General features: G+C 36.8%; 1 protein-coding gene and 2 long non-coding RNA genes across 3 annotated transcripts; 1 reads left to right on the top strand and 2 right to left on the bottom strand.

Moving 5' to 3' along the window:
• Positions 1–25,721: 25,721 nt before the first annotated feature.
• Positions 25,722–41,624, bottom strand: LOC134470886 (uncharacterized). Its single transcript, XR_010040095.1, has 3 exons — positions 41,488–41,624; positions 26,742–26,767; positions 25,722–26,388 (listed from the first exon to the last, which is right to left on the bottom strand). It is a non-coding gene; the product is annotated as an uncharacterized LOC134470886 (long non-coding RNA).
• Positions 41,625–41,749: 125 nt separating this feature from the next.
• LOC134470884 (uncharacterized) lies at positions 41,750–85,944 on the top strand. The gene is made up of 3 exons (XR_010040085.1): positions 41,750–42,046; positions 42,401–42,474; positions 84,973–85,944. It is a non-coding gene; the product is annotated as an uncharacterized LOC134470884 (long non-coding RNA).
• Positions 85,945–94,555: 8,611 nt separating this feature from the next.
• Positions 94,556–118,329, bottom strand: LOC106026466 (endogenous retrovirus group K member 5 Gag polyprotein-like). The gene is made up of 4 exons (XM_063246325.1): positions 118,202–118,329; positions 114,671–116,778; positions 104,479–104,524; positions 94,556–99,337 (listed from the first exon to the last, which is right to left on the bottom strand). The coding sequence occupies exon 4, from the start codon at positions 97,357–97,359 to the stop codon at positions 96,223–96,225; it is 1,137 nt and encodes a 378-aa protein (XP_063102395.1). The 5' UTR covers positions 97,360–99,337; positions 104,479–104,524; positions 114,671–116,778; positions 118,202–118,329; the 3' UTR covers positions 94,556–96,222.
• Positions 118,330–144,179: the final 25,850 nt, after the last annotated feature.

The following is a 144,179-nucleotide window of genomic DNA, read 5'->3' as shown; positions in this document are numbered from 1 at the left end:
CTGGCTATAACTCCATGGGCCAGACCCCACACCAGATTTTATCTTGGGGACCACTTCCTGTCACCCCCCAAAAAAACATACCTATCTATGGCTTGTCACATTGACAACAAGTTTACAAAACTCTCTATCTTTAAGCCTTTGTTTTGAGAATGTGTGTCCTCTCCCACCAGCGTCCCTCTGTCTCCTCAATGTTTCCCTTTTCCTGCCACGTGCCGATCCATTCCCCGCCAAGGTGGGAAAAATGAGCTCAAACAGTGCTGAGAGATACAAGTGGGGCTGCTTTAAGCTTTAAGCTGCTTTAAGCTTTCACGCCGTGCCCCAACTCCACGTGGTATCTCGGCTGTCATGCAGCACTCCAGGTCCATGTGGGGATCGGCTCTGATGCTGCGCACTAATCCACGTGCCCCACGAGCAGTTCCAGCTCCATGTGGCGCTCAGCTCTGCTTCGGTCCATCAGTCTGCCAGTGTGTAAGGTCCCAGCACACGTTTCCAGGGGGCAGTCCCAGCCCACCCCGCACCCTACATCCCGATGCTCACCCCACCTTCACTCTGCATGCCCCACCCCCATGCTGGGCATGCCCTGCTGGTGCTCTGGACCATAAACACAGATAAACAGCAGCTTGGCGGCTCAGCTCAGAGATGCTGTTTTTTACATTCTCAAACCATTTAATCAAGGTTAAATAAGTTGGCAATAGACAAGACTTTAACTGATAAACAGGAAAGTGGTGACCTGGTAATTATACCAGCCTTCAGTAATCTCCTGTTTAACAACTAAAATTAAGAGGTATTTATGAATTCCTTTGGCTATAAACCACCAGTGGTGTTCTGTGTTAAGCTTACTGCCTAAAATATATTGTATTGTCACCCATCTCCTGTTTAGCGACTGAGATTGAGAGGTATTTATGAATTCTTTTTGCTATAAACACCAGCAATGTTCTATGTTAAGCTTACTGCCTATAATATACTGTATTGTCACCGATCTCCTGTTTAACAACTAAAATTAAGAGGTATTTATGAATTAAATACCTGATATTAAATAACACAACAGCTGATTTCTCTCCTAAATAAAAAGGTAAAAATTAATTAAGCAGGCCATCCTTCAAAAATCATATGGCATTAGACATTTTAATAACATAAAGAGATACTCATATGTATGACATAAATAACATGTCAGTTCATAAAATTCTCTGAACCTGTCCTGCTTATGAGAAGCCATTACGAAAAATATAAATACCCAATTGATTATATTTCACTTCCGCATACTTAGTTAATTCTATAGATATCTTCTACTATAGGCCAGATCCCACAACAAAAAGGCAAAACTTGACCTTCAAACATCATAGAGACCAAAATATGCCTTTTCATATTTTCAACAACAGAGATAACACTTGTGATACTTGGAGTCCTGAGACAGGTAAACCAACACGAGATAGAGCTGCCTGGGCCCCCCATGGACCATGCCTCAAATTCAGCAAAAGACATTGGGCAAGAGAGTGCCCCATTCTGACGTTCATTGAGACCTTACCCCAGCGCTACTGGACTGTCCTAGCCACCAGAGAGTGGGTAAGCCATCCTAACTTCCAGCCCTCACAGGAAATGCCAACACTGCCAAATTCATCACCGACAGATCTGCTTAAGCTTGCTGCTAAAGACTGACGGGTCTCAGGGCCAACAACAGCCCACTTTAAGGTGTCTGTCTCAGAGTCCAAGTCCCACTAAAAGTCTCAGGTAAGACATTCTCTGTATTTGTGGACATAGAGGCCATATATACAGAGTTCTTCCTCAGTTTTCAGGCCATCATAATAAGTCCTCAAACTCTAGGGGGTATTAAAGGTCAACCTATACCATTTACAAACAGGGCCTATTTCATGCAGGTTCCAGACTGCTTCTTCCCAATCCACCCAGTGGTACCAAATCTTCCCTCCACCACTCACTCTACAGTCCTAAATCTTAAAAATGCTTCTTATTCTTTGTGTTTATACAGGCTGACCCAGACACTGAGGACTCAACAGCTTACACCTGTTATTGCTAGTCAACCTCTCCTCAATGATATTAGACCACTCCTTTCCTTTCTTATTCACCAATTTTGCAGATAACCCTGGTCAAGACTGACAGATAAATTTTGCCTTCTCACTTTGTTTACACTTTTTCAGGATACATAAAAGCCTTTCCCACAACCAGAAAAACTGTTGATATACTTGCTATAGTCTTATTACAGCAAATCATTCCAAGGACTACAATCAGGTTACAGCAACCCATACCTGACATTCTTGGCAACCTCAACAGTGATCAAAGTTGCTACTCATCTCTGCCTTACAAAGGCCCCAAAGCCACTTTCTGTTGCCTACTCCTCTCTGCCTTATGAAGGCCCCAAAGCCACAACTCTCAGGTTGTCCTGTTTTGTTATCCGATTTGGTTTCTAATTTCTTATTCTTTTTACAGCATGACTCTTAACAGTATTTCCTACAGACTCCAATGTCGTACATACCAGAGACAAGCCCTACCTACCTACCCTCTTAACTTTTACCCTTTCACATGGGGAAGTAATCACCTCTCATAGCTTCATTCCTCCTAACCTCACACTTATTTTTCAGAGTTCTACCTTACTGTGGCAATATTCTACCTCATTGTGGTCCTGATATAATGACATGTCTAAATCAAAGGCACCTTCCCTTCTACCTCACTTGGGTCCTTAAATATGATAGTGTCATGCCTCCTCATAACATCTTGTCTCTTTGTTTTTCCAGTCTAACATATGTGCATTCATCAGTGAAATTTTCCTGGCTAAAACACCTGGCACCAGCTTCTACCTGGGCATCAACTGTCATCCCATTGACTCCCCTAGACCTCAGTACAGCGCCCCCTGCCAGCAGGAAACAGTAAAGAGAGAAATCTTCACCCCATTTCATAATTATAATCATAAGATGGGATATGAAAGAGTTTTGGCCCAGACAGGACACTGTAGCTGGTAAAGCCTCAGGCAGAACCAAGTAGCTCCATCTCCTGCACCCCTAGGAATTCACCTCTGGTACTAAACAATGACCAATGGGCTACTTGTGCATCCCTAATGCCTCCTTAAGTTCCATCCCAAACCTAGGCTCCTTATATGCCTCCACTCCATGTGTTCCACAGAGAGATCACCGATCCTGGGCGGAGATGCCATGTCCCAGGGGGTTGGGGGTGTCTCTCTCTGCATTCTCAAAATAAAGGTCATTTATATTTCATACCTCTTATCTTTTCAGCCACTGCCGGTCCCCCACATTTCTATCACATTATAATCAGCAATCCTACACCATCACATTATTGCTTTCAAAGTTCACAGTTTAGGGTTCACTCTTGATTTTGTGTACTCTATGGATTTGGACAACTATATAACATCATAAAGAAAATTTTTTGCTATGTACACAAGGCAGACATATCACATGGACATTCTAAAGAAGATTTTTGATGATTTCTTTAGAAAGGCTAATAAAAAGTAGGGCAACTGCTGTTAAATCAACATGAAGAAATGGAGATAAAGTCTTTTAAAATTCCAAACTGAGAGTTATATTTTTCTTTACTTGCCTATAGGTATTATAAGTAAAAAAAATCATGACCATTAAAGTATATATCATTTTGATAAAAGTATGAAAGAATGTAAAAGAATTAGTAAAATATAAGATATTCTGTTGTTCAGTATTGGATTTTTTAAGACCTTTAACAGAAAACAAAGATTTTGAAATACTATAAGGATAAAATTTTCTGTAAATCTATTTATGGTTCACATTGTTAATTTCTCAAATACGTGAAAACAATAGAGAGCCTCTGAAACATTATTTACACTTTCAAGGTTCTCTATGAACATTATCAACACCTGGGAGCATTCAAGGATCAAAGAGCAGTTTCAGCTTAGATTGGTATTTTGGATACAGCTCCTCAAGTGATGCTAATGTTCAGCCAGGGCAGAAAAACACTAATTTATCTTCTTTGATAATTTTACTTTTAGAATTATAGAAACCTTTTGCAAAGATCTTCTATTTCAGTTATGCTATCATATACTCATAATTTTCTAGGTAATTCTCACATCCTATGTTGTCCCTTAATCTTCTGATTGACTAGTTTTCCAATTTTCCATGTTGGTCCTTTACTTTGGATTGTGTTCTTTCCCTTCATCCAAAACTATCCCTCTCTGAATTATGTGTCCTACTATATTTATGCTTACTTACAAATTATTCCCAACAAAAGATTACTCCAAAGCTCACATTAAAAAAGCAACAATCTCTGAAAAGTAATTGAGTCCATAAATTTCTAGATGGCATTGATGGCATGGTTGCATTACTAAATAGTGAATTATTGACAAATTAGGTTGACTTATATGGAATTCCAATTTTAGAATGCCTGGCATATTGACTCCAGTCATAAACTTTGATCTCATCTGGCCTGAACTTGAGGTAGAAATATGCTGTTAAAATTCAGACAAAGAGTTCTGATAAAACAGAGACTTCTCCTCTGACAGTTATACACTTCCATTGATATACCTGGGAATTCTTGCAGCTGAAACAAAGATTGTGTTCTTAAATATGAGTTTATGTTTTCATAAGCCTAGAAGAGGCAGTGAGGTGAGTTAATTTTTTTTGTAAATATGAATGCTGATTTGAAGTTTGTCACTCTGTCATTGTCACTAATATAATGATGAGAAGATCCTTCATACATCTGCAAGTGTGTTTAGGGGTGTTAAATAGCTGACCATATTAATGTTTTTGGTTGGATCATTGAACACAACTGTTTGCAGTCTCTTTGTTTGAAGGTCCACTTTGTATGCTTTGATACTGAGACTTGAGCAACTATCTCTAAGATGATAATGTGTAATCTATTAACTGGTGATTTCTTACTGTTTCATTTTGTAGTTCTGTATTACTTGTACCCTTACACCACTTTGTTTTGTTTCGTTTTGTTTTTTCTCTTTTTCCTTTTAAATAAAATTTTTTTAAAAAGCAAAAAAAAAAAAAAAAAAAAAAAAAAGATCATAGAAGATACTTTGACTTCATACTTGATTGCCTAGTGATATAGGAGAACAGAACTCCCAGCCTACTAGATGTCTGGTATGGGTTTGTGTTCTCTAAAATTGAGGAATGAATTTTAGGAACAACAGAGGTTAAGAGCAGAATATATTTATGAGAGAAATAAAGCTTCTGTCAGAGAGACAAAAGGGGCTCTAAGTGGGTTGCCAAAGTCTCTGTCTTTTCTAAGGACTTTCATAGAGTAAAACTATGACATGAGACAGGTCCAACATGAGGAAACCTGGGAACTCACAAGGTGGGCATAAGATGGGAGAGACCTATTGAAAGAGTTTTGTCCTAGAATAAATTACAGGACATTATGGCAGTTGAAGGTCAAACTGGGGATGTTTACCCTGAGATCATGTCCTCCCCCTATTACAGCTTCTTTTTTCCTTTCCCAGTGCACATGAAGAAAATTACAATCAGCTCCTCATGCATCATTAATGCCCACCCTAACCACCACACCTGGTCAAAGGTTACATAAACCCATATCCCATATCCATGTAGAGAAAAACCCAGACTACTCCCAGTTATGGACTCTTCTCCATGTCTTTAGAATAAAGGCTGCTTTTACTTTTATATTCTGCTCCTTCATTGTGCCAAAAACTAATATTCTGGTGCCAAAACCCTGGAAGCTGGCAGAGTGAATTGGCTCGTGGGAGTCACTCCCAGCTTGAGTTTCCTGCCAATTTAGGGATCATTTCTAGGAAGTATTTCACAGAATAATTTCTCCTTTCAATGGAAGCTGTTTATTTGCCACCATCGGTCTGCATACAACACTGTCTTATTTCTGTTATCACAGGTGAGCCATTTTCCATCAGGGTTTTCTGTTTCTGTGGGCTGAGCCCACAGCGGCATCCCTGGACAAAGCAGTTCTCACATTCCTTGGACAGCCTGAGGCAGAACTGTTACTCTTGTTCTCTGGGATCGCAACCCAGGTTGGAACTTTTCTTATCACGCTTCCAAAAATAGATGATGACTTCTTTTGATAAGTGTGATCTGGGACAAATTTCATGTTCCTTGGTGGGGAGCTAAAGCTCTTACATCCTGAGGCAAAGTTGCTCTTTTGGCTCACTTTTAGTTTGGTCATGGGAAATACTATTTCCTGTCCCTGAAAAACACACCTCTGGGGTGCCTGATTCATAACTTTGGTGCTCTTGGTCTAAAGAAATCTATAAAAATTAAAAAGCTAATCTTTTACTGCCAGGTGGCATGGCTGACCTACAAGCTTAATGGCAGCCCATGGCTTAAAGAGGGGATGTTTGACCCCTGTATTCTTCAAAATTTATATAACTTTTGTTACACTGGTGACAAGTTAACAGAAATCCCATATGTACAGGCCTTCTTTACTCTAAGGACATGCTCTTCTCTCATTCAGTCATGCATGACAGCCCAAATATTTCTGGCTAACTCTATTGTACAAGAAATTATCCCCTCTTCCCCACCAGGCCCTTTAGATGATGTGCCTCCTTTCTTTACTTCCCCTCCTCCATATCTCCAAGATCAAACCTTGTAGCTTTCTCATCCAAAGGTTTCTGTGCCCCCTGAGCCATCCTCTCCCCCTTCCTCATCCACAGTGGCCTCTAATCCTTTCCTTTGTTTCTCTCCTCAGTCATATTTCTCAATCCCCTCCTCCTGAGCCATGTATTATTGGACAGCTCTTCTTTAACCCCTACCCCTGCATCGCCATTTTCTCCACCAGCCCACTCTACACAGTCTCGTGTGTTTCAGCCACCTAGCTGGACACATGGTTCTCAGCAGCTATCTTGCTGCAGCTCACATGGAGGACAGCCACCATCCTGTAGTCCTCCACCATGTGACAGTGCGCTGCCATCTTGCAACAGGTAATAAGGTCAATGGTTACCATCTTGTGGTCCTTCATCATGCAACCAGCAGCAGCCATCTTGTTGTGGGTCATGTGATGACCAGTTGGTATCTTGTGCTCCCTCACTGTGTCACCAGCAGCAGCTAGCTTGCTGTGGGTCATGTGGTAATCAGCTGACATCTTGTGTTTCCCTGTCACATAGTGACAAGCAGCCATTTTGTAGTCAATTATCAGGTAATTGCCCATACACACCTGCCGGATGGTTGGCTGCTCAGTGGCCATCTACACCTCCTACTCCATAGCCTTCTCAGCCTCAATCTTTTTCCTACTTCGGGAACATGCTGACCTTGAGGAATTAGTTCATATTCATGTTCCTTTTTCACTCTCTGACCTATCTCAGATTAGCCATAAGTTAGATCACCCACAGAATTATATTAGAGAATTTGAATTTTTAACTAATTGTTATGATTTACATTTCAAGGATTATTTATGTGATTCTGAACACCACCTCAGCTCACAAGAGTGAGCTCAGCTGTGGCAAGCAACTTAAGAAGAAGCTGATCATAGACATAAGGCAAATACTGCTGAGAATAAGCCCGGACCTACTGCACTGCCTGAACAAGATCCTAACTGGAATTAGCAAAATGGAGAAGGTTATTATAAAATACATAAGGTGATTGAATGTATAATTGTGACCCTTAATAAAATAGCTCACAAACATACTAACTATAACAAGCTTTTAGAACAGGTCCAAGAGGCTAATGAGGATACAGCTGTGTTCCTAAATCAGCTTAGGGACACCTTAATTAAGTTTACTAATGTAAACCCAGACTCTCCTTAAGGTACAATTGTTATTAACTCTTATTTTATTTCTCAGTCTGCTCCTAATATTCGTGCAAAATTACAAAAGGTTGAACACAGCCCTCAAAGGCCACAGGGAGACCTTCTTAATATGGCTTTCTGTGTTTTCAACAACAGAGAAAAAAAAACTCAAAAAGAGGAAAAAGAGGCACAAAAAAAAAAAACTTGCTAAGTATCAATATGATCTTTAGCAGTGGCACTTGGGGCTCCCAAGCAAAACAAGGTGGAGCTGACCAAACCCCTCCTGGACATGCTTCAAGTGGAACAAGGAAGGACATTGGGCAAGAGAATTCTACAACCTAGGCTTTCTTTTGGGACCTTGCTCCTATTGCAATCTCAAGGAATATTGGAAGAGCAACTGTCCTAAATTCCAGAGAGTGGGTAAGCCATCCTTTAACTCCTTGCCGTCACAGGAGACTCTATCACTGCCAGATTCATCACTGACTGATCTGTTTGAACTTGCTGCTGAAGACTAATGGGGCTCCAGGGTCACAGCCCCCATTAAGGTATCCTTCTCAGAGCCCCAAGTCTCACTGGAAGTCTCAGGTAAGACACTATCTGTACTTGTAGACATTGGGGCCACTTATATAGTGTACTTCCTGTGTTTTCAGGCCATTAAATTAAGACCTCAGCCTCTTTAGTGTGTGCTCACAGCCAACCTAAACAGCCTCTGCAGACAGGGCTTATTCCCTGCAGGTTCCAGACTCTCTTCTTTACTCATAGCATTCTAGTAATTCCAACATGTCCTACACCAATTTTAGATAGAGATCTTCAAAACCTTAACTTCTCTTTTACCTTCTGCCTCCCCATAGCTCTAGTCCTCCAAACACCCTCACAATGCACCACAAAGCCATCCCCCTTCTCCCTTCTTCTCTGGTCAATCCCATAGGTTGGCATACCTCCAAACCCACATGCACTACCAGTACCACACCTATTTTAATTCATCTCAAGTATTCTTCAATTTTTTTCTTTGTTTCCCAATATCCTATAGTTCCCAAACATTTACAGGGACTAAGCTTATAATCAAGTGCCTAGATATTTGACTTCTGGAGAAGCTATTTAGGCTTTAGCAGGAGAAACCCTGTACTCACAACTGGTGAGAAAATCAAGGATCTTAAGATAATCAATAATGCTGTTACCCCAATTCACCCAGTGGTGCCAAACCCTTTTACTCTCTCATATTCCCCTTCCACCACTCACTTTACAGTTGTAGATCTTAAAGATGCCTTCTTTACCATCCCCCTACACCCTGATTGTCAGGATTACTTTGAGTTTACATGGAGTGACCCAGACCCTCTCAGGTCTCAACAATTTACTTGGACAGTGCCCCCTCAAGGGTTTAGAGACAGTCCTCTTGCTGCTGACCTTGCAGCACTTGACTGCAAACCTAGCACCCTCCTTCAGCACATTGATGACCTTCTCTTATGTTCTCCATCCCATACGTTAGCCATACAGCATTCAGCTGCCTCCTTAATTTTCTTGTCAGTTGTGAGTACAATGTTTCTCCTGCTAAAGCCCAAATAGCTTCTCCAGAAGTCAAATATCTAGGACTCTCTCTCACTCCTGCCACTCATTTCACCACTACAGATCATAAGGTAATTCTTTGGGGTCTCCAGGTGCCCACAACCAAATAACAGATTGTATCTTTCCTAGGTTTATTTAATTTCTTTTGTCTCTGGATTCTTAACTTTGCAGCTCTACCCCTTCCCTCTACAAAGCTTCTAAAGCCTCCATATCAGAACTCCTAGACCCCACTATGCCCATACAAGCCTCCTGTCATAAACTGAAAGAAGGTCTCCTAAGGGCTCTAGGCTTTACTCTTCTATTCCCCACCCAACCCTTCACTCTATACACTACCTCTCAGAGTCACAATGCTGTAGATGTGCTAAGACACAAAAAGGGACCTTCTTTTCAAGTGGTAGCCTACTTGTCAAAACAGTTAGACAACACAGTAAAAGGATGGGCACCTTGTCTCCGAGCCCTTGTGGCTAGAGCCCTACTGACACAGGAAACTAAGAAGTTTACATTAGGGCAGTCTATTACAATACATTCGCTTCATCATCTAAGAGATCTCATCTCACATAAGACACTCCCTGCCCTGATGTCACCTTCTTGCCTTCAACAGGTACATCTAGCACTATCTCAGGACCCTTCTATATCTATTGCAACTAGTGATCCTCTTTATCTGGTAACTTTGCTCCTACCTCAGAAGGCCACCCTCACCATGACTGTTTGAGGTCTTATAGATGACTCACACCCCTTTCCCTCATATCAGTAGCACACATCTCTCTTTAGCATTTGGCACATCATTCATAGATGACAGTTCAACAAACACAGACAAACAAAAGAGAGAAAGATATGCAATAGTCAACCAGCCAAAATCATAAAAAGTAATCTACTGCCACTTGGGGCATCTTCCCAGAGGGCAGAACTTATTGCCCTTAAAAGGACTCTTACACTACCAAAGGACAAAGTCATAAATATATACACTGATTCAAAGTATACATTTAACATTTTACACTTGCATGCTGCTATCTGGCAAGAAGAGGCTTTTATTGACTCTTGGGGAACCCCTATCATTAATACATCTCTTATCCTTAAACTCCTAGAAGCAGCACAACTCCCAAAGCAAGCAACAGTTATTCATTGTAGGGTACACCAGAATAATGCAGATCCCATTGCTCAGGGCAATGCCTTTGCAGATACACAGACCAAGTTAGCTGCACAAAGGCCTTATGCTTCTCATCTTCTCTCATTAGTCCCAAGCACTCTACCTCAACCTAATTATTCACCAAAATGACTACAATTACTTCATAGACCAGGGCACACATAGACAGGTGACACATAGACAGGTCACACAAAACATTCAGGGATATATTTTCCAGAAATCAAAACTTGTTCTTCTGGATCAACAGGCCTTCAACATCATCACTGACTTACATAACTGTTTCCATGTAGGATCACAGGCCCTGTTCAGACTCTTGGCCCCAGTAGTTACACATCCTTCTCTGAGGGCTATCATTCTTCAGATTATTCACACCTGTCATCTCTGTGCTAGAGCCTATCCTCAGGAACACATAGCATGCCCTTCCTTTCTACTCACCAATTTCATGGACAAATCCTTGGTCAGGACTGATAGATAGATTTTTACACACATGCCTCACCACAAAACTCCCAAATATCTTCTCACCTTTGTTTGTACTTTTTCAGGATGGATAGAAGCCTTTCCCACAAACATGGAGACTGCTGATGTAGTTACTAAAGTTCTGTTATAGGAAATTATCCCAAGGATTGGTCTACTTCAGAGAATTCAGTCAGATAATGGTCCAGCCTTTATTTGTCAAATCATTGGACAGGTATCCTCAAGCTTACACATCACCTGGTGCCTATACATCCCATACCATCCACAATCCTCGGGAAAAGTAGAAAAGGTAAATGGCCTCATAAAAATTCACCTCACAAAACTCATTTTAGAACTACACCAACCTTGACCTCAACTTCTGCCCCAGCCTTAGCCAAGCTCAGGGCTCTTCCCTGGGCTTCTACATTTTTAAGCTCTTTTGAACTCATGTTGGCCAACCATTTCTACACCACAGTCTTTCTACTCTCAAAGTCTCCCTCCTCTTGCTGACTAAACCCGATTCTCTCCTTCCTCTGACACTTGTTATTGCAACATGCTGATCTCTGCCTTTCCCCAACCCTCTGATGGGACCAAAGCAGATCCTCTCATATCCTCAGGAGATGTAATTTACCTCAAATCTTCTAAATCCACAGGACTACAACCAAAGTAGTGAGGCCCCTACCTGGTCTTCCTGGCAACACCAACAGCAGTCAAAGTCACTGGACTACCATCCTGATTCCACATCACTCAAGCTAAGTGGTGCCCTCCTAACCCTGACTCTAAACATCCTGAGTGGTCTTCTCATCGTCTATCTCCCACCCATCTCCATCTCACTAAGGCCCCACAGCCACAACTTTCAGGCTGAGTCATGATTTGTTATCCTACTTGGTTCCTGATCCCTTACATTCTACTAATTTTTTTTTTCAGTAGGACTGTTGGAAGTCTTTCCTAAAGACTCCCACTTCATGCATAAGATTGTCTTCATGTTGTTATACATGACAACTATCTTAGTCCTCTCTACCCTTAGCTGTTTAGTTAAACACGAGATCCCCATGGGTTCTTACCTCCCTTATAGTGACACAGACATGGCCCTCCCTACTCCTACTCTATAATTTCCCAAACATGATTCAGCCATCAGGCCTTCGTTTTCTCATGCTTCTTATTCTTTCCAGTGCAACTCCTAGACCAAAAACAAGCCCTACCTACCTATACTTTTAACTTTTACTCTTTCAGATTGGGAAATAATTACTACTCATAAGTTCACTCCTCCTAACCCCACACTTATTTTTCAGATTCTACCTCACCATGGCTCTGATGTAATGACATATTTAGATCAAGGGCACTTTTCCTTCTACCACTCCTGGGTATTAATTATGATAGTGGCCTGCCTCTTCATAGGACCTTGTCTCTTTATTTCTCCTATCTAGGATGTGAGCATTCACCAATGATAAAGTTGTCCTGGCTGAAACACCTGGTACCAGGTTCTACATAAGCATCAATTGTCATCACATCAACCTTTCTGAACCCCAATACGGTGCCCCCTTTCAGTAGGACCCTTGGTCAAAGGTTACATAAATCCCATACCCCATATCCAGGTAGAGAAAAACCCAGACAGTTCTTGGTTATAGGCTTTTCTTCATGTCCTTGGAATAAAGACCACTTTTACTTTTATTAATTCTGCTCCTTTATCACACTGAAAATCTAGCACTTTCCTTTCCTCTTCCCTAATAACCTCTCTCTACATTTTGTTGTTGCTGTTGTTGTTGGTTTTTTTTTTTTTTTTTTGTAGGTTTGTTTTGTTTTTGTTTTTAGTACTTGGGTCTGATTTAAGAATCAGACTCAAGACCTTGAGCTTGCCAGGCAGGCCCTAGGCTGATAAGCTATATCCCTGGCTCCCCTTCTACTTTTTATGTTGTCTTTTTTTCTCTCTTTTTTTCTAGATTCCACATGTGGAAGAAAACATATGATACTTTTTTTCTGAGTCTGGTTTATTTTATTTAGCATAATGTTCTCTAATTCCATCTACTTTATACTAAGTGACGTAATTTTATTTGTCTTAATGGCTGAATAAGCCATTGTGTAGGTAAACTGCATCTTCATTATTTATTGGTTTGTTAATGGGCACCTCAACTGATAACATATTTTGGATACTGTGAATTGTACCACAATAAAAATGAGTATGCAGATATGTCTATGTAGTATACTGACATTCATTTCTTTTGGGTATATATCAAGTAGTGATATAACTGGATCCTATGATAGCTCTATTGTTAGTTTTTAACAACCTTCATACTAACTTCCACAGTGACTCCCGAATTTGCATTGCACCAATTGAGATGAGATGGAATTGCAAAGCAGTTTTGGTTTACATTTTCTTAATGGCTAAAAATGATGAACAATTTTTAAAGATAATTCTTGGTCATTTGTGCTTCTTTTGAAAATGAGCTAGTTTGCCCACTTGTCAATATGATTACTTGTCCTTCTGACATTTTAAAATTATCTATGTGCTCTAGATATTAGCTTTCTTTTGGAAGATAGCTAGCAAAGATTTTCTCCCATGTCTCTTTATTACACTGTTTCTTTTACTGTGTAGAAGTTTTTTAATTTGGCATAATCCCATATATTTATCCTTGTAATTCCTGAGTTATTTGAGTCATATGAAGGAAGTCATTGCTTGTTTCTATGTCTTGAAACTTTTCTCCTCTGCTTTCTTCTAGCAGTTTCACATTTTCAGGTGAAATTCCATTTGGAATTGATTTTTGAGAGACACAGTGATCCAGGGTTAATTTTTACATGTGAATATCCAGTTTTATCAGCAATATTTTAAAGATGCTGCCTTTTCTCCAAGGTGTGTTTTTGACATCTTTGTCAGGAGTCAGAGAACTACAGCTGCAGATATTTATTTCTGGATCATCTATTCTATTCTATCATTCGACATCTGCTCTTCTGCCAAGTACTTGGTCCTTTTTGTTACTATAGCTCTGTAGTATATCTTTAAATTGATATTATGATACTTTCAGCAATTCTGTTTTTGCTCTGGGTTTCTTTGGATTTTCAGGATCCTTTATGCTTCAACATGAATTTTAAGATTGATTTTGCTAGTTATGTGAAAAATATCTTAGCAATTTTGGTGGCTATTTCAATGAATTTGTAGATGCATTCAGTAATACGACAATTTTTAGTAACATTAATTCTGCCCATTTTATGAACAAAAAAGTACTTCTATTGTGTAATGCATTCATCAATTTTTTTCAGTGTTCTGTAAATATATTGCCATGTGCAATATACTTACATCTCTCTCTCTCTCTCTCTCTCTCTCTATATATATATATATATATATATATATATATATATATATATAACTGGTTTTCTACCCTATTTTCATGAATATTTAAAATCAGATGTAAGATTCTTCTCATAGAGTCTTCAGGGTCTTCCAAGTTTAGGATCATGTCATCTTCAAATAAGGATATTTCTTCCTTTCATATTTGTATCACTTTTTTTTATTTGTTGCTCTGACTAAATTTTCAGGCATTATATTGACTAGAAATGGTGAGAGTAAAAATCCCTCACTTGTTCCTGATTTTAGGAGACATTCTCTATAATGTTGGCTATTAGCTTGTCATATATAGCCTTTATTAAGTAAGATCCTTTTATACCTATTTCCCTTTGGGCTTATGTCATGAAGAGATGCTGAATTTTGTCAAAAGCTTTTTCTGTACCAATTGAGATCATGTACATTTTACCCTTGATTCTACTTGTGTATTATATTATACTTATTGATTGATTTGTATATATTAAATCATTCCTGGAATGAAACCATCTTGATCATGGTGCATAATAGTTTTAAATGTTGAACTCAGTTTGCAAGTATTTATTTGAGGATTTTTGCAACAGTGTTCATCAAAGACATTGGTTTATGTATTTCATGTCTTTTACATGATTTTGGTATCAGGCTGATATAAGCCTCATAGATTTGGAAATACTATTTTCCTTTCTGTCTTTATAGTTTGACAAGCACTGCTGTTATTCTTTTTTAAATTCTGAGAAAATTAACCAAAGAATCTTTACAGTTTCTGCTTTCCTTTAGTGAAAGACATATTATTTCTTGGTTTGTTCTATTTTTTATATCCCTGTCACTCAATTTTGGTAGGTCATATGTGTGTGAGTTTTTCTACATTTTTTAATTTATTGGAAAATGAGCTGCCAAATAGTTTCTAATGATCTTCTAGATTTTAGTGCTAATTTTTTGTAATATCTGATTTTTCATTCCTTTTTAATTTGGTTCTTTCCTCTTTTTCTTTTGATTAGTTTACATAAGAATTTGTCAATCTCCTTTGTCTTTTTCTAGAGTACAAAATCCATTTTCCTGACCCTTTGTAGTGTTTTCTTAGCTTCTACTTCATTAATTTTAGCTCTCACCCACTTCTAACCAGGACCATGTTATAACATCAAGTTACCTCTATGGCCTCATAATTCAGTCCCTTCCAAGAGTCCCAACTAGGGAATGTACAGGCACTTGAGAGACATCTAGTTATAAATCATAACATTCTTCACCCTAGAATTCTCATAGGCATCTCTAAATGCAAAATATAATTAGGCCGTCTCTAAAAGTCATCAAAATCCTAACAATTCCAGCATTGCCCTAAAGTCCAAGTCCAAAATCCCTCTGAAACTCCAGGCAAACTCTTGAGTCCCTATCAAAATCAAAATGAAATACTGATGATGTACAGTGTTGACACAGGCTAAAAATACTCATTCCAAAAAGGAAAAGGATGAGAAGAAGAAAGCAATGGGACCAAAGCAAGACTAAAATCCAGCAGAGTAAACATTGAATACTGTAGTTTTGTGTTCAGGATGTGAATGCCAAATGACTTGAGTGACCTTGGACTCACAGCACATCCTGTTACAGTTCCCACAGCTTCTTTCTTGGGCTGACTCTGCTCATTGCCTATGGCCTTCCTCTGTAGAAAGTCCCTACCTCAGCTGCCCCAACTTTCATGGTTCTTCCCTGCATTTTCAGCTGCACTCCCACAGCTTCACACACTGTGCTCTCAGGGGCATACTGCCTAGATTTGTAGATCTTTCTCTGAAATCTGAGTAGGAGCCTCCATGACCCCACAACTCTTGCATTCTGCAAGTTTAAGAAACTAGGAGCGCCAGAATGATGCTGTCCCTGGCTCAAGAAATGAAAAGGTTTCTGTGGCTCATGCCTGGGAACTCCTCAAAATATATGAATGGCAGATGTGTGGGAAACATTTTACCCTTTGATCAGACAGAACATAACACATTGGGGTTCTCTAAAGCAAAGTCTCTCATTTTCATAACTTTGAGCCTGAGAAGGGTAGGTAGGGCCTTGCTTATTCCTATTGTCCTTATGTAAACAGATTCATTCTAATAGGTACCAAATTTCACTGTACTTCCTTTCTTGATAAATGTAAAAATTTTAAAACTATTTTTTTTGTTTGTTTGTTGTAGTTCACTTCCCTTTCACTGTTTAAATCTCTCTAAAAGCACTATGCAATATTTTTGCTGTAGTCTGAACAGTGGGCTGCCTTAAAATTTCTTCCATCAGAGTAATTAGTCTCCTGCCCTTAATCATAGTCTCCTGAAAAGTTGTGGGATATGAACAAAATGTAGACAAATTTTCTACCAGGACATAACCAGATAGCCTACAATTCAGCTGAGAATTAGGTCATTGTGCCTGAAGAAAATGCTGAGCATGGCTTTTAAACCTCTGCCTTTTTATCATTTTGGTTTTCTGGTCCCTGATCAGAATCTCCCATTAATATCAGCTCATAGCAGTCTAAGGGTTTTCTAGACAGCATCTTCAAACTTTTCCAAACTCTTCCCAAGAATCAACTCTAAAGATTTCTAGGCAGCATGATCAGGTATTCACACCAACCCCATTCTCAGCACCAAAATCTGTCTTAGTCATTTTCCTGTACTTGAACATAGTACAACACGTACAAAGTAAAGGAGAGGGGTTTTTTTTCTCACAGTTACAGTCTGTGATTGACTGACTCCTAGAAAGAAACAAACCTGTAGAGACAAAGTGAAGGAAAAGCTGCTCACGTCATAGTGATCAGAAAACAGAGACTAAAGGGCACAGATGCCCTTCCAAGCCCTGCACCAAATAACAGGCCTGCTACCAAGGTCAGCTCTCCTAATAGCAAGTCAGTCATAGGGCTTCCATAAAACAATCATCTTCCAAATCCTCTGCCTCTAAGTACATGACTCTCTGAGGGATGAACTAGATATAACCCAGGTTATAAACACTTGATATAACAGAAGATTATTTCCCATCATTTCATCTTTCATTCTGTGAATATCTCTGTGAGTAAGGTACATTTCTTGCAGACAAAACTAGTATGATTTTGCTTTTCATTTAGTCACACAGTCTGTACCTTATAATTAGAGAATAATACCACTGACACTTTGGATTATTATTTAAAGGTATGTACTAGTTCCTGTAGCTTTGTAGTTTTTCTTCTGTTGTTTTAAATGATCTCCTGTGACTGTACCTGACTGGCGATCACAGAGAAGACTACAGAAAAATATTATATTTGCTCTGCCTATTTGATGAAGCATGTTTTGAGAAGGGGCTTATGTCAGCCATCGACTCTGAGTGGAATGGGCAAGTATTGTGCTGATCTATAATGAACTCACTTGCAGTATGAGCAAGAACCAAATTTTGTTCCTGCAGAGCCACTGTGACTTTGAAATTGCTTGTTTCTATGGTATATCCAGTATTTCTTCTGCTTGCAATTTAAAAAACAACAGAGGCTGTCTTTTAACAATTAGTTTTGAAGACTAACGAGAAAATACTACAAAGTAGCTTAGCACAACAGTGGAATCTTCCCAAACAGTTGTTAAAAAAGAAGGTAGAGTACTAAAAACATTCATGTGAGAAGAAACATGAACAGTTATCAAACACCTAAGGGACTGCAAAAAGAAGATTATCTGGAGCAAAATCTTGATCTAATGAACCCTCAAGGAGAACGATTTCTTCCTACTGAAATTGAAATAGTACTTTCTCCATTACTAGCTTTTTATTAATTTCTTTCACATTGAAATTTAAATTACCTCTAAGACAATTTCCTATATTTTTCAAAAATGAGTCTTTTTCTATTTTGAGAAAATTGCTAGCTATGCCATTTGAAAGGAAATATTACGAATCTAGATAGGATTTTAGGGTCACATTTTATATTACTAGTTTCAACATTATTGGAGCCAATATTTGGCAAAGTTGCACAGTAGGAAAAGTATATCCTTCTTACATAGACGCTTCTGAAGTCTCTTCTTCCAGTACCCATATTTATGGTTGTTGCTTCAGACATGCATTCATACTCACTCCGTAAACTACTTCGATTTTATTCTGCTATTACTTTTAAATTACATTTGCTTCATTTTATGCCAACCTATAAACTGCCTCCATTACCTCTGCAAACAGGAAAGACATATATTGAGCAGCGTATTTCTCCCATAATCTTGATTTAAACAGTAAATCACCATGACTCACTTCCATAAACTTCCGTCACTCTTTCTAATAGCATCTATGCTATTAAGTCCTCATTAAAAGGATCAAAGTTATATTTTCTCTCATAAAAAGTATACCTTGATCAGTTACTTTATTTATAACTCCTATATTTTTCTTTAGATCTATAGTTAAACTTTCATTTATGTCTTGCATCTTCCATTAGATAATCCTCTAAAATTCATGGAAATTGGCGAAACAAAATATTAACTTTTCAGCTGCCATGCTATTATTTTTAAAATAATAATTTTAAAAGTAATGTATGCCCAGTAGAATGTTTGAATTATATTAGCATACAAAGACAATCTAAAAATAAATCATAATACCATCTAGAGATCCTTTCTAACTTTTTAAATAGTCTATCTATATGTACATCCTTCCATGTAGGGGTGTGTGTGACAGAGAGACAGAGAGAGAAAGACTCAGAGACAGACAAAGACAGAGAGACAATGACAGACAGAGACAGAGAGAAACAGAGAGGAGCGAAAGAGACAAAGGTGGGGGGGAGAGGTCTGAATCATATTATGTATAGAACTTTTATATCCTATTTTATCCAAACTCTGTGTTATAGTCTTTTTCACATAGTATAAAATCTTCACCAAAAGCTACCCTTAAATACAATTCACATAATTTTCTGACAAGTTTCATTGATGTTTAAACTAGTTTAAAACCAGTAATAGATCATCATGAATGCCAAAGGCCGAGCCCTTTATAAAAATCGCTGACAATTATATTCATGTGGCTGAGGAAATGTCACTGGGCTACTGCAACCCAGTCTATATCCAATGACTTCAAAATTTAATCGTCTATTAAACTAGCCCCTGTGAAATGATTTCTTGGTTACAATACCTATCAGAGTTCTCCAGATATTTGACCCAGAAATCTCCTCAACTTGAATCTTGAGGCCCTCTGTGACCCACCTTTTTCCACTCTGAGTCACATATCACACTCTACTATTTCTTTAGGTAGGGACATGAGACCATAAGTACAACAAGATATATTTAGTAAAGTTTATCAAAGCCAAGATCTTATTACAGCTTCAATGTGACTGAATAGGGATTTCTTGCTTAGAAACAAATTGAGAGTAAACCATGTACATATGACTTTCCAGTACATTGGGTACCTTTTAAATCAGGATAAACATATCTGTCTCTTCAAATATTTGTTATTTCCTTACAATGAAAATATTTGCAAAAAGTCCATTATACTAGCTTTCCAAAGAAAACACAGTACATTACCATTATCTGTGTTCACTCTACCATGCAGTGGCACACCAGACCCTTTTTCTCTTTACTATACTTACTTTCTGTTCATCATTCTTTCCACTTTTTCTTCTTCCTGAATCTCTCCAATCTCTGGTAGCCTCTTTCTACTCTCAGCTTCTATGAGATTGATTTTTTAGACTCCACGGATGAGTGACATTGTAGGCCATGTATCTTTGTGCTTGACTTATTTAACTTAACATAATGATCATCAGTTCCATCTATGTTGGCACAAACGATAAGACTCCCTGTCATTTAAGCAAGTACAACATTCTGTTGTGTACATGTTCCAAATTTTCTTTTATCAGTTCCTTCACTGACAAACACCTGATTTGTTTCCAATTATTTTCCATTATGAACAATGCTGCAGTGAACGTGGGATTATGAATATATTTTTAGCATACCGATCTTGTATTCTGTGACTATATATTCAACATCAGAACTATTGGATCTACTAAATTCCAGTTTCAAAGCTTTGAGAAACTTTCATACTATCTTCCAGAGTTACTAAAATATTTTATACTCCCCTCAATAATATCTTTCTTCAATAATTTTCCCCACATTTTCCAGCATTTATTATCTTCATATCTTTATGATAACAACTATTCTAACTGGAATGAAATGAAACCTCATCCTGATTTTGACTTGTATGTCCCTATAGCTTAGTTATGTTGGCATTTTTCACATACCTAGGATCCATATGTATGAAATGAAAAATCTCTTCCTTTGAAAAATTTCTATGTAGTCAATTCCCCACTTTCAATCATGTTTGTTTTTTGCTACTGATTTCTTAGAATTTCTTATGTATTCTGGATATTAATCCAGTTATATATGCATTACTTGCAAATACTGAGTTCCATTCCTTACTTTGTCATTTCCTTTGCAGTGGAGAAGCTGATTCATTTGCCTTTTCCTTTTTACTAAAGTTGTAAGTCATATCCCCTTTGTATTCTCACATTTTAATAATTATATTTATTGTAGTTAGCTGTAAAATAACATGTATTTTTTCTATTATGGGTGTAAAATGTGATATCATGCAATACACATATAGTAAATGATATTCTTTTTTATTATTTTGAAGGTAGTAAAATACAACAGAACAAGACAGAACAAAGCCAATTGAGGCAGTGTAGTGAAATTGGTACAGAACTTCACAGCCCGTTACCGGGATAACAGTAATAGGTATCACAGTGTATCTCTCATTATTTTCACAATAGTTGTTCTTTCAATCATGTATAACAAAATAAAATGAAGTGCAAAACATTATAGAACTTATCAAAACAGAATATTGAATAGAGCAGTACCATTAATCATAATAAAGCAAAACAGTAGTAATAACATTTGCTTTCAAAAAGATGGTAGAAGGAAATTCCCTTATTTGCTATATTGCACATGGTCAACCTCCCAAGAGATGTTCAGACCTCTGGTTCCCATTTGCTAAAGGGGGCAGGGGAAGCGGGATGTTTGACTCTCAGCCTGTGCACTGGCTCACTATTGCTTAGCAGGGAGGCAGGCTGGTTGCTTGGTTTCCCAGTGTCCTAAGTTCCACCATGGTGTGGATCTCAAAGACACTAGTAGCTCTCCCCGGGGGGTGGCCATAACAGCCTGCCACACCACAGCCACTTACCAAGGAGGCGAGCTGGTTGCTTGGTTTCCCAGCATCCTAAGTTTCAACATGGCGTGGATCTCAGCAGATGCTGGTTGTTCTCCCCCTTAGGTGGCTGCAGCCTGCCACACCACAGCTGCTTACCAGGTAGGCAAGCTGGTTGCTTGGTTTCTCAGCATCTAAATGATAGATTCTGCCAGCCTGAGGCTTAGTTATGTCTAATACAACATCCACCTAATTGGGCATCACCCAGATAAACAATCTCCAAAAGTAACTTTTGTGTTTTTCTTCTAGTTCTGGGGTAAAAAAAAAATCCTCCACTCCCTTTTTTCACATGTGTCAAGCCCTCTCCAATCTCAAGAATCCCATCACCCAAGCACCCACCCTAACACAACAATGAAAATCGGCTCCCAGCTCCCCTTTTTGAAGGATCTTACATGCTTCTGAAGACCTCCTGTGCCCACAGTAAAGGCCTCTCTCTCTCTCTCTCTCTCTCTCTCTCTCTCTCTCTCTCTCTCTCTGTCTCTCTCTCCCCTCTCTCTCTCTCTCCCTCCCTCTCCCTTGCCCTCTCCCTCTCCCTCTCCCTGTCTCTCATACCTATCAACTGCACCAAAAAACCATAAGTGACATATCCATTATTGCATATAGTTACCCATTTTAGCCTTGTAATAAGAGCAGTTAAAACAAGCTCTTTTAGCAAAAATCTGAACATAGTACAAGATTTTTAATATATGCATATAATATATGCATATGGAATGAGTAGGTCAAGATATTCACATCCATAATCACAACCTGAATGTCCTGAGAATTCTCACTTTTTTGTTATTTTTTTATTAGTATGGGTCTACATTATAAGATACCTATATTTTTTATGGGGAGTTAGTATATGTACATTTCAATTCTTTTATCAAACCTTCTGGACTTCTCACTCCATCTCTTGATCCACTTTCTAATTTGGTCCTCTGGGCTGGGGATTTAGCTCAGCAGCATAAGCACCTGCCTGGCAAGTGCAAGGTCGTGATTTCAATCCCTAGTGAAAAAAAACAAAACAAAAAAAACAAAAAACAAAAAAACCTATTCAATTTGGTCCTCTCACTCCATCTCTGTCTGCTTCTAATTTGGAAAAAAATCTCCCTACTTCTTATTATCTTTTCTTTTGCTCCTCATTTATATTTTGGGTTTCTCAAATAAAAGAAATTATACAGTATTTAAGATGTGTGTCTGATTTCACTTAATATTATATCTCAAGACACAGTCATGTTGTTACAACTGATTCAAGCTTTTTCTTCTGTGTGGCTGAGTAGTACTCCATTATGTATAAATACCACGTTCTCTTTATTCATTTGTCTCTTGATGGGCATGTAGGCCATTTCCAATATTTAACTATTTAATTGTGCTGGATAAACATGGATGTATGAGTAACACTGCAACAAACTGTCTTTACTGCTTTGGGGAGGATATTTTGAAGGAGAACAGCTGGGTCAAATGTAATTTCTAGTTGGAGTTTCTTGAGGAATCTCCATATTGATTTTTATAGTAGTTATTCTAATTTACAATCTTATCAACAATGTGGAAGAGTTTTTCTACCACTGCCTTGACAGTGCATTTTTTATTACTTGATTTCTTGATCACAGCTATTCTTTTTGCGGTGAGACTGAACTTGAGTGTTTTGTGTTTCACTAATGGCCAGAGACATTGTTAGTTTTTCATGTATTTATTGCCATCTATACTTCTCTTCTGAGAAATGTCTATTCATTTCAGTTGCTCATTTTTTGATTGAGTATTTTTTGGGGGAGGACTAATTTTTGATTTATTTGTGTACTGTAGACATTAGTCCTCCATCTGAAGAATAGTGGGCAATTTTTTTTCCCATTCTGTAGGTTGTCTGTTCACTCTGTTATTTTTTTTCCCTTGCTGTGCAAAAGCTTTCTAACTTCATAGGACATCACTTGTTGATTACTGGTGTTACTTATTGTGCTACTGGGATTCTGTCATTCAGCTTTGAAAACTAGTAACCTAGAAAGCATAGTCATCAAATCTCAAGCACCACTCTGTGACTGCTAAAAATATTACACACTCCCTTCACAGAAGTCGGTTGTTCACTCCAGACAACATCAGTTCATCAATCAAAGTGTTCTAGTTTGCAAATGAAGAAATGCCCTTAATGAGCATAAGCACTAAAACAGTTCTATCTCAAAATATTTCTTTTTTATATATCTCATAAAATAGGCACCATAGCACCTGAACTGCAGTTGACTATATGCTAAACTTTGAATTTCAAGTCCAAAGAATAAAAAGCACAGGGAGGGCACATAGCTAACTTGGAAACGTGAGCCTTTTTCCAGTTAGTTTACCTGTCTGTAGAAAAAAAATTATGGAACTGAACTGAAGATACATCTAAGCCTAATTAGGTGCTTTTCATGTAGACCCCACTGCTGTTCAATGTTCAATTTACAATTCTAGCACAGCTAGGAAAATGGAGAAAAACCTTTCCAATGAGAAAATGAACTGAGGTCAACTATGGGTAGAGAGAGATACATGGGACAAGCGAGGAATGCAGAACTATTTAATCTGAGAGTCTGTCCTTTCCTCTGGCTATCTATAGAGCTCACAAACCTTGCAACAGGTTTTTTTTTTAGCTCAACCTGAGTTCTCACCTCAGCAAAAGCTAGGATAAGCAGCAAAATACCTCTCACCAAAGTGAGAGGGGCAGGATTCATTGCTGAAGTTAAAACTTGCATGGAGTAGGAATCATATAGACAGGTAGAACAAACAGGGAAAGTTTTTAGTTTTAAGAACTCATTCATCAATATATTTATTGTTAAGCAAAGATACACTATTTATTCCTTTAAGCAAAGTAAAACCAGGGAGTGTCAGTGATGAAAGCAAGTAGCATCAGAGTCTGGAGGCAACACAGTAAGCTCATCACAAATGGCATTCTGTTCAGGACATAGAAACACTAATAGATCTGCTAATGTCTTTCCTGTAATCAAAAGTTCAAGCTGTGCTTTCATGAATTTCCCCATTAAGTTTCTCCTGAACACCTTCAGTGTGCTAAGTACTGAGCTGGCTTCTGAGGAAACAGATTGCCTGATTTCAACAAACTCACAGCCTATTAGACAAAGTAGACGTGCAAATGCATGGCACCTGGTAATGTAGCAATGACACATGCAAGATAAAGTGGTGGTGTAGGGAAGATAGTAACTGTGCTATCTTGGGTTATTTTGAAGTTTATGCAATAGAGGATAGAGTTCTTAATCTTGCTTCAAAAAGATTAATAAAAGTTTGTCACCTAGATGGAGGAAACACCAAATATACAGCAATGAACAGGTACAAGGGCACAGTATAAACAGGCAAGTCCCTCTTGAGAAAACACAATAGCATACACCAATCAGTGGCAAGTACTGGGTAACATGTACTAATGCTAAATAGGTATACAAAAGTAAAAGCAAACTGCTTGAATGCTAAGAAGGTGTGTAGCATTATCAGTTATGAGCTTAGAGGTTAGATAAGGGTAACACAGGAGGAAGATCAGTAGGGAGAATTCTGTAATTATTTTGAAAAGAATAAAAATTGTGGATTGACAAATACTTACATATTTAAGATATAGATATCTTTAGAAGGCATAAGTAGTAAGTGGTAGTGAATTAGATTTGGAGAGAGATGGATAAGAAACAATACGTGATTTGGGTGATTGTTTGTCCCCGGAAAAGACAGAAAATTAGAAAGAATGAGAGAAAATTGACCCAGTATACTGGTGCATTTGTGTGTTTAAGAAAGAGAACGAGAGAGTAAGAGAAAGACAGAAACAGAGACACAGAGAGAGAAAGAGAGACTGACAGATACAGAGAGACACAGAAAGACTGGGGTTCTGGTAGTAGATGTAATAGTTTCTATTGGTTTGGACATGCTGAGTTTGAGCAGCTACAGGCTCTAAGAGAAATTCTCAGTAGTTGTTGGGCATAGAAATCAGGAACATAGGACAAAAGTCAGTTATCATCTCATCAATTTAAAACATTGCCAAATGCAATAGATGCAGAAGCTCTGAGCGCTGATGGGGAATTTCTTCCCTGTTCTTGCACTGAATTACATGGTCTATTGTCCATTTTATTTCCTCTTTTTACCACTCATCATTTTATTTTATGTTTTTACCAATATTTCCCCACTGTTTCTACTTAATTCTTTTCCAGCATCAACAGTTACTTTTCAATCCATTTTTCTTTGTGACTTCTTTATGTTTATATTTTTACTTGTCCATAATCTTTTTTTTTTTTTTGTAAAAAAAGAAGAACTTTCTCCCTTAGGCCTATTCCAATTATGAAAGAATTCTAAATTGCAGGCCTGTATTTTTTTTAACTTTTAAACATTATCTTGTAAAATTCAGACATAGAGGAAAAGAAAACAAAATTCTAAGAAATTCCCATATGATTTAACAGGTAGTTATAATCTGAAATATAATTGTGTAGCTACTAAAATTTTATATGAATTTTGTGTTCTTTTAGCACTGGAAGATAAATCTTGTTGTCTATAGATGATCTATTTTTCATCTTTAAACTTTGTGGTTATCTTAGCTTTATAACTACCTGCATGCAATTAGGTGGTATTAGTTTATTCACTTAACATGAAAAAATCAAATTAAAATTAAATGAGTCACCCAAAGTCATATACAACCAAAGTCTGTACCAGATAACTCTGATGTATGCCTTCCATCCTGATTCAGTACTTTAAATTCATTAAGAACTCCATGAAATATTACTCATTTGTGATGATGTTTTTCTATCAACAATTCCTTGACTTAGGATTTCCTGAACACTTAATACATGTAGGGTATACTTGACAGGCACAACCATTTAAAAAACAATTAGTTGCAGAACAACTCTTCCTTGACAGGAGCAGTGGAGTCAGTATTTTACATTTTGTCTCATAAGATTTTAGTGTAACTATCAATCAGGGTGGTCATTTGGAACCTCAAATTTCTAGCGCTGTCTTTCCACAGATCAGGATGACATGAGGTCAGAGCCCCAGGGTAAAGATGAAACTGTTGACATCAGATAACAGCTCTTCTTCATGTGTGGCCTGGATCCCTGTTTTCTATTTGCATTTGACGAAACAGTCCCTGTTCATAAGGCCAGCACACCTAGAAATAGAGGCAATGTGTGATCAGAATGTAAGTCATTTATGCTTCAAAGAAATTGCAAGATGCTGCCAACTTATACTGGCATAAATGTGAAGAATATATGTGCAAATGGATTGTAAGTGTGTTGAACCAAAAAAGGGTGGAATTGAGTTCTGAATTAAGTTGAATTTGCTGATAGGATGTCACAGATAGAGACTGTGAACACCATGTGTTTTTTCTAATCATTAGAAGAGTTTATAAAAGTATTCTTGGTGAGACTGAGAAACTAAAACTTCCTTAGAATAATATAAAGATGGAAACCTAAAAGTTATTAAGATAAAACTATCATAGTGATATTATCTTGTGAGACTTACCCATATCTCATGAGCAGCATATCTTCCTGGAAAACAAACAAATAAACAATTACAGTGTGTTTCTTCCATTTGGACACCAAAAAACACATCAGCAAGAGGAGAGAAACAATATCTTGCAAAGCACTAAGGAAGTTGATTGAAGAGGCCAGAGGAAAATGGAATAAGCCACTAGTGATAGACGCTCTCTGACTGTAGGTGATATGATGGCTCCTCAAGTGACAAACATACATGTGGCACAGTTACCCACCAGAAACAGAGCAGACATATTTCCATAGTGGGAAGTGGAATGAAGAAACATTGTGGTAGTTTGAAGGTTTGACCCTCATGGAACTTATAATGGCTCAATAATTACGGTTTCCCTAGAAATGATACAGTTGGAATGTTTTAAAATAGTGCCTAACCCATGTAACAGAAAGCACAAAGCCAGAAACTAGATTAACAGGTACAGACAGCACTTCATGCAGTTTCCACGGTGGATTTATCCTGGACTTCACATGTCCTGGCTGAAGAAAACTTTGAGTATCTTTAAAGGAAAACGATTACATTGTCCAAATATATAGTGAAAATTTTCTCTCTAATCCTTCCTTTAAGTAATTTCAGGCCACTTACTAATGTGACCATATACTGGAAAAGAAAAATACCATCTTTCAAGGATTTATGGACACTGGCTCCAAATTAATGCTTTGTCCAAAGCAACACTGTGAACCACCAAAGTGGGGGCAAACAGTGCTTGGGGATCCCCAGAATTGTGCCTCAGTTCTTCTTGCAATATGCATACAAGGCAAAACAGATAACCCTGCTCATAAATATGTAATTGAAATGTTATGTACCTAGCACTTGGTAAAAGCCCTACACTGGTTTCCAGCTCTCATACACTTATAAATGGAAAAAATGTAGACAAAAGTAGCAATAGATCCTACTTGAGAACATTTCGTCATTACCAAAATGTCAATATTTTGACAAAATGTACATCTTATAGCATTGTCAAACCCATTGATGCTTTAAAATATGAAACCTAGAAATTACTTCCTGAAATCAAAGCCAGTTACATGCAGTATATAGATTTCTCATTTCTGTGCCATGAAGATCTGCCAGCATTTGGTGACTACATTGTCAATGACAACCTCAATATAATGTCTGTTATTCGTCCTTTAGGGAGAGCTAACATTTGATTTTCATTCATCCATCTCTTTGTAAGCCAGTCTTCTAGCTTTTAGCCTTTAAAAATAGGCTCATTATTCAAGACTTGACCATTTATTTTCTATGTCAGAAAGTACTATTTCCGCTGGGGCAAAAGTCAAATTAGTTCTATGGTTTATTTCAAAGAAATATATGAATGAATAACATATAATTGCTTACTATCCTCAGCAATTTAAAAAGGTATCTTGTAAGAATATTCATCTGTTTCATTATTTGAGGATTCAGAAGAATGTCAATGGCATCTCTTTTGTACAGGAAAATATAAAGAAAAATTGGCATAATGGAAACTATTCAGAACAAAATTCCTAAAAGAAATGTATTGCTTTGAAATAGAATAATAATATCTTTGAATCCTTACCATCTTTGTGCCCAGTCATACAAAACAAAATTGAGAAAGAGCTATAGAAATTTAAAGTAACTTTTTAAAGACTTAAATGTTCTGAAACACAGGATTTCACTAGCACTTGGGACGCTGAAACAGAAGGATCACTGTGACTTCAAGGTGAACCACAGCCTGAACCACATATTGAGAGTATGCCTCAAAAAATAAATAAGATAAAATACAAGATTTCAAACATATGCATAAAATTATGACAAATGTTGCTTCCTATATATTATCTAAAAGGGAAAATAGTAAATAAGAATTACATTAATGACTGCTTTTTTAATTTTTTAAAAGGAAAGAAATTACATTTCTATATATGTGTTATTTCAGCTCCTTTTGCATCTAATCACATCTAATCACAGCAAAACTGTGATATATAGCCACGAGTTTAGGGTGAAAATTAATTATTTGATTTTATGTACAGGCAGCTCCCTGTTTATCATATATCATGTACTTCTTGAGAACATGAAAAAATCTCATCATGAAAAAAATGTTTAAAAATGTAAGGATAAACATTTCATTCTTAGAAGTAAAATGAACTATAAGTTCAAATTATATATCATCATTGAAAGGCAACCCTTACCAATATGTAGATTCTGTAATTCATTCATATATATATATATATTCCCCCCCCCCACGGTATGTGAACTCAAACTTAAGTTCAAAGAATGTATAACTGAGTTAAAGGATTTGCTCTTGAGGCTTATATATGAAAATTCAACTTCATTCCTTTAGTTTTGTAAAGCTAAACATTTTAGCACAATATGAACACCGTAACTTTTGTTATTTATCACTCAAAAAGGGACAAATAAATAAGATACTCAGTAATTGTAAATTTTTCTACTAATAAATAATCATAACATCAAATTTTTCTGAGAGATTTTGTGTCAACTATAAAATTAATTTTATATACATAATTTCATGTAATATTGCAATTCTGTAGATACTATTATTATGCCATTACAATTGGTAGATTGAATTTGATTTTAGAGATGGTAAGCAGAGAAACCATTCAGAAAGATGGCACGTTGTCTTAGTTACTTTTTACTTGTTGCTGAGACAAATACCTGATGCCCAAGTTGGGAAAGGAAAGGTTTATTTCTTACAGTTTCTGGAGGTTTCAGTCCACACTCAGTTGGCTCCAAGACTGGCGGGCATGGCTGGGCTGTCTTTCATGGCAGCTACAAACAGCAAAAAGGAACTAGCAAAGAGCAAGACACACCCTCTTCCTGCCATTACATCACATCCTGGCTCCACCCCTATATGGATGTAGCACTGACACCATCAATCCAAGCACTAGACAATGAACCAATCACAAATGCACAGTGCAAACTCATGAGGCCTGGGGGACACAGACATAAACCATGACACACGTCAACATTCATTCATGATAAAATAAAAAAAACCTTCAGAAAATGAACTCAATTCACCTATCAAAAGAAATAGGTTGGCCGAATGAATCAAGAAACAGTATCCCACAATGTGCTGTATACAAGAACACATCTCACTCAAAAGGAACTCATAGATTAAAAGTTAAACACTATTCCATGCAACAGGAACCCAGAAAAAAGCAGGGGTAGCTATTCTATTTGCAGACAATGTGAGCTTCAAACCTAAAATGATTAAAAGAGACAAAGTCACTGCACACTTGTACACTGTACACTTCAAGAAGAAGAACTAACAATTACAAATATATATGCACCAAATACAGGAGCATCCAACTACATAAAACAAATACTAATGCACATGAAAAATCAGATCTACAAGAACACAATTGTAATAGGAGACCTTAATACCTCACTGTAACAAAGAGATAGATCAACTAGACAGGAAGTCAGCAAAGAAATAATACAACTGAATCGTACCTGTGAGCAAATGGACTTAGTAGATGTTTACAGTGTTCCACCCAACCACATCAGAATATACATTCTTTTTAGCTGCACATGGGACATTCTCCAAAATAGACCATATATTAACCCATAAAACATCCTTAAGTAAATGCAAAGGGATTGAAATTATCCTATGTATAATATTTGATCATAGTGCACTGAAATTGGAAATTAATGGCAAAAGAAATTACAAAACTGGCATAAATACATAGAAATTAAACAACAACCTTCTAACCAACCAGTGGGCTACAGGTAAAATTAAAGAATAAATAAAGCAATACCTACAATTCAATGAAAATGTGGATACAACATACTGTAACCTGTGTGATGCAGTGAAAGTGGTCCTAAGAGGGAAATATATAGCAATAAATAGTCACATCAATAAAATAGAATGAGCACAAATAGATAGCCTAAAGCTACATCTCAAGCACCTAAAAAAGGAAGAGCAAGCTCATAGAAAAGCTCATAGAAGAGAGGAAATTGCAAATATCAGAGCAGAAATTAATCCAATTGAAACTAAAAAAATACAATGAATTAATTTATCAAAGAGCTGGGTTTTTTGAGAGAATAAACAAAATTCATAAACCTCTAGCCACTTTAGCAAGAAAAAGAAAAAAATCAAATTCATGCAATAAGGACTGAAAAGAGAGAAATCACTACAGATCCCATGGAAATTCAAAAGATCATGAGTATGTACTTTGAAAATCGCTACTCACAAAGGGTGGAAAACACAGGGAAATGGACATACTTCTAGAAACAAATGACCTACTAAAGTTCAATCAAGAAGATATAACAATTTTGAATAAGCCAAAATCAGCTATTGAAATTGAAAACATGATTAAAATCTTACCAACAAATAAAAGCCCAGGTCCTTATGAATTCACAGCTGAATTCTATAAGGAATTTAGAAAAGAGTTGAAAGCAATACTCCTTAAACTTTCAATGAAATCAAAAGAGAAGTAATCCTCCCTAACTCATTCCTAAAAGCAAGTATCACTCTGATACCAAAACCAGAGAAAGACCCAACTAAAAAGGAGAACTATAGGCCAGTCTCACTAATGAACATTGATGCAAAGATCCTCAATAAAATGCTGGCAAATAGACTGCAGCAAATCATCAGGGAAAGTATACACCACTACCAGGTGGTATTTATTCCAGGAATGCAGGGATGGTTTAACATACACAAATCAATAAATGTAATACACCACATCAACAAAGCCAAAAACAAAAATCACATGATCATCTCAGTAGATGCAGAAAAAGCTTTTAATTAAGCCCAACACCTGTTCATGATAAAAGCTCCACAGAAACTCGGAATAGATGGTATCTACGTCAATCTTATAAAGGTCATCTATGACAAACCAACAGCCAACATTATACTAAATGGACAAAAACTGAAAGCTTTCACTTTAAAGTCAGGAACAAGACAAGGATTTCCACCATCACTGTTCCTATTCAATATAGTTCTAGAAATATTAGCCAGAGCAATCAGACTAGAGAGAGAAATAAAAGGAATAAACATAGGAAAAGAAGAAGTTAAATTATCATTATTTGCCGATGACATGATACTTTATATAGAAGACCCAAAAAACTCCATTAAAAGACTACTAGAGGTAATAAATTTAGCATTGCAGCTGGATACAAAATCAACCCTCAAAAATCAATAACATTCCTGTACACAAACAAAAAGCTCACTGAGAGAGAAATTATGGAAATACTGCCTTTCACAATAGCACCTTAAAATGATATATGTATAAATCAACCTAACCAAGAATTTAAAAGACCTATATACTGAATATTATACTACAAGGAGATTGAAGAGGATATTAGAAAATGGAGGGACATTCCTTGCTCTTGGTTAGGAAGAACCAACATTGTGAAAATAGCCATTTTCCCCAAACTTTTATACAGATTTAACTCAATCCCAATCAAAATACCACTAACACACCTCTATAGATCTAGAGAAAACACTTCTAAAATTCATTTGAAAACAGAAGAAATCTAGAATAGCAAAGGCAATTCTAGGTTACAAAGGCAAAACAAGAGGCATCCCAATTCCTGACTTGAAATTATACTACAAAGCCACAGTGATAAAATCAGCATGATGTTGGCAAAGAAATAGACCTGAGGACCAATGGAACAGATTACAAGATGCAAACACAACTACAAAGACACTCAGCCTCCTGATTTTTGACAAAGAGGCTAAACAGTTTCACTGGGAAAAGGATACCCTCTTTAATAAATGGTTTTGGAAAAATTGACTTTCCACATGCCAAACACTGAAACTAGACCCATGCCTGTTATCATACACTAATCTAAAGGAAGAATGGATCAAATATTTAAATATTAAAACAGAAACACTAAATCTATTGGAAGACAAGATAGGTAGGAAAGTTGGAGACATAGGGATAGGCAGAAAATTCATGAAATAAATGCAAACTGTATGAGAAGTACTTCAAAGAATTAACAACTGTGATCTCATATTATTAAATTTTTGCACTTCAAAAGAAATCATCAACAAAGTGAAAAGAAAATCCACAGAATGAGAAAGAATGATAGCTAACAATCTCTCAGACAAAGGATTTATATCCAGAATATATAAAGAATTGAAAAACTTCAAGGCCCCCAGATTCAAAGATCCTTTCCAAAAGTGGATGAGCACAGATTTCTCAGATGAAGATATACAAATGGCAAATTAATACATGAGGAAATGTTCACCATCACTATCATTCGAGAAATGCAAATTAAAATAGCATTGAGATTTCATCTCACTCCAGAAAGAATGGCTGCCATCAAGAAATCAACCAATACTAAATGTTGGCAAGGTTGTGGGAAAAAAGGAACACTTCTCCACTGCTGGTGGGAGTGTAGACTGGTGCAACCACTGTGGAAATCAGTATGGATATTCCTCAAAATACTAGGATTGGATGTTCCATTTAATCCAGCTATTCCCCTCTTGGATATTTTCTCCCCAAAATTGAAAAAATCATGTAACAGTGATATATGTGCACCTGTGTTTATAGCAGCACAATTTGTAAGGGCTAAATCTTGGAAACAACCAAAATGCCCATCAACTGCAGAGTGGGTGAAAAAGATGTGGTATTTTTATACAATGGAATATTATTCAGGTATAAAAAAGAATTATCTTGAGGGCTTTGTAGGTAAATGGAGGCAACTTGAGACTATCCTCATAAGTGAGTTAAATAAGACCCACATCTGTAAATACCACATTGTCTCTCTAGTGTAAAAAAATAATTAGGGGCTGGGGATTTAGCTCAGCGGCATAAGTGCCTGCCTTGCAAGCAGGCAGTCATGAGTTCGATCCCCAGTACTGGTAAAAACAAAAAAGACAAAAAAAAATTAAAAACTGAAAGGTAATTAAAAACTGAAAAGGTAATAAGTTCTAAAATATATAATAGAAATTGTGAAAGTGAAAGAGAGGGAAAGTACTCTAAAGGATATAACTGTATGAAAGTTTAAGTGTGTAAGATAGAAGACAATATTTCTAACTTTTCATTAGATCATTAAACAGAATGTTTGTAATGTGAATGTTTAAATATCTGTCCACCTTTGATCCTTTGATTTTGTAAGTTTAACAACTATTTCTAAGAGGACAATATGTAATTCATCAACTAGTAATATTTTAGTGTTAAGATTTTTCTTCAAAATTATGCATTATTTCTTCCCTTTTTTCTGTTTTGTCTTTTCTTTCTTTAAATAAAAAAAAACCAAGGTCTGGAATTGTTAGCTAGAGCAATGAGAGAAGAGAAAAAAAAATACAAGGAATAAACATAGGAAAGAAAGAAGTTAAATTATTATTATTTGCAGATGGTATGATACTCTATATAAAAGTCCCCAAAAACACCACCAAAAAATTGTTGATTTAATATCCAAATTCAATAATGTAGCAGGATACAAAGTCAACACTCAAAAGTCTATAACATTCCTATATACAAGCAACAAACAGATAAGAAATTATGGAAAGCACACCCTTCATGATGACATCCAAAAACATGAATACTTAAGGATCAATCTAATAAAGGATATAAAAGATCTGTGCTGTGAAAATTACAGTACCCTTAAAAAGGAGATTGAATAAGACATCAGAAAACGTAAAGCCATCCTTTGCTCTTGATTAGGAAGAATCAACATATTGACAATATCTATACTCCCAATACTTGTATATGGACTTCCAATCAAAATACCATTAACAGAACTCACAGATCTAGAGAAAACATTCCTAAAATTCATTTGAAACCAGGAAAGAACTAGAATAGCAAAAACAACAAAATCAAGTCAGAGAGCATTACAATCTCAGACCTGAAATAATGCTACAAAGCAATGGTGATAAAATCAACATGGTATTGCCAAAAGACTGAGGATGACTGGACTAGAAGAGAAGATGCAGACACAGTCACCTTATCTTTGACAAAGAAGTCAAACAATATTCATTGGAAGACAGAGTCTCTTTAATAAATAGTATAGAAAAAACTGGCTTTCCATGTGCTGTAGATTAAAACTAGACCTATGTCTGTCACTATGCACTAAAATAAAGCCAAAATGGATCAAAGATCTAAATGTTAAAATAGAAACACTAAACCTACTGGAAGACAAAATAGGTAGAAATCTTGAAGACATAGGAGTGATACAAAATTCATGAACAAAAACCAACCTGCATGGGAAGTATTTCAAAGAATCAACAACTGGGATTTCATCTTATTAAAAAGTTTTTGCACATCAAAATAATTCCCCAACAGAGTGAAAACAAAGCCCATAGAGTGGAAAAAAATTTTAGATAACTGTCCATCAGAGAGAGGACAAGTGATCTAGAACATATAAAAGACTGAAAAAGATCAGGCCCCTCAAATTCAAAGACACATCCAAAAATGGGCATCTGAGATGAATACACATTTCTCAGTTGAATAAACACATACAGCAAATAAATATATGGAAAAATGTTCAGCATCATTAGTCATTTTAGTAATGTAAATTAAAACACAAATTTCATCTTACCCCAGAAAGAATGGCTATCAAGAAACCAACCAATAACAAATGTTGGCTAGGCTGTGGAGAAAGAGAAACCCTTCTCCACAGTTGGTCAGAGTAAAGACTGGTACAACCACTGTAGAATCAGTGTAGAGATTCCTCAGAAAATTAGGATTGGAGTTACCATTTGATCCAGCTATTCCCTTTATTATAATTTCCCCAGAAATGTTAAAAACATCATATCACCTAAGTTTATAGTAGCACAGTTTGTAACAGACAAATCTTGGAAACAACTCAGGTACCTCTAACCAAGAAATGGAAAAAAAAATCTGTTTTTTACATATAATAGAGTACTACACAGCCATAAAAAGGATTAACCAGAGACTTTTATAGGTAAATGAATGCAACTTAAGACCATACTCAGACCATTCTCAGATCACACAAGACCATGACCCAGATCCCGGGTAAAAATCATATAGTCTCACTAGTGTTAGAAACTCAACAAGTAAATAGAATCCAAAATATACAATAGATATTTTGAATTAGGAAGAAATTGTTTGAAAGTAAAGTCAAACTGTGATAAGGAAAAAGGAGAAAGGGAAGAAAAATATATACATATGTACAAGACAGTTAAGATAGCTATACAGATAGCTTCTCTCTGTTCTTTGAAAAGGATTTTCTGTGCTAATATTGTTTAGAAAAGATATGCCTATGTCTTGTACTCTGAATAACTACTATGAAGACAATAATACACGATACATCAACCATTGTAACTGTCATAACATATTTTCTAATTCGGTTTCATTGTTTATCTATTTTTCTCCTTAAAATAAAATAAAAAAGAAAAATGACATGATTCTTGTCATCTCTGAATAATAATTTGAAAAACTGATTGTCTACATGTCATTAAAAATTTTAATATAGAGGGGCTAAAGAAGTTTAAAGATGTTTATGGTGATTATATTAATGTTGCTTATGTGAATGTTAAATGATGAGAGTAGAAGATTTTGCATTTCATTAAATAACTATAACATACTACTTTAATAGGAATATATTTATTATCTTATGAGTGTTTGGTAGAATTTCTGGAATTTTAGAGTCTATTGGTATATCCTAGTTGTTTAGCACCAGATTGTTTTAGCCCCTCAGAGTGTATTTTGAGATTACAAGTGAAGTTAAATGCAGAAACATGTGCTACAAGGCATGGAAATTTTATCAAATATTCTCCATCTTGGCCTAAGTTGAAATGTGTTGTATGTTATATATAAATAAAAATGTACATAAGGCATCTCAGTCAGACAGTCATGACTTTTCTTGGATAATTTGACTAAAATGAGAGGGCCTATATTGTCTTTGTAGGTATGTGTAATAATTATATTAGTTAAAATACTCTAAATGCTCAATAATATCTTTTTAACATAACTATCACCATTTCAATATTCTTATTATGTCAAATATCAGTTTTTTAACAGTGATTTTATTTCAACTGCTTTAAAAATAAACCAGAGAAAGTGTCCAAATAAAGTTAACATTTAGTGCTTAATGATAAAAATTTGAGAGCCTTAACTTTAGTCTTCTTATGGATTTGTGTAAAACTTGCTAAATATTACCTCACTTTTAAAAGCTTTCCATACATATGTACCTGTATGGTATAATATAAATGATTAGTAGTATATTTTGCTTGAATATGCTATCTTGACTAAAAGCTCATATCAAATCTCAAGTATATATTCACACAGACCATAACCTATTCCCTAGCTGCAGTTAAAACATCTCTTCCCAGCCTTTTAAAATTCCTGAATCAAGCGGCTAGGGATTTAGCTCAAGAGCATAAGCTCCTACCTAGCAAGCGTGAGGACATGAGTTTGATTCCTGGTACTAAAAAATAAAGTAAAATAAAATGAAGTTCCTGATTCAAATGTACACTTGTATGTTGTTAAAAACATCTTACCATAATCCTCTTAACACTTTTCTTTTGTAGCATGCATTTTATAATGAACAGTCATAGATATTTGGTTTATCTATACCCATGTTTACTTCAGTGTATACAAGTATATATTAAATATTGAATAATAAAACAACAAATATTTTAGATATAAATTTGCAGAAAGAACTATTCTGCAATATTTCAATCCTGGAAGAACTATTGTACCTATACACAGAGTCATAATGAATGGAACAAGAGCAGTAAAATAGACTAATGAGTTGCAGTGTACTAGTTACTACAACATTGCTCTAAGCAGCAAGCATTTCCACTGACTACATGATTTAGCAAACATCATGGAAAACACATCTTCATAAAATTAAAACTAAAACTAAAATTTTTCTCCTGTATATATGGTAATTGTGTTTCTATAATATTCAGTGTATACTACAGCTCTGAAAAATCTATTGATAGAATTAGTTAGGTTCTGGGCACGAATAATTATACAGGGTGTTCTTACTTACAAGAGTGGTCAATAGATTATCCAGGAGTTGTGAAGTAAAGTATATATGGGAATCATATGGCTTATAAGAGCATCCTCATCATTAACATCTTAGTCCTACCCATCAAGTAGCAGTAAAAATCCTCAGTCACAGTGACAACACAAAATGTACCCATGAATTTCTAAAACAATCCCAAGAGGGTCGCAATGACATTGGTGAGAATCACTTGTCTAAAGCATATTGGATAACTGTCTGCGTGACCCAAATTCACTGCAAAGCTGGCTAGCCTATGCTTCTGAGAGAATTGTAAAGTCCTTACAGGGGATGTAATCAAGAATTTTAAATTAACCTTCCATGTGTGTTTTACAGTTCATTACAATCTGCTGTCTCAAGAATGTGGGATAAAGGCAAAACTAAATTTATGAGTTTGAGTATCTTTATTAGCTCTTTTACAAGTGAACCAAAAGTAAAATGAAAATTAACAATAGGTTCTAGTGGGGCAGCTTCTTTCATACCTGAATCTCACTTTGAAACACATTTAGTATTCTGTTTTTCACTTGAAGCTTCTATTATAATTTGCTTGCTTCAAATGTTTAACTGCATGACACGGCATTTGTAAACTTAATTAAATTTTTTACTAGAAAGAAAGTCTGCCCTTTTGAGAGAATCGACTCCCCGTTTGTAATGTAACCCCCCCCCCGAGCTATAGAACAGAGCTATAAGAAATGTTTCACTCCCTAATTCCTCCTTGAGATATCGGAGCAGGACAGGAAGGAATGCATCTGCTAGTCATTAACCACAAGATGTTCTGTCCTCTGTAAAGGTAAAGATAAGTAAAGGAATGTGCTGTTCAAACGAGACCGAGTTGTACCTGGCACTCTGAGATCAGACCAGGACCCTCAGTCTCCATGGTTACTCAGCCCCAGACCCCTCGAATCAGCATCTGCCAAGTCCTGCGCCGTTCAAAATTAACCAATGCGATCTGCTTTTGTAAACCTGCTTGCTTCCCGCTTGTGCCCTTAAAAACCCTGCACAAATTCCCCTCGGGGCCCTCCGCACTCGTTTGCCTGGGGGACCCCATGCGCATGGAAATAAACTTTTTTTTTCCTCACCAAGAGTTGAGTCCTTGGGGTCTCTTTCCCTGCGGCGTCAGCCCTAACACTTTAAGGAAAGGAAGTTCTTTTGCCTAATCTGATTTTCATATGAAAAGGAGCTTGTAATATCCTTAGTCTCATTTTAAAAAGTAAAAGCAAATACTGCTTACCTATAAATGAATAAATCAGTTATTAAATGAACGCTAGTTTCTTATGACTTATAAAGGGAAAAATAGTTTCTGGCAGTGAACACAATTTGATTTGGGAGGAAAATGAGTCAAGTATGAGGCCATCTATTCTAGAACTACATATTTCCTCAAATTCTAGACAGCAAAAAGCTATACTTCATATTGGAATCAAACTACTTGAAATTATTCAGATACATGGTTCTCCTACTAGTTATTATGTTTCCCAGGTCACAAAATTCTATATATAATCTATATATTCTATATATACTTATCCAGACATTATAAAATATATATAATGATAATCCTGAATTTAATGAAGTGATTATTATCTTTAGATTTTATTTGCCTGACAGAAGAATCACTTTTCCCCTATTTTTAATTGCTTCCGTATTTTTGTGACTGCTACCAGTTAGTAGCAGTAAGAGGAAAACCCACAGAGGAGAAGCACGGTCTCTGCCATAGTCATCTCAGCCTGCCTTTTACTATTTTATTTTATGATTTTATTTGTAAGTGCTAAGGATTGTAATCAGAGCCTTAACACTGGATTGTGTTTGTTGTTTGTTGTTTGTTTTGTTGAGACATTTGTCTCACTATATCTCAGTTGCCTGAGCTGGGATCCAATTTGCAATCTTTCTACTTAATCTTCCCTGAGTGCTGGGATTGCAGACATATGTCACCATGCCCAGCTTTAGCCTAGCTTTGTTTCCATAATCCAATTTTCAAACATTCCAGAGCTGATTTACCCAGTTCCAAACAAACAAACAAAGCCATCAAGTGAGCCACCCCATACTGCAGCTCTGTAGTCAGAGAAAAGAAGTCATGCTTGATGCTTCTCCTCCCCTTAACAGACCCATCTAATATGCAGTTCAAAGCATCTTAGAAATCTTACCAGCCAAAAATTTTAAGTGCCATCCACAACCACCATATTCTGCAGCAACATTCTTTTCCAAACAAACATCACTACTTGCTCAACATGGCACAGGGACCCCAGTGGGGTCCACCCCGTGAACTAAATAAACCTATGTCCTATGCCCGACTGAGAAAATCATCAAAACTAATTATGTAATAATATGATCTTTTTAATGAAAATTCTTTAATATCTTATGATTCATTTTTAAAATGCAGACTACATAGTGCTATATCAGAGTGCTTTATACTTCTCCTACTTGCTGCTTTTGCTTAGAAAACACATCTTATCTCAGTTCCCCACTGTAGACACACTTCCTCTTCTGCCTGGAATTCTCTGCCTCATCTGGGCAAACGGAATAAGGACAGAGAAAATAGCAGCACTGAAACAAATTGCGAGTTTGTACGCCAGGTGCCCTCTTTACTAACTTTATCACTTAATTAACCCCTTAGAGTCCTTAGAATCTTGCTTCAAATGTTGGTTCCTAATGAAAGAATTTCCTAATCTCCATAACTATCAGGAAAAATGCCTGGTTTGTTGAAAAGCTTCTCAGAACTTCATATCATTCATCCACAGACTGCCTCACAGAGGGAATTTTAAATTTATTTTTGTTACTAACATTTCACTAGATATAAACTCAAGGATAAGAAATATTTTTTATTTTGATTAAATTACATTCCCAACAGACTATCCACGACGTAGTATCACTCCACAAATATTTGTTAACTAAATGAACTTTCCATCTTCTTTCTCCTTGTCTGTCCTTCCCATCACTTGTTTTCAATTTATCAAAGTACTTTTCATACATATTTAGTGGTCTTCCCCAAATCTCCCAAAAAGGATAATCTTTTCACTCTCTGTTCTCCTATTGTAGTATTTCTTTTAGCATACTCATCACTGTCTTTGTTACATCATTATATTTGCTCTATATTCACGTAGTGCTACCTCTTTCCCTGTGTCTTTTTCAATTGTCATTAGAGTAAGATTTCTAAAACATAGATCGGGTATATACAAGTCCAATGCATTCAAAGCATCATTATGATGATCCTCAGAGGTTGATGTCAACCTCCTTAGCCGGGTAAACATGTAATTCACAACCTGACCCTAGTCAATTCTCCAGCCTCTTACTATGTTTTATAGTTCTAACTCCAAGGTTGAATTTAGAAGTTTTTTTTAAATGTAAACAGCACCTGATACCTTTATGAAAAAACACATGTCCATCACAGTTCAGAGTCAGAAAAAAGAAACATGTAGTAATCCCCCAAAGCACACAAATAAAAAATAACACATTTTTAGAAACAAGGTGTACTTTGTATAGTTCTTGCATCAAAATAAGTGAAACCTTCATTCTTGGCCTTGAGTGACTTCCTAACTAAAGCAACGGTTCTTTCCAACTTTTGTAACACTACTGCCTGAAATATTTGTGTGTGTGTAAATCACAGTGTTCAGTTAATAGTTTTCAATGTGATTCGTCAGCCTAGCAGATTGCACTACTCTTTTTAGTCTTTATCCCTTTACCCTCCCTCCATTCTTGCCTTTTGACATGCGACTTTGCAATACACACAGTGGAGGTGTGTATACTTCCTTCAAACTACTGGCGCTGGGTTTAACCACACAGCTTATTTTGAGCAATGGCATGCAAGTGAATGCGACAGCTTGCAAATTTATACCTGAGACCTCCCGGGACATCACATTCATCTCTTCTGATCATCAGAGAATAATATCATCCCGCTCACTTACTAAACCAAGAAGGTAAAGTTAGAGACACAGGAGCAGACTTGAGCCCGAACTGAAGCTTGAATTCACCAACACAGCCCACTGGACACACTTGCATGTTGGTAAGCCAATAGGTTTTGTGCTGATTTGTTACACCATATTTGGACCAGTTATAACACACTGTGCTCAGCTGCTGGCTGAGAGCTGCTTCCAGTAAGTGAGGCATTAGTATTCTCAGGGTAACTTCTGGAGGCTCTCAGTTAATTGTGTTCTACTCAGTGGGGTCTTTTGGAAGAGTTGTGAGTGACAAGTCTCCATGGATGCCCCAAGTGAATCATGGAAGAGCTACAAGTCAGGCCGGTGGCTGTGGAGGAGGGAGGGATGACTCCTGGGCAGCAATCCCACTGCAGAACAGAACCATTGTGGGTTTCTCCTGAAGCCAATATTCCTTATGCCAACTTCTCTGCATAAATGACAACTCTGAAATGTTTTGAAGAGAGCATTGTGAAGGAGGTACCAATCTCTCTAACATATTCTTCATATGCTTTTGAGGTTTTATTCAGGGGCAAGAGGGGGTAACTGCCTGAGAGGGAGTAATTAGCATCTTCACCTGCGGAGTTTATGTCTGAATCTACACCCAGTGCATTCTACATTGTCACTGTCTGGCTGTCCAACAACATCCACAAAATGTGGCACTGCCATCACACAAATGCAGGGAAAAAGCAAGGCAAGCTTAGTAGGACTCCTTTAGCCTGCAAAGCCCCAATCAGTCTCACATTCTCATTGGTTCTTTCCTCATTGGTAGCAGCTCTCAGAAGTCATTTGATTTTGTTTCCTTAGTTTCTGAAATTTCCATTTCTCTCATAGGTTCTTCATGGTTGATTTTAATGCAAAGAGAGCTACCCATGCTTTTTGCCTCTACTTCTCTCTCTTAACAGCAGGTAAGTGAAAGTTACCAAGAACAGAAACATTTGCTTATTCACTAGTCTTAATTGCAAAATGTATTAGTCACCTGTTCAGCCTATGGCTGGCTCATGAAGACCATTGTTACAGCTTTTATCTAGATGACCTGGAAAACCCTCCTGAGGCCCTAAGCAAAAATGACGTAAGTAGGATGTATAAGTATAGAATAAAGATGTGATAATGGAATTAAGGGTCAGATTCTGGGATTAAAGTATCCCACTTTGAGTATGAGTGGCACCAAGCAGTAGGTTTGTAAATTGCATGGGATATAACAGGACAAAAAAGGACAAAAAGCTTCTGCTTCTGCTGCTATCTTTGCTTCTGCTGCCATTACTTGCTGCTCGCTGCCTTCTGTCTCCCCTTCTGCTCTATGGACTGTTTTCCCACTGCGATGTCTCTGTGCCGTGCCACCCTGCCTTAGAGTCAGCCAGCTATGGACTAAAACCACTGTACCCCGTGAACTAAATAAACCTTTTTCCCCTTACCCTGTGGGTGCATAGTGTTTTGTCTCAAAAATAAAAAATAATAATAATTAAGACAGCCATGTGCAGCGTGGGGAGGATGGAGGGGAACAGTGACTTCCAGCTGGAGCCTAAGCCACACCCAGCCTTGGGATTCACATGTACATGGTGAACTGGTGAAACACACCTCCCAAGTTTATTTTCATAAGGGTTTCAGAATTCTATTAGAGAGAACAGATATTAAGGAAAGATAGGTATATCACCTTAAAATAATGACAAATATTTATGAAGTATTAGGATATTTCTGAGAAACTCTAGAATCTCAGATTTACTCCATGAAATCCCATACTACTTGTTAAGGCTGTTTTCTAAATTTTCCACCAAAACTCCTGTGTTCATATGTGGGGCTTTAGCAAGTGACTGAACATGGCTGTGTGACACTAGACTACTCACTGACTGGTTTAGCTTAGTTCTGGGTGTGGATTATGCACTTACTGAATAAAGAAGACCTACCCTGGATTTGAGTGTGATGAAACAGTAGATTTTTAACCTGGATGGAAAAAAGAAGGAAGCCTCCCAGCTTCCTGCCTACTATACCATTAATTCTCTTCTGTCATGCCGTCTTGCCTTGGTGCTAGCCAAACATGGACTGAAACCTCTGCAAACTATGAGCCAAAACAAACCATTCCTCCTTTAACTTGTGGATCCCAGAAATGATAAAATAACAGAGACATTACTCATATGGGAGAAAAGGTTATAAGAAAAAGTAAAAAAAAAAAAATCTGCTTTCAACAAAGTTGCTTTAAAACACTGAACTTCAAAATGAAAACACATTGGTATCTCTCAAGAAGAATAACACAGAAGGAGGAGGAATAAAGTATTCTGTACCTGCTCTGTAGTCAGGTTTAGGGACATTGTACTCTAGGAAACTGGGAAAACTCTGCACCCCAGAGTTCCAGGGCACCCAGAGCCCCCAACAAGTGTAGCCACTCCCACTGTGTTGAGGAGCAGTGCCTGGAACATCTTGGCAAGAACAACAATAAGAGTAAACAGAAGTTGTGGTACCATTTGAATGAGAGGGTAGCATTACAGATGACTTGCAACACAGCTGAAGTTAAAGATAGTCTCTATGGAATGAGCTTGCACACAGTTTTACACAGTACACTCTACTGTCACCCCAGCACAGACTCCATAATCTCCTGCGGAAGGACATCAAATGGTCAAGCTCTCCAGGAGCACACAGAGTGTGAATCAGCAGAGTGAAGACTGGGGAGTACAATTTCATGATATATATGAGCTTCTCAGCCCCACTGTTGCTTTGGGGTTTTGGGGGGAGGTAGAGGCTACCTGGAAACAAATGCAGGACTTTGTGCTTGCCAGCCAGGTGCTTTTGCCACTGAGCTACATTCCTGCCACCTTCCCTCCCTCAATTGCATCACTTTCAGATGACAGTATTGGAAAATATTGGAGGAAATGAGGTTACAAAGTAAAAGCATTCAGAAAGGAAAATTTTGATTACTAACTATATCACTCTGTAGTAAACACCAATATAAATCATTGTTGTTTTAATTATAAAAATTGGACAGGAATTAAACATGGGAACTAGTATGTACCCATGGCACTTCCTGACATATATGATTTAATAAAAGTTTGTTGATACTAATTTCCTATCAGAAACAAAATACTATGTTAGATACCAAAGAAACCAAAGACCTTTAACCACAAAAATTGTCCTGTACAGAGCAGAAGAGATGTTTTCTTATTATTGTAGCAAAAACTACCATTAAATCTCCAGTTTCAGAATCAGTAAGGCTATCAGGCTCTCTTTTTCTCTAAACATTTTTACTCTATAGGAAATATTCTCATAGAATTATATGTATCACATATAAAGTCATAGATTTCAGCATTTTAAGTTTGTGTGGAAACTTTCTGGGTAAGCTCAACATGGTAATTCCTAAAGTTGCACAAAGCTCACAGGTCAAATGTTGTTGCTGAAACAAAAACATTAAACAAGACCTCTGATCTAAGCACCTCTACAGTTACTAGCTTCTACATCTCTAAAGAGAAATTCTACACAGGCTACTTGAAAATTTTGGTCCTTGATATTTTCACAATGAACTATTCTTTATCCATTGTTCTCCAGGTATAGTCCAAAGTGCCTTAGAAAACATTAAATTTTGTAAACAGTGCACTTTGGCAACATAGAATAAATTGTATAAAAAGCATGTTGGTCTTTTTAGGATGGATCAAGATCACTGAAGTCAAGGAGATAAAAAAAAAATAAAAGGAATGGTGACACCACACAAACTGGGCAATAGACTATTCTTGCTTTAGTAAGCTCAACTGTGACCCTGAGTCAAGCCTACTTATAATTTTTCTGAAGATTAAGAGTTCAAAATATGGGGCTGGGGATTTAGCTAAGCAGCATAAGCACCTGCCTTACAAGCAGGCGGTCATGAGTTAGATCCCCAGTACCGGAAAAAAGAAGAAGAAGAAGAGGAAAAAAAAGAGTTCAAAATATTAAATCTATCCAATTATCCTTAAAACATATTTTGCACAGTATATTAGTTACTTTCTCATCACTGAGACCAAATATCCTATACCCTTGTCTTAATGGAGGAGAAACTCACTTTGGCCCACAGTTTTAGTTCATGTTTGCGTGGCTCCAGGGCAGAAACAGGATGGTAAGGAGGCCTGGCAGAGGAAAATGTGCTTAACCTATAGCAAGAGGAATCATAGAGAGAAGAGAGGAGCTACAGACAAAGAAATACCGTTCCAGATCACAGTCTCAGTGGCCCACCCTCAATCAGGCCTCATCTTCCTACAGAAGTCAGCTATGAACTCATTGGTGGTGCTCCATGATCCGATCACCTTCCCCACACATAAGACTTTCAGTGAAACATTTTAGATTCAAATAGAAATTAACATAACTTTTATTATCTTCTTGTAACTGATGACAATAAGAAAAAATACAAGTAGGGATATAAGTATGAAGGCAGAGATATAACCCTTCCTAGTATTTTCATAGTTCAAGTGTTTCAATACATAATCATCTTAGTTCCTTCTTCCTTTTGAATAGTTTCTTCCCATTTCACAATATCTGCTGTACACTTCTGACTTTATTTGCGCTTTGAATTTCTCACACAAGGGAGAAAATATGATGTTTACACATATGAGTCTGATTTATTTCACTTATGAGTATGGTCTAGTCTCTATTATTTTGTTATAAAATTTTGTTTTACTTTTTTCCATAAAATAAAAAAATTAAAATACATAATTCATTATGCATACAAATTTGGTTGACTTTTTCATTAATACAATCACAAAGAATTTTCCTTATCAAACTACTAATAGGAAATGTATAATTAAACAGCAAGATGTACTAATGTGTAATTAACTCTCAAAACATCATGATTTTATTTTTAAATACTGTTTGATTTGTATTCTATTTTTTACTAAAATCTAAAACATATGTTTATCTTTTTCAGTTATATTTTTTTATTAAAAAGCCTAAAATAAGATAGTTCAAGCCAACAATTTAGCACATTTTATAATTGGGATGTTTGTTCATAGTCTATCAGTTTTCCATGTATTGCCTGAACAAATTATCCTAGCAAGTGTCTGAATAAAGTAACATGACTATCTTTGCAGATGTCAGTTTAGAACCCGATTAAGATAACATTAATGTTTGAATGCATACTGTCTCTTGGTCAGTATTGGAACTTAGTACAATAACCAGATATACAAATGATCTGACTCAAATCTACATTTCTGTTTCAAATGTATTTAAGTACAACTTTTTTGTTATAATTTTACCAACAAAGGAATTTTTCAAAAAGTTACACTTCGGGTAAACTAGTTACCAATTTGCTAAGTGCTTAAATATTTCAAATAATTTCTTCAGTTGGAACGGGCTCTAGAATTACATTGTCATTCCACTGGTTTTGTCCTCGGTACTATTCTAGTTTCTGAAGTTTTATCTGTATTTCAACAGAGCTTTCTGTAGAGGTCTGCAAAATTTCAGCGAATTATCTTAAACTTCAAATGCTGACTTAATTATAAAAAGGATTTCCATAAACCTTTTCTACTATGTCTGTTGTCCCTTGATACCTTAGCTTTCTCTGACTGTGGCTACAGTCACTGCTACAACATCAGAGCCACAGCCTCACAGCCACACACTGACAATTATAACTTTATATGTGCTTGCACAATTTCTTTACAGAATTTAAGGAAATTTTTGTCTGTTACTGTAGTTTCTAAAAAAAAATAAATTCTTTGCTGATGGTCACAGTTGGTACATGGTCAGCAATCCAAATATTAAATATTTTAAATTGTTAATGTTCTAAAGCAAGAGGATTAAAAATTAAAAAACAAACAAGTCTACAGGGGCTAGCAGAGTCAGTTAACAATTACTCATCCATAAACACAGAAGAAACTTCATAATCAATTACTCCTTTTCCATTAGTTTACAGCCCCAGAAACTGAGATATGGTTGAATTCAGGCAGTCATCACGGATTAGAGCATAGTACAAAAGAGCATAATGTGTTATCTGCCATGGCATCCACCTTGATGTGTTCACCTCACAGTAATAAGCATCTCTGCTTCTCTGTGAAGTATAATTGGATCTCAGGTGTAGCATAATCTCTTTGCCTACAAACATAGAATCTCTGAAAACACAAAAGTAAACTCAGGCTCTGTAATAGACTTAAAAATTTCTCCTGTGTGGCAGCAGTGTTCAAATGGCTGTCTAGAGACATAATGGATTCTGAAATCCAAAGGAAGTTTTTAGGTCAAGGTTGAAGAAACTTAGATAACGAAGTCAAAGGGCTGAAACTTCAGTAAGGACCTAAAATACAGAGAAGTATTCATCCCTGTGGATATGGGACAATATTTAAATTTAAGTAGAAAAGTGTTGTCAAAGTTAAAACAAAGAACCCTTCTTTATTTAAAGCTCCTGATTCATTCTAATGGTGAGTAATATATCTTTAGGTGGGAGGGTGATTGGCGTGCAATTGTAGATCTCTTGCAATGGTTTTCCACTTGCACCTGCCTATCAGACTACAAACAATGTAGTGTGGCAAATTTGGAACACAAGGAAAAAATAAATGAGAAGACTATTTAAAATTACTTGAATCCCAAGGTGACTAAAGTACTTATTAATATCTCCAATTTCTGGGAACAGAATAACTAGGTTTCAAAATAAGAGTTGTAATTGACCAGTTATTACCTCCAAGAAGGGCCATCCTTGGAAACTGGCAAAGCAAATGGCTGGAAAAACTGCTTTTGTGTTGCCTCTAACACAATGTCATATGAGATAGGTATTTAATAAACATGTGGAAGATGAGTTTCTGCTAGGAAGAAGGATGCATTGGCTGCTGGATTCCAGATGATGTGTGTTATTCACAGGCATAAAATTTTGTCCACATTTTACTCATGTTCAGACTTTGCCTGAGACTGAGGTTAAGGGCACCAGACTAATGAACGTTGTAGAAGACATTTAAAGGCGGTCAAGTATTGAGGTGGTGGAATGTTGAGGGTCATTTAGTCCTACTTATATTGAGATGAGTTCTACCTATAGTGAGTGTGTTTCAGTAACATCCGTCATAAATAAGAAAGTGAAATTTTCATTATAGACCACAGGATTATTAGAAGAAATAATTTTTATATTCAAGGTCAGAGAAAATGTGCTAGAATACCTTTTTCATATTTCAAAAGAGTAGAAAAATTTAATGGAACAAAATTTGGGCACATAAATTGTACACTAATAAATATTTTAGAAAGAAATGTGATAAACACACAAAAGTGTTTAGTCTAAATTATAACTCAAAATGCAAATTAAAAATAATGACCAAACTAGCACAGGTGAAAAAGAAGGTAGTACCCAAGGCTGATAAGGGAATAAAAAATGGGACAGTTCTTTATTTTTCACTCTTCCTAGAAAGAAAAATAGTAATATTCACCAAGAGACTAAAACTGATTATAGCCTTTTTATATAGAGATATCTTAAAGTTTTAAATATAAAATTTTATGTAAAATTTGCTCATACTAGCATTATTTTTAATACTGAAAAATCAGTTTAAATGTGTTAAATTTCTAGAACAGTTAATTTTCTAGAATAAAGCACCTAAGTGTATAAGGAAAAGCTTAAAAAATATTGGAAGGAAAATTTAAATATTCACAAGGAAAGATTCTCCAAATTCTATTGTACACATTGCTGTGGTTTGTGTTTAGATGCCTCCACTCCCAAATCCTTATGCACTTTTAGATGGAGCTGTTTCAGAGATAGCTGAAACTAGAATCTGTGATTGATTCATGGTTCTATGCTAGGATAGAAAGTGCTGGAATTAAGTATGGATAATTGTTGGATCAATCCACTGATTGGATTGGTACCACCATAATCCCAGTAGACTGAGGGCAATATAGGGAAACGGAAAGAAGTTTGTCTTCTTTTTTCTCCCATATAGCTTTTGCTGTCTTCTGCAGCCATGAACTGTTTTCCACTGTGTCATGCATCACTCTGCCTTACAGCCAGTCAGTTATGAACTGAAACCTCTATAAATTGTGAGCTAAATAAACCTTTCCTCCTTTAACTGCCAGGTATTTTTATTTCAGCAACAAGAAAACTAGCTAAGACATAATTTGGTACCAAAGAAGTGGGGCCACTGCTGTGACTATACCTGATCATGTGGTTTGAAAGCCTTTGAAAATGGCTTATGAGAAGAGTTTGGAATGATTTGGAGATGCCAGCTAAAAATGTAGAACTGGAATGCCTTAGGCTGTACTGTATAGGAGATTCTGTTCAGAGCTCAGAAGACCAGAAGACTGATAGAATCCCTGCTAGTAAAAACCAGGCTCTGGAGATTTTTGCTAAGAATAATTGCATTGGCTGCTGGATTCTAGATGATGTGTTTTTCTCATGCTTAGAGATTTTGTCTGAGACTGAGGTTAAGGGCAATGGACTAATGAATTTACAGAAGAAATTTCAAGGCACTCAAATGTTGAGGTGGTGGCATGACTACTGTTGGAGAGTTTTACCTAAATATACACAGAGAATCAATAGCAAAGAGCACAGCAAAGTAATTTAAAACATTGTGAATTTAGCTAGAAAGGAAATTCTAGTAAAACTGTGGATTCCAAAGATAGAACTGTGGAGATCTTGATTACTGAGAAGAATAGGTAAATAGAAAAAAATGGCCTAAAGGCATCACAAGAACAGAATTCCACTCTTCGCATCCTCAAACAGCAAAAGTGAAAGATTGCTTTGAGAAGAAAGTCCCAGAGAACCAGGTTCCACAAAGGTATAAGGCTAGACAATTTGTTCCTTGGAATTGGATTCAGTGATGAGTGATCCAGGAACTCATCCCCTAAGGTCAAGAGAGAGGAAAGCCTGGCTACAGTTTCTGCTGGCAGCAGACCTTGGCATCATCCATGTGGTGCTGATTTTAGACACAAGTACAATGTAAGAGTTGTGGGGTCCAGAAGGCTTCTACCCAGATTTCAGAAGGCCTGGGAATCCACACAGTGTGCCCTTGAGCAGGCACTATGTGTACTTGTGAGTGTGAAATCAAAGGTACAGTGGAGACCCCAGAAGTTTGGAGAAGTCAGAAATGTGGATCATCTGAGGAAAACTGCAAGGATAGAGAAAAACAGGCCCAAAGGAGAAGCCATTGGAACTATAATCACCCAGAAGTACCACAGGGTGGAGACACCAAAACCCTTTGGAGTTCACATCTCATCATAGATTACTTCAAATGCTGCTCATGGAACTACAGGTCTTAATTTTTGGCCTGCTGGATTTTGAATTTGCTTTGGTCCTATTCCTTTGTATTCCTATTTGTAAGTTTTGGAATGAAAATTTTTATCTTGTGCTGCTGAATCCTGGAAGTGTTTTGCTTTCTTTTCATTTATACAGGGCCTCAGAGCTAAGAACTGATCTTAAGCTCAGAGGAAAGTTTGGACTCAGACTTTTCAGCAAACCTGAAACAGTTAGGCCTTTGGCAACTCTTAGAGATGGGCTAAACACCTTTTGCATAAATGAATGTACATGAGTCTTTGTGGGGACCAGGAGTGGAATGTTATGCTTTGTGTCTAGATGTTCCCCTAAAGCCTCATACACTTTCAGATAGGGCTTTTCAGAGGTAGCTGAATCTAGCGTTTGTGACTGATTCATGATTCAATGCTAGGATGAAGGGTGCTGGGTGGTAGGATGGGTGATTGGTAGATCAGTCCACTGAGGCTTGTCTTCTCTTCTCTCTCTTTTTGCTTTTGCTGTATTCTGCAGCCATAAACTGCTGCCCCTTTGCTCTGTGCCACCCTGTCTTATAGCTGGCCGATTACAGACTGAAATTTCTGTAAACTGTGAACTAAATACATCTTTCCTCCTTCAACTTTGCATGATGGGTATTTTGTCTCAGCTATGGGTAAAGTAATTAAGATATGTATGACACAGTAAAATTATAAAGAAATAGCTGTTTCTTAAAACAAAAAGATATCTACTATAAGTACTTCGGAAGCAGACTTTTATGCTACAATATTATCCCATGACTTTATTTAAAATGGAGTTAAATGTGAAAGTCTCATATCAAAAAGTACTTCAACCTGCCCCTCTATCCTGATAAACCATATGGAAACTTGATATTCAACTCATTATCTGTCCGTGTATATACTCCCTGGCCTCTCTGGTAAATTTGATGAAACTTCCAGGGCTAACACTCAACATAGAAAATGCTCTTCATTGTCTTCATTTAGGATCCTTTTTATTAGTTAAAGCCATGCTTTCTCAGTCATTGATTGTATTAAATATGCTGTTTTCATTCCTACAAATCTCATACCCAACTGAAAATATACATCTTATTATGCTAAATGTTCTTATTCTATTATTCAGTTACTCTGTTTTATTACTACCAGTTAGAATATTAGCCTCCTACCAGAGCTTTTTCATTTCTGGTACATTTTATAAAACATACTGAAACATGAGAAATCAACCTGGTAACATCAAGTAGCACACGTAGGTAACCACATCCCTAAAAACTTCTGATGAAAATAATAAATTTCCTTCATTCTCTATTCACTGGTCTTCATGGACAAGACATCAAATGGCACCGGGTATCAGCACAGCTGGTAAACATATTCGATTTGTGCACAAATCTAAAACAATAAAACCTGTGATTTGTCCCAAATATGACTTTCCGAGGATCCAGCTATGGAATCAAAGTGAAAGCCAATCTTCAGCTTTTATTATTTTATTGTTCCTTTCAGGTGGTTGCCATGAACTATGGGAATAATTCATGCAACAGATAATCTCATGCAATATGAAATTTTACCATATTACAAAATGGAGTAGGCAGTCGAAACTCACATGCTTTAGTCAAGGTGTAAAAATAACCTGATTCAAGTGTAAACTTGTTATAAATATATGGATTTTTACCATAATGCTCAAAACAAATTTTCCCAAGGCATTACTACATTTTAAAATCATAGAAAGCTTTGAGAACTTGACAAAAAATATGGAGGTGTGGGACAAAATAATATTTTTCCCTTAGACAAAATAGTATTTTCTATCACTATTTTTGATAGTTTAGAAGGAGATTCAGTGATATTCTGAGAGGTACACCCCCTCTCTCCTTGTATCCTTGTCACTCGTCACAAAAGGGCATTTTACTTCAGTACTACAGAAGTTTTTACTTGCCTTCCTGACCACAAATTTATTACTCTCATCTATTAATTGCCTAAATATTTTAAAGTATAAGATTTACTTTGTAAACCCTATTTATATTCACACTGATAACTGCTTTTTCTGAGGAAAGAATGTTGCAAAGAAAAAAAGTGTTTTTATTACTGGCTCAGGCTAGAATCTGAGCTGGAAAAAAGCAGAGGAAAAGAAAGCAACAAAAGGGTACCAGAAGCAAGAGGGAAACTAAAAGAAAAAAAAAATGTCCCCAGGATGTTGGAAAAGGTGAAATTGCTGTAAGAGCTCCAGACTTTTGAATAAACACTAAGACCTGGAGGAAAGTTAATTAGAATGAAAATAACTTTCATAAGAAAGTGGAAGAGAAAGGAGTGTAATGGAAAAGGGAATGCATACAAAAAAGAATGAATATTTAGTTTAAAAATGTGGATTGAAGTGAAGTAGACAACTGAAGCAGGTTATGCTCACACTGATCTTTTTGGTACTGTGTTTTTCACTTCAATTAGCAATGTTCCACAGGACAGGACAGCAGAACTTGCAACACAAGAGTAAGAAGAGAGGAAAAGTAAGTGGTGATCCATAGTCCAATTATAAAATAGCCATTCTGCGCCACTTTCACATTGGGACCCACGAACATGCAATTCTAGATGAAGCACTTTAAAAATGTCACACTGCCTTCCAGTCTAGTGGAGGCGTTTCTTCATCTTTCTGATGAAGATTTATGGTCATTTTATGCATTTTCCTGTTCATTTTTCTGTAGCAACTTTCTGAAAGTTGGAGTGCACACAGGAGGGTCTCCCAAGTTCATCCTGTTTAGGATATTCTGAGTTTTTGAGTTCATAGGTCTGTGCCTTCCACTACATTTAGGAAGCTTTCAGCCAGATATTGTTTCAAAAACATTTTTTAAAAATTTTTATTATTTTGAAGGTAGTAAAATACAATACAGTAAGACAGAACAAAGCCAATTGAAATTATACAGTGAAATTGGCACAGAACTTCACAGCAGGTTACTGGGATAACAGTGAGAGTATCATAGTATATCTCATTATCTCCACAAAAATTATCCTTTCAATCAGATATAGCAAAATCACACCAAACATGGAACATTATAGAACTTATCAAAACAGAATATTGAATAAGCAATACAATTAATCACAACAAAGCAAAACAGTGATAACAATATTTGCCTTCAAAGAGATGGTAGAAGGAAATCCCCCATATTTGCTATTTTGCATATGGTCGACCTCCCAAGAGATGCTCAGATGTCTGGCTCCCATTTGCTAATGATGGGGGGGGGATGGGATGTTTGATTCTCAGCCCATGCGCTGGTAGGCTCACGGCTACATACCAGGAAGGTTAGCAGGTTGCTTTGTCTCCCAGTGCCTTAAGTTCCAACATGGTGTGGATCTCAGGAGAAACTGGCTGATTCTCTCTCTGGGGCACCCGCTGCTCAAGCCACAGCTGCTTACCAGGGAGGCTCACAGGTTGCTTTCTTTCCCCTCAAAAACTTTTTTTAGTACCAAAAATCCTTGGGTATGGAGCACTGCCTCCTTCACAGTGTTTTCAGGTCTAGTCATAGTACTGGGATAGAGAGGGAACTAGGAGTCATGACAAAAGATTAAACTCTCAGGCCCATCTCCACACTGTCTCAATATTTCTCTGTGTCTGGGAGCTAGAATAATTCAGATAAGAAAAAACCCTCTCTATCAGTGCTTAGGAGCAAAATAGTGCCCCCCCCCCCCCGCTTCCCAATAGATAATATCAGGCCTTCTTGACAGGTAAGAAAATATTTTAAAATAGTCTGTATTTAAGTCACTGTGTGAATTCCTTTGCTACAAGTGATATTGGGTTTCACACTCTCCCAAGATAAGAGCCTAAAGGAAACTCCTGGTTATTGTCTGCTAAGTATTCTTTGTATCTCACTACTGTTTTCAAGGCTCTTTTATGACATCCCTCCCATATCACTGCTGCCACCACACCACCACTCCTGCTATGCATTCTTCACAGCTTACTGGCTGGCTTATCATCTGGACCTCTGATTCATAACAATTTCTCTTCTATAGATATTATTTCTGGAAAGTTAGTTCTATTCTATTATATTACAGAATCAAATTCCAATACATTTTAACCAGTTCAAAAAAATGCATGCACTAAAAATTATCTTGGCTTAGAAGAGCTGCTGACCTACTTATGGAGTTCTTGGATGGAAGGAGGGAAGTAAAGCTCAAGGGACAAAACCAAGCCCAAGTTCTCTCAGGGATCCATGAGTGACCTAAGAACTCAGACTGCCTCTATTTTCAAGAAATCTGGTCTTCCCTAGCTCTACACACTTTTCAATAAATTTGCCAGGTGAATTTAAATACAGGGAAAAAAATCTTCACTCAAAGATGGACAGACCCAAAGCATGACTCCACAGAAAGAAATTTGTAAAGGATGCTTGACAGTAAATCTTTATAAAAGTCTGAGAATTAATTACATTCTCCACCATCCAGAAGCAAGAACATCATTGCCCCAGAAAAATTATCTGGCTAATCTGACAACTGTTTATATGAAATCATAGAGAATGGAGAAAGAAGGCATGATTTTTAAAGAGTGAAAAGAACACTAAAGAAACAGGATAATGCCAAGAATACTAGGCACCCCAGTAGACATTTTTGGTCAAGAATTGTAATATTTTCTGTAGGAGAAATAATTGTAACAAGACACAATCCTGTGATTTTTTTCTATAAAAATTAAATTAGGAAGTCATCAATTTGTGTTCAAAATTTCACTTACAGTGATTTAGCAAAACTATGTCTCAAAACATGGTAGATACATAACAGCAGCTATGGAGGCTCTTTGAGTTAGCCAGTTTACAATCAAGGAATGGTGTGGTGTTAGGAGTCCTAATCAAGGGGAGATATACCCTGCTGACCCAGGAATGAACTAAGCTGAGAGAAACCAACAGGAAATGCAATATCAGAGCTATAAGCAGAACAGATAAAATCTCAGTGCTGAACCTGAAACCTGCACCTCTGGAAGCCGTGATTTGAATTTGTTGCTGTGTCTGAATCAACACAGCAAGGACAAAGAGGTGAAACCTCTGGGAGCAGGACTGGCAGGGAGTCCTGCATCAACCTGCAGTGAGTGAGAGGAACAGAGAGCCTGCCGTAGATTAGGAGGCTCCAACAGAGGACAATCTGGGAGCAGGCAGACTAGCCGGAACAGGACGCTGTAGTGACTTTAGTCTCATATTCCCCTTTCAAGTGGGATTGGTGGGAAGCACATGGCCTGGGTGATGGTGCAGACTAAGACCCAGTAGGCTAGCCCAAACCAGGTCCCAGTGCCTAATGGTGCACCCTAGCAGTGAAGCCTTCTGTAGGTCGACTGACCTGGAGGGGTGGGCCCAGCAGAGGCTGCCCAGGTCTGTGTCTTCCTAGTACACTGCAGTGGGGGGGGGGAACACCTAGCCAGCACAATTCAAACAAACTGAAACAGACAAAGCAAGAAACTGCCTCCTATATATGTTTGTAAGGAAGGAACAAAAACGATGGGAAGAGGCAGCAACAAGAAAGGGTTCTTGGCCCTTAATCCTGAGAACACTGATCCAGGAAAGATAAATACAAAGGAGAATGAGGACAGAAAACATGCAATATCAGACATGGCACCAATAGACATAAAGCAATATATCCAGAGCCTCATAGATGAGTTCAAAAGTGAAGTATTTAATGACCTAAAGCAAGATATAAGTAGAATAGTTAGAGAAATGCTAAGCACCACCCAAGAAAAAAACAGATGGTGGAATGGAAGAACAGAAAAAGGGGATAATAGATTGATGGAGAAAATAGAGAAAGCATAGAATACAAGAAGCAAGTTCAAAGAGATTACCAGGAAACTAAAACTCTATTGAAAACTGGCATAACAGCTTGAAAGAAACTAAGGATAGATTATCTGGACTGGAGTACAGATTTGTAATGTGGGAGCATGAAATTAAAATTTTCTTAAAAATAACAAGAAAGCAAACGACAATAATACGAAGGCTTGAAGATGATAAGAGGATCTATAATTTAAGAATTAAGAATGTAAAGAAATAAGTAGGGACACAAACAAATGAACTGCAAAGGCTATTCACAGAAATAATCCAGGAGAATTTCCCTAATTTAGCAAAAGGTAAAGATACTCAGATGTATGAGGCATACAGGAACCCAGTCACCTACAACCCAAACAGAACTACACGCAGGCATATAGCAATCAAAATTCCAGAAATCCAGTATAAGAACAGAATATTAAAAGCTGTCAGAGACAAGAAACAGATCACTTACAAGGGAGCACCCATCAGAATTACAGCAGACTTCTTGGCACAAACCATCAAATCATGAAGAGCATGGGGGGAAATAATTCAAGCTTTGAAAGAAAATAACCTCTAGCCAAGATTGATATATCCTGCACAACCATCCCTAGAAATTGATGGAAAAACAAGGTGCTTCCAGGATAAAGAGGAACTAGGGGAATTTGCAACCACCAATTCAACTCTACAGAGAATACTGCAAGACATTCTAAAAAAAGAAAATAGCAAGATTCCAGAAACAGTGGCAGAGAGGCCACAATGAATGGAGCAGAAAGCGAAATGAAGACAAACTGACAACTAATGACAGAAAAAGAGCTCAACAGAAATGAGGCAGAGAAGCTTGGATGTTAGGAACAGCTATTTTGGAGAAAACAAGACATCATAATAAGTAGTACTGATTTAATATCATCTTATTTTGAAGTTCCATCAAGCTTTTATTCTTCTGTCTCCATCGGTCTTAACATGTTGTGTCTTATTGGGTTTTATTATATGTGATAATATAAACAAAAACTTTTATAGACTAGGAGATTATACAGAAACCATTGTTCATTTTCTATTAATTGGTTCTAAATACCCTGTAATACTTTTATTCTCTTGAATGGTTTTACATTGCCTTGATATGTATGATGCTACAGTGTATGAATTTATACTCAAAGATTTCAAGGAAAGTGACACTATGGTAACTACTTTTATGTCGGGATATCTTGTGTGAAACACTATTTTACTTAAATGGTTATGTTTTGACCTGTGCTGTTATGTTGTTATGTCCTCTTTTATCTCAATCTCCTTTATTATTATTTACTTTTTTATTTTTATCTTTTTAATTAAGGGAAATTTTTTAAAAAGCATGATATATTATAGTAACCCATTTTGATTTCCTATTAACATTATTTGAAACTCTTTATTGTTCTCACCATCTTGTTTTGACTGATTTTCCTCTATTCTCTTTTGTTTGATACTACCAAGTTCAAGAATATAGGCAACAACTATGAAGACAATAAGATTCATTATGACACCCATTCTGGTTTGACTATTGTCTTCTTTTGAAGTCTTGTAAAGTCTCCAATGTTTTGGTTTTGTTGATTTTTCCTCTTTACTGTTTTGTTCAATTTTATTATAACTGATGATATAGGCAATTGTTTTTAAGATAGCAAGAGGCATTATGGTTACCAATGTTGATCACCTTGTATTTTGTTTTTACAGTATATATTATGTCCATCATTTTGATTTGACAGATTCTTATGTTTTATCACATTTGGTTTTATTCTCTTCAAAAAAAGTAATAAGAACTGTGGGCATAATAAAACCCAAAATGTGTAATTGTCATTGAATAAAAGAGAGGAAAAGAAAGTGCTCTAAAGGATATAACTGCATGTATATTTAAGCGTATAAGATAGATAACCATATTATTGAGTTTTGTTGGATCATTGAACAGAACTGTTTGCAATCTCACTGTTCGAATGTCCACTTTACTTGCTTTAATTTTGTAACTTATAACTATTTCTAAGATGACAATATGCAATCTATTAACTAGTGATTTCCTACTGTTTATTTTTTCTGAAATTCTGTATAACTTGTACCCTTTTCTGTTTTTTTTTATTTTTCTCCTTAAATTAAAACAAAAAATTTCAAAACTAAGAATGTACCACTAAGACCTAAAATTCATTGAACTCTCTTATTTTTAAAATGGCATTTATTCCACCCAGTGTCTCAATACCAGGCCATTAGGAATATGCTATGCTGCCCGAATTTAAATTTCATCCATCTAGAAGACCAAAGTGTAGCCTGTCTCCACAATAGTTAGAAAACTGAGCATTTATTCTTTACATGTGATACCATCCACAGTTATAATTTCCAGTACAAAACATTATAATGCAAGGAAAACCTTGACTACTCCGAAAATGTGTCTATTTTTTTGCTATAAATCTACAGTTCTCTAATTATATCTATGAACATTTTCCCAAAAATCACATCATTGCCCCAGTGTGACAACTATAGATGAGGCAATTGTGTCCAGACACAGAACAAGAGAATATATGTGTGTCATTGCCCAGGGCCTCAGTTTTGCCTACAAAGACAGTATGCACATTTTAAAATATACATTGGTATTTACTCAATTTTAAAATTTGTAAACATTTAGAGTGGGAATAGCCTAAACCAGGAAACTAAAATGAAAAGTAAATCATTCTGTTTCCAGATAAGCTGCAATTTATAAAAATAAATAAGTAGGGAATTGTAAGTACAAGTAAAGGGGAAAAAATGCCTCAGGAGTTCAAGGAAAGAAGATATTAATTTCTACTAAAGATCTAAGAAAGCATCTAAGATATACTATACATTGTCTGAGCTGGGAGAGGATACATAACTGAGAAGGCATATTGTTTATGAGAGGGAATACATTTTATACAGAGAGAAATGTATGATTAGAAGTTCAGTGCAAAGTTAAGAAACTTCAAGTTGTGTACAGGAAGAATCTCTAACATGATTTCGAGTTCAAGGTATGTGAAAGACTACTTTCATGTTTCATGTTTTAACAAGGTAGCATGGATAGAGGCCAAAAGCAAAGTTCATGGAACCAGACTGTTTACATGCACATCTGGTCTGTGCCACAATCTTACTGCATGCTTTGTGGTAAGTGAATAAACCTCTCTTGTCATCCTTTCCTATCTATAAGAGTTTACACAAGCACATATTTCCTAGGGTTGTCATAAAAATAGATCCCTGAGAGAATAAATGAGACACAATGAATACTTAGTGAATGTTAGCCAATATAACCGTTAACTGAGAGTCTGTAAATTTGAAAGCCAGTAAATAAAAATGTCTAATATTTCGCCTAGCTGCATCACTACAGTTTAATACACAGAAATCTGAGCGATTGAATTAGGAAAAGAGAATTTTAAGACTATCAATTTTTACTTTTCCCCTCTCACCCATCCCAGTTGCTTTTTTTTATTTTGAGCAGTTTCTTTCCCTTTCTAAACATCTATTGTAGATTTTAGATAGGATAACAAAAGATAGCTAAGATAGTAATACTACTGATTTCTTTTAGTTCATTGAAAAAATGTTTGTGCTTATATTGTTTGATCAATTGTGCGTGCTTAAAACTTGTAATCTGAGCAAGTACTTTGAAGATAACAACACTCAATATATTAACCATTGTTAATTTCTTATCATCTTGTTTGAAATTCTGTATTATTGTGTATAGTTTTTTTCTTTTTGAAATAAAAAATAACAAAAGACTATCAAATAACCTGAAAGCCTTATTCTCCTGCTCTCAACATGTTATAAAACAGCTCTGATCACTTTGCTCAACTATAAGAATATAAGCTTACTGTCTTGGTTTTAAAAAAAAAATTAAAGTTGGGCATTTATTTTTTGTTTTTTACTTTCCTCCTTAGCTACAAATATTTGCATCTCTGAGATTCCCAAATGTTTCCTCACTCATATAAATGCACCTGGGTCTTCAGATTACTAAGCTCACCATTTAAATCAGTTTCCACCAAGTATTGCAAACCTCACTTTTCTATGCGTGGATTTGAAGTAATATCTTTAAGAAAGTTTTGATAAATTTATCCTTTTTATCTGTAAGCTATTGGTATTCTTTTCTGTGCAACTGTTTCTATGGCAAAAATAGTTACTGGCTAAAATGAAACAAAAAGCAGAACCTTAATGCACAAATACATAGGTTGAAGCCTAATTTTACTACTAATCCATTCTGAATATGACAGAGCTCAAGTAACTAGAAGCCATGTGCTTGGTTAAAACACCAAAATAACACTGACTTAGATTCTCATGTTCACTCCCGGGACTTTCCTGCCCTTATTTTTCCCCAGAGTGAATGACCTGCCTTGCTATGAACTATTATGTCCACTTACTACAGAAAAAATATGATGTTAAGAATGCTCATCCAAGAAAGTAAATGATGGGCAGATAAATCTTTATTTGAGAATAAATCAGTATCTTCAACTAAGATAATTATGTATCCCATGCATGGTGATACAAACATGTAATCCTAGCCTCTGGGAGGCTGAGGAAGGAGGGTTGCAAGTGAGCCAATGTGGGCAACTTAGCAAAACTCTGTCTCAAGAAAAAAGCATTTTTAACAAAGCTGGAGAGTAACTTGGTGTAAAGGACCTTGATTCAGTCCAGAATGTGGGAAAGGGGATGGTGTGGAGATACCAAAGTAGACTTACAAAACCAAAGAATTTAAGACGAGGTTAGTGTTTTTTTTTTTAATTCATGAAGTTATTTTCAATTGTCCTTTCTCTTTTCAATTGTCCTTTCTCTCTTCTTTCTCTTCCTTTCCATGTTCCTCTCTATTTCATTCTCTTTCCCTTTACCCATATTCTTCTATATTTGGCTTTGTTTTCCAAATCTCTTAAAAAAAAAAAAAACAATTCTTAAACAAAAAAGTCACAATCCTTCCATTTTTCTGACTTCCTAGGAGTACTGGAAGGCACAAGGAAAAGGGAAAAACTTTGTCATCACTCTTTACTATAGGATTCAACATACCCTTACAAGGTAGAATTAGGTTTTCTTCCTGGAAATTGCATTTTAAGACATATGGAATTAAACAAAGATCTAGAAATACATTATCAGGATTTTCCACATTTATAGGTTTATTTCACTCAAGGGAATTATTTTTTTGAATTATCAAAAAATAATTTAACCAATTATACATTTTAAAATATATATTACTCTCTTCTGAATTATGTCTTAATTTAATTTATACTCACTGCTTATACATAACTCACATTTTTATGATTTTTTTACAAATGAAATTTGACAAAACATTTCTAGCTTTCACTAAATAATATGCTAGCTTGTATTTTACAGTACAGAATCACTCTAAATATTTTAAGGAATTTTCAGTCATTAACTTGCAATAATTTTATGAGATACAGACAACATTTGATTCTGATACAAAAATGCCACCTTCAAAAGCCTTCTGATTAGGAAGGTAACATCAAAAGTCTAACAATGTAGGCAACTGACATTTTCAGATTGTGCTATTTCAAATTTTAAATTCAATTTTCTTTATATTATTATAATTTTTCTATTTGTCAAGACTCACATCTGACATCAGTTATCACTGTGATCTTGACTATGTCAGGTAATTTCACTGTGCTATCTTTTGAATGGTTCCCATCAAAATTAAGCTATTGCTAATGTGATAGTATAGGGTACTAGGGATGGGTGGGCCATGAAGGACCTCCCTTATGAATGAAATTAAGTGGCTTCACAGAATATGTCACTTGCTTGACCCTCTTCTGAGACCTCAAACCTGCTAAAATCTTTTTTTTTATTTAAGGAGAAAAAGAAAAAAAAACAGAAAAAGGGTACAAGTAATACAAAATTGAAAAAATAAACAGTAAGAAATCACTAGTTAATAGATTACATATTCTCATCTTAGAAATAGTTGTTCAAGTTACAAAATTGAAGCACATAAAGTGGACTTTCAAACAGTGAGAGTGCAAACAGTTTTGCTCAATGATCAAAAAAAACTCAGTAATTTGGTTATCTATCTTATACACTTAAACATATATGCAGTTATAACCTTTAGAGCACTTTCTTTTCTTTTCTTTTCTTTTCTTTTCTTTTCTTTTCTTTTCTTTTCTTTTGTACAATGACAATTACACATTTTGGGTATTATTACTCCCAGAGTTCTTATTACTTTTTTTCAAGAGAGTAAAACCAAATGCCACATATCAGAACAGAGTCAGTCAAATCAAAAGGATGGACATAATAGATAATGTAAAAAAAAATACAAGGTTATCAACAATGGTTACCATACTGCCTCTTGCTATTTTAAGAAGAATTGCCAGTTATAATAATATTGAACAAAACAGTAAAGAATAAAACCAAAGCATTGGAGACATTACAAGACTTTAAAAAAAAATAATAGTCAACTGGAATGGGTGTCATAATGAATCTTATTGTCTTCACACTTTTGCCTATACTTTCGAACTTGGTATTATCAAGCAAAGCATAATAGGGGAAAATCAGTCAAAACAAGATGGTGAGAACAATACAGAGTTTCAAATAATGTTAATAGGAAATCAAATTAGGTTGCTGTAATTTATCTTGCTAATTTTATTTATTTTTCCCTTAATTAAAAAGATAAAAAGAAAAAAGTAAATAATTTTTAAAAAGGGGGGGATTGAGATAAAAGAAGGTATAACAACAGAACAGTGCAGGTCAAAACATAACCATTTAAGCAAAATAGTGTTTCACCACAAGATATGCTGACATAAAAGTAGTTACCATAGTGTCTCTTTCCTTGAAATCTTTGAGTATAACTTCGTATACTGTAGCACCAAACATATCAAGACACTATAAAACCACTCAAGAGAATGACATTATTTCAGGGTATTTAGAACCAATTAACAGAAAATGAACAATGGTTTCTGTATAATCTCCTTGTCTATAAAAGTTTTTCTTTATATTATCACATATAATAAAATCCAATATGATACAGCCTTTTAAGACTGATGGAGACAGAAGAATATAAGTTTGATGGGACTTCAAAACAAGATGATATTAAATCAGCACTAGCTATTATGATGTCTTGTTTTCTCCAAAATAGCTGTTCCTAACATCCAACCTTCTCTGCCTCATTTCTGTTGAGCTCTTTTTCTGTCATTAGCTGTCAGTTTGTCTTCTTCATTTTGCTTTCTGCTCCATTCATTGTGGCCTCCCTGCCACTATTTCTGGAATCTTGGTATTTTTCTTCTTTAGAATATCCTGCAGTGTTCTCTGTAAAGTTGAATTGGTGGTTGCAAATTCCCCTAGTTCCTCTTTATCCTGGAAGCACCTTGTTTTTCCATCAATTTCTAGGAACAGTTGTGCAGGATATATCAATCTTGGCTAGAGGTTATTATCTTTCAAAGCTTGAATTATTTCCCCCCATGTGCTTTGTGATTTGATGGTTTGTGCTAAGAATTCTGCTGTAATTCTGATGGGTGTTCCCTTGTAAGTGATCTGTTTCTTGTCTCTGACAGCTTTTAATATTCTGTTCTTATACTGGATTTCTGGAATTTTGATTATTATATGCCTGGGTATAGTTCTGTTTGGGTTGTAGGTGGCTGGGATCCTGTATGCTTTGTACATCTGAGTATCTTTACCATTTGCTAAATTAGGGAAATTCTCTTGGATTATTTCTGTGAATAGCTTTTGTAGTGCATTTGTTTGTGTCCCTATTTCTTCTTTTATGCTCTTAATTCTTAAGTTATAGATACTCTTATCATCTTCTAGCCTTTGTATTCTTGCTGTTTGTTTTGTTGTTGTTGTTGTTATTTTTTTTTTGTCTTTTTCCTTTTTATCAGTACCAGGGATTGAACTCATGACTTCCTGCTTGCAAGGCAGGCGCTTATGCCGCTGAGCTAAACCTCCAGCCCCCTGTTGTTGTTATTTTTAAGAAGTTTTTCATTTCATGCTCCCATACTACAAATCTGTCCTCCAGTCCAGATAATCTATCCTTAGTTTCTTTCAAGCTGTTACACCAGTTTTCGATGGAGTTTTTAGTTTCCTGGTAATCACTTTGAACCTGCTTTACATATTCTATGTTTTCTCTATTTTCTCCATCAAATAATTCTCCCCTTTTTTTTCTGTTCTTCCATTCCACCATCTGTTTTTTTCTTGGGTGGTGTTTAGTATTTCTCTAACTATTCTACTTATATCTTGCTTCAGGTCGTTTATAACTTCATTCCTGAACTCCTCTATGAGGCTCTGGATATATCGCTTTATGTCTATTGGTGCCATGTCTGATATTGCATGTTTTCTGTCTTCATTCTCCTTTGTATTAACTTTTCCTGGATCAGTGTTCTCAGGACTGGGGGCCTAGGACCCTTTCATGTTGCTCCCTCCTCCCATATTTTTTGTTCCTTTTATACAAGCGAATATAGGAGGCCCCGTTTCTTTCTTTGTCCCTTACAGTTTGTTTGAATTGCACCGGCTTGGTGTTCCCGCCCACTGCAGTGTACTATGGAGACAGAGACCTGGCAACCTATGCTGGGCCCACCCCTCCAGGTCAACCTACTGAAGGCTTCACTGCTAGGGTGCACCTCCAGGTGCTGGGATCTGGTTTGGGCTAGCCTACTGGGTCTCAGTCAGTGGAGTCACACAGGCCAGGCACTCCCCACCAATCCCACTTGAGAGGGGAATATCTGACTGAAGTCACTGCCACAACCTGTTCTGGCTAGTCTGCCTGGTCCCAGTATGTCCTTTGCTGAAGCCTCCAACGAAGGGTCCCCAATCTGCTCACTCACTGCAGATCGATGCAGGGCTCCTGGCCATTCCTGCTCTCAACTCCATTCACCACTTCCCATTCTCAGAGCTTTCACGTCTCTCTCCTTGCCGCGCTGATTGGGATGCAGCAGCAACTGCAGGAAATTCAAATCACAGCTTCCATTGGTGTGGGGTCTAGCTTCCACGCTGAGACTTTATCTGTTCCTGTTATATCACTGGGATTGTTTCCAGTTGTTATTGCTTAGTTTTGTTCGTTCCTGGGTCAACAAAGTATATCTCCCCTTGCTTAGGATTTCTCGCCCAGCACCATTCCTGGATTTTAAGTGCAGTTTCTCAGAGAGCCTCTGAAGCTGCTGCTGTCTATCCACCATGTTCTCCCAGAAGTCACAAACCTGCTAAAATCTTGATCTCTTACTTCCAAGCCTACAGGACTATAAGAAAATAAATTTCTGTTCTTTATAAATTAACGAGTCTCAGGTATTTTATTATAGTACCACAAACTTATTAAGACATTTGTATCTGTGATTTCACAAATGTGAAGTGAGAATTTTTAGTTAAAAGCAGAAACTCAGCATACCTCACAAATGATAGTGAAGTGTTGTAAAGCCATAAATCCACATAAACAAGAAGTAAAAGAGGAGACAATAGATAAACAATGTCAAAAACATTAGAGTGGATGAGAAGCAGAGAGATGATCATTGCTGCACAGAAGCAAACTGTAGCCAAATTTGGCTGCACAGGAAGGAAATCAGGCAAAATTTCTTGACACAGGGAAACAAAGGGCTTCCACTTCAGAAAACATGTACAAACACCAGTACATCAGGACCTGTCAGAAATCATCTGGCTCATGCTGCTGCAACCAGCAGCATAAGGCTCCAGGTAAGTACTTAAGCTATGGGTTTTTCACTCTACAATGTGGTTGGGCAGACAAGACACAAGATGCTTGAGACAGACAGCCCAGCTTCATACACTCACTCCAAGCTTTCAGTGTGGTCACAGGGAGACATCCTCTCTCTCTCTCTCTCTCTCTCTCTCTCTCTCTCTCTCTGTCTCTCTCTGTCTCTCTCTCTCTGTCTCTGTCTCTCTCTGTCTCTGTCTCTCTCTGTCTCTGTCTCTCTCTGTCTCTGTCTCTCTCTGTCTCTGTCTCTCTCTGTCTCTGTCTCTGTCTCTCTCTGTCTCTGTCTCTCTCTGTCTCTGTCTCTCTCTGTCTCTGTCTCTGTCTGTCTCTGTCTCTCTCTGTCTCTGTCTCTGTCTCTCTCTGTCTCTGTCTGTCTCTGTCTCTCTCTGTCTCTGTCTCTCTCTGTCTCTCTCTGTCTCTGTCTGTCTCTGTCTCTCTCTGTCTCTCTCTCTCTCTCTCTCTCTCTCTCTCTCTCTCTCTCTCTCTCTCTCTCTTTTGTCTTTTTCATTTTTATCAGTACCAGGGATCAAACTCACGACTGCCTGCTTGCAAGAAAGGCACTTATGCTGCTGAGCTAAATCCCCAGCCCTGAGACAACCTCTCTTTAACACATTACTCATATGCATAATACAGAATGGTATTATTTTGGCTTCATAAAGGTGCTGTAAAGATCAGATGGTTAGATACAAATTATTCAGTGCTGAGTATAGTAAAAGAAGATTGTTAGGAAAAAAGGAAATAAAAACAAAGATACAAATTCAACAGGAGAGATTTATTTCAGAACAAACCTGTGAGGACCTGCCCTGTCTCTTAGACCAGATTGGTTACTCGTATACAGACTATGAGGTCTTTTTATAGGGTTATGAGTGGGAGAGTCCAGTGAAAGAGAAATGTGGCTGTCTACCAAGAACAAAGTTTGAGAAAGATGTGAGTAGTTTATGATATCAATAGCAGAGCTAGATAATGATGGTGATATAAAAATGATATCAGACCTCCAAACAATATAAGGAAAATAATATAACTTCCAGTTCACTGGATATCTGATATACCAAGTTCATGTTCTCCAAAATCAATGAATGAATACTAAGGAACAACAGAGTTTAAAAGGTAGGATATGTTTTTGAAGAAAAAACAGCTATTTACTGAGAGGCAAGCAGACCATGAATCCACTACTCAAAAGAAGTTCTATAGAGCAAAATTAGGAGATGAGTCCTAATTTTGATTTTATAGAGAAAAATCATGAGGTGAGTATAAGGTGAGACAAAACTCTAGCCAACAAATAAGATTGCTTAGGTAATATTAATCCAGTAGGGAAGCAAGTCACATAACAAATGTACATGAAAAGAGTAAGGACATGGCCTGGAAGAAATGGGTGCAGAAGTTTTGGTCACTCACTCAGGTGATTCATGCCTTATAGAATATTGATCATTATTTATCCTTCAAGGAGATAAGTAAGTGTAGTCATTCCATCTTTAACTTGTGGCCTGGCCTTCAGTGAAGCTCCTCTAATCACAGTTGGAATATGTTCTTATCTTCTACACTGACTTCTTCAAGGACCTTGCCATGTCTGACTGCCTATAATGTTTCTACCTAACAAGTTAGGTAGAAGTTACTGGAGGCAGCCATGCCCACTAGGCCTTACTAACTCATGTTTAGATGTCCCTAGTAGGTGCAAAAACATACTGGGCTGGTGAACTAGCATAGTCACTCATCAGATTAGGGTCATGGCAAGTCAGATTCCTTGAAAGACAAAGCCATAAACAACACAAAAAGAAGAAGTAATTCAAGTCTAAAAGCAATAGTAATGTAGGGCTGATAAGTAAACTTAATTAATAAATTTTTTAATTAATGTCTTCAAATTAGGTGCAAATAATATACTATGAAACTCAAAAGATCTCTTAAAAGTTGGACATATATTCAGAAATGTAAATTATCACAGACTGGTTGGAAGTTAAAGTTTAAATGCTCTCTAAAAGATATAAAGATGATTACGTAAGAAAAAATTAATAAAAATCAACAATCAATCAGTCCCCCACTATATTTGGCATAAACACCTGCACATTCAGTTTCATATAATTACTAGTGGTAATGCAAAGGATAATATCTTACATCTTAGGAAATTAATGCTTTCAAACTTGTTCTATGATTTCAAGACTGCCCAGGTACCAAAACCAGATAAAGATTCAACAGTAAAAGAAATCTACAGATAAATATCTTTGATGGAAATACATGCAAATTTTCTTGATAAATTTTTTGCAAGAATTCAAGAACACATTAAAAATATGATACACCATAATCAAGGTGGTTTCATTTCACAGATGTACATAAACATAAGGTGCCACATAAATAGAATCAAAAATAAAAACCACATGATGAGGTCAATGAAAGTGGAAAAACACTTTTAAATTCAACATCTCTTCATGATATAAAGCTCTAATGACAGTAGCTTTCAAAATATCTTAGGGAGAATTATCACCAGAATAGCATAAAAAGTAAATGAACAAGGAAATATTGCTTCTGATGTTTGTTGGTTTGTTTGTTGGTTGGAGGAGCTCCAGCCTTCAATTTCACCTTGTACATTATCTCCTGACTTCCAGCCAGACTGTTCAACCTCTAGCACCCACTCTTCACCTTCTGGTGCAGACCCTGAAGCCTCCTGATACACACTCACATGGGACACTACACTGAGTTCCAGGTCTTCAACTCAACACTTTAGATCCCTGTGCATTTTTTGTACTCTACCACACCAAATTCTGTGGGCAGCCATTGTAAACCAATCTTGTAAATTCTTATTTATTTGTATATCTTGTATTAAATCTGTTTCTCTAATCAGCACTGAATGATACAGATTTTGGTTCTGGTAGTGACTCCAGAAAGACTTAACTATAGTGATGAAATTCTTTAATGGTTTTAGGGTTACTATAGTTGGCTCACTAATTTGACTAAACCTAAAGATAATGTTGTCTCTCCTGATACTGTGGGGAATGCTGAGAGGTCTTGGTATGAACTGCCTAAATGTAGATCCATTTGATTATCCTAAGTCACTACTTGCGAGACGTAAGTAATTCAGCAGCTTCATACCTGAAACTTTTGAATATTTTTTGTTGAGTGAGAAGCACAATGATGCTGGTTGGTCAGTCTCAACATTTCTGGACAAAGTAATCAAGAAAAACAATGAGCTTGAAACAACCACAGAAAATCAAGTCTTCTGATTTTCAGGGCAAGTTAATAAAGGAAAATAAGGAACTAAAGGATTCAAATTTCTAGTTCAGAAACACATAAAAAATTAAAAGTTTCTAAGTTTGTCCTGAAAAAGATTTCTCCTTAACACAGTGCTAAGCTTGCAGAAATCCAAACAGGGGCCCTCATAATTCAATTGGATGACCTACAGCATACCTTCAATGCTCAGCCTCAAAGGGTAAGTGAAGTAACGATGAAGGCACTGAGGGAAAAAGAATGAGAGCCCATTAATTGGGACAGAAATGTGCAGGAGAATCTTGTTGAGGCTGAGCATGCTGAGATCCTGGACTCTAATGAGATTATTTTGCCAAAGGAAGAGATTTCTCCATCCATAGTAGTAGAGCCACCCCTATCTCCATCCCCTGTGGTGTTGGCCTCTTCTAGTATAACTTAGTATAACTGAGGAAACTATCCTGTGTTGCCCAAGCACGATAATGCTGACACTCCTCAGAACCCACGCTCATTCCCGCTTTTGCCTCTAGGCCTATAACTAGGTTCAAAATGCAGAAGGCTCCTATGTGTTGGTACATAGTGTAACCCATGAGGAGGTCCACTGTTCTTCCAAAGAACTTCTTGAGTTTTCTAACTCTTACAAGCAGACACCTGATGAGCAGGTGTGTGAATGAATTTTGTGGATGTAAGATAATGATGGCAAAAATATACACCCAGATCAGGCTGATTTTGTTGAAATGGGCCCATTAAGCAGAGATTCTGAATTCATTGTTGAAGCTTGTGGAGTAAAGAAAGGTGTTAATAATTTGGCTGGTTCAGAGAAGAATGGATCAAAAGATGGCCCACAGTGAATGAATAAGAGATGCCTGACATTCTCTAGTTTACTGTAACTAGGGTATTCAGAAGCTTAAGGAAATGGGAATGCTACAGTGACTCAAAATTAGTCTGCCACACCAGGGTGAGTTAGAGATTGTATTTCTCACTAACACTGATAAACAGATTGGTAAGGGGAGCACTGGCGTCCCTGGAGATCCCTGCCATTACTCTTTTCTGTATGGAAAACCTTACAATCGGAATTGCAGTTACTTAGTTGGTGAACTTAAAGGCAATGGGTTTGATTGGATCTCAGAGAGGAAGATGTAGGTGGCAGAGCTCAAGTGGAAGCACTTAATTCCCAGAGGCAGGGTGTGTATACTGGTACTTACCTTAATGCAAAGTAGAAGCAGAACACTAATATAAGTGATATGACACAGGTAGATCTAGGCATTGGCTGATCAGCCATGGTGTTTCCAAAAGTGAAGTAAACAAAAAGCCCACAAAATTTACTAGATTTATATAGCTTAAAAATTCAAGAACAAATGAACAGAAACCTACTTCAAATCATACTAAAAGAGAATCACACCCCTCAGCCACTTCTCAGAGTTGATAACAGTTTACAGACTCAATGCACCTTTGAATGAAGGGGAAACTGGGTTCTCTTGGGGAAGAACCTGGTGCCACCAAAATTTTTACAGTCAGTCCTTCACCCTCGCTCCCTCAATGGAATCTAAGGTCTTTTGCCTGAGTGACTGTAAATTAGGGAAATGGAAATGATCAGACATTTGGGGAAATATTGGACACTGGTTCTGAATTAATGTGATTTCAGGGAATCCCAAACATTTTGTGGCCTCAGCAAGAGTAAAGGCCTATGGAGGTAAGATAATCAATGGAGTTTTAGCATAAATCTAACTTACAGTTATCCAAAAGATCCTCAAATGCATCCTGTAGTCAATTCCTCTATTCCAGAATACATAACTGGGATAGTTATGCTTCGTGTTTGACAAAATCCTCATATTGACTCCTTAACCTATAGTGTGAGGGCTACTATTCTGAGAAAGACCAAATGGAACCCATTAGTGTTGCTTTTGCTTGGCAAAATAGTAAAACAAAAAGAGCATCTCATCCCTGGGGGGATTGCAGAGATTAGTGTCACTTTCAAGGACTTCAAGGATGCAGAGATGGTGGTCACCATTACATTTCTGTTTAATTCTCCCATTTGCTTTATACAGAACATGGTTGGGCTGTGGGAAATGATGATACAATATCATAAACTGAATTAAGTGTTGACTGTGATTGTAGCTGCTCTACCAGATGTGATTTCCTTGCTTCAGCAAATTAACACACCTCCTAGTATCTGATATGTAACTATTGATTTGGCAAATGCTTACTCCATATTTATACATAAGACCCATCAGAAACAATTTATTTTCAGCTGGCAAGACAAGAAATATATGTTCACAACCTTCCTACCTCAGGATTATATTACCTCTCCAGTCCTCTGTCACAATTTAGTTCACAGCGCTCTTGATCTCCTTTCTCTTGCACAAGGCATCATGCTGGTCCATTACACTGACAATGTTATACTGATTGGACCAAAAGAGTAGAAAGTAGCAATCATTTGAAAGCCAGGGAATGGGAAATAAAATCAACTACAATTCAAGGTCCTTCTACTTCAGTGGATAATCCAGGAGTCTAGTGTTGTGGGGCATGTAGATATATCCCTTCTAAGTTAAAATATAAGTTGCTATATCTGGTTCTCCCTACAACCAAAAAAGAGGCACAATGCCTAGTGGGTCTACTTGGATTTTGATGGCAACTCATGTCTCAGATGTTTTACCCTGGATCATTTGCCACATGACTCAGAAAGCTGTTAGTTTGGAGTGGACCCCAGAACAATAAATGGTTCTTCAGCAGGTCCAGGGACTGTGAAGAGTGCTCCAGCATGAAGGCCATATAGTCCAGAAGAGCCAGTGGTATTGGAAGTGGCAGTAGCAGGTAGAAATGCTGTTTGAATTCTCTAGCAGGCTCCCCTCAGTGAATTGCAGTGGGGACATTTAGGATTTTGGAGCCAGACTCTGTCATCATCTACAGACATCTACTATCCCTTTGAAAAACAGCTCTTGGCCTGCCACTGGGCCTTGGCAGAAACTGAACATTTGACTATGGGAATGAGATGAATTGCTTGTAATGAGGAGGGTATTACCTAATTCACTGAGTCATAAAAGTTGAACACACACAGCAACAGTGTATCATTAAATAGAAATGGTATATACACAATGGAACCAGAGCAGATCCAGAAGGTTACAAATAATCTCATGGAAGATAAAATAATTAAAACTCTTGAAGACGTAGGCATAGGTAAGGAATTTCTGAACAAAACTCCAAAAAAACAAGAAATAGTGCCAAGAGTTAATGAAAGAGGTCAAATCAAATTAAAAATTTCTGTAGAACAAAGGAAATAACCAACAGAATGAAAACATAGTCCCCCAGATGAGAAAAAAAAATTGTCAGCTATTCCTCAAATGACACATATCAGGACCATACAAAGAGCTAATAAAAAGAGAGAGAGAAAGACCTCTCAAATAGAGGACCTAATAAAATAATGACTGAGCACAATAAATACACTTCTCAGAAGAAAAACAAATAACCAATAAAAACATCAAAAAGTAGCATCTCTGGCCATTTGAGAAATAAAAATCAGAACAATATTCAGATTCCACCTCACTCCAGAAAAACATGGCTATCACCAAGAACCAAATAATAACAAATGCTAGCAAGACTGCAGGGAAAAGGAAATCCTGCATTGATGGTAGGATCATAAACTAGTTACAACCGCCATGACAATCACTATGGAAAGCCCTTAAAAACCTGAGCTTAGAAATTCCATCTGACCCAGGTATTCTCCTTCTGATATCTTTCCTAAAGAGTTAAAGACATCATATTGTAATGTTATGCACATGCCTATATTTATAGCAACACAAATTACAGAAGGTGAATCCTATAGAGCAGCCATAATGTCCAGCCACAGATGAATGAATAAAAAAGTGGCATTTATACACAATGCAGTATTATTCTTCCAGCGTACAAAATGAATCATTTATAGGAAAATGGATGCAGCTTGAGAACATAATGTCAAATAAAATAAATCAGACACAAGGCTTAAATGTCTTATAATCTCCTTATATGAGAAACTCAGAATGCAAATGAGGAGCTAAATAAAAGATAAGAGGAATTAGAGGATAAGACTTTTGCAAACTGGAAGGGAACCAAGAGATAAAAGGTAGAGGAATGGAGGGAAGAAGAGGCGGATGTACAAGAGGATTAAGGTGTGTTATGAGCATGTGTCAATTCCCCATAAAGAATGTAATAATTTTATACAATAAACATGTACTGGGAAAAAATAAATAAGTGAACAAGAGAAAGATGGAATTGAGAAAGGCACTAGAAGATGGAAAAACTTCCCATGTTCATGGATCAACAGAATTAATATTGTTAAAATGACCATACTACTGAATGTGATCTACAGATTCAATCAATCCCCATCAAAATACCAATGACATTCTTCAAAGAATTAGAGAAGGAAATTCAAAAATTAATATGGAAATTCCAAACACCAAAAATAGCAAAAGAAGTCCTGAGCAAAAATAGTAGCACTAGAAGAAATAACAATGTGTAATTTCAAATCATATTGGGCAGTCAAAGGAATAAAAACTGGCTGCCAGGGATTTAACTCAGTGGCATAAGCACTTGCCTCGCAAGAGTAAAGTCATGAGTTCGATCCAAGTACGAAAGAAAGAAAAATAGCAAGGTATTGGCATTAAAACAGACACACAGATAAATGAAATAGTATAGAAGACATAGAAATAAACTCACACAATGATAGCTATCTAATTTTTGACAAAGGTGAAAAAAATATACATTGGGGGAAAAGGTAGCATCTTTAACAAATGGTCTGAGAAAACTAGGTATCTATATGAAGAAGATTAAAACTACATCCCTATATTTTTACCCTGTACAAATTATAGGATTTGAAGGTCAAAATTAATAGGAGAAATCATAAAAGAAACACCCCAAGATACACGCAGAGGTCACAACTTCCCTAATAATTTCAAATAGCCCAGAATATTATCAAGAATTGACAAAATGGGATTGTATTAAGTTAAAAAACATTCACAGTAAAGAAAATAATACAGTGAAGAGACAGCCTACAGAATGGAAGAACTTCTTTGTCAGCTAGTCTTCTGATAGAGGATTAATACTCAAAATATATAAAGAAGGTTGTATCACAAAACAAATAATAAAATTCATAAGTAGACAAACTAAACAAACACTCCTCAAAAGAAGAGGTACATATAGCAAATATATATATATGAAAAAACAGTCAACATCTCTAGCCATAAGTAAAGTACACCTAAACCTACATTAAGATTCCTTCTAATCCCAGTTAAAATGGGATAAACACACACACACACACACACACACACACACACACACACACACACACAAATAAACAGTGGCAGAAAGATTGAAGAAAAGTAATACTTTAGACTGTTGGTGGGAATGTAAATTAACAAAACCACTATGCAAATCATCATGGAATTTCCTTTAAAAACTACAAATAGAAATTCCATGTTACCCAATCATACCAGAAATCAGTACATACTTAAAGGAATTAAAGTTAAATTCTGTAGGAATACTTTCCTACCTAACTCTGCAATGGTACAAATAACAATAGCCATGTTATAGAATGAGCCTAGGTGCCCATCAGTAGATGAATGGACAAAAAAAATGTGGTGTCTGTACAATCATTGGCGTATTATTCATTTATGAAGAATAGAATTCTGTCATTCTCAGAAAAATGGACAAGAATGGACATGTCATGATGACGACATGAGTCAAACTTCAAAGAAATTATTCCATATTTTCTGTCGTATCAGAACTCTAGGAAATAAAGAAAAAAAATAAAAGTAAAAAAGGAGGCCATAAGAAGAAAAAGATAGGAAGAAGGAAGGGGAGGATAAACAAGGGTAAGAGGGGTCATATAGGGACAAATATGTTATATATATATATATATATATATATATATATATATATATATTTTATAACACAATGGTCAATATAATTAATATGGATTAATAAAATGCATTTTAAAATACATTCACCTTGAACTACTATTGCATATTCTACAAACTCCATATATATCACTGCTATTATTTTACCTGATTTTCATTTCTTTTTCAAGAAATACTTAGGAGCTATTTTTTTAGTCTTACACTTTCAACTAACTTCATTTTGAGCAGTTAGTTTTCTTTTTTTTATTTTTATTTAAAAGGAAAAAGAGAAAAAACAAAACACAACAAAGCGCTGTAAGGGTACAAGTAATACAGAACTACAAAAAAAAAAAAAAAAAACAGTAAGAAATCACCAGTTAATAGATTACACATTATCGTCTTAGAGATCGTTGTTCAAGTCACAGTATCAAAGCATACAAAGTGAACATTCAAACAGAGAGACAAGCAGTTAGTTTTCAACCAATATTTCATTCCTAATTTCTACTATAAATGAAATAGAAAATGAATAAAAGAAAATGATAAAGTAATATAGTTTTAATAAACTGCTTAAGAACAGTTCTATTCAAAATTTTTATTAATTCTACACTTATATGATCCACATATTTCTAAGCCTGCTTTGTCCTATCTTCTCCTGAATATTACCTAAACTCTTATAACTTGCTCTCCCATCTTTTTAGTTAATATATTTTTCATTAGTTACATAAGCTCAGTCACCCACATAAGGTGTGATGGAGGGATGGAGTGGGAATAAAATGAAAAGAAAACAATTGTTGAAATTCAGAGAATCTTGTTTTCCTATATGAATAATATTGTTACCAGTCTCTCCCATCTCTTAATCTCACTTGTGGCTTCAATTATGCAGATCCTAAACCATTTCAATGTTCCTATATACATTTATATTAAATTATCCATTGTTAGCACTAATTACATGAGCACTTAACCTGATGAAAGCTAGTAAAAAGTTAACATCAGGAACAATCTTTTAAAAATTCATTTTTATGCAGAGCCCTGGAGGAGAAACAAGAAATCAATTCACCCTTCCTATGAGCCAGCTGATGAAGGGGCTGGGAGACAAGAAACCTATCCCATCCCACTCCCAGTAAGAAACATGCTGATTCAGAGGAACACATGCTGAGTTGATCACAACCAAGGTCCAAAACAACTTAATACTTTTATTATTTGATTGACTTTGCAGATGTAAAGCTGATAGTCTGTACTTCTATTGAGGATAACAATATGCAATGTAGCATCTATAGGGCATTTCTTTCTGTCTTGTTTGAAATCCAATATTGTTCTCACTGTTTTGGTTTGTTCCATTTTATTGTTTTATTTTACCCCATATTCTATATTGATTGGTTTTATTCTGTTCTGTTTTGTTTGATTTTATTATGTCTGACTAGGCAGCAATTTTGTAGATAACAAGAGGCATTACATTGTTGATTTTCTATTATCCTGTTTGGAAGTTCTGTATTACTTTCACTGTTTTGTTTTGATTACTTTTATTCTGTTTGGTTTCATTCTTTTTAAAATAAACCCATTTAAAATTTATTTTTAATAAACATTGTAAGTGTTCATAAAGATAGTTAAGAATTGGACTCCCACTTTCATTGCATATATTTGAAAGTTATATGCTTCCATTCATATTTAGTACCAGCTATAGCAGCATTTTTTTTTTTACTTTTTTTTTCTTCTGTCTTTTGGAGACAGGGTCTCACTACGCAGTTCAGGCTGACCTTGGGCTCACTTTGTAGCCCAGGCAGGTCTTGAACTTTCAATGATCTGCCTGCCTCAGGCCTCCCAAGTGCTGGGATTACAGGAGTGCACTACCATGCCCAGCCCTATAGCACCATTTTTATTACCTTCATCTTCTGTATTTTTCTGTTGTTGTGCAATTCAGTAATCACCTGATCTCTTTGCAGAAATGTATGAAAGGACATGGAGGAAAATATCAGACTGAAATCAATAACATTTTAGAATCATAGATGGATTACTCAGCTTTTTATCCCACATTTATTATTATCATTATAATCAAAATTTAACTCTCTCAGCATGTTAATAGGATTCCAGCCTAGTAAATCCTATCATTTAAATCAATTACACCTTCTGATCTTCAAATCAAAATCCCCAGATGAAATATGTATCAATTGCAAAACTTACTCTACATCTGAAAATGGATGGAATAAATATAATAAAACAAAAGTATAGCACATTTTATATTATCACCACACATGAGAGTGGAACATGATGTGTGACATCCCAGATCTCTGCACACCAGCATCCTTCCCAACTCCCTCAGTCCTGGATCACAGTGAAGCCGACCTTGGCTATGCAGTGTTTTTCCCAAGAAGAAATGTGATTAACTTGACACGTGAAGTAACTTTTTTCAAAAATCTCTTAATATTTAAAAATACAACAGCAGGATTTCTTTTTTTAAAAAATCATAGTGCGCTGAAGACAAATTTGAGAAAATCTCCCCATAAGAAAAATAAGATGACAAAGAAATGGAATAGAAAAGAAAATTAAGGAACAAACCCCAGAAAAAAAGCAGAAGTGATAATAATGCAAGTGGAATACTTTAAGTACTCCCACAATCTTGTTTTGACTGATTAGACTCTGTTCCATTCTATATGATAGTATCAAGTTTGAAGACATAGGCAACTACTTCGAAGACAATAAGATTCACTAAGATACCCATTCTGGTTTGACTATTGTCTTCTTTGGAAGTCCTGTAATGTTTACAATGCCTAAGTTTTATTGGTCTTGTTCTCTACTGTTTTGTCCAACTTTATAATATCTAATAAGATAGACAATTCTTTTTAAGGAAACAAGGGACAACGTTGATAACCATTGTTGATAAACTTGTACTCTGTTCTACACCATGTGCTATGTCTATCCTTGGTATTGACTGACAGCTTTGTTTTGCCATATTTGACTGTATTCTTCCCCCCCCCCAAAGAAAGTAATAAGCACTAAGGAGTAATAAAATCCAAGATGTGTAAATTTTGTTGTAAAAAAGAGAGGGGGAAAAAAAAAAGAAAAGAAAAAGAGCTCTAACGGATATAACAGCAAGTGTGTTTGGGGGTGTTAAATAGCTGACTTTATCAATGTTTTTGGAACATTGAACACAGCTGTTTGCAGTCTCCCTGTTTGAATGTCCACCTTGTGTTCTTTGATACTGTGATTTGAGGAATTATTTTCAAGAAAATAGTGTGTAATCTACTAGCAGGTAATTTCTTACTGTTATGTTTTTTTGTTTTGTTTTGTTTTGGTTTTGTTTTGTTTTGTAGTTCTGTATTGCGTGTACCCTTACGCCGCTTTGGTTTGTTTTGTGTTTTTCTCTTTTTCCTCTTAAATTAAAAAAAAAAAAAAAAAGAACTTTCCTGAGTACTAATACAATTTAATGACAAGCCTGAAAGAATTCATCATATTTAATGTAATTGAAAGAAACAAATATGCACCAAGGCTTATCACTTCAAAACTTCAAAACACTGAGATCACAGAAAAGATCACATAAGGCATCTGGAATTTCTTTTTTGGTGGTATCAGGGATTGAACTCATAACCTCATGCTTGCCAGGCAGGTTCTTAAGGCATCTAGAACTTAAAAACAGGTCATATATTTTAAATAGAGAATCAGGCTGGAATATAGTACATGCCTATCATGTGTAATGTTCCAAGTTCATTCTTCAGCACCACAAAACATTGAAAAAAGAAAAAAAAGGCATAAAAATGACTGATTACTTGTTAGCAACAAGGGAAGGTAGGAGACAGTACTTTCAAAATCTAAAAGTAAATTATTTCACACATATTCCACATATGTAAAATCATCTATTAAACACTCTCACTGGAGAAATCACTGGCAGTTTTATTCCACTAAAATGAGGAAGTAAACTGTGAAAGAAGAATATAGAAAAATATAAGAAATAGTGCAACTAAGTAAATAGAACAGGGAAGTGGAGTCTCCAAGATAATGGGGAAATAAAAGTCTCAGCTATATTCCAGCCACTGAAGGAAAGAGTATTAGATCAGAACATTTGAAAACATGTGAACAAGAGTGGCATATGACACTATCACAAGCCACTCAAACTTTCAGAAACAATAGGTAGAAACAGATAAGTTCAATGGGACTGTCATTTTGTTGATATTAGCTACAACACGATGGCACATGGTAGCAATGGAAAGATTAAATTATAGAGAAACTTGCTTCTAACAAGGCTTATAAAGAAGCTTAATGTTATTGTTTCACTGAACAAGCATCTTTTGCTCCTCAGGGATATGAAAGCCAATTAAACACAAATCTGTTTAGATAATTCATTTTATACATGTTTTAGTATGTCCAGATCTAAATGCTTATGTGCTTTGACTATCTCTGGAAATGTAAATAGGAATCTATAGCATTCATTATTTCAAGAAAAGACAACTGGATTTACTGTCATAAAAAGATGTAAGGTAGTTATATTTTTCTCTCAATTTCTATAATGCAGGCACGTTAAGTGCAACAACCCCTCCCTTCCAAGCAATGATAATATCAGTACCATTGGATGCATTTCCTGCCATTACCATGCCCTCACTTGGCTGTTAGTTTTGCTTACCCACACACTCACATTGTGACACTTTCCTTCATTCCACTCACTATTTAACTTTTTAAAAGCTCAATTACCCATAAGAAAAAAAGTTCCTTTTCATTTCATTTATGAGACAAAAATTACACTAATTATGGGTGATCAGAGGAGTGCTAATGATATTTCCATATCAAGGAATGGTAAATTCACAAGTTCTGAAAAGAAATTAATCATAATAAAGAGTCGTTGCCATCAGTTTCTAAAGACCTTGCCTCTGAGATTCAAATAATTCAGATTTTTAAAGCAAATTTTCCTCTATCTCTTTTTCTTCTCTGTAATTAAGACTACTTTACTTTTAGTGCCAGCTTTAAAGATTAAAGATTCCTTGCTCAGTTTGTTTCCAGTGTGGTTTAATTACTGAACAGCAATAGCCTTGTTTTCCTGTCTCGACATAAGTTCTCTAACATAGCTGTATCATGCCTGGGATGGAGTGAGGTAGCCAAGTTTAGTGCTTGCACAAGCCCACACTATATTACCCAGGACCTAGAGACCTGTCAGGGAAACGTAGGTTACTGATAGAGCATCCAAAAATAACCGTAAGAAAAAATTGCAATAAGCAGGTCTGCATAGAGACATCAGCCTGAAGGTAAAGTTGTTGATAACAAGGGAGGAAGTTGATGACAAAAAGGCTACAATGAAGAGCAAATGAATGTCCCTATGAGCCAGTAGGAACAAACACTTGGGAACCTGGGTTGATGTTTTTAAATATCAGATTAGATATCTGAGAATCTCAGATTAGATTTGTACATATGTCCTTTACAATTTCATCTAATTATGATAAACATGTTAGAGTCAGCTTGGAATTATGTGAAAGATTGCTTGATAATATTTTTTCCAAAATAGTAAAGGAAACATATGGGTGAGAGAATCTAAGACATTCTCAGCGTATTAAACTCATGCAAAGAAATACAAATCAATTAAAGGAAATCTGCCATGGATCATGAATTTGACAAATTACCTCTCAGCTTTACAACAGGTACCTGCTGCAAGTTAACATTCAATCAGTGCACTAAAGGAAATGTCTTCAAAATCACAATGCCACTATCCTCAAAGAAAACTTGTTGATCAGAAAAGTACCTTCAGTTTTACAAACAAGAGGACATATGCTCTGTGACTCCTTGGAGGACATGCGTCCCAGGCACTAGGAGATTAGAATGAACTACTCACCTGCTTTAGCTCATTAAATTCAGCAGAGGTGCTATCTGTTCAACAGAATAACAAATGCCACAAATTTGCAATTGACTGTAGATTTACTACAAAACACATTCACACATGAGGCTTCTCTACACTTTTAGCTCAGTCTAAAATACACAATCAAAGCCACTCAAAATGTGCCTAATCACTGTTTTTACAAAAGCATTTTTACCAAACAATTTTATAACACACACACATGCACACACACACACACACACACACACACACACACACACAGTACAAGGATCACTATCTTGCCGTTGAAATTTTTACTTGGGTGAAATTAATTTCTGAGTGGAAAATGTGTTATAAATTTTATTAAAAAAACTAGTAAACCATACTTTAGAACAATTTTTGAGTCATCATAAATAAACTGAAAGGGATCCACGAGCCCTTTTCTCAGTCTCCTGTCCTTCAACACCACCCACCCCACATAGGTCCTACCCACCTTCCTACTACATGTAACATTCAAGTTCTCTCTCGTTTTCTACATGAAATGGTTCTTAATTTCTCTCATACACATTTATCATATATTACAAGTGGTTATTATTGTTTTAAAATTACAAGTTTCGTGTCATGATTGTCCATATTCCATGTATATTTTACATTACTGCCTGTGCAGAGTAAGTGTGCAGGAGTTTGTTGGTAAGTTTATACTGTTATAAACTTAAAATCTAAAAAGGAATTGTTTGGAGTTCAACTTATTAGTCTCTATGTATCAGTGATTATTTAAAACAAGTTGATCAGACAGTTGCCTGGGCAGGAGGATTTGAAAGTATCTAAAAAGTTTATACCTGGATTCAAATATCTTGCTGGGTTACTGATTTTTCTTCTTTCCTGTCTGAATTTTTGCATTAATGAGTTCAAATAATAAAGCAAAGGTGCAGTTTCCAAAATCTTCCTGTTATGATGCTTTATCACTTCGTATATAAGCAAAAAATGGATACAATAATTGACCACTCAATATGCACAAAGATGCCAGAAAGAAGAAAATATTTACAATAGAAAGAGATCTATGGAGAATAGTGCTACTGATGAGCAGTACAGAATGACTTTGTCTCCTGTGTTCCTCAAGGTAGTTCTCATGAATTCCATTTGCCTTGGAATAATCACCCCTGAAGCCCCTTCACACTGGGAAGCGCTCCTGTCTGAATAATAAATTGTAGTCATTGTCTGCAGGATGGTTTGTCTTTAAATGGAGCCCCAGGTTGCTGTGGCACATGAGCCTCTTCATAGTACTAAACAGAGATTATTTTAAAAGCCTCTCTTAATTCACTGCATTTTTCTGGCAAGCCTCTGACAACAACACAGTTACCATCTGCTCTTTGTTCCTTTCACCTTCTCAGAAAGGTTGGCAGACCTGTGATGACTGATGCCATCTCTGGGCATTCTTCCATTTGGTTGTCAGCCTCTCAGCCCATGCTAAAACCAAAATTAGTAGACTATATCTACTTATTTACTGACTGACAGTCCTTTAGAAGATAAAGGGAATTAATGACATGCTATATTATGTGCTGAAGAGTAAGTTCTAGACAGTTAAAGGAAAAAACAAACACTGGGAATTTTAACAACTTGCCAAATTCATTTTTTATACTTTTCTCATTCCAACTTACTTTCTTGTCCATCATTAATAGCAGCTATCGCATTTCTATTTAGGTTTACTTTCATAATCGCTCCTGGAGTGTGTCTATACATGTAACAAGTCAGCTGGGATGTGGTTGCTGTGTGAGAAGCAAGGTGTACTAACCACCTAAAAGAAGTCTCATTTGCACATTATCCTAAAAACTCATAATGCTACGCTGTACCTCAGCGTGATAATAAAATATGAGGAACACAAGCCTCAGGGCAATAAGGCTATGTTGTTGCCACTCACATCATATAAAAAACCCTGAAGTTCAAATCTTTCCCTCCACTAGACAAAATCAGAAGTTTGGATTTGCTAATATCAAGGATCCACTGTACATTAAAAATATAGGTAAAATGTTTGTGAACAAGTGTATCTGGCATTGATCTCTGATTCCTGAAAGTATTAAAATACATTTTATTTCAACCATTGTTGTTTTAAGTTCTGGTTTGGTTCTGTCTCAAACAAATCTGAATTCAAGAATTTAAAGCTATTTCTTCTTCCCACAAATCTGCTCCTTTTTAATTTTCCAAAATCAAGCTCCATTCAAGATTCACTATGAATTATATGATGAGAAAGAAAATCAACTAGAATTTGTGCCAGAATTCTTGATATAGTTTTGTCACATACATAAGGATTTTAATGGATCTGTCACATATAATACCTTCAGACCTCTGCAGTCTCAACTGTTGTGAGAAAGTGTAGTGTGTCTGGCATTTGTCTTAGGTTCCTGAAAGAAGGATTAAACTACATTTTATTTCAACCACCTTTAATTTCCAATTATGAAAAATTTTATGATGAAGAATATTATTTTTCATGAATTTTAATGATTAAATCCCTTCAATTTTTTAAAAGATATCTTTGGGTTGAATATGAAAATGAATCCCAAGAAATACCTTGCAGAGCTCACGCACATCTATTGAGAACAGAATATACCCTTCAACTTGGTATGGAAAGACTCGGATTTTAAGTTTCTGCATCAAACTCTTTTCACAAAAGTTCACAAAGCCTAGATGTTTTAAAAGTGTAAAATACACAACTGACATCATGATACCAGTTGAAGTCATGGAATAATATTTAGTTTTCAGGGGTTCTCAAGATCAAATTTGGCAACTGTGAAATTCCTATTCATTAAGTGCTGCATTGAAAAATAGGACTTCTATCTTTAGAGTTGGGTGTTTATCTCAGGAGTACTTGATGTCTTATGGACAACTACAAAAATATTTATGGAAAATTTCTAATAGAAAAATAACTACAAAAATGATGTACTCGCTGTGAATTCCCTAAAGAACAGAGCAAATGTTCTAGGCATTGCCAGGTAGTGTCTTGAGGAGATTAGATAATTGAGTACCAACATATTCCTAAATGAGGAAAAAAGGTTTTTTGTCTACAAAATAGGCTTTGCCTGTATAGTACTCATACAATCTCAACTAAACAATTTCCTTTGCCTCTGATATATATATATATATATATATATATATATATATATACTACAATTTGAAAAAAATATATATATATACATACAGTGAAGGTTTAAATTTTTTAAAAATTGTAGTAAAAGACATACCAGTTCCCCCTCCTATACTAAACATTACTTTGAACACACTTATGCCATCATTCTTCCCATTTTCTGGAGCAGTCCTAGAAGTCCTCTTTTGTGTCTTTATTTGGCTGCCTTGATGTTCTGAATCAATTCAAAAGATTTACCTTCTGTGATTATTTTGATTCGGAGAAAGAGTCAGACGTTACACAGTGCCAGGCCTGATGAAAAAAGATGAATTGGGACACACCACCGTATTTTTGCAAGCCTGGATTTTAGTTGGTTGGCACATGGGAGCAGTTGCCTCTGTATTATCACATCTCCTAAAGACCCATATGGAAAAGGACTTCCACAACTGCTTCAGAAAGTGCGAAGAATTATGGGTTAATTGTATTCACAGTGAGGAGGAGTCTTTTGAGGGAATTAATGGCACGTGTCTCTTACTGTATTACATTTTAACATTTTTATATACCCGCCATGTTTATCAGTCACCTCAGACTTCTGCTTTCACAGGCCTTCAGGTAAAATCCTCCTCCCATGAGCTAGGGTCTGGTCTACTAGAGTTGTTTTATTTGTTTTGAATACATTTTTAAATAACTTTGAATTTTCTGAAAAGTTAAAATGGTAGTATAGAGTCTTTCCACATAGTATACCTTATCCCAGGTTTTCATAATGTTAGAATCTTAATTTAAAAATGGTACATTTCTGAAAAATCAAGATGTTACTATTAGCACAATACTATCAGCTATGGACTTTATCCATATTTTACCAGTTTTCTAATATTCTTTGTTCTAGGACCCAATCTTGGATGGTGATAGAACCTGTGGAAGAGTGCTTACCTACAGTCACCAAGGTCCTAAGTTGATCCACAGCATACCTGCAAAAAGCTGGTGGGGGTGGAGTCTGCCCAATCCACGATGCCTGAACGCGTGTTTAATCATTAGTTCTTCTCATGCTTTTCTGCTCTGCCACAATTTTTCAGTCTCTCCTTATTTCAGTGTACCTTAATACTTTGGAGATTATTAGCAAGTATGATATAGAATGTTTTTCAACTTAAATTCTCTGTTTTTTCATGAATAGACACTAAGTTTCAAGAGGAAAAAGCAGCTGAGGTAAGGTATGCATCTCAGAACATCCCTGAACTGCGTTGGAGCAAGACACAGAATGGCAGAAAGTTCTACTGTGTTGCCTAGTACAAACCCGTGATAGCTTGCAAGTAGATAACTTATATTGTTTAAATAGTCGGGGTGTGGTACACAGCTGTAACACCAGCATTCTGGAAACTGAGGCAAGGAAAATTTCAAGTTCAAGCCCAGCCTGGGCAACTGAGTAACTTAACAAGACCCTGTCTCAAGGTGGAAAAAAAAAATAGTGAGGATAATTAAATGTAGCTGTGTGTAAAAGCTCTGAGCTCAATTCCTAGTACAAAAGTTGGGGAAAACCATTAAAAAGTAATTATTAGCATGAAGATTCAGTTCTAAAGCTATATCTTTTGCTTTGATTGAGAATTTAACCAAAAGATCACAATACTTTGTAATCAGTTATCAAGTGTTTATATTTCCTTTAAAGAAACAGTATTAATGAACAATTGTTTGACTTACTTACCGTTAGTTCTAAAATTTAAAAATAAATTTTTAAAATACCTCCATAATGACACTACCCTCACAAACTTACTGCTTGTGTAAAAGAAGGTATAGAGTAATAGATAATATGCTCATGAAAACAGCATACAATCGTAAGGGTGCATGGCAGGTACAAATGTTGGAATCTGATGAGCTCATTTTAAAAACTTGATAATGGTTCTTAAGACTAATAGTTTACATAATGTTTACCTTATGTTATGGTTTTGATCTAAAATGTCCCTTTAAAGTCTCATGTGTTTGGATCATGGAGGACATGATTAAGCAGGGAATGATCAAAGGCTAGCACAGACAAGCATAATTAGGGAAGAATCTATTAAGCCACGGAGGCCAGTCATCGTACAGACTGTAGAAGGAGCCATACAGCAGTCATTCCATAACTATCTGGAACATGAGATAATGGTTTACCCACTAGTGCCTAACAGCCATTGTGTCAAGTCCTATCAGTTACATGTGTATGTGGTTGAGAGTGCTGGATAGAGTAGAGAAGAGTTCATAGCAATATGTGAAAGAGAGAGAGCTATTGATGTACAGTGCTGATATTGCACAGCTGATGCACAATGCCAATTTTGTGTACAACTGGATGTCATATAACAGATCACAAAAGTGAATCAGTGTGAGCACAAGGAGGTCAGGCAACACATGTACATCCATAGACAAGTTTTTATGATTACTATCAATCCAAAAGGTCTTACAATTGACTCACACTAAGCAAGAGTTCTAACTTGGGGACGTCTGAATAAATGATCTGACATTCTCCTTGAATGATTTAAGAAAGTTTCCCCTATTGGCTTCAAATATGAAAACTGACAATACAAAAAGAAAGAAAGAAAATTGACAATGGAGGAAATTAGAAACAGGAAATCCAGTTACAAAGCTCAATTAATTTAAACTATGGGCTTGTTTCCTCATGTAACCACAGTTAATCAATTTTGCTCCTCTAGTTCCAAATAGCAAAGACCTTTTAAAGAAGTGTAGAATTTTACAGTGATTCTCAGATTTCAGCATACATCAGAATCTCCTGTGAAATGAGTTTTAAAAGATTTGTGAAAACAGATTTCTGAATCTCTCAGACAGATCCTCATTCAGTAAGTCTGAGGGGAACTCAGAGAAGTTACCTTTCCAATAAGGAAATGCACATTTTGTGGCCTGGGAATGGAATAGCAGGAATAGAAAGTGACACAGTGTGAATACCACAAGCCTAGTAGGAATAAGATGGGCTTTGGTGTCAAGCAGGCCTGTGTTTAAACCCAGCCTTTGTGACATGTTCCTGTGAACTTCTCACAGTACCATCTGTAAAGCAAGAGCAGCCCTCATTGTGCAGAACTGGGTAAGAAGAAAAGGAGATGATGATATTGGTAAATGCTCAGTGTACCAGTGGGCATACTATATATATATATGTATATATATATATATATATATATATATATATATATATTGCATATATATGTATTGTATATATGTATATATACATGTATTAGGAAATAATTTTATATATATATTTAATAAATAAAATAAATAATTTAATATATATATATATATTGCATATATATGTATTGTATATATGTATATATACATGTATTAGGAAATAATTTTAAAAAACCAAATTTGACAGAATAACAACTTTTTTGCCAGGTACCTTCTTAACTTTTTTTTTATTTTGAGACAGAATATTGCCAACTTGCCCAATTAGGCTAGAATTTGAGATCCATGGGCCTCAATTTGCTAGAGTGTGAGATTATAGGCAGGTGTCACTATACCCAGCTTACTAGGAGCTTGTTTGAAAATTTGAGAATAAATAAGATTGGCATTCCAATTTTAATTTCCATAATCAGTTAAGGAATATGTTACTATCATTTATATCTCAAATTGCTCCTTCTCACTTCCCTATTTTCCCTAATCTTTATGCTATTAGCTCTTTCATAGACATGTATGAAAGATGAAAGGCAGGGCCTCAGAAGCCTGACCAACATGCAGAGATAGGTCCAGCATTGCACAAAGCATCAGGGCTTCCAAGGTATAAAAGACCTCATTGATCTCTCCCTTGCTATTTCAAAAATGAGACAACAAAATCTGTCAAATGTCCTATGGCATTCAAGATAAAGGTTTTGAATTGTAGACAAAATATTTCAGTTTGTCTAGCCTTTTGACACTATTTCCAACTCCATAGTTTATTCAAAATGTCTGTATGCATCTTAAAATTATTTTTATCATGTTGATTTGCTCATCTACAAATGTATGCTGCTTAAGTCATAGTTTAAATGTAAATTTTAATGAATGCTATGAATCAGTGCCTAATTTGCACATTTTGTTAATTACCTGTGCTTTGGGATAATCCATCCAAGATGTTCCCTATTACTCTGAGTAATTAAAAGTTGACCTATTTTCAAATTTTTGCAGCTCAAATACAATGAATTCCAGTCAATTTTCTTTCCTAATAGAAAATCCATCATTTATTTAAATAGTCCATCAGGCATAATTGGAATGTAAAATCTTGAGATGAAAATTAACTTTCAAAGGTCACAGAGTCCATCCTTTTACCTTTGGGTAGATTGTCAAATCAGCCAGAGGACGTATTGCATATCTTATAGCCTATTTGTAAAATGTAGCCAAAAATGTGGAGCAACCTACAGAGAAAATGATTTCTCTGTCCTCACCATCTGAATCCTAGACCTAGAGAAAGCTCAGCTTAGGAGTTGCAAATATTTTCATGTGTAAATGTATGGAAAAACACACTCAGACTCCATGTTCAAATGCCTCATACACAAGACTGACCGATGAAGGTTGGAATGTACATGTACAAATTCTCTTCCTTGATGTAACTCATGTTTTTGCTTTTTATGCTTAGAGAAGAATCAAATTCTCTATGAGATTAGCGCCCACTCAAAACAGTCAGTGAACTTTAAACTGTGGGTCACATTCCAATTTTACAAGATTCAGTGGTATAGACTCATCCTCAGGGTGGCAATGGGAATTTTTTTTTTTAAACTTACCATGCTTTGGTCTTTGTCTCATTTATTGTTAAGGACCTAGATCAACAAGAAGGAAATGGCCATTTAAGAATTTCTCTCAGTCTTTCTCCAAGGCTGTTCTGTCAGTTCCCAAATCACTACATTCCTGGCTTTTCTTACAAACTTATTCCTAGCTTCATCGTGGTACCTCCCTGTGACACTGTTTACCTCTTCCTTTCTGTGCTTTGCAAACTGTCACTATGTAGAACAATTTCACATGTTTGAATGTAGAGACTTTCTTTTCCCTTCTTTGACTTGCACTATTTATATCATTTTGCAGTCTTCTTGCTTGGACTCCCCACTTTCAAATATTAGTGCTTTCCATGGCAAGAGACCCTGCTTCAGATATCCCTTGCCTTAATATTAAGCTGTATGATCAGTGCTGGTTCATGGTGCTTACCCTTTAACTCTGTTGCCTGAACGCTGTTTTGTTTTTCTCATCCAGAACTTAATCTCTCTGGTGTCTTCTCCAGCTCTGTTGATAGAAACTCTTTCATGCCATTTGCTTGAACCAACAACTTTAGAGTTATCTTTGTTCTTAAAATAGTAAATACTTTTCTGATGTTTTCAAAACATGGGTACGAAGTCTTTTAATTCCAATCTGTAAACCTGTTTGCAATGTGACTTTTCTGGTCTTCTTCTCAAGTGATGAGGTCAGTCTCCCCATCATTTATGTTTGAGCTGATCTTGTGACTTGTTTTGAAAAACAGAATGTGATAGAGATAATATTATGTGACTTTGAGGCAGATCCCTGGCAGCAACCACCTTCCCTCTCTTAGAATACAGCCTAAGGCCACCACAAGAGGATCTGGCCTCACACTAGAGAAAAAAGAACTGTATTAAAAAGGATCCCTTGGCAGTGGAGCTCAGCCACTTGAATGACTCCAGAAGAATCCATCGGAGGAACCAACCACAACCCACAAAGTTATGATAAATAGTGAATTATTTTTAGCCATTGTCTTCTAGAGTGGTGTTTCTCAGCAGTGGTAATAATTCACATCTCACCACTTCCATAGCTATCTGCAGAGCTTCCTATTTGATTGGAACCATGAATCCAGAACCACATTGGTAGTTTTTTCGTGGCCTCATTAGTTCTACCTTCAGTCCCTACAATCTCTTCTCAATTCAGCATCGGAAATGATTCCTTTAAAGCAAGGCAGGTCATACCACTGCTCTCATCCAAATCTACCAGGTGTTCCTGTGAAAGTCCAGATGGTTATGATGGCCTGCATTGTCCCGTATGGCTCAGTCTCCATCACCTCTCTGACCTCACCTTGTTTCACTGTCTTATTCACTGTGCCTCAGCCCCCTTCTGTTCCTTAATGTGCAACCACTTTGCCTACAGTGCTGCTCTGCAAACTTATGCTCCAATGTCATGTAAGCAAAGAAGCTTACTCTGACCATCTGATTTAAAATCGCACTCTGTATCCTTCCCAGAAGACCCAGTCAGCCGTATCTTTTTAACATCTCTTATCATCTTCTGTCATTCATTCTACAGAATTAATATATTTATTAAGATGATTATCTGTCTTCCCCCAATAAAGCAGACAGAGTATTATGTCTATTTTGTTTAGCATTTAATATCATCTCACACTGAAGTCCTACTATGCTTTTGTTCTTCTGTTTCCTTTTGTTCTATCATGTTATATCTTATTGGATATTATTATGCATGATAGTATAAACAAATTTTCTATGAAAAATGAGATAATATAATAGCAATTGTTCATTCTCTGTTATTTGGTTCTGAAAGCTCTGTACTGCTTTCATTCTCTTGAATGGTTTTACCATTTTTGATAAAGGAAAACAAGTATGATTTTAATCACATTTTGTGTTAAATCAGCCTCATTATTGTTCTGGATTAAAGCATAGTAACTGTTTCTTCCCATTTTCCCCTCCATGCTTTCTTTCATAAAGCCTCTATCTCACTCCAGTTTTCTCTAACAAGTCCTTCATGGACTGTCCACACCTAATGCTGCCCCATAGGCAGCTGGAAGACTTGTTGCCATCAAAAAATGGAGAAAGTGAAAAGAAGAAAAGCAGGAACCAGCACAACATCTGGAAACCAAAAACAGGCAACTAGAATTTCCAGAATTATGGCAAAGAGAAGGACCAGAAGTTTCCAGAAGAAATGCTAATAATCTACAAGTACCTAAAATAGAACAGGTAAAAGGAGCTGATTCACTAACAGGATTTGACAATGGCAAATGAAGAAGCATTTTAGAAAACAGTTCACAGCACTGTTAGAGGGTGTGGGAGAATCTAATTTTAGGGTAAAAAGAAAAAAAAAACTAAAGAAAAATGAAGCGATGGTTAATAATTATTAACTACTGAGCAGATATAATAAAAATCATTCTTTTCTATAAAAATCCTTAAAAGAAATATATTATTTAATGGGATACATTAAATCTACTGTCTGTGAAATCAAGGTTAAGACAGAGAAGTTTACTATTTCTTCCTCTATTTAATTTTGACCTGGATATTGTAGCTAGTTCAATAATGGAAGAAAAAGAAATAAAATGTATAAGAATTATAAAAAGAAATTTATTACTACCATTTTTATAGACAGAAAATCCAAAAGAATCTATAGGTAAATTTTAGAATTAATGAGTAAATTTAGGAAAGTCTTACATTCATAATAAATATCTAAAACCAACTGTATCTCCGGATGCTAGAAGCAGAATAAAAATATTTTAAATTACCATTTACAATAACATAAAATATTAATTAAAAATACTAGAAATAAATCTAATTTAAATTATACAACACTTCTTCCTAAAACATGTTATGGACATATTAAAGCTACTTACTTGAATGGGGAAATGTATAGTTTGCAGATTGAAAACACAATGTGAAGTTTTAGATCTCCTCAATGCTTTATGGATTAAATGCAATTAAAGTGAAGACTTAAGTTTTTCTTGTCATTGTTTGTCCTGCCATGTTGACACTAAAAATTGTACAGATGAACTACACCTAATACTAACAACAAACTTGAAGAAAAGTTTAGAGGACTTTTAGATAGCAAGAGTTAATATTACATATCAGAAATTAGGACAATGTATAATGAATTCAAGTGCAGATATCAAGAAAAAAGAAACAGAGTCCAGGAAAAAAAAAAACCTATAAACATGTATTCAAATAGTGTACAACAAAAGTGTGACTGCTGCATTGTTCAATAAAAAAAACTCAAATCAAATTGAAGCTAAAAATAATAATTCCATGTGATAAGTAGGGAAAACTGAAAATATCACATAAACAAAGCAACTGTTTTAATGTTTGAGGGTTCTACCATGGACAATTGCTTTCATCAGCTTCAGACAATGTGCAATATTTCTCTTAGAGAAACATAACAGATACATTAATAAATAAGTAATTAAAATAAAGGAGAGAGGTCAGTAAATCATGAGGTAGCTACTGGAAACTCAAAAGTGGCCAGAGGGAAGGGAAAGGAAACAGGAAGGGGGCAAAGGGATTCAAATTGACCAAGATACGTTAAATGTATGTACATCTTCCCAAAATAAACCCCATCATCATGGAATATTGACATCCATTAATAAAAAAGGTACAAAAACAACAATGAATGCTGATGAAAATGACGGGGAGGAAGGAAACCTCCTACACTGACGGTGGTAATGTAAAATAGTACACCTGCCCTGAAGATCGGTCTGACAAAAAGAAAGAAAACACAGAACTTATTGTTTCTGCTTTGTTTTTAAGACCACCTTTGACTTTAGCAGAGAAAGAACTGGCAGGTATGTGAAACTCTCAAGGAGAAAGGGCTTTGTGGACATTTGCATGGACCTATTTTTCTAAATTTGGATGTATGTTTAGAGTAAATATATATCCTTTGTGGGGTTTTAGTAAATATGTATGATACATCTTAAATATTTGATTTCCTTTTCCCCTCCCTGTCCTTTCACCTTCAGTCTCTTGGACCTCTTCCCAATTTCAAAGGACCTTTATCCCTTACTTACTTAAATGAGAGATACCGTACAGCACTTAAGTTTGCATGTCTGATTTTTGGTTCCGGGTGAGAAGTGGTACAAGGAATCAAACACAAGACCTTGCACTTGCCAAGCAGGTGCACATACCACTGAGTTACACCCCAGCCCTTGTGTGTCTGACTTAATTCTCTTAACATTATATTTTCCAGGTGCATTAATTTTCCTATAAATGTCTCAAATGCATCCTTCTTTAATTTCGTTAAGTAATGAGAAAAATTCCTTTATTCCAAAGTTAAAACTTAAGAAAGAATGGTCTGTGTTCTCCTCATCATATTCCCTGGATTGTTCTCAATCAGATTAAACACAGTTTGAGAATTCATCAAAGGAAATATAGACTTCAAAAAGAATGCAGTTTAAGCGACTTGAATTTTCTCCACCCAAGTTCATAAATTAACTTTGAAACCCTATTGAACTTCTGTGTATTTCAAATTCTAGTTCCTAGTACAGTGTCATGCTCCCTGCAGACATTCAATAAATGTTAATTGAATTGAATTGAAATTTAATTTGAAGCCTTTGAGAAAATGAAATTCCTCACATTGGGGTAGCTTTTTGCTTTACACCAAGGAGGCTTTTCCCTGGATATATTGTAAATTAATTTCAGAACTTAATGTTTAAATGAAAGCAAAGCAATTAATAGAAAGCTGAAAATTCTGAATATAAAAAGTCTCCCTGTGAAAATCAAACTGTTTTGGTATCTGCGCAATAATTTTTCCCCAGTAAGAAAAAAATAAATAAAATGGATAAAAGTGTGTGTGCAGAACATATACCAGTCATTTTGATAATAGCTCTTTTAAAACATGTCTCAAAGGGAAATGCTATTGAGTATTTCATTGATTCACCATTTATAGTAATAGTTTTGTTTGAGAATATTCATGAAGCTTTGTGCTGCAAAGTACATTATAAAAACCAATAGCTACTCAAAATCAGATAGAGTAATAAAAGATCTTCAGCCCTTATCATGTTGTTTTTCAAAAATGAGTGACCTTTTTTTCCCCTCTAGACATAACATTGAGGCATATGCCTGTAATCCCAGCACTCGAGAGGCTGAGGCAGGAGGATCACTGAGTTTGAGGCCAGCCTGGTCTAGCTCAGTGTTGTTCAAAGTGATTTCAATGTCAGCCTGAACTACAGAATGAGATCCTGTCTCAAAAAATTCTGTTTCATTACTTCATGGTAAATTTATGTACATCTTACTCTAAATGTACTTATGCAGAGATGAGAATATCTACTTAAATTATCCATAAAGTATTTCCATTCTAATCTTAAATGTTTAAGATACTATTTCCTGAATTAATTCCATCACCAACAAGCACCTATCACAGGCAATGGAGTGGCTTGTTGAGTCTTTAATTCTCTAGCGGCCTCATGGAACCTTCTCAGCCTATTCGGAAGTCTCCAAGTTTTGCACCAAGTATTGTATTCTGTTCCTGCTGAATTCCAGAGTCCCTGTCACTTCACTTCTTTGTCAGCGGTTTTCAGGGTTGTTTTGTTATGCTTTGCTTTTTCATTTTAAAGCAGGATTAAAAAAAGATAGACTGCCTGGTTGGTTAATAATCATTCTCAAAAGTTAGAACAGGAATTTTGTCATTTTTATAAATCTTTTTTATTTCTATTCGGAAAAAAATGTATTCAATTTACATAAAACATAATCTTCAGTTTGTTAATAGATAACTTGTAATTAAAATCAAATAATGATCTACAAGCTTACCTCCTTCAGTGCCTCCATTAGTAAATTCCAAGATGTTTTAGAATTCTTCTAATTTATCCTTAATGCTCTCTGTCGGTGTCGCTCCCGGCCGGCAGGAAAAACACACGACAGATTCTGACGGTGTGCAACCTTGTCTTTATTTGTCTCCGCGTGGGCCCCGCGAGGCCTCTGCTCTGCCACCAGTCCTTTCTCACCAGTGGACTTTCTCTATCTCTACCTTTTCCGTGCTTCTCTCTCATGGCGGGAGAGGCACTCACTTTTATAGGGTAACAGTGGCCAATCAGTTCAAAGCGCGCGATGCGGGCTGATTGGCTAACATCAGTTGTTGCTAGGCAGACTATCTTACAGAGCGGGTTAAGTCGCCAGGGCAATCAGGGGGCAGGAAGCAGGCGCCAACTTGGCTCACTCGATGGGAGGGGTAACTTAGCTCAGGCTTTGCTCTTTTCTACAGGCCTCACGTCCGCCAAGTAAGGCGACCGGGCTCGGCCGCGGCTCCCAACATCTCCCCCTATTTTATTTATTTTGAATGAATGTACGCATCACAGCCCGCCCTGGATTGAGTGCAGAGGCTTATGCCCTGTGTTGAGGCCCACCGTAGGCCCTTGGCTTGGACCCTGGTCGGCCGTCCCTGGGTCCACCAAGGCCTTGAGACCCTCGTCCTTTTTCCAGGGCCAGGAGTGAACTGGACGGAACCTGGATGCACATAGGCATGCACTCATGCCCCTCCGTGCGATCCCCTCGGAGAGGCATCTAGATCTGGGCAGATTCTAGTAATCCAGCGGCTTTCGTGCAGTATGGGGTAGGGCCTGGCTTAGGTCGAGTCGTGCTGGGGAGGCACGCTCTTACCCGTCATTGACTCACCCACCCTGCTGTGTGGTGTCAATAGGGAAGGAATGCGGAAGACCCGCCACATCTAGACCCGGTCGTAGGCCAATCGAGCGAGCCATGCGTAAGCCTGGGGGTCATTGTGCCCATCACGGGCTGCTGCCAGGGCCGCATGGGCAACCAGGCGTACTTGACGCCGGGCCGCCGCAAGGCGCCCATTAATAAATGATGTGACCCATCGGAGCAAGAATGGTCCTATAAGCAGGAGCAAGAACAAGGAGCATAGAGGGCCTAACAAGGGTAGCACATAGGGGAGCAAGCCGTTCCAGGCCCCCAAAAAGGGATTGTCCTGCAGTTCTTTTAGGGCTCATCTTGTTGTTGGGTCTGCGGTTGGCCTCTGGTGGAACAGGCCTGATCTTCAGTCGAGGGACTTGTCGCGTCAACCTCTCTGGGACCCACAGTGGTTCTCGTCCCGGTTCCTGCGGAAAAACACAAACCGCGCCTCGGTTCCAGCTGATTACCGGATCCGGGCCCATCCATTGTCCTGTCAGGACGTCCTTCCATTTAACCCATCCTTTATTTTTGGGGGATGGGGTACAATGTGCCATAGCTGGGGAGCAATTTTCACTGTTTAAGTTTAAAAAATTGTATGTGAATAATGCCATAGATAACCGTGCCTTTGGAGGCAGGCCTTGGCTTACTCCCCCTTTTTGTTTTTTATTTTTTTATTTTTTATTTTTTATTTTTTTTTTATTTTTTTTTGGTCTTTTTCGTTTTTTGTTTTTTTTTTTTTTTTTTTTTTTTTTTTTTTATCGGTACCAGGGATCGAACTCGCTATTGCCTGCTTACAAGGCAGGCGCTTATGCCGCTGAGCTAAATCCCCAGCTCCCGTTTCCTTGACCGGCGTTTCTCTCAGCCTGCTCGGCAGAGAACTCTGCGTACCATGCTCGCCAATCAAGATAACTACCCGAAGGAAGGCATGCCTTGGCCAGCTGCATCCAATCACCCGGTGTAAGAGGCTGGGAGGCAAGATTCTCTAGCATAGCTATGGTATAAGGAGCTGTGGGCCCGAAGGTCGTGACAGCGCTTTTTAATTCTCTAATCTGTTTTATTTCAAACGGTTCCCAAACATTGCGCCCTTGGCCTGGGGCCATTTGCACAGGAAATACTCCATAAGGACCGTAATCTATTCCTTGCATCGATGGATCCCCTCTGGGCCATCGTTCACCCCTCCATAACCGCCCATGAAAATATCGTCCGCCCCGCGGCGCGACGTCATAGAACGGCGGTCGCGACAGAGTGGAATGGGGCGTCACTTCCTGTGCCGGCTGAGAGAAAGGGGGGTCCCCTGTAGCGGCCTCTCGGCGGGGAACCGCTTCTGGAAATGAACTCCAGGGCGGAGCGGATGGCTCTCTATCTCCTCCCCGCCAGAGGGCGCTCGGGGGTCCTTTCTCCTCTCTCTGCTTTTCTCGAGCGGCGCACGCACACAATTCGCGGCGCAACTCAGCATAGGGGTTTCGGGCCTCTCGGCTTCCTGCCCCACCTTCTAGTTCCTCCTCGCTATCTGAGTCGGAGGACTCCAGAGCTTGGGTGTTCTCTATCTTTCCCTGGATCTTCTCCCCCTGGATAGACCCCTCCCGAGAGCATTCCGATTTTGCCTGCTCAAAAGCCTTGCGTGCGTCCATGATTTCCGCGTCTCTAACTGCCGACGGGAACCCCTTCCCCTCCCCTTCAAGGCACGCATGTATCATTTCCCGTAGCGGGCGAATAGCCGGCGAAATATCGCCTCCCAATTCCGCCGAGGCGAGGTCCCCGCCTAACTTCTCCCATGATGGCAGGTTTAAATGCCCTGTGGGTAAAAACCAGGGAGCCACCCTATCTACCTCTGCTATGAATAGTTCCAGTGTTTTTTGACCTACCCTGAGGTCTCTAGCTTTTAAAAGCTTTCTAAGGGCCTTTACCAAGGGCCGTGCCTCCGTGCTCGGTAAATTACCCATCCTCAACCTCCGAGGGCTGTTACTCACCGCGTGTGACTTAGAGAACCTGTCACCTACGCGTGAGCCTGAGGGGAGTCTAAAAGCCCTGTAGGTGCGCACCACCCAGAGCCCAGGCTTATCCCCCACTCACCTGTCCGGCAGCACCACGCTGGAGCGTTGCACACCACCGAGGGGAGTGATCAGATCCCCGTACGGGCCACCAGATGTCGGTGTCGCTCCCGGCCGGCAGGAAAAACACACGACAGATTCTGACGGTGTGCAACCTTGTCTTTATTTGTCTCCGCGTGGGCCCCGCGAGGCCTCTGCTCTGCCACCAGTCCTTTCTCACCGGTGGACTTTCTCTATCTCTACCTTTTCCGTGCTTCTCTCTCGTGGCAGGAGAGGCACTCACTTTTATAGGGTAACAGTGGCCAATCAGTTCAAAGCACGCGATGCGGGCTGATTGGTTAACATCAGTTGTTGCTAGGCAGACTATCTTACAGAGTGGGTTGTTTAAGTCGCCAGGGCAATCAGGGGGCAGGAAGCAGGTGCCAACTTGGCTCACTCGATGGGAGGGGTAACTTAGCTCAGGCTTTGCTCTTTTCTACAGGCCTCACGTCCGCCAAGTAAGGCGACTGGGCTTGGCCGCGGCTCCCAACAGCTCTCATTTCTTTTTCTAGTCACAAATAAATCTTATGCTGCTGTGACAGACAAGAGCAGGGATTATTCTACTACTATTTCAGAGGAAAAAGTGAATCCTTGTGAAAGTTCCTTTCCTAATCATGCATGTGTTTATGGTTGCTTCCTTCCTTTACTTCTTCTTCTTTTCTTTTGTATACACAAAGCCCACATAATATGGGCTTTATGGAAATTCATATGCAGTAATGGTAAATTGAAGAGCAGCAATAGCCCTGGTGTTAGTCCCAACACTGAAAAAGGAGAAATCTGTCAAATTAGCAGGCAAGCACAAAGAGAAACACAGAAAGTCGAGAGACAGAGATGATAGAAAGCTGCATTAATTAAAGCTATCACAAAACAAAAATAGCAAAGTACTGTCTTGTGATGAATAGAAAGACTAGGACAGTGTTGTTCGAAGAACTATCCATAAAGGTATGGATATTTGCTACCTGAGATGAGACTAGTCCAACTGAAGAACTGAACTTTTAATTCTTTGAAATTTTAGTTGATTTAAATGGCCACATGGAGCTTTGGGCTAATATTTTGGTCAACTCAAGTCTATACACTAAAGGAGACTGTGGCTCAGCAGACAGGAAGAGAAGAGATCTACTTATAGAGGCTGACTGTGGGGAGGAGAGAGCATGAGAAGGCTTATCAGGGACCCTGGCTGCTTCAAGAGTTTAAACAAATCCTTTGGCCCTTAGTTTCTGGGAATGGGGAAAGTTACTCTCTTGTTCATTTCACAGATTTCCTTGAATACAGAAAATGAGATCCTAAGCAAGAAAGCTTCAAATTGAGGTTTATAGTCGGTCAGATGGAATGCCTATTATTCATTAACTGAGGGTAAGTCTGAAACAAGAAATTCAGAGGGAAAATGTTTGATTTTGTGTATAACCCATTCTTTTAAGTTAGGTTCCTCATAAGTAAACCATGAAAAGGAAACTCCCAAGCTGTGATTTATTAAGGAAGTGCTCCAAGAAGAAAACCAGAAGAGCTATGGGGAAGCCACACAGGAAAGTGGAGGAGAAGCCAAGAGCCAGGATGAGTTAGATCCTCTAGGCAGCTCTAAAATACACTGTACCTCACAGCTGGTCTCAGTTTCAGGAAGGAGTTGGGCTTTCCTAGCCCCTGTGGCCATATACGAGGTGTCTCGGAGGGTATAAACTCCCAGCAAGAAGTCATTCCAGTGGCACAAATGCAGACAAGAGCATTCTCTCAGGTAATGGCCCCTAGACGGAAAGGCCCACTGAGTCCATAGGAGTGGTAAAAAGACACGGCACAGGTAACAGGAGCAACTGGAGGATCTGGAACCCCAGCTGACCTACAGACAACAACAGAGTGAACAGTGGAGATCAGCCAGAGAAATTCTGGAAACAAAAATGATCTCTACATGAAGCCATTTACAGAAAAAGCAGACAATATTTGGCTGCAGGAAATAATCAGTTATGTTCTAAATATTCTAGGGCTTTTTTTAAAGTTAGGATCTTTTTATTTATAAAAAGATTAAATATAAATCTTTTTATATTTAATCTTAAATCTTAAATATATAAATCTTTCCATATTCCAGAAAAGAAAGAAAATGTTTCAGGTTTAAAATATTTTACTACCCTGTGAAACAAAGGCATTGCCCTTTGATTTAAGACAGAGTACGTAATTGAAAGTTAGATTTACTGCAGACAAGTGAAATTGAGTGTCTTGTCTATCAAGCAGGTTCTTGTTTAAGGCCAGCATGTTGTACTTTCAGCCTACAGCAGCTTTCCCATACCTTTAAACTTTTTGATTTTTTTAAAAGATTTCATTCAAAAGCATTATTGAAAAAAATAACACAACATTTCAATATACTCTCTTGGAATGTTGATTTTTTTTCCCTGTCTTGTGAGTTCTCCACTACAATTGCCTTATTCTTCTGTGTGTCTTCTCCTATAGCATGTTAGATAACAATTCAAGATATTAGTCTTTTGACCAGTATATTTCTTGAAGAGCTAAATTGTAAAAGGGACCTTCTTTCTAGTCACATATATCCTTTAAAAATTTATACTTTAAAACCACAAACAAAAATAGGAGTAAGTGTTTATTGTAGCTTAGATCTAGATGTCCCCCCAAAGCCTCCTGTGTTGATAGATGGGCATTTGGAGTTTCACACTAGATTATGGGGATGATAACTAGATCAGTTCACTGATAGGTTTAATGTAGTTCCGGGTACAGATAATGGAAATGACCACCTCGCATATGGATGATAACTAACCAATAGGTTTGTAGTGTAAATAAGAATAACAATGGAAAGGAAGGCTCATTGCTTCACTGCCTCCCACTTGACATGCCATGGACTGTTTCTCTTCTGTCATGACACTTTTCTACGCACCCTGCTCTGGAGCCAGCTGGCTATGAACGGAAATCTCTGTAAACTGTGTGCTAAAATAAAACCTTTATGAACTTGTGGGTGTTGATTATTTTGTCCCAGCAACAAAAAACTAACTAACACAGTATCATTTTAGAACGTTGGTGTGGTATCTTACAAAGTCATTCAGTTACTTCTAAGAGGAAAATGAAAAATGAAATACATATATCCATTTAAATGATGCAAATAATACTTAAAGTTTTACATTGTTCAAAAAGGATATTTTATATATTTAGCTGTAAACTAAATATTCAACACAATACACTTACTTCCAAGGGGAAATTGGTCTGAAAAATATCCTAAATATTAAAGATTATTTAAAGACTGTTCTCAGTCCATTTGTTAAAAACACTTTTCCAACAAATTAAATAAAATTCAAGTATACAATTTATCTTTTCTGTATACATACCTCTTGTATATCTGGTAACATCATAAAATTAAATGTCTGCTTCAAGAATGAATAAAATTAAACTGCACAACATTTTTATAAAAGATAATAGATGAGCTAAATCCCTATATGAATAAAATATCAATGTTGCTGGAAAATCAAATCAATAGCAAATTTCAATGAATAATATGAGTATTTTAAAATATTATCACAAATGTCACTAAATTAAAATAAGATGTAACAGCAGAAATAGAATCACAATCTAGTGGTGAAAGATGTATCTTAAATCCTAACAACAATAAATACCATCATAAGATACACATCTACCAGAAAAATTCTAGTAAATTTTTTAAAAAGGCAAACTTTCTAATTAACTTACATACATAAATACACACACATGCACAGGACCAACTGGCATATGGAAAAAAATTCAACTTAGAATTTTTAAGCCCAAATTTAAGAATTAACCATAAATTATAAACTTCAAATAGGGAGGGATCAAAGGATAAAGTATAAAAGGTTATCAAAGATGAAAAGAAATAACTTCTCCTTTTCAGAATGCAAATATGGTGTGTCTTGTGGTTTGGGTTTGTGGCTTGATATGGCATGTGTCTTGCTGTTCCGTGATACTGGGAACTGAATCCAGGATGCTTGCACTGATCTACATCCTCTTATGTTTTTATTTTTATTTTTGTCTTACTAAATTATTAAGTTGCCCAGGTTGGATTTGAATTTACAATTCTCCTGCCTCAGCTTCTCACAGTTCTCACAGGAGTGTGCCACAGTGTCTAGTCAGTTTTACCATTGCTGGGGCACAATACTTGACTTCCACAATTTAAAGAATAGTTTTAATTTAGCTAACAATTTCAGTGTACCCAGTACATGGTTAGCAGACTTCAAGGCAGGAACACCATAGCAGAATGGCCTGATGGAGCAAAGATATTTTGTACAAAATTATGTAGTGATATACTATAGGCATATTCATCTTATTAGGTATATAATAGTTCAAAAATAAAACAATATAAGTAGTGCCTGATAAATTAAATTATTAAACATATGCAACATAAGCATATTCTCTATACCCATTTAAACAAGAACTAATATAACCATTTTGCTGTGAAAATCCCATTAATGTTCCATTAAGTGAAACCTGATGTATATTAGTATGGTCTTGCTTGTCACACTGTAAAGTGTGTGTACGTGTGTGGATGTACATACGTGTGTGTGCAGTACATTTGTCACTAATTCCTAAAAAATGATTTGGGAGATGAGTTTAGATAAAAAGACTAATTCTAATTATTTGTCCTCCTTTTCCATAATATTCAGTATATTTATATGTAACTCTTTTATTTTAAAAAATCATATTATTCTGGAAGTAATAGTGGAACACAGAATGATGTAGAACTAACACATTCATTCATTCTCAAATATAAGCCTTGCAAGAATTAAGAACTGAGACACACAATCTTCCCATAGCTATACAAGCTTCCTCTAGGACATGGAGTTGCCTGATAATTAATATCTAATAATAACCTGCAAATTAGTAGATTCATCATTTGGACAGTTGCTGCCCCAAAACTAATGGTTTGTTTAACAAATGAATTTTGCTTTCCATTTGATGTTATTTTTATTTCTAAATGCCATTGTTTGAGCTTGGCAAGTGCTCCAGCATGGTTGTTAGCTGGCCAACACAGTTTACTTCCTGCAATTTCCAAAGTGGTACTCTGCAGCAGAGTGTAAGGTCAGAAGGGAGGAGATGAACCCAGAGTCTCCGAGTTTGGTGGGGTGACACTGTGCGCCAGATCTGTGGTTCTGGTTGTCTTCCCACTACCAGTTCACTTATTCAATCATTCATTCATCATTCATTCATTCAAGATATGCTTAAAGTATCATCTTCATGTAGATAATGTTCCAAGAGCTGGAGACTTAAAAAATCTCTAAAGCCTTCCTCATTGAACGTATATTTTAATGAAGTATTTAATAAAATATGGAATTTTTTAAATGTTCAATTGATATTGTTTTGTAATGATAAATGTGTGAAGAAGAAAAAAAGCAATGAAGGGTACAGTTTCAAATATGTTTTTAGGGAAGTCCTCCCTGAAATTGTTACCTGAGTGAAGGCCCAATGAAAGCCTGAAAAATAATAAGAAAAATAATGGTCCAGACAAAACAAGAAGCAAAGAAAAACCCCTTCAATGCCAGTATGCCCAGGACGGCTGTGGAACAGCAAGATAGTGAGCAAACAGCTGAGGGTGAGCCCACTCAGGTAGGGCACCCAGGCCACTGTAGGAGCTTTGGATTTTTTCTCTAGATAAGATGAAAAGATACAGAAAAATCTAAGCCATGGAGCAATTTGACACATTTTTAAAGGATCAGAGCTCATTAGTTCTCAGCAAAATGTTATTCCCCTAAACACACACACACACACACACACACACACACACACACACACATATCATGGAACATTTCACAATGTCTCAGGAAGTTGTGGATTGCATAATTTTGATGGAGGTTAGGAGATGTGCTCCTGCCATCTAGTGAGTAAAGACCAGGCATGCTGCTACCTATCACACAAAAACTTATTCGGCTTACAATGTCAGTAGTGCCCAGATTGAGAAAATTTATGCTGAGTTAAAAGTAGAACATAGAGAGGCGGGGGGGGGGGGGGGAGGCACACTATTAGGAGACTACTAGTACAAACTTGACAACGTGTCTTTGCGCAGTTAGCAGAAGCAGTGAGGACTGGTGAGCTTCTAAGGGAGTCTGTGCCTAGATTCCAGAGACAAAAGTGACTGGTCACAAGGATGGGGAGAAGTCAATGGTGAGTACAAATCTTTGCAATTACTCCTCCTGTCTTGCACTGCTTTCTCCTAACTCCAGCTCCCAAACTTCCTACTCTCCCATAAATGCTACCACACTGCCCAGCCATATCTTGTCCACATCCAACTTTTATCCTCAGTGTCACGGGGCATTCTACTTTGTAGCTTCCTCAAACCCGGTGCTAGGTTACCCCTGCTCAATCCACGGCCCACCTGCTATTTTTTTTTTAATTTTTTGTTGCACCACACACCTGACCCAGCTTCCACTGCTTCTCATATCATGCTCCTAATGCAGCAGTGAAAACTTGCTATCTTAATTTCTAATTTAAATCTTTCCTTCTTGTATTTTCCATTCCAGACATGCTGAGTTTTCTTTTTACATGGTATACATTTCATTCCCTCCTCAGGAATTTTCTCTGCAATCCTCTAAAGCAAAACTCGCCTATTGCAATCTCTGGATTAGTCAATCTGTCCATCTTTCTAAGAAGTCTTCCATGATGAAACTTATAATTCTATTTGCACCCCTATTGGAAGGTTAACTGAATGAGTGTTTGATGGCTCGTTTAAAAAGTTATTGTCCTGAAATTAATAGAATATTTCAAAATAACTAGTAGATAATATTTTGAATGTTCTCCACACAGGAATGATATATATCTGAAGTGATGGATATTCATTTATCCAAGCTGATTATTATGTATTGTACAGATCTACTAAAATGACATACTGTGCCCACATAAATATGAACATCAATACTATCAAGTAAAAATAAAAGCACATTTTAAAAATCATTTCTCTGTTGATTTCTTTGCATATGCCAGAATTATTTTTGTATGTTTTATGAGAGAAAAAATACTGACCTTCTTTTCTCAATGTAGCTAGTCTCTGGGATGTACATGGCATTCTCTACACAGGAAAAAAAGTAAATGAAATGTTTTAATTTGCTGACTGGTGAAAGAAAACTTGGATTATAAGATAATTTTGTATTATATGAACATTTTAAAGAAACGTTAACATTCACATCAAAGACTTACATAAAATATGCCTCGCACAACTCTGAGTTTCTCTATAAGAGAATGAATTTCCTACCAAAAAGAAAAAATAAAGCACCAAGAGAATTAGAAATACATGTAATCAATGGAAGATTTAAGAAAGGAGATAGAGAATGTTCGTGTTATAGAGTATTTCATAATACATGTATAGATACATATTATTTTTTATTTTAGTACTATCTAGCTAAATGTTGATGAGTAGAACTGTGAATATAAATCACTAAAAGAAAGGTTACAGTCAGCCTGCTTTAGTCTCTTTCATAGGTGCCCTCCCAGCTGCTGTTGGAACACAATGACAGTAGGTGTTGGAGCATATGAGGAGTTCTTCCTAGAGCTCTATGTAGCCAGTCTCCTCAAATGGTACTAGCCAGATTCAGAGTAGGTGGGCAGCACAATGGGCAACCTGCTCTTCTCCAGGTACTTTGATCTACAGCTGTGTCAGCCCTTTATTCCTGTGACCAAACCTGTACAATGACATCAATAAATATTGCCTTACTGTCATAGTACAATCTCTTAATTTATCTCTTTTTATTATCTTATTAGTGCATATTAGTTGCACAGCATGTTTTTATCTGGGTTATTCTTACATACGTACAGCATACTCTCATAAATTCCACTCCCAGTTCTCCCACTGACCTTCCCTTTGTCCTTAATCCCCCATATTCCCTTCATCTTCTCTAATAGTCCCCCTTCTGCTTTTCCAGTTTTGTATCCTCTCTCTTTCTCCTACATGTAAGATACAACACACGATATTTGTCTTTCTGACTCTATTTTCTTTTGTTTAAGTAATGATCTTCAGGTGCATCTACTTTTCTGCAAACGACATGATTTCATTCTTTTTCCTGGCTGGATAATTAACAGAGCTTCTAGAGGAATAAATGGCAATCAGATTATATCCCTCCTGTGAAAACCTCCAGTGGCACTTATGTCACTCAGAAGAGGCCACAGTCCTTACAGTGACCCTCCAGAGCTAACACGTCTGAACCCCAGTAACTCCTATAATCTCATGTCTACCACTCACTCTCCAGGCTTCAACCACCCTGACCGCAGTGCATCCCCAGGCGCCGCCATGCCCAGCTTCGGGGCTTCTGTAACTGTTTTTTCTACTTGAAATGCCTTTGCCTTAAGTAACCGTATGTCCACCTCATCCCCTCTGCTCACTTTTTTTAATAAGGTTGTGCCACCCACAATGCTCTTTTTCCTCTGTGCCTCTTTGTTTTACTCTAACACTTTCCAGCATATGACATACAGTATAACATACTTACTGGTTTTACTATTTATTCTTTCCTCCTTTACTAAACTCCATATGGCATGGATTTTTGTATGTATTATTCATTCATATAACCTCAGAATCTACAGCAATGACTTGAAAGTGCCCAATAAGTAAATATTGAGTGAATGCAACCTGAAGTTCCAACATAGGTGCTCATGTATGTTCCTTTGCACACAAACGCATGCACACACAAGTATTGTCATATATATATCTAATATGATTACAACTGAAGCAATGGAAGATAAAAACCCTAAAATATCCCTTATCCTTCTAACTCTTGGATTTAGGCTGAGTTTGTGTCCTAATGCAAAAGTTGTGGAAAACCAAACCTGCATAAGGATCAAAACGACCATGTCAAACATTTTGTTTTTGTGGGTACTTTTCTTTAGGCAGTCTCTACTCCTTAAGTCCCCTAGTTTTCCACATATTCACATCTGTTTTCAAAACCTGAAGTTTCAAATCTTTGCTACCTGAGATCCAAATAGCATCCCCATATAGTTGATAAAAAGAAATAACTGGCTTTATCTCTGATAGGATATGGAATTGACTTTTATGCATTAGTCATTCAACCTTGAATTGAATTTTGACAGGCTCTGCAGTGTATTAAATTGCTCCCAAAAGGATAAGAAGTATATATTTCTTATTAAATGTGTAACAGAACTCAATAATACCTGTCATTTTCCACTGCCGAGATGAACTTGAATTAAAGCAGAATTAATTCAGCTAACTTAAGCAGAGGTCTAATGCCAAGTTTATTTCAGTTAAGTAATAAGACAAATAAACCAAATTCCTATGTAAAGTTCTGCAGTAGTTCAAACAATAATCTCTGATTCCAAATGATTGCTAGAAATATGTCAAAACCAAGAAATTTATTAATGTTTTGCAGAAGCACACAGAAATGCTTCCGTGAATGGAATATATTAAAATAACTGTGTTTCATAAGGATATGATGCTGTGGAAATCAGTCTGTTCTTAGGCATCTGTATGTGTTTCCATAGGCAAAGTGGAAACTGAAGCTAATGTGGAGTAGGCATCTAAGGTTTTGAGCACCTTCTAAATAGCAAGCACTGTTCTAAACAATTCACATTATCTCAGTCATGGTTTCTAAAAATTGGGTATGCATTGACTCCGTTTTTAAAAGTGAATAAATAGACAAACATTTATTTGCAACTAATAAAATGCAAAACCAAAGTTTGAACCCAGAGCTGCCTGAATCTAAAGATACATTACCACAGCTGAGTCCAAAGTTGTTATCCTCTGACTGTCTCAATAATGTCCTACTTAGTGGAAGACCTCAGAGAGAGGAGGCATCTGATAATATTGGCAGGAGATGAGCAACGAGAGTTCAGTAGGAAGAGCCCTGAGCTGGAAATCAGAGCATAGTTTGCTAAATGACTTTGGTCACCTTCTTGCTTTAGTTTCCCAGCTATAAAATTGAATGGTCCCTTACTACATACTACAAAGTTTAATAAAGTAACACTAAGAGAAAAATGTATGTAATGAATTTCTGTGGAATAGGCTTCCTACCTTGGTAAAAGCTTGGGTCATACTTCCCTGATAGTTCTATCAGTTCCAAGACTAAATTTTCCTAAGAATGCATGACTAACACTGAGAAGAATACTTTTCTGAAGTAACCAATCAGCTTCTAGTCTGCATGTTTACATATGCAAATGAACAAGTTTTTACATAGATTTTTTAAACAGTATAGAACATCTCCTTGCGGAATAAAGGATTACAGCAATTGAGTTCAATATTGAACAAGCACAATGGTTTCATACAAACTCTGTTCCTACAAATATTTTGTTTAAGTTTATAATCCCATATTTTGACTCTATAAATACTGAATACCTCCTGGGTCTTATGTTATTTTTTCCTGAAGTCATTCAATACAATGCTTTAAGGCATACATCATTATATTCTTTTACTATGTGTTTCTTTTTGTAACTATCTTGTCCCACAAAAATGTCTAGTCATGGCATTCTTTTCCCTAGGACTCGGTACATTTATAACTCTTACAGTCCCACTACCTGAACAGTTATTCTACTCTCAAATGAACCCATTTAGATCATCTCCCTTGTGTAGATCTTCGTCTAATTTAATCCACTTACACACTTCTTTTGAACAACAATGCAAAACCACACATTTATACACACAGAATCAGGACTCCTCTTTCCTTTGTGAATGAATGTTACTTAGACTGGTGAATAATTCTTGTATGGAATAGTTGTTTGTGACATTCTGAAGTAGCTGAAGTTTGCCACTGCAGTGTCCCTGTTTTCCTTCACTTTTCTGTAGCCTGCGCAATTCCCCAGCTGTCCAGTACCACTCTTAACTCAGGCAAACATTCTCTAGTGAATCAGTCTAAGGGCTTTATTCTCCTGTCTACCTCTGCTCCTGCATATATATTCTGTGTCCTAATCTCTCTTGCCTTGGTCTGTGATAAACTAAAATATGTCGCTTTAACCCATTAGGATTCTTTTTTTTTTTTTTTATTTAAGAGGAAAAAGAGAAAAACACAAAACAAAACAAAGCAGTGTAAGGTTACACATAATATAGAACTACAAAAAAAAAACATAACAGTAAGAAATCATCTGTTAATAGATTACATATTATCATCTTGGAAATAGTTGCTCAAATCACAGTATCAAAGAATACAAAGTAGACATTCAAACAGAGAGACTGCAAACAGCTGTGTTCAATAATCCAAAAACATTAATATAGTCAGCTATTTAACATCCCTAAACACACTTGCTGTTATATCCGTTAGAGCTCTTTTTTTTTCCCTCCCTCTCTTTTTTACAACAAAATTTACACATTTTGGATTTTATTACTCCTTAGTTCTTATTACTTTTTTTTTGGGGGGGGGAGAGAATAAAGTCAAATATGGCAAAACAAAGCTGTAAGTCAAAACCAAGGATAGACATAGCACATGATGTAGAACAGAGTACAAGGTTATTAACAATGGTTATCAACATTGTCTCTTGTTTCCTTAAAAGGAATTATCTATCTCATTAGATATTATAAAGTTGGACAAAACAGTGGAGAACAAGACCAATAAAACTTAGGCATTGTGAACATTACAGGACTTCCAAAGGAGACAATAGTCAAACCAGAATGGGCATCTTTGTGAATCTTATTGCCTTCAAATTAGTTGCCTATACCCTCAGACTTGCTACTATCGCACAGAATGGAACAGAGTCTAATCAGTCAAAACAAGATCTTGGGAGTATTACAGGACTACAAAACAAGTTAATAGGAGATCAAAAAGAGTTACTACTATATATCCTAATTTTTTAAATTTTTCCCTTAATTAAAATAAACATAAGAAATAGCTAAATAATTTTTTTAAAGAATAGTAGTTACCATAGTGTCTGTCTTTTTCCTTAAAATATTTGGATAAAACTTCATATACTATAGCTTCAAATATTTCCATATCAAAAAGCCCAGAATAAAGCCTTTCTAATTGATAAGTGAAAATTTTATAAGGCTTCAAGGCCACATAATGGGGAATCATAATTATCACATATTTTTATATATTTGAATCATTACATTAGGGAAACTATTCGGTATTCATACATGCGAGATTGATTTATTTCACTTATGAGTATGGTCTCAAGCTGCACCCATTTATTGATAAATATCTCAATGCGATCCTTCTTTATAGCTGAATAATACTCCATTGTATAGAAATACCACAACTTTTTTATCCATTCCTCAGTTGATGGACACTTGGGTTGTTTCCAAGATCTGGAGATTACAAATTGTGCTGCTATAAACATAGGTGCACATATATCCCTGTGGTATGATGCTTTCAGTTCTTCTGGGAATATGCCTAGAAGTGGAATAGCTGGAATAAATGGGATTTCCAATCCCAACTTTTTGAGAAACCTCCAGACAGACCTCCACAAAGGCTGTACCAGTCTACACTCCCACCAACAGTGCAGGAGAGTTCCTTTTTCCCCACATCCTCTCCAGCATTTGTTGTTGTTGGTTTTCTTGATCCTGGCCATTCTTTCAGGAGTGAGATGGTATCTCAGTGTGGTTTTAATTTGCATTTCTCTAATGACCAATGATGATGAGCATTTTTTCATGTATTTATTTGCCATTTGCATTTCTTCATCTGAGAATTGCGTATTCATCTCAGATGCCCATTTTTGGATTGGATCTTTGAATTTTGGAGATCTGAGTTTTTTTAATTCTTTATATGTTTTAGACAAGAGTCCCTTGTCTGAGAGAGAGTTCACTAAAATCTTTTCCCAGTTTGTGGGTTTTCTTTTCACTATGCTGGAGATTTCTTTTGACATGCAAAAACTTTTTAATAAGAAGTGGTCCCAGTTATTGATTCTGGGAAGTATTTCCCGTGCAGTTTGAGTCCTATTCATGAATTCTCTACCTACTCCTATGTCTCCAAGGTTTCTACCCAATTTTTCTTCCAATAGATTTAGCGTTTCTGTTTTAATATTCAGATCTTTGACCCATTTAGATTTTAATTTAGTACATGGTGATAGACATGGGTCTAGCTTTAGTTTTCGGCAAATGGAGAGCCAGTTTTTCCAGCACCATTTATTAAAGAGACTGTCATTCTTCCAGTGAACCTGCTTGGCTCCTTTATCAAAGATAAGGTGGTTGAGTGTGTTTGTAGTTGTGGTTGTATCTTCTAATCTATTCCATTGATCTTCAGCTCTGTTTTGATTCCAATACCATGTTGATTTTACTACTGTTGCTTTGTAGTATAACTTCAAGTCAGGGATTGTGATGCCTCCTGCTTTGTCTTTGCTGCTTAGAATTGCTTTTGCGATTCTAGGTCTCTTCTGGTTCCAGATGAAATTTAGGAGTGATTTCTCTAGATCTATAAGGTATGTTGATGGTATTTCTATTGGGATTGCATTGAATCTGTATAAGAGTTTTGGGAGAATGGCCATCTTCACAATGTTTGTTCTTCCTATCCATGAGCAAGGGATGTCTTTCCATTTTCTGAGATCATCTTCAATTTCCTTTTTCAGTGTATTATAGTTTTCACTGTATAAGTCTTTCACTTCTTTCGTAAGAGTAATTCCTAAATATTTCATTTTTTTTTTGCTTGCTAATGTGAATAGTCCAGTTTCCCTTATTTCCCTCTCTGTGGTTTTGTTGTTTGTGTATAGGAATGCTATTGATTTCTGAGTATTGATTTTGTATCCAGCCACATTACTGAATTTATTTATTGTATCTAAGAGTCTTTCAATGGAGCTTAGGGGGTCTTCTATGTAGAGTATCATGTCATCTGCAAACAATGACAACTTAACTTCTTCTTTTCCTATCTTTACCCCTTTTATTTCTCTTTCTTGCCTAATTGCTCTGGCTAGTACTTCCAGTACTATATTAAATAGGAGTGGTGATAAAGGACATCCTTGTCTTGTGCCTGATTTTAAGGTAAAGGCTTTCAATTTTTGGCCATTTAGTATGATGCTGGCTGTTGGTTTGTCATAAATGGCCTTTATTATATTGAGGTAAAGACCATCTATTCCAATTTTCTGTAGAGTTTTTATCATGAATAAATGTTGGACCTTATCGAAGGCTTTTTCTGCATCTATAGAAATGATCATGTGATTCTTATTTTTGGCTTTATTGATATGGTGGATTACATTTATTGATTTGCGTATGTTGAACCATCCTTGCATTCCTGGGATGAATCCCACTTGGTCATGGTGTATAATCTTCTTGATGATTTGCTGGATCCTATTTGCCAATATTTTATTGAGGATTTTTGCATCTGTGTTCATTAGGGAGATCGGTCTATAGTTCTCTTTTTTAGTTGGGTCTTTCTCAGGTTTTGGTACTAGAGTGATATTTGCTTCCAGGAATGACTTAGGAAGGATTGCTTCCCTTTCAATTTCATTGAATATTTTGAGGAGTGTCGAGATTAGGTCTTCTTTGTATTTCTTGTAGAATTCTGCAGAGAATCCATCTGGGCCTGGGCTCTTCTTGGTGGGTAAGGACTTAATTACATTTTCAATTTCAGTAACCGAGATTGGGTTATTCAACAATTTTACATCCTCTTGATCTAGCTTTGGCACTTCATATGCTTCTAAGAAACTGTCTATTTCTTCTGTGTTATCAAACTTTTGAGAGTAGAGGTTTTCGAAATAGGTGTTGATGATCTTCTGTATTTCTATTGGGTCTGTAGTGACTTCTCCTTTTTCATTTCTTATTGCATGAATTTGAGCTTTTTCTTCCCTTTTTTTAATAAGGTTGGCTAGGGGCTTATCGATTTTATTTATTCTTTCAAAGAACCAACTCTTTGATTTGTTGATCCTTTGGATTGTTTTCTTATTCTCTATTGCATTGATTTCTGCTCTGATTTTTATAATTTCCTCTCTTCTTTTGGCTTTGGGCTTGACTTGCTCTTCTTTTTCTAGCTGTTTGAGGTGTAGCATCAAGTTATTTATTTGTATTCGTTCTGTTTTCCTGATGTGGGAACTCAGTGCAATAAATTTTCCTCTCAGGACGGCTTTCATTGCATCCCACAGATTCCGGTAAGTTGTATCTGCATTTTCATTTTCTTTTAGGTATTGTTTGATTTCTTCTTTAATTTCTTCTGTGACCCACTGATTACTCAAGAGTGTGTTATTCAGTTTCCATGTGTTTGTGGGATTTTTGCAGTATCTTTTATCGTTAATTTCTAATTTCAGAGCGCTGTGATCCGATAACATGCAAGGGATGATTTCAGCTCTTTTGCACTTGTTTAAATATGTTCTATGAGCTAATATATGGTCTATTTTAGAAAATGATCCATGTACTGCTGAGAAGAATGTGTATTCTGATGTTGTTGGGTGGAACATTCTGTATATGTCTATCAAACCCAATTGTTCACAGGTATGATTCAGTTCTGTTATTTCTTTACTCATTTTCTGTCTGGTCGATCTGTCCCTTGGTGTCAATGGCGTATTAAGGTCTCCTGTTACAATTGTGTTACTGATAATTTGAGTTTTCATTTCTGTTAATAATTGTTTTATATAACTGGGCGCTCTGGAGTTTGGTGCGTATATATTTAAGATAGTTATCTCTTCCTCTTGGAGTTTTCCCCTTACGAGTATGTAGTGACCTTCTTTATCCTTTATGGTCATTGTTGGTTTAAAGTTCACGTTGTCTGCAAACAGAATGGCTACTCCTGCCTTTTTTTGGATTCCTGCTGCATGAAGAATTGTTTTCCATCCTTTGACTTTCAGTCTGTGAGCATCCTTCTGGGTTAGATGGGTTTCCTGTAAACAGCATATGGTTGGATTTTGTTCCTTGATCCATTCTGCTAGTCTGTTTCTTTTGATTGGTGCATTGAGACCATTTACATTAATGGTTATTACTGTTAAATGTTGGTTAATTGTAGGATTCTTATCTCTCTGCTGTTGCATCTTTATCTTTCTGTTCTGTTTAATTATTTGCTTTGCTTAGTGGTTTTTTCCTTTGTGTATCTAAACTGTCTTTCAATATTTTTTGCAGGGTTGGTTTGGTGTTCATGAAGTTCTTCAGCTGTTCTTTGTCATGGAAGTATCGTATTGCACCATCTATTTTAAATGATAGTTTTTCAGGGTATATCAGTCTAGGTTGGAAATCATTTTGCTTTAGGATCTGGAATACTTCACTCCATGCTCTTCTTGACTTTATTGTTTGTGATGAGAAGTCTGCTGTGATTCTGATAGGTTTTCCTTTATAAGTTTTCCTTTATAAGTCTGTCTTTTCTCTCTGACAGCTTTTAATAATCTATATTTGTGTTGGATTTCTGGGATGGTGATTATTATATGTCTGGGTGTAGTTTTATTTTGGTTATGACTATTTGGAGTTCTATATGCTTCACTGATCCTGATGTCAGTTTCTGATCTCATGCTTGGGAAGTTTTCAGCTATTGCTTCTCTAAATAACCTCTTGATATCCTTTATGTTGTCTCCTTCTTTTTCATTAATCCCTATCATTCTTATGTTATTTTTCTTTGCATCATCTTGCAGTTGTTGAATTGTTGTTTCCTGATTCCTTGTTATTTTTAAAAGATCTTTCCTTCCTTGTTCACTAGCTGCAATCCTGTCTTCAAGGTCTGAAATTCTATCTTCACTTTCATTAAGGCGGTTTTTACAACTTTCAGTGGAGTTTTTTATTTCCTGTATATCTCTGTGCATCTGCATTATGTATTCTGTTTGTTTCTTATATTGCTCATCTAGGGATTCTATCTTTTTGTTTAGTTCCTCCAATTTTTTATCTGTGTTTTCTTTAGATATATTTAGAATCTCTTTCATTTCTTTTATCATTTCTTCTTTTATCTGGGATATTATTTCGAGTTTGAATTTCTTTAAAGCTTCCTGGAGTTGCTTGTCAACTTCAGTAGCTATTGTGTCTGATATATGAGGAGGATGGGATATATTTTTTTCTAAATACATTTCTCCTAGGGTTTCCTGAGATGGGCTGGAGGTTTGAGGTTGTAATTTTGTCTTTAATTTTGTAATTTTCCTATATTTTTGTGTTTCAAGTGTTATTTGAAAGCCTCCTCAGGATCTGTTGAAAATCCCCTTCTATGTTTGCAGCTACTGAGACTCTGGCACCACTCTACCCCAGGCCATTGGGCCTGCAGAACCAATGGCCCTCCTCTGCTTGTTCAGAACTCCGTGGTTCCAGACAAGCTGGGCCTCAGGGACACTGTGTGCCCACCTGCCCCTTGGTAGATCCACAGCTCTTGGATCGCAGCCGGGTTAGGGTACTCACCATAGACCGCAGTGCCTCAGGAGCCTGTGATGCCTCCCTGATTGCAGAGATATCCACAGTCCTCCAGACAAAGGAAGGGCCTCCTGCGGGCACTCCGGATCCACCCAGCTCCTCCTCTGCACGCAGATGGCTATGCGCGGTTGGGCACAGGCCGAGGTGCCTCAGGAACCTGGGATCCCTCCTCCTCCAGACAAAGGAAGGGGCTCCTGCAGGCGCTCCGGATCCGCGCAGCTCCTCCTCTGCACACCGATGGCTAGGCGCGGCTGGGCACAGGCCGAGGTGCCTCAGGAACCCGGGATCCCTCCTCCTCCAGACAAAGGAAGGGGCTTCTGCAGGCGCTCCGGATCCGCGCAGCTCCTCCTCTGCACACCGATGGCTAGGCGCGGCTGGGCACAGGCGGAGGTGCCTCAGGAACCCATTAGGATTCTTATCTATGTAAAATATCTATATAGTATAGGTGATCACTTAAGAATGGATAAAAATCTATGTAAGAAGAAAAAAAGGAAGGAAAAAAGGAGAAAATGAAAAAGAAAGATGAAAGAGAGGGGAATGGTGAGAGGAAGGAAGGGGAGAGGGAAAGACAGTGAAAATCAGATAAAGGAGAGAGAAAGGTGGAGAAAGGGGGAGGGGACACCGGAAATACTATGTGAGATTCAGGAGCTAATTGTGTTAGATGATCTTTTCATCAGTTATCAAGCTACCTCTTTAGATGACGGACCACTCTACAAGTTATAAGGTCAACCTTAGTAAATGTCCATCAGTGTCCCTGCTACACCATTTCAAGGCAGCTCACTGTCCCTAGCTCATTCTAGACCCCAGAGCTCCAACTACATTCTTGGCATCTCACTCAACAAATCATCCCTGCAGAAATGTATGATCAATACCTGACAGTGATAAATGACATCTTCAAATTCACTCTACCTTCAAGAAGGACAACTACTTAGCTTTGATAAACATGAATCAGAGTCCTAAGCTCATAATTTCCCCCAGACTGTCTTGTTGAACTCCTGAAAGTGATTTGTCTCTGTAATCTGATTTTCAGGATTTGAAAATTGTTTGGATCTCTGTTGCCATTTTCTGAGCCCTCAGTGCAGATGTTTCCCTGATTAACCTAAATCCTTTTAGACAGTAAGCTCTGTTTTGACCTTCTCCTAACTCCTACAAGATGATTCTTACTCCAACCATTAGTGAACTTGCTTGCACTTGACTAGGTAAGTCTATTTTCTGTTCTTATACTCTAAATCTGTTTCTTTCATGTCAAATCCTGATAGTTAACAGAAACAACAAATTCGTCTTCCCTATTAGAATTTCGCTGCTGTCTAATGAAATGACATCTGAATCCACACAGCACCTTCTTCCACTCTGTTCACTTTCCTGTGGTACTGCTATGGGTTAATTTATTGAAGTCACACATCAGTTCTTTTCTTCAGATGTTAAAATAAAAATCTCAAGGTCATTTGGAGGTATGGGCACATTTCCACAGTGATGAGCAAGGGTCCTCATGTGCATTCCTATCTAATTTATCCAACCTTGGTGTTACAGTTTGGGTCTGAAATGCTCCTCAAAGGTTCCTGTGTTGAAGCTTGGTCCCTAGCTGGTGATGCTATTGGGTTCTGGCAGAAAATTTACAACAAAATATGGAGCTGGGGGTAAACCTTTGGAGTGGGTATTGGTACTCAGGCCCATTCTCTGCCTCCGCTTCCTGGATGCCAAGAGTTAAACAGTTTTGTGCATTTCTCCCTGTCTTGGCTCAGTGTAGGTCCAAAGTGATACTGAGAAAGTTAATGAGAGGATAGGGATAGGTGAATAAAGTTAAATTACAAACTCATGCAATGCAAAATCATGTGTATCCATAGCTTATATAATATAAATCTTTATACTCTTCAAGGTACTTTCACAAAAAAAGTTCAGTAAAATTTCTATCCCCACTCATTGATCCAATAAATCTCCACAGCCTGACCTTGAGGGAAAATATCATGAACCTGAGCCCTTCCTGCCAAACTCCATCATCTGTATTCAGGCCTGTATGGATGTTTTCTCTTCCAGGTTTGCTTCCTCACAAGAAGTGCAGGTGATCACCATTTATTTATCATTATTTCCAAAGCAGTCTGGAAGATTAGAAGAGATGAGAATTGATTAATGTTCTTCATGAAAAGTTCAATAACTGTTTAATCACAGCTTGGAAATAAAGCAATGCATCTGATCTTTTACAAATTAATTTAATGTTGCATTAAAAATAAAATAGACCATAAATTGTGCTGTGCAGGGATAATCAATGGCTCATTATCCTTGCTTCAAGCAAAATGCACTGATTCTTTAAAAGTCATTAATGAGTTATATTGGGCAGTACATAGCCGCAAATGTGTTCAAGTATTATTGATCCTACGTCTATAAAACTAATCTCATCAGGGCACAATTTATGAGTGGTAATAATGCAAACTGTTCCACAGTCCATATTAAAGAAATAAAAAAAATTTCATGTCCATAAGGCAAGATTATAAGATCACTAGGGAGGAACAACTTTCGAGTCCTTTTCCATTGTGCTGCTAGCACAATGTGGCACTTAATCACTGCTCAATATAAATCTAATAAAAGAATTATCAGTAGTGACCAATGAGGTGTTAACAAGCTTCTTATGTAACTAAACCACTATGATAATTCTGTAATTTGAATTGATGTGAACACTTTCCTTAGACATTAATAGAATATTACACACAAATCATCTACAAAGTTACTTCTATATTAGCTAAAATTTTATGACACAATGTTCACAAATATTTCACTACTAAAACAGAAAAATTTGAGGTGATAGATTATTTTCATTATTCATCTTTGTAAAATATATGTTTTGTCCATGTGTTCCACTGCCTATTTTGTATGTCTGCCTTAGATGTCTGTTAAACCCCTCAAGTCTAACATATGAAAAAATCTTGGTGTAATTGCTAAGAAATTGGTATAGTTGCTGAATCTTAGGATCCACTTTATCCTAAATGTCAGAGGGCAAGGAAAGGATGAGCTGCCCTTGTAACTTCCGTAGAAGGAGAATGGAGAATTCTTTACAGAGAAAAGAAGACTGAAATGGATAACTAACCAGTATAACATGTATCAGTGAGATTCTTATGCTTTGTTTTATTTTAATTGCTACAAAGCAGAAGTAAAGCTAAATTAATTTTAGGTAAGAGTAAGGACTACCTTAATACCTACCTCATAGAATGAAACTGTCATCACTAAAAATGTGTTAAAACAAAGAGGTTACATGTGACCAAAAGCTAACAGACAAATATTCCTGTATTGATGTGAAACTTTTTATGTTTATAGAGATAAATTCTGAAATGTCAGATTTAATATTTTCCTTTACTGGCCTATTCTTTCTCCAAGCAGCAATGGTAACAAATAACACCTTAGAATATATATGCTGAACTTTCTAAAATTCAATTTCTTATGAAAAATTCATTTAAAAATTTTAAACTAGTCATATTGTATTTTGCAGGTTTTAAGATTGCCCTTGGTACTGAGTGGCACTTCACTGACCTGAGAATTCACATGGGAAAAGCAGAATTTGCTCTCTCCTCTCAACTCTTCAAGGCCTCAATAAAATTTACATCCAAAGAGATGACACATTTCCAGCCAGTTTCCTTTTACAGCATTTAATTTTAAAAGAATCTTTTTACCTATTTATAAGAACATAGTTTTATAATACAATAAGTAAACACTCACTGCTTAGAATTTCCAAAAAATATTGTTGCACTTGTTTTGTTAAACTTCCAGTGTTTCAGAGCTAGGCTTTGTCAACAACTCTTACATTTGGCAAGTCGAAGTCATAAAACACCTACATTTCTCAGGTTGCTACAAAAAAGGAGACAAATTCAGAAGCAGGGGTAAAGCCAAGAGAAGGACAAGTGCCTGGAAAAGCAGTAAATCCCAACTATACTGAGGGGTGCTCTGGGGAGAAGGGTAGTGATGCCCATATCAGCAGTGCTATCAAGCGGCACACTTTGATATAAGACATCCACAAACTCCTAACACAAAGTCATTTTATCATTTACTGCCTTTCGAGGTTGAATGTCACAGTCTCATGGGTAAGAAAACACACTGATAGAGAGTTTCTGAGTCATGTACACTTGTGATGACTGGCTTAACCATAAGGACTTTTACTGTGTTAGCATAGGCTGGTTTAATGTAAATAAACCAAATCCTATAGCAGGGGATTACACTGAGTAACCATTTTGAATCACAATACATCTACAACATTTGCTCTCAAATATTTATATGGACAAAAATTACTTATGAATCTTGTTTTCAAAACACAAGTATTTATGAAAAAATACTCAACATGACATAATGCAAATCAAAATCCCAGTGAGCTATTTATTAAGGCTCATAGCATATCTAAAATAAAAAAAGACAGGCAATAAAAATTGTTGTCAGGGAGAAATTGTAGATAAACATGCTGTAATCTTTTGAAAAACAGTATGGAGGGGCCTCACAATATTAAATACATAGTTATATGACAGCAATTTCAGCCCTGATATATACCTATATTAGTTTATTAGAGCTATCATAACAAAATTACATAAAAGCAATTTACCATAGTAAATTACTTAAGTAACAGAAACTTATTCCCCCATTCTGAAAGGTGGAGTCCAAAATCATGGAGCCAACAGAGCTGTTTTGCTCTAAGTCCTCAATCCTTGACTTATAAATGTTGGCTGACTTTTTATATGGTACTCAAACTCTGTGTACTCAAACTTTGTTGTCTCTCTGTATATATTAATATATTCTTTGGTGTGAGGACATCATTCAAATTGGATTAGAGCCCATCTCAATGGTATCATTATCACTATATTATTTCCTTAAAGACCTTGTCTCTAAATGTAGACACAGTTTGAAGTAACAGAGCTTCAAAATAGTCATGGGGGAGGCCATAATCCCAAGATAATGGAGAACTTACAGATACATAAAATCTATACATGAACATTCGAAGTAGCATTATTCATAACCAAAAGTGAAAGCAACCCAAAAGTCTAACAGCTAACAAAAGGAGAAGGAAAATATGTTATCTCCAAAGAGTGAATTGTTATTGGTCATAAAAAAGAATGACCGACTGATTTATAAGAGATGCACCTTAAAATTATTATGTCAAGTAAAAGAAACCACTTTATATTATTTAATTTGTACAACATACACAGGTATGGAAAATCCATAGGGAATATGTGAGTATTTTTGGAGATCTGGATGACTGCTGCTGGCTTCAGGTTTCATTTTAAGGGTAATGAAAATGTTCTAAAACTAGTTATTGATAATGGTTGCACAACTTTGTGAATATGCTGAAAATCATTACACCACGTATTTAAAGGGGTAAATTTCCATTGGGTAGAATTACATCTTAATAAATTAATTGTTTAAATTAAAAACTACACATAGATTATGGGTCCCCATTTCAGAGATTCTGATTCAAAATCTAAGAGAAGAATTAAAAACACTTATTTTAAACAAATGTTTCCCCAACCTCAAAAAAAAAAAAAGGGTCTTGGATTCTGAAGAACAGTCAGCTAAAAATTGGTGACATGGACTTCAAGAGGCTATTCTAAGGGACAGGAAACTTCTTAAGAAACAGACACTAGAAATCCTACACTCTGTTGTTTGCAGTAATAGTTGTCTTTGCATCAGAAAAGGGGATCACCCTGGGCCAGAAAAGGGCTGAGGAAAGGAAGAAGCTACAGCATTCATAATGACACAGAAGGCCTTTGGGGCCCTAGATTTCTTAGGAAGATAGAATTATAATTCAAAACCAACCTATTCATGTGTTCATTCACTAAGAACTCATGTACAAAAATAAATATCCATGATCTAAATAGATTGTTTTGCACTGGGGAAGAGTGTATAGCCTTAATCTCTTGGCTTTAACTGATATAATTGGACATAAAATAAAAATGACCACAGTCAAGGAACAATAGAAAAGTTATTACATTAGAGTAGAAAAATGGCCCTCCTTTTTATCAGGTAGTATTGGATTCATTTTCAGGGAATATTTGTAAGTACATAATACCAAGATCAGTTAGGAGAAGCCAGTCTCCATGTCATGAATAACATGAAGTAGAGATTCTTGTTGTCAGAAACTGGGACATCTTGCTAACAGCCATCTTGCAAGCATATGTTTTAGCCCCAGACAATCTCTCAGATAGCTGTAGCACTAGCCAACAATCTGACCAATGTAGAAACAGAATTATCCAAATAAATAGTACTTGGATCCTTGACTCTTAGAAATTATAGTCTCTGAATTATAAATAATCAAGTTGAAAACTTTCACAAGCATGATGTATAATAATCACAGGTATACTGTGTAAGACTCACTTTGTTGGATTATGGAAGAATTTGATTTCTCAATGAATTTTGATTTATTCTCCAGGAATGCAACTCATTCATAAATTGAGGACTTATTGTATGTGAAATAAATGTTTATTATCTTCATATGATGAGTTTTGGGGTAATTACATTTGTGCTGTAACAAAAAAATGGCCCCTCCAGCCAGCATACTTCAGTTTCTTAGTTGGCTAGGTAATAATACCTGTTCCATTTCCAGTAGCTTCTGTCTCAGAAATAGCAGGTCACTGTGATATATAGCTAGTCACTGTAATGCATACTATATAAAGCAATCCTCAATTGACAAGCCTTTCTGTCTCTGTACTTCCTGTTTGCTTATCTCGTATAAACTCTAGACCACCAGAGATCAGGGCCTATTATTTGGGGAATGATCCCAATCAGTGCCCAGTTACATAAATACATCTAAATTCTGAGTGTCATTTCAGTGTTTCTGTGTGCTGCTGCATCTGGCATGTCAGCTGGGAAGACTGATCGTCCTGACTTCTTTGGTCACTGATCATGGTCGTCACAAATAGAATGAATACCTCTTCAAGTCCCAATGGGAAGGTGCACCCTCAAGATTTGTTGAGTCACCCCAGAGATCTGAGGAGGATTCCTGGTTTCCTGCTAGAGTGGCTCACATCAGACCCCAAAGAGAGGAGGATGCAATGTGTCTGTCTGTCTATCTGCCTGCCTGCCTATCTTCCTGATTCCAGTAATACCTGAAGGTGCACCCCAGTTATTCTGTCCATCAGCTCTGATCAACTGGAGGAGAAGGAGAGATTGATCACCTCTTATCAGTAAGGGCCATCCTTGACAGAAGAGGGGTGGAATATTTTAACCTTGGAGTGCCTGGTGGATGAATGTGTGAGTAAATGAAATGGAGAGTGTAAGCAACAGGCTGCCCCATCGGTGCACCAAGACTGGGAAGTGCTGGTCAAAGTGACCGATTGGGCCTCAGCTGAGGTTCCTGTGGCAATCAACATATGGCATAATGAGCCCTCACATCCTCCTTAGCTAAGTCATGCCAAAATCCCCACAAAGGGCATGGCCAGGCAGGCATCTGAATGGTCTCTCTCTGAGGGATACCTACCCTTTGTCTGTTGCATCATAGTTGAAGAACATACAATACACACATAGAAAGTCAGAGATGGGAACTAATTAGACAAAACCCACAGTCCCTAAATGCAGAAGAAAAGGCTTTGACAGAATTAAAAATGAAACCAAACCACATCCTAAATCTCAAAGACAAAGAAATGAAAATGAGGCCCATTTTTCCTGAAAATCCTGCCTTGGCACCCTCATCAGCCGCTGCAGTTGCTGCCAACAGTTTCACCACCCCTCTACCACTTCCAGCTCCTCTATTTCCAGCCAAATGAACTGGTTCCAACTATTCATTGCCTGCATTGGGCTATAGAACTCCCACCCCCAAATCTTATGCTTCATGGCTACACCTACCTGAGCAGATGGTATCAACTACTGCCTACCCAAGACAACTGTCAACAATTTATGCTCAGTCTATTCAACACAAAAGTATCTACACTTTGAGAAAAATTAGACTCTCAGCCCTGACAAATGAGTTGCCATGGATTTTCCCAAGGGTTGCCTCACCTACAAACAACCCAGTGATGTGCTTCTCAAAAACAGGGAACAAAAAGCTCTTGAACCAAAGAAGTTACTCACTAAGCTGACAAAAAAAAGTACCTGATGTCCATAATAAAATCTAGTCTGATGGATGATCCTACCCTATGGCTATCAGTTATAAGGACTATGGAAACTAAAAAATTAATGTTTATTTAGATTAAAAGATAAGAACTCTAAAAGGCTTCAAGCTGGGTCATATTACAACACTTTCATCAGTTTGATGGGCTCAGAACAGGCCAGACTAGGCTTCCTTCTTCAGCTGTGTCAGTGGGAGCTCATATTACCATCTTTGGGTCAACTAGGACTCTTGTCTGTTGGCCCTTTTGCCAGGCACAAACTTGCAGCTGAGAGGACATCTCACGGAACATAAATGCCTGTATAAGCTGGTCCCCATACCACTTCTAGGAAGAGACCTTCTCTTCATGTTAGAAGTGACTATCTCCTTTGCACCAAGATACTCAACCTACCCCTGGTTTAATACTTCACTTTCAACTTTGACTGTTCTCTAAGAGGAAGAAAACATGGGCATCAGTCTGAGACAGCAGCAATTCTGAAGTTCTGAAAATTCTCCTCCCCGAAGTATGAGCCAAGACTCACCTTGTGACTCATCAATCAAGTCATCTCACCACAAACCCCATTGCTGTCAGATGTCATGGAAATTACAAATAGGCATACAGCTACATATCAGCCTAAAACACTCTTAATCATCTTTCTTGCCTGTAAAGTCAGTTCAAGATCTCTGAACTATCAATGCTGCCATGATTGCCTTCAATACACATTGCCTCAGTTTTCTGCCTCCCAAAGCCTGCTGTACACCTGTCCAAAGCTAAACAGTGCCTTCTGCCTTCAATTGGCTCCTGTTGACCAGTTCCTCTTCTCCTTTAAATAAAAAGACCCTAACCTGGACTCAAAAGCCAGTTGACCTGGACTCAACCTCCCAGAAGTTCAAAAACTTGTTTACTTCTTTGGAACAGCTCTTATAGATGACCTCACTAGTTTATCATTATATTTCTGAATTAATGACATCCAAACTACCTGCTAGAATGGAACAAAAGCTCTGCTACAATATCTGGCAGAAATGGGCTATACAAATTTCTTAGGGCTTCTGCTTCTATAAAATCTGGATGCTTGAAATCACAAAAACAATGATGCTTACTCAGACTATCAGCCCCTGTACACAGTGAGTGGTCTACCTGTGCAAATACTTTTATCCAGTCACTAAGGGCTGGTCCCCTGACCCCCTTTGCCTCCACACTCTAATAGCCATTGTCCTTCTGTTCAAGAAAGCTTACAAGTTCACATAGAGTGAGACCTAATAGTCCAGGTTCCACATGCTGTACTGGAATGAACTTTTCTAAAAAATAGACCCCTTCACAGGTACTGAGTACATCCTGCTTACAGATGGAAGTAGTTCTATTAGGAATTAAGCCTGACAGGCTAGATAAGCTGTGGTCACCTTGGACAAAACTATTTTGGCCAAAATTCTCCTGCAGGGATGATCTGCACAGTAAACTACTCCTTGTTACTACCTATAAACTTCTACCAATGACACAAAATAATCCAGTTCAGAGGCCTAAGCCCCCCTCCATGAATTTGAATGACTGAAATATCAATCGCAGGAACAGACTTCCTCTACCATATGTTCTGCAAGGTCAAATCACTATGCTGGCACCCATATCCCTGCAGCCAGCTCAGGCTTCAGTGTCTGAGTCACCAGCCCTGAACTCCATTCCCTATCAAGAAGACAATAAAAGTTCACAGGGTCCTTCTGTAAAAAATCATTCCTAGGTATGGCCTATCCTTGATCACTGGCAGTGACAATGAGCTTGCATTTGTAACAGAGGTAACTTAAAAACTAAACTAAGTAAAAACAACATATGACATACAGGTCACAAAGCTCTAAAAAAGTTAATAAATTTTTAAAACGCTTATAACTGGTTAAAAGACCAGTTACATCTGTAGACATTCCTGCACACACATATAACTAAGGTACATATTAACTACCTCTACAAGTTTCAGAAATCCAGCCTTAGATAAACTAAAAAGCTTACCTGAACAGCTCCTCTGAAGCTCTCTGTGAAGATACAATGCACTCAAAACTCTGTTCTGATGCCACTGGATGCTGACCAGTAGAAACATGGCTGAAGCCTGAGAACATCATTCATAAGATTGCTCCACACTTATTTCCCTTGATTTTGTGTCTTTTCAGGGTGCTTGCTTTCCTGTCCCCCTACTAGATGTGGTTTTTGTTAATTGACTTGAATTCTGCTTATGCCAGTCTTTACTTCCCTGCCCCCTGCTAGCAGTGTTTCTTTGCCTTAACCTTTATGAACAGATGCCCCAAGAGAATAGAACAATCAATCAAACACTTGGACAAGATTTGATGAGTATCCAAGACACACTGGACACTCTCCTAAAGCAGATTAACTCCCTTATTCCCTTGCCAAGATAATCTTACAGAACAGAGAGAGCTAAACTATGCTTCTTTTAAAAACAACTTAACGGAAAACTATAATAAAATAGGGAATCTTGGCTAAGGCCCAACCTAGGATAACTGTCTGCTTCTAGTTGGGCCTTGTTTCAGAGGGGCACATATAATATGACCAGCAGAGATTCACTGGGGAAATTAAAAGAAGGAGGAAATGCCCCCCCACCAATGCATTTCAGTTTTTTAGTTGCATAGATAATAATTCCTGTTCCAGTTCTGGTTGCTTCTGTCTCTTAAAAACGGCTAGTCAACTGTGTTACATAGCTTGTCACTATAATGTGTATTGTATGAACAAATCTCCACTTGACAAGCTATTCTCTCTCTGTACTTCCTTGTTGTGTATTTCATATAAGGTCTAGATCACCAGAGATCAGGGCCCAATATTTTGGGATTGATCCCAATCAGTGCTCACCAATGTAAATAAATCTGTCTCCAAAACCTGGATATCATTTTGGTGTTTCTGCTTGTGATTGAAGTGCTACTTTTTAAAAGAATTTTTTATTTATAGAGGAGCTATAGGTTCCAATGAAATTGAGAGAAATTTACACAAATATCTCTTATTCCCACACACATGTAATGGCCTCCATTATCAACATCCCTACCAGAATAAAGGCATGTGCTATTAAAAATGAACTTAGACAAACACATTACTATGGATCAACTGCATATATTTTGCATAGAAATATCTAACCCATACATAGTTAATGCTATATTGTTTTAATCAATTGTTAGCATACAATATCTGTCATTTGCCATAGATGCAACAACATACGCAAATCAGGTAGTTTCTGAAAAAGTCAGTCAGAAACTAGCACCCATAGAAAGAAGGAATAATGTGGTTTGAAAAAGTTTGGATTCAATTTATTCTACATTTCTTTCTTCGTGTGTGACTTTGGGTAAGTTCTTTGAACTGTGCTATCAACTAATGTCTTCATTATTTTTCTCATTACTAAAAACCAAATACCCAACCCCCAAAGCTAGGGGAAAAGGTTTATTCAGCTCACAGTTTGTAGAGGTTTCAGTCCATAACTGGCTGGCGCCAAGACAGGGTGATACATGCAGAAGGACAAGAGCTCATGGCAGTAGAAAACAGAACATGGCAGTAGAAGTCAGGTGAACTTTAACAGCATCTTTCTGCACCTTTTATACTCTACCTAGACTGCTGTAATAAGGGTAATGCCAAACTGATCACTGAAAAGATTCATAAATCACCCATCCTTAATCCCAGAAGTCACAATCCCATCATTGCACTATGAACCAGTTACATATTCTAGCTTCCGCCACTTCTGTAAAAATTCTATCATTGCATGATGTATGGGGAAAGGAGCATTTAGACACAAACCATAAAAACTAGCAACAATGCTTTTCTCATGAGGTCTTTGTAAACTTTACAGAAATAATCATATATATGAAGTATGCATAGAAAGTGTCCAGCAGGGCTGGGGATATAGCTCAACAACATGAGTGCCTGCCAGGCAAATGCAACTTCTGATACAAGAGTAAGAAAGAAAGAAAGAAAAAAAGAAAGAAAGAAAGAAAGAAAGAAAGAAAGAAAGAAAGAGAGAGAGAGAGAAAGAGAAAGAAAGAAAGAAAGAAAGAAAGAAAGAGAAAGAAAGAAAGAAAGAAAGAAAGAAAGAAAGAAAGAAAGAAAGAGAAAGAAAGAAAGAAAGTGATCAACAGTTGTTTATATACCTCCCATTTTTTTGATTTTTGCATCTTCAATTTTGGACCTGAGTCATTACTTCATAGTCATACTTTCCTTCAACAGAAATGATCCTTATTATATATAATTAAATAAAACCTATCAATTTGTCCTAATACTTTATGAAGGTAAACCTCAACTTTTAAGCACATCATTTAAATTCTGTGAGAGTGACAGAATCTTAACATGGAATACATAGTTATTCATCAATCATAGGAAAATTATAGGAACAAATAACATTAAAATTATCTCAAAATACCAACTGCCTTTGTTGCAGTCCATTGTCAGAGATGACCATATTTCAAGTCACACTGTATTCCATATACTTAAAGACAGAAAGCACTGTGGTGAAACTCAAGAAAATTATATCCTAATCACACCATCAGCAAGGCCAATGCTTTCCTGTGCAGAGAAAAGTAGAATTCAGAGGCTTGAGAATTAAAAATAAAAAACTGTCTTTTTCATTGTTTTTGAAGATGGTAACTCTTTTTTTCTAATTTTATTTAAGGAGAAAAAGAAAAAAAAACAGAAAAAGGGTACAAGTTATAGAGAATTTCAGAAAAAATAAACAGTAGGAAATCACTAGTTAAAAGGTTACACATTGTCATCTTAGAAATAGTTGTTCAAGTTACAAAATTAAAGCATATAAAGTGGACATTCAAACAGTGAGACTGCAAACAGTTCTATTCAATGATCCAACAAAATTCAGTAACATGGTTATCTGTCTTACACACATAAATATACATGCAGTTATATCCTTTAGATCACTTCCTTTTCCTCTCTTTTGTACAATGACAGTTACACATTTTGGGTTTTATTACTCCCACAGTTCTTATTACATTTTTTGCAGAGAATAAAACCAAATGTGATATAACAAAACAGAGTCAGTCAAATCAAAAGGATGGACATAGCATATAATGTAGAAACAAAATACAAGGTGATCAACAATGGTTACCATAATGTATCTTGCTATCTTAAAAAGAATTGCATATATCATCAGTTAAAATAAAATTAAACAAAACCAATAAAACCAAAACTTTGGAGACATTACAGGAATTCAAAAGAAGATAATACTCAAACCAGAATGGGCATCATAATGAATCTTATTGTCTTCAAAATTGTTGCCTATACTTTCGAACTTGGTACTATCAAGCAAAACAGAATAGAGTAAAATCAGTCAAAACAAGATGGTGAGAGCAATACAGGGTTACAAATCAAGTTAACAGGAAATCAAAGTGGGTTACTATAATATATCCTGCTATTTTTTATTTATTTTTCCTTTAATTAAAAAGATAAAAATAAAAAAGTAAATAATAAAAAAGATTGAGATAAAAAAAGACATAACAAGACACCACAGATCAAAACAATAACCATTTAAGCAAAATAGTGTTTCACCACAAGATATCCCAACATAAAAGTAGTTACCATAGTGTCTCTTTCCTTGAAATCTTTCAGTATAACTTCATATACTGTAGCATCAAACATATCAAGACAATTTAAAACCATTCAAGAGAATGAAAATATTACAGAGTATTTAGAATCAACTAACAGAAAATGAACAATGGTTTCTGTATAATCTTCTTGTCTATAAAAGTTTTTGTTTATATTATCACATATAATAAAATCCAATAAGATACAAAATGTTAAGACTGATGGAGACAGAAGAATAAAAGCTTGATAGGACTTCAAAACAAGATGATATTAAATCAGTACCAGCTATTATGATGTTTACTCCAAAATAGCTGTTCATGCCATCCAACCTTTTCTGCCTCATTTCTGTTGAGCTCTTTTTCTGTCATTAGTTGTCAGTTTGCCTTCTTCATTTCGCTTTCTCCTCAATTCATTGTGGCCTCTCTGCCTCTGTTTCTGGAATCTTGGACTTTTTCTTTTTTAGAATGTCCTGCAGTATTCTCTGTAGAGTTGAATTGGTGGTTGCAAATTCCCCTAGTTCCTCTTTATCCTGGAAGCACCTAGTTTTTCCATCAACTTCTAGGGACGGTTGTGCAGGATATATCGATCTTGACTGGAGGTCATTGTCTTTCAAAGTTTCAATTATTTTCCCCACACTTTTCCTGATTTGATGGTTTGTGCTGAGAAGTCTGCTGTAATTCTGATGGGTATTCCCTTGTAAGTGATCTGTTTCTTGTCTTTGACAATTTTTAGTATTCTGTTCTTATATTTGATTTCTGAAATTTTGATTATTATATGCCTGGGTGTAGTTCTGTTTGGGTTGTAGGTGGCTGGGGTCCTGTATGCCTCATACATCTGAGTATCTTTACCTTTTGCTATATTAGGGAAATTCTCCTGGATTATTTTTGTGAATAGCCTTTGTAGTTCATTTGTTTGTGTCCCAGTTCTTTTATGTTCTTAATTCTTAAGTTATAGATCCTCTTATCATTTTCTAGCCTTTGTATTATTGCTGTTTGTTTCCTTGTTATTTTTAAGAAGTTTTTCATTTCATGCTCCCACATTACAAATCTGTCCTCCAGTTCAAATAATCTATCCTTAGTTTCTTCCAAGCTGTTATGTCAGCTTTCAATAGAGTTTTTAGTTTCCTGGTAATCTCTTTGAACCTGATTCACATATTCTATGTTTTCTCTATTTTCTCCATCAAACAATTCTCCCCTTTTTTTCTGTTCTTCCATTCCACCATGTTTTTTTTCTTGGGTGGTGCTTAGCATTTCTCTAACTATTCTACTTATATCTTGCTTTACTTCATTAAATACTTCATTTTTTAACTCATCTATGAGGCTCTGGAGATATTGCTTTATGTCTATTGGTGCCATGTCTGATATTGCATGTTTTCTGTCCTCATTCTCCTTTGTGTTAACCTTTCCTGGATCAGTGTTCTCAGGATTGGGGACTGAGGACCCTTTCTTGTTGCTCCCTCTTCCCATACATTTTGTTTCTTCCATACAAGGTATATAGGAGGCCCAGTTTCTTTCTTTGTCGGTTACAGTTTGTTTGAATTGGCTGGCTAGGTGTTCCTGCCCACTGCAATGTACTAGGGAGACACAGACCTGGGCAGCCTCTGCTGGGCCCGCCCCTCCAGGTCAGCTTACTAAAGGCTTCACTGCTAGGGTACACTGCCAGGCACTGGGACTTGGTTTGGGCCAGCCTACTGGGTCTTAGTTGCAGCATCACCCAGGCCAAGTGCTCCCCACCAATCCCACTTGAGAGGGGAATATGAGACTAAAGTCACTGCAGTGTCCTGTTCCAGCTAGTCTGCCTGGTCCCAGAATGTCCTCTGTTGGAGCCTCCTAGTCTATGGAAGGGTCCCCTTTCCTCTCACTCACAGTGCTCCCTGCCAGTTCCACTCTCAACTCCATTCGCTGATTCCCACTCTCAGAGATTTCGCATTCTGTCCCTGCCATGCGGATTCAGATGCAGTAGTGGTGGCAAGAAATTCAAATCATGGTTTCCAGAGGCATGGTTTCCAGCTTCCACCCTGAGATTTTATCTGTTCTGGTTATAGCACTGGGATTGCATTTCCAATTGGTTTCTCTCAGCTTAGTTCATTAATGGGTTGGCAGGGTATATCTCCCCTTGCTTAGGACTCCTCATATTGACCATTCCTGGATTCTAAGCTGGCTACTTCAGAGAGCCTCCATAGCTGCTGTTATCTATCAGCTATGTTCTCCCAGAAGTCCTCTCTCTCTCCAACTGTTTCTCTTCTTTTAGTTGTTGTTCTTCATTTAAAGTGTCCTCTTCCTCCTCCTTCTGTGAGGGTTCTGAGTCTCTCAATCAAGTGAGTCCCTGCCAATGTTTCTTCTGTTTCTTCTTATTGAGCATGGCCCTGTACTTTTTGTGGCTGGGTTTCTCAGGAAACACCAGCAGCTCTGGTGCTGCAGTCTTGCTGGCCAAGAAGGTAACTCTTAAAGCATACTTAAATTATAAAACTCTAAAGGTCTTCATTAGAAGTGAAGAAAAAATTAGGAAATATGCATTCTAGTTTTATGCCATGAGACAAGATTACTGATAGTTTTCAGGGCTGTTGGTTTCCTGCCTCCCACCCACCTAAACTGCCTGTCTGCTCCTCAGCATGCTTGTGTAGGATGCTGTCAAACCCAACCAGTGAGAAACAGGTGCCATCTGCCTCACCAGCTCCATGACTCACCTCATGACACATCTACTGCTGCTGAGATGATGAAGAATCCACTGAATCAGTGGGACTCAAGGTTATTCCAGGCCCATCTGCTATGCTGCATGGTCTTTTCTACCAGATATGAGGAAGAATGGGGAGGCCTCATGAAGAGGACCCACATACTATTACATCAACCAATTTCATAATACTGAGGTTTCAGAACCATTTGCTTCTTATTAAGAGGACACACACTTATTGTAAAATTAACTTTGAGTTGAAAAATAAATATAAATAATCTGCTTAATATTAAGGTTTTTCCCTAGCCATGAATCCTGGGGATACGACCATCACTTACACTTTTCCTGAAGTTTTTGTCCAGGTATCATTTTTCTTATGTCCTTTTCCCAAACTATCCTGTTTAAAATACAATGCACGTACCACAGGAATATACTATATTCGCCTTTTCTAATTTAAGTTCACAATACTTACCATTGTGTAATATGCTACCTCATTTACTAATGTATTTGACACCTAACTCCCTCCACTACAATATTTAGTCCATGAGATATTTGCAATATCTAAAATAGTACCCAATGAAATAAGCAATTACTAGATGTGCCTCAAGGGCTACTAGTTGTTCTCTAATTTTCACATACAAATACAGCATCTTAGTGTTGTCTCCACCTTCCAACTTTACTGCCTTCCCCTACACATAATAGACTTACACCAGTACTAAACTCACATATGAATATGATAAATATTTAAAACATTGGTCAACTAATTAATCATTGATTCGACTTTTGACACATAGGTGACTAGGGTATAAAGAGAAATTAAATCTATCATTTGTATTGAGAATATCATTATAGTATTATTCATATGTTTACTGGACAAATATTTATTGAGAAGCTTCTATTTTTGCTTTCACAAATGGTTCTGGCAGAGCGAGGCTAAGCAATGTAAATATCTTCACACAGTGTAGGCATCTCAGGATGCAGCTAGAATCTGTGAATTTGCTTCTGCACAATGTTCCTAAAGCAATAAAATGTAAGTTTAAATATATAATGAGCTGCCTAAGGATCTGGGACAATTATATGTTCTATTCCCTTAAATCAACCACTTAGCAATGGCAGATAGCTCTCCTGATTTATACAAGGAATATTTTAGGATTCTATTTGAAATGCAGAAATACTTTAAAAGCTTGATAGCAAGAAAAGGGCTGGTGGCTTATAGGAAGAAAAGAGACATAACAGAAACTGGAGTGTTGCTTTAAAATTGGACCCAGAAAAGGCAGATTGAGCAGAACAACACAAAGAGAGAAGAACCTCTGAGACCCAAAAGTAAAAAAAAAAAAAAAACCCTTCAGAAATACTGCCATGCTGATGTCTCTGGAGATGCCATTTAGCACATTTCTTTGCAAGAGTATAAAATAATTTGATTAACTTACAAGAACTAGCCCAGATTTCAGAAGGTGCCTAACTCACCTATTGAGCAATACTTTAAGCAGGGGGGGAATCTAATTCGTGATATAATGACAGAGGACTTTTAACATATTGTCATGGTTAGGCCTATGTAACATGTGTGTTACGTGATGCCAAAAATTTCCTGATGATAGAAGTGTGTGTGTGTGTGTGTGTGTGTGTGTGTGTGTGTGTGTGTGTTTATTTACCAAACATTAACCAAACACCTTTCCCAGTAACCTTCAAAAATATAGTGGTGATAAATCAGACAATCTTCTTCACTTCAGAGAGCTGATTTTTGAGATGGAGAGGAAGATAAACTTAACAATAATAATAACATAGGTATAAATTGTATTGAGTACTGTGAAAGGAATATATAGTCTGTTGAGAAAAATAATAAAAAGAGGAGCTCCTCTAAGGAGCAGATGGAGGAGCTGACTTGGATATTGTACTTGAAGGGTAAATTAGTTAACCAAAGAACTACAAAAGATTCCAAGCAAAGGAACAGTAAATATAAGGCCTAAAGTCAGGAAAGGGCTTATACTCTGCAGCAGACAGGAAGCTGGTTTAACCTGAACAAGGGCAGAAATTCTATGAGATAAAAGTTTGAAGAATGCACATAAGCCAGTTCACATAGAATAATGTGGATAAGACGAAGAAGATAGGAATTTAATTGAAGTGCAGGTGGAAATAGTCTTTTCCTAGGACTTCCATTTAGGCTGTGTTTTCAGTAAGGTAAAATGAAAACTTCCAGCTGCAAATACCTAGAAACACTGCATAAAGGGACACATGATTTGTTTACTAAACTAAGTACTGTGCTGAACTCATAAAGAGATGTGGAAGATTCCCAGGTGCCGGGGTGAAAGAGTGGATATTGACATAAAACATAAGGAAACATTTTGAATACTTGAAAGTTTTTACACTTCCATCAGATCTTGTGGTTAAATGAGAAGATATGTTTATAAAATACATATTTTTATGATTTGCGTTTATATTATCTGTATTTAATACATCAATTAAATTGTAAAATAAATAAAAGCAGTCAGAGAGGAAAAATAAAGACAACAATTGAAATAACAATAGATTTCCCAACAGCAGCAATAAAAGGTAGGATCCAAAGGAATTCCATTAAAGCATGAAAGGGAAAATATCTGCCTTCACCTCTGCATCCCATGAAGTTATTATTCAAAGCACATGAACAAAATAAAGACACTTTTAGACAAAGACAAAGATGGATAGATCTTCATTGTAGATTAACTTTAAGAGGAAGCTACACTTGGTAGAAAAGAGTGGAGAAGAAGGAATGACTAATAAAAAATACATGGCAGATGTCCCTGATTTCCAGTCCAATGTTTGGGGACTAACAAATTACAGGATGGGCAAGCTTATTGGTCTGTATTGTGAGATAAAATACTCTGTGCCTTTGTTTTCTCATTAATAAAATGGAGATAAGTAAACGTTATATGTTTAATAGTTATAAAGAAGAGAGAGAGGCAGAGATGTAGAGAGAGACAAATAGGGAAAAAAAGACTTTGTTCATGTCCTTAGAGCACTGCCTGAAGATGCTGGGTGATTTGCATTGCACGCTAGATAGCCAAACGCTTTAAAAGCCGTACTTACAGACCATGAAAGAAAATTCTAGCAAAGTATTTTATTGTTTCCCTTTATATCACAAATAATTTCTTTTCCTTAGATGTTCTCTCTCTCTCTCTCTCTCTCTTTCTCTCTCTCTCTCTCCTCCCCATAGTGGAGAACAAACGCAGGGCCTCATGCACATTACGTAAGCATACTAAGCGTACTATAGCTATGCTATATCTCCCAGCTATAAATATTTTATTTTTTATTTTAACATCTTTTAATTTTTTGAAACAAGGTCTCACTGTAGTCCAGGCTGGTCTTGAGCTTACTGTGGAAGCTACACTGGCCTGGAACTCTCAGTGATCCTTCTACGTCATCCCCCAGAGTGCTCGGATTGCAGGCATGCATCACCATGTCTGGGCAATTGTTCTATATATTTATTTAACTATTTTAAAAAATAGTAGCAGGAATCCACTGAATGATTTCAAATAGAAAATTCTGTTTTATTTTTAAATGGCCACTCTAGCTATTGTATGGATAAAATTTGGAGGAAGGCAAAAGTAGAAACAAAGAATACACTTATACTACATTTCAGTAAGACATGTAGGAACTAATAGTGTCCTAACCTAGACATGAATCATTTTAAAATAAAATGCAAAAAAAAAAAAAAAAAGTTAAGGAAATTATTATAATGCAAACTCTGGCATTTAAATAATTGCTATGATCCTGATGTGATGATGCAACACTGTAATCCTAGTATTTCAGGGCCTAAGGCAAAAAAGATCTCAAGATTAAATCCTGTATGGTCAATTTAGCAAGACCATGCTTGAAATTTTAAAAAGGGACTGGGAATGTAAATGACAGATACAACACCTATCTGCACAAGCCACTGGTTTTAATTCCTAATACAGTAATTACATAAATAAACACTGGAAACACTGAATAAAAAAGTTAACCCAAATCAGAAAATACATTTTTGAATACTATATTGTCTTTTATTTATGCAGTACTTTTAGGAACCCCAGATTTCCATCCAAACATCTCCAATTTTGCAGTTTCAGACTATACAATTTTACTCCTTTGCCCTCGATTATAGAGTCACATCTACTTAAATTTTTCTCTTCTTCTCAGCATGAAGTCTTATGCATACTTCAAAGACCTGATTAGATTTCATCTTCTCTAGCCTGGGTTTGCCATTGGAATCAATATTTCTTTCACTTCTTTTCCAAATGCCCTGCGTCTGTCTGTTACTGGGCTTTTCCTGGTGCCATGCTGCTTTGTCTTATAATCAACTGCATGATCAGACTTGTTGGATTACAAAACCCTGAAAATTAATAAGGATGTCACAATCAATCTGCATCCCCTACACTCTCTACCACAGTATCCATGAAAAATAATAAAGGAATCGAGTTGAAATGAAAAGCAGTCATCATCACTGAGATTTTTGAAAAATGAGACCTCTGAAAAAGAGAAAGGAGCCAACTGTCAGTGAGATTTCAGTACCTACGAGCTATGAGGTCCCTCTGATTGCATTATCCCAAGAAGTTTATCTTTTGTGTTCTAGTCCTGATTTCCAAAATGTTTCTTTACCACTAGAAACACATGCCTACTCCCAAGTACCAGAGACGTACAGAGGTGGGGGAAAAATAAAAAGCTGAAAGCAGTAAGTTTTCAACTGCCTTAGGCAGCTCAATTTGGAGCTATGTTTCTTATTAACAGGAAAATATCATGTTTAGCATTTGCTAGTTTGCTATCTATTTCTGTATTTTTATGCTTAGCAAAGTTTTGCCCTTCATGGAAATAAACAAGGAAACAGTATTCTGAAGAAGAAGGTCCAATTCAAAGACAAAATCAAATAAAATGGAAACAGGCTTTCTTACACAATGAAGTTGTTTTAATTGCATTTTGAATTAATGAAATTATATAACAGTTTTTAAAGCTCTTGTAAGTATCACTATGGCTGGTGGAATCAGGACAAGTTCCCACTGCTCATGCACAGTAAATGAAGAACTGGACATAGCATTCAATGACAAGAAAACAATAACAAAGTTTAGAAGACAATAGTGCATTCAGAGTGAGCTAACTTGTGGGCACAAAAGGAAAATAGCACAAGCACTGAAGGCATAGGGTGTAGGAGTTTTAAATGTTCCAATCCTAGAGTGCCTCTCATTGGAGTCTTCTAAAGCATCATTGACAACATGGTTGACAGGGTGCTGAGTCATGTGAACTGCATCTGTTGTGTCTGCCCTTTTCCATACTTTGCACTGGTAAAAATGTTTTGCATAAAATGCAATCTACATGCATGAATTTTCCTGAGTTCCAGATGTAGCTTGCTGAAGATCATGCAAGGGAGTCTGGTACACGTAAGTCCTGTTTTAGAATTTTCCAGGGTAGACTCTGTAATCTATGTTTTTATATCTTGCCTTGGAGCTAGGGCTGGATGGGAAGTATGCATGATCCATTATTAATCCTAGGAAACATGGGAAAAACAGTTTTCCAAGCCCTACATATGGTCTTCTCTAGAGAACTCCAGCAGGATTTTGATAGGATGACCAGCACAAGATGCTGGCATGAGAAATGTAAAACAAGGAGAGTTGTATTTAAATGTGTGATATTGTGTTTCTCACACCATATAACTGTAGGGTATATTTTTATCTCCCTATTTTCCTACCTTTACTAGTCCCAAAGTTATTCTGCAAAGCATGTTTTTTACTACCTTTAATAAATGTGATGCATGTTTCAATCAATTGTTTGAGATACAAAGAACATAGAAATCATCTCTAGAAGGACACTCCAGCACCACAAAGTCTGGGGTGGCAATACTTAGGATGAGTGGATATAATGCAAGCCTAGGTGAGTAGAGAGAAGCAATACAGGTCCCCTAGCTGTACCAGCTATAGTATTACAGAGGTTATAACAAACTGGACTAAATGCAGCAAACCTTTTCACCAGTATTCATCCTGGCATGATGGCTATTTTGAGACTTGCCTATAAAAGCTATATAAGAGCTCCTTTCCAAGGGCCTGTCACTGTTAAATTATGAGGTTAAAATTAAAACCACTTTTTCTCAAATAGCACAAGCATAATTTTTGCAAATTCCCAAATTGCAAAGTGTGGAAAGCCCTCTTCTTTCCTACAGATTTCTATTCTTTAACATGTTTAGGACTCCATCTCCTACTCAGCTGACAACACAGCAAATCAAAGTCTTTAGCCTCAAGCCATGAAATACCCTTCATAACATGTGAGGGAGTATCTAAAATAAGCAGAGAGAATACCAGTAAAAGTCATAACTAAGTGCTATAGTATTTTTTTTTTCTTTGCAGCTTCAAAACGTTCCCTCCTTAGTTGGTTTCCTATGGATAACAGGTACCATGTGACTGAGGGCCATATCCCAAAAAAGGACAATCTGAACTCCTTAACTCATATGGAACATCTTATCCCTACCTCTCCTCATTTGTAAAATGGCATTTAACAAAGTTCATTCACAATGTAGTTGTTGATGAAAACAATATTAAAAGAAGTACCCATAGGGCTAGGCATGTGAGAAGATGCTTGCCAAAAGTGTATGCTTTCCATATCACAGCCGCAGAAAGAAAAGACTGGACAGAACTAAAGGGAAGACTGATCAAACAAATGCCAAGGCAGTGAACCCTAAGGTCTAAATAATCTTTATGAGAAAAGCAAACACCTGCAATCTCAGCTACTCCAGAAGCTAAGAGATATGGGCAATTTAGTGATATAAAAAATAAACTTCAAATGACATAATTGTACATCTATTTGGCAAAATATAAAAACTTGGTATCAGTTACTTTCCCATCACTGGGCTAAAACGCTCAGTGCCCCAAACTTAATGATGTGTGTTTATTTTGGCTCATGGTTTTAGAAAGTTCAGTCCATCGTCAGTTTATTGCAAAGCAGAAATGGAAGGACACAGCAGATGAAAAGCAGTTCAGTGAGAGAGAGAGAGAGAATGAGAATAAATCCAGGAACAGGAATAGACCCTCCAGGATTCACTTCCTTCAACCAGGCTCCACGTCCACTGATGAATGTAGCTCCCTCCCAAGGTCTAATCACCTTTCACAAGTCCCACATGAGACTTTTGAGGAACATTTTAGATCTAAACCATAGTAGTTCTGCTATATCTTGGATCTTAAATGTTACTCCAAAGCCCATAGGTTAAATGTATGTTCCCCATCTTGATGCTACTGGCAGGTGATGGAAACTCAGACATTCAGAAAGTTATTATCAGTGTCAAATGCTGTAGTGAATAGAAGACAGTGCTCAGGACACATGCTCATTTGATGGCAAAAATAAAATCCTTCTTAGGGAAGAAAAGAGGCCACAAGTGATATCATAGATTAACCTGGAAACCAATTTACAAGGAGTTAAGAGTCAGAAAAGGGCTGTTTGAGGCTCTTGCCCCTCACACTCTGTGTTGTCTTAGATGAATCCATCTATTTGTATGATATCAGTTATCTTTTAATGGATTCTCTACCCCAAGTCAATCATTCTAGCCCAGACATCTTTCTCTTCTTCCTGCTTTCTATTCCTCTTTCCCCCTGCCTCCTTGTGACACTTCTTCTCCTTCCTCGCTCCTTCCCCATCAAGAATCAGACCACTTTTCTTACACATATCAGATATTTGCAGTGACATGCATTTCCATTCAACTACATCCAACAAAGAACCCGTATATTCCCCCCAAGCTGCTCTTCCTTTTACTTTCTCTTTCAGTGAATAGTGTATATTGATGCCTCAGAGGAGCCTAGATTTCTCCTCTGTATTCCCACTTTTACTTCCCTTTTCCTAAAACTACCAATCAAATGCTACTGATTCTTGTAACTCCACGATGGCTCATTAATCCATCATCTCACTTCATCCATCATTCAGTTGCTGTTTAAATTAGGTCCTTATTTCCCACCTGTGTTAGTCCACAATTTTCCTACAGGTCCTCTGTCTATCCTGGCACTGCTCAAAAATACTGCTCGATCCCAATAGCTTAGCTTCAAGTTCTTTCTTTAGCATCAATAATTAACAAGGATATAAGATATGAGAAAAACTACCTCATCTTTTTGCTTTAATTTTGCTTCTGTATAAAGAGGATCATGCTGAATTTCTTTACCTACAGAAAAGGATTTCTGTGATGATTAATTCAACACTGCTATCTCTAAGTTTTCAGGATTGTAAATGTCAGAGAAAGAAGTCTATGATATAAAACTAAGTTTTAAAGTTTTAACTAGCAGGATGGCAAATTATGTTTATATTATGCTATCATCAATGCAAAGTGGTTAGTAAAATCCTAGAGGGAAGCAAACTAAAAGTTTAATGATATTTGATTCTTAATGATGTAATCAGGCAACTTATTTTTTCATAATGTATTTTCTTTTTCTCACAATGAGCATATAATTCATCTCCACTAGAAAGAAAGAATTCAATTTTTTTAAACTAGAGCTATCTGAAAGAGGCACTAATACAGAAGAGAATTCCCAGTAGTTAAAACTGCTGTCATGATTCAAAGAAAAGCAGCTAGACTGCATGACTTCAGAGCTCCTGCAAAGAAGATCATCTCTTTGTATTTCTCCCAGGTCAGCGTCTAAGACATTACAAGGACAATTGTGAAATACCTCCACACTACCTGGCTTTGGAGGATAAAAGCAATCCAGAACCTGACAGTTAATTAAAAGAAGCTGTCACAAAGCTAATGGGCCTGTACTAGTTGGTAACAACTATAGCTCTTGTGGACCTCAGAAAAACATTGCAAATACTGAATCATGCACTAAATAAGGTAAAATTTATACATGTACCTTAAACAAAACTGCTAAGTAAATATGTCTATTTGCACCTGAATGATCCCAGCTGCCCTTAAGAATCTTGGCTGCCCCTCACCCTCACCCTGACAACCTCAGCAGCTGAAGGGAGCCTTGGCCACCCCTCCCCTATACCCAGATGACCTCAGCAACCAACAGAAGGAGCATCAGCAACCCCTTCCACCATCTGCAGTACCTTGGTTGCCTGGTGGGAGCCTCAGCAACTCCTCCTCCCACACGGAGGACTTCAGAGAGTGAGAGCATGGTGAGTTCCCCCACCCAAGCAGAGGATCTCAGTGGGTCAGCAGGAGCCTTGGTAAACTCTCCCCTAACCAGAGGACCTTGGCAGGCTGGTGAGAGCGGCAGATGAGCTCTTCTTCCATACAGAGAACTCCAGTTGAGCTGGAAAGTGCATGAGTGAGCTTTCCACCCACCAGGAGCCTGGATAGGCCTATGAGCTTCCCAGTTATATAATAGGGTCCTGCCTGGAGCATATACCATGGATAGGTGGGTCTGGCAGCCTGAACCAGTCTGAAGCCATAGAAACAATATAAGATAAGGCTTAGTTAACATCAATACCCCTAGGCTGGTCAGCTTAGCAAGAATATAGGACTCACTCAACTGGCCCACAGGAGAAATTCAGTTGACTGACCTCTCCCATACTGTGGAACCCAGAAAAAGGATGAATGTCAGCCACACAAGAGGATACTAATACACAGACTATGAACAGTCCAGACTAGCAGGATTTAAAAGACCAAAATATTAACCAAGAGGTGAAAATGACTAAATGAAAAAGCAAAATGCAGTCTCAAACCCCCAACCCATCTGAAACAAGTACAGGGGACATCAAAATAGAGAACACTAGAAGTCACACACTTGAAATTTCTGAAAACGTAGCAAGTGAAGTAAAGAAACAAATCCATGAGACTATAAAAGAAATCAGCCTAGAAATGTTTTTCAGGTAAAAAAAAAAAATGACAACCTTAATGAAGAAGTTACTCAGGATACCCAAAGGTTAAAAAAAATAACCTACAGACTCATGGGGAAATGATGGAAATGTTGAATGAAAAAAACAGGCTAGAATTGTGATTCATTGCTCCTCTGGATCTGGTGGATCCCAGTATGAAACACCAACCACTCACTCAAATGTGGAGAAATATTTTGCAGTCATTTCCTTTTATGTTTTATTGGGGGAACGTTTATTTTGTTCTATCTTTTTCTCTTTGTTAATTTTTCTTTTAATGTTTTCTTGCCTCTTTCTGTTACTTTTATCTAATTCTATTAATTTTATTATAGTTTAAATGGATTTTATTTCATTCTCCCATCTTTCTTTTCTTTTTAAATCTTATTTTTACTTTGCCCTCCCCCATTCCATCCATTTTCATTATTTTTGTGATTAAACTTTATGAATTTTTATCTATTTAGTTGACTCTATGCTATTCTTGCTGAATTGTTTTATATTATTAATGGTTATTTAGTTACTTACTCATTGCATGGACAAAATACTTGACACCCACAGTTAAAGGAAGAAAGATTTATTTTAGCTTAGTTTGTAGAAATATCTATCATTAACTGGCTCTAAGGAAGGATAGCATGGCAGAGTGACCTTTTGATTCTCTACAATCAGCAAATAAGCCTATTGGTTGGCAACATCTACACCCAAGTTCCGTCTTCCTTCTTAGTAAGACCATCATCCACACCCAGTACCAAACTCCTTCAGTGGTCTAATCCAATATCACACACCTATGATTCAGTGACTCCTAAAAGCCCCTTCTGTTAGCTCATGAAATTTTGGATATAAATGGTAACAGTGGTGATACTGTTGCTGCTTTTAGATATTTAGTGTATATCAATATTTGCACTGATTCTATGACTATCTTATATTTCAGATATCTTGTTAAGAGTGATATAATTTTAGCTAATATCAGTTCTTTTGTCAATCACCAGTTTGCCTTTGACTGCATTGGTGATTCATTTTCTATTTAATTATGGCATAGTTGTTACTTTGAATTGGCTTTCACTATATGCCAATATCTGGTTTGTCTTTGTGTCATCAACTGCAGATGTATTTCTCCTGTCTTTGTGGTGTTGGAGATCCCGCCTCCAGAAAGATGTACATAAAGATTATCCTTAAATATTACACTGAATAGTTTGAAGAAGATTATAAACATCAAAACATAACCGAGCCCAAGGAGGCATCACATACATAAATTTGAAAAGCTTTTCTATCACAATGTCAGAGTTTCTCTATTCTAACTGATCTTTGATCCACAGCATAAAATAATGGACGTGAGAAAGAAAAGTAACAAGATGACCCCAAAACTTCTAGGTCCCCAAAAAATAATTTCATGGATGATGAAGAGGAGGAGGCTATAGGCAAAGAACTCAAAACTCAACTGTCAAATAGTGTGAAGATATTAAAGAAGAAAATATGTGCAAATCCATAAGATGTTTAAACAGCACAAAAGGAATTTAATTAAACAAATAAAACATTTTACCATAAAAAAGTTTGATGAGCCTCAAGAAGAAAAAAAAAGTAAACCAATTAAATTTTTTTAAAAAAAGACAACATAAAATATGAATGGACAGCTTGGAAAAGAATTAGAAGCTGTTTTTAAAAGGTGGTAATGAAAAGCAGTGTGTTTGTAAGACAGTAACTATGTTTTGCTCATATCTCTCTATAGTCTTTGACCTGCATCACCTACCTATAGAGCATCTTCCTACAGGTTTTGCCTGCTTCTGTCCTTCACTAAAACACTGAGTTCATTCAGCAAATTCTTACAAACACAAGCAATTTTTACTTTCAGAAAAAAATACCATCTCCTCACCCATTTTTTTATTGCTATGGATTTTTGCTGCAGTAAGACAATAAATAAAGTATGAGGGGAAATCTAAGGTTAATTTCATATTTTCTCCAAGAATTAATTATTGGATAGTCCTTCAGCACTTCTGCTCCATTCTCTTCGCCAAGATAGCGACTTATACCATTTTCTATCTTCTTCCTTATGTGCAGCTTAATATTCACCTCTTACATTGTATCTGTTCGCCTATCTTCTGCAGTAGACACTAAGCAGGTGCTAAGTAGGATACTTAGCATAGTTGAAACTAAGCAGCACTGGCTCTCTTCTTTCTATAATCTGATGCACCACATGATGTCATCCATTAAAGATAGCTATAAGTATTTTTAATCTAATAATACCTAAGATATATGTCTTTTTACACACACAGTGTAACACAGGAAAACCCTGAATAGAGAAATTTATCAATGGGCGTTATTACCCTAACTCAAACATCAGATGAACACATAGTGAAAATTTCAGTTTGTCTTTTAAGTGATTGAAAGTGATGGAGCCAAACAGCAAATTCATTAGTGAAACAGGACTGAGAAAATTGATGTGAAAGGAACTTCCTTTCTTTTGGGAAGCACAATTTAAATAAGCTCCAGTTATTACTATAGAATGTGATGTTTTTCTCATTCCCATAAAATCATGAACCCTAAACACTCAGAAAGATAGTGCCTTCTTTCAGATGTTTGTGGAGTAATGTATTTGAGACCTACTTACCAGTGAGTAGCCAACTATAAGACTCATGTGCCAAAAGCAACAAATGAACATCTACATGCATGCAAGTGTACTCAAGATCTGTAGGAACAAGAAAGAAGTGCAAGAGAAATGCTTTATGGCTTTACAATCCTGTGCACAGTGATGTAGTGACTGTTGAAAAACAGTATATCTGACAAAAATAACACCTAGCTCATTTTCAAGAGTAGAGATGTTCTTGAAAATTAATGAGATTCTGCTAATAGGATAGTTGTTATAATCAATAATTCATGAAAAAGTTGATGTTTAATCAGCTTTAAAGACTCGTAATTTTGTGAAGATCCAAATTTGAACCACTGCTAATATTTTTTAGAATCAGAAAGTGTAGCACTAAACAATATTTTAAGAATTTATCTACTGCAAATCTGTAACTTTCCAAAGAACCCAAAACTAGTAGATTAATGTGTTTAAACACATCTGTAGTTTAGTTTGGCACTTTCATTTATCTATTTGTACTTTAAAATGTTCCAAAAATGATTTAGGGTAGTTTACCCTAAATATATTAAGTCAACAAAATAATGTAGAAGGAAGATACAGAAGGAAGGGCAAGTTAAGAGTGGGATCAGCGTGTCAGGAAACCCTGAGGATTGGTGGGCAACCACATTGCTCCCAAGTTTTCTAATAGCCAATCAAATAAGAAAGACGCTCAGCTGTCTTCATGGCTTTGGTAACACTGAGCTACTCAGAATGTTATTAATACAAGATCACACAACAATTTCTCCTTTATGTTCTTATACAGAAAGCTGCAGACTTCACCGAATGTGCTACACTTTCACCGGACTCTTTG

Source organism: Cavia porcellus, unplaced genomic scaffold (genome assembly GCF_034190915.1).
Source record: "Cavia porcellus strain 051 isolate PalLab524CR breed Dunkin Hartley unplaced genomic scaffold, mCavPor4.1 scaffold_1, whole genome shotgun sequence".
Lineage (NCBI taxonomy): Eukaryota > Metazoa > Chordata > Mammalia > Rodentia > Caviidae > Cavia > Cavia porcellus.
Note: the sequence above shows the minus strand (reverse complement) of the source record. Positions and strands in the feature narration are given on the sequence as shown.

Coding starts and splice junctions, on each gene's coding strand:
- LOC106026466 (XM_063246325.1), bottom strand. CDS start 97,359: ATGGGTAATTTACCGAGCACGGAGGCACGGCCCTTGGTAAAGGCCCTT.